This window comes from Oryza glaberrima, chromosome 10 (assembly GCF_000147395.1).
Source record: "Oryza glaberrima chromosome 10, OglaRS2, whole genome shotgun sequence".
Taxonomy (NCBI): domain Eukaryota; kingdom Viridiplantae; phylum Streptophyta; class Magnoliopsida; order Poales; family Poaceae; genus Oryza; species Oryza glaberrima.
In genome coordinates this window covers 7228827-7373005 of record NC_068335.1, presented here as the reverse complement: position 1 = coordinate 7373005, position 144179 = coordinate 7228827, and the positions used below count along the sequence as shown (strand labels likewise).

The window sequence follows — 144179 nt, the reverse complement described above, 5'->3', positions numbered from 1 at the left end:
GCGGCTTGGCTTCGTGTCACGACCGGAAATAGCCCAACGGGCGTTCCTTACGTGCGTGTATTATTCCTTGTCCCAGGAGGCAAGGTACACCAGAAGTTGATACAATTCAGAGTTTAATAAGCGGAAGCGTAAATAGTTAATTATTACATGGGCAGCGACGGCCCAACACACTCAGAGACAACGAAAAACAGCGGAAGACTAAGGCGACGACCACGGGCGCTTGACGGCAGGCACGAGCTAGACACCAAAGCCTTCATCATCCAGGGGCTCCTCTTCTGGGTTTGGGAAAAATTGAGCAAGACTGAGTACAACCACCGTACTCAACAAGACACACCCACAAGTGCAGCATAAATGCAAAGGAGTACAATGGAGTTATAGTATAAGGGTTAGGTTTTGTAATAAACAGCATTTAAAAGACCCTTAGTTGCTCAAAGCTAAATTTAAAACACGATCCTAGAACTATTTAATATTATTAAACAAGGCCGTGAACCCACACGAACCTGCCTTAACCCAAGGCCTACAATGATTCAGACCGAACTGGCAACCCGACCCTGGGTCCCAGCTCGTCCCAAGCCAACCCAGGCGAACCATTCCACATTTTAGTTATTAAGCCGGTTTTAAGAATTAAAAACACTAACTTGGGTACATTGCTAGGCTTGCCCATAACCGAGGGCGCGGCTATTCGAATAGGTTTTACTCTGATCAGAGGTGTACATCTTTACCCACAAGACACATCTTCCTCACGTGCAACCACGTGCCACATACCACCACGGCATATGGACGGAAGACATGACATAGTTTCCAACCCATCCTAGCCATAGACAAGAGTACCGACCCAACCCACCTACGGCCGGAACCCCCGGGACAGGTAGGCAGGACTGAGCCCCTAGCAGCAGGACACCGGCCCTGTGCCATGACATCTCGACTACCGGGCCGCAGCTCGTGTAGCCTTCATTTGCCCTAGAGATGTCCATCGACCCCTGACTTCGTCCATCTCCATCCGTGTACTCTTGTTTATAACCAGACTGAGCCACAAACTAAGCCTTACCCATTAGACATGTGGAAGTACGGTAGTGCTTTGCAACAGAGGCCCGAAGACCGGTCCTTATATGGCCGAGGTGCTACCATCAAAACCATGCACCCCGAGCCCAGCCTAAAACCATTTTGAGGGTTTTGAATAGAGGGAGAGGTGTGAATCCAATTCCACAATAATCCAACCATTCCATGGTGTCCAAGTGATATGAATATTCCCAAAGTCTAGAGTTATAAAACCACCCTATGTTGTCCTATTAAACAGCGAAGCATCTACCTAAATCCATACTGGTGGAACCATGAATAAAATGTCCACTAGTTGGGGTTTGTTTATCCTAGGGTGAACAAGGTAATAATAACAATAACAATAATAAGTTCGTAACAAAGGTAAATAGGCATGGCTAAATAAAATAGTGATAACGCGGGAATTTTAAATAAAGCGGTTATGCAATAATTTAAATCAAAATAACTTTATAAACTGGGATTCAATATGTTCAAGGATGATGTGACTTGCCTTGCTCGCTTTCCCAAACGTCGGCTTCAACCTCCACGAAGAGCGGATCTTCCGAAGCTGCAGCGTCTACACGACCAACGGAAAATAAAAGGGCTTTTACTCTAATAAACTCCATATAACAAGCAGGAACAAAGCACAAAAATGGGTTATTGACTTCTTAAGGAAAAATTAGAGACTTGAACGGTCCAATTCCGAGTTCAAATGGCCAAGTTATGGCCATTTGAAGTTTATATGCTCTTTAAATGAATATTTACGAATTTCTTCATTTAAATTTTTAATTTAAAAATATATTTATTGCGTCAGCCGGGAGAGAGGGCGCGCGGACCGGGTCCACGGGAGTGGGACCCACGCGGCAGTCTCACGGTCCACGGTGGACCGGGTGCACCCGGCTCACACCGGCCGACACCGTGGGCCCCACGCGTCAGCCGCACCCGAGGGCGCGGGCGGCTGACGGCCAGGCCCCACGCGGCAGCCGCTAGGCGCGCTCGGAGGCAGCCACGTCGGCACGGCCGGCGGGAGGCGGCGCGCCTGCGCCCCTATGGTCGCCGGCGGCGGCCATAGGCATGGCGGAGCGGCGGCCGAGAGAGGGGAGAGAAAGGGGGAAACGAAGCGGCGGTCCATGGCTCACCCCGGGTCGACGGCGACGACGGAAACGGCAACCGGAGCGGAGGAAGGCGGCGGCGCGGCTCGGGTGGACGGGGTCGACGGAGCTCCGGCGGTCAGCGAGCGAAACGGAGGGGTGGACGAGGTCGGCGAGGATGCGGCGAGGCCGAAGGAGGCGGCGCCGAGGTGGGAGGTGGTCCGGGGCGACGACGGCGGCGGACCGGAGCTCGGCGGCGATGGCGGAGAGAGAGAGCGACGGCGCGAGCTCGATTCCGGCGAGGAGAGAGGCCGGTGAGTGGCGGAAACGGTGGTGGGGAGCTCGGGGAGGGTTTATATAGGGTTGGGAGTGAGAGAGGGCGGCCGGAGGAGGGGGAAACGGGCGCGGGAGACCCGGCCGCCATTAATGGCGCCGGCGAGGTTAGGGGAGAGGTTTCCAAACAAATCCGAGGGAGAGAGGGAGGGAAAAATGGGGGGAAAGGGGGAGGGGATCCCGGGGAATAATTCCCCCCACTTTATTGCGCGCGGGGACGGCGGGAGGCGGCGGGATTCGCGGCGGGGGCGGCGCTAGGCGCGGGCGAGGTGGCGGGGGCGGCGGGAGGAAGGGGATGACGGGTGGGCCCCACCCGTCAGCGAGGGTGGCGGGCGGGCCCGCCCGTCAGCGGCGCGCACGCGGGGAGGGCCGAGTGGGCCGCGGGGGAGAGGAGAGAGGGGGAGGGAGATGGGCCGAATTCGGCCCATTAGAGGGGAGAGGGTGATTTTTAGGGTTTTCTTTTTATAAAACCTTTTTAACTTTGTTTATTTCTTAATAATTATTATTTGTGCTCTGAAAATTCCACTAAAATTTATTGACACATTTTAGGCTTTTAGGAAATATACAAAAATCCTCCAAGCCCTATTTGACTTTTAACTTTGCACATTTTAATTTTTGAAGGCTTTCACAAGCATTTTAATTATTCTAGGCATAATTTAGAGGATGTATTTTAGGGTCAATTTGGGACGCGACACTTCAGCCATGACGCTGGCAATTTTCGCACTTCTTGATTTGCTCAACGCAGACTTTCAACACAGTGGGCCAATAAACTCCTTGTATAAATACTTTGGAAGCCACTGTTCTTGCAGCCTGGTGCGCGCCACATAGCCCCTGGTGTATCTCCTTTGCCATTTGTTCGCCTTCGGCAAAAGAGATGCAAGGAAGTAAGGGTTGAAGTACCCCAGAGCGGTAAAGCTGACCCAAGACCATCTTATACTTCGTGGCTCTGAGTTGCAAACGCTTCGCTTCTGCTTCGTCTACCGGAAGTCAGCCAGTTTCAAGGTGTTTCACAAATGGGGTTCGCCAGTCATATGGCTCTTCGCCCAGTTTCTCTTGGTCGATTGCCATGACTTCCGGGATGTCTACGGGCACACTTGGAGCATGTAGGACTTCGAAAAAGATGCCAGGCGAATGCGGGCCACCACAAGCAGCGGACTTCGCCAAGGCGTCTGCTTCCTCGTTCTGGTCTCTAGGCAAGTGTTCGACTATTATGCCGGTGAAGCATTTTTCCATGGACCGAACGGCCTCCAGATACCTCTTCATTCCTTCTTCTTTTGCCTCGAAGGATTTGTCAACATGGCCTGCTACCAACTTGGAGTCAGTTCGAATTAGCAGGCGCCGGACTCCCAGTGCTTTCGCCTTTCTTAGGCCCAGGAGAACGGCTTCGTATTCTGCTGCATTGTTGGTTGTGTCGAACTGCAATCTCGCTGCGTACCGAATCGGCACACCATTCGGCGAAAAGAGGACTGCTGCAACGCCTGCCCCCTTGTGTGACCACGAACCGTCAGAGCACATCACCCAGAACTGGTCTTCGGGCTCGGGGTCGGGGGCAAGTACCGGTGTCCATTCAGCTACAAAGTCAGCTAGCACTTGAGACTTGATAGCAGAGCGTGCAACAAAATGCAAGTCGAATGGGGATAGCTCTGCCGCCCACTTGCTAAGCCGGCCAGTGACTTCCTTGCCTCGGAGTATTTCGCCCAAGGGGTACTGCGATGGGACTATGACTTTGTGGGCCTGAAAGTAGTGCTTGAGCTTGCGCGAAGCCATTACTAGAGCGTAAGCAAGTTTTTCCATTTCAATGTACCTTGTCTTCGCTCCTTGCAGTGCTTCGGAGACGAAGTAGACCGGTTTCTGTCCGGACTCTGTTTCTTGGACGAGTGCAGCACTGGCTGCCACTGGCGAAGCTGCCAAGTATAATAGCAGTTCGCTTCTTGGGGGTGGGCTTATCAGAGCTAGTGGGCTTTGCAAGTATTGCTTTAGCTCGTCGAATGCTGCTTGGCACTCTGGTGTCCAATTAAACTTTCCCGCGCCCCGGAGGGTCTTGAAGAAGGGCAAACCTCTTTCGGCCGCCTTTGAGAGGAATTGACTGAGTGCCGCAATTCGGCATGCAAGCTTTTGTACTTCATGTACGCTTGACGGAGGCTTCATTTGTTGGATGGCATCGATTTTCTCGGGATTCGTCTCGATGCCTCTTTCGGAAACAAGGAATCCCAACAACTTGCCTGCGCGGACGCCGAAAACACACTTCTCCGGATTCAGCTTTATGCCTGCCGCGCGCAAGCTGTTGAACGTCTCCTGCAGGTCGATCGCATGGTCGAAAGCCTTGCGGCTTTTTACGACGATGTCATCGACGTAAGCTTCCACATTCCACCCCAACTGCTTGCCAAGGACCTTGTACACCAGCCTGGCGAAAATTGCTCCTGCATTCCTTAAGCCGAAAGGCATCCTGAGGTGACAAAATGTGCCGAATGGAGTGATGAAGGACGTTTTGGGGATGTCGAGCGGGTTCATGTGGATCTGGTGGTAACCGGAATATGCATCCAGTAAACTCATGAGCTCACATCCAGCTGTTGAATCCACGAGCTAGTCGATTCGCGACAAGGGGAAATCGTCTTTCGGACACGCCTTGTTCAGATATGTGAAATCGACACACATGCGCCATTTGTCGTTTGACTTTCGCACCAGCACTGGATTCGCCAACCACTCCGGATGGTCAATCTCTTGGATAACCCCCGCCAGGAGTAATTTTTGTACTTCGGCCTTCGCCGCTTCTTGGCGATCGGCAGACATCTTGCGCAACTTTTGTTTTCTTGGCTTAATATCTGGCTTGACTGCTAGGTGATGCATGATGAGATCCGCCGGGACGCCCCCCACCTCGTTAGGGCTCCAGGCGAAGATATCGATGTTCTTTTTGAGCACCTCTAGTATGCTCTCAACTTCTTCGCCCATGTCGCCCCCCAGTGATACGAGCTTTGTGGGGTCGGCATCATCAATCTGCACTTTCGTTACCTTACCGTGAGGGGTGGGCTTCGGCGTGTGCTTTGGCCGCTCATGCGGTTCGGTCTCAACATTGTGCACTGCTCTGTTGATTACGGCCAGATCGCGTTTTGAAGCGGACGAAGGCTGAAGCCCCTTGACTACTATCACCCCTGTTGGGCCAGGCATCTTGAGCTTGAGATAATTGTGGTGGGAAATGGCTTCGAACTTGTTCAGGGTTGCACGGCCGAAGATGGCGTTGTAGTTGTATGGGATGTTGACGACGTCGAACAGTATTTGCTCTTCGCGCCTGTTTTCTCCCAAGCCGAAAGCTATCAGCAAAAGTGTTTGGCCAAGAACTTGCACTGCCTCTCCGCCAAACCCCCGGAGCGACGTTGGTGCCGGTGTAAGAGCTTGGGTTGGCAAGCCCATCTTAGCATATGCTTCGGCGAAGATCACGTCGGCTGAACTCCCTCCATCGACCAGGATTCGTCGGTCTTCAAAACCGACTATCTCAGCTGAGATTACCAGTGGATCTTGATGCGGGAACAGGACTCCTTCGGCGTCTTCTGGCCCGAAAGAGATCAGCTGGTTCACGTACTGTGGCGCCCCTCACCCGCCGAAGTGATGCTGTGGACCGCTCGGATCTGCATCTTTTTCTGCCTTTTAGATAATTGGCCTGGCGGGTCGGCCCTTGTAATCACTTGGATTACCCTTCGTTGGACGTCTTGACGTTGTTTGACCAGGGGTGTTTGTTCTTGAACTGCTTCACGGGGTGCTTCGCAGTTGTCCCCTGCTGCGGCCTTGGGTCTTGCACGTTGCCACGTTGCCTAATGTTTCGGCATTGCTCCGTGGTGTGCGAAGAGCGTCCGTGAAAGGCGCAGTAGAGGTCTTTTCGGACCTTCTTGTGGGCTGGCTGCTGATGGTTGCTTGCTTGCTGGGCGTCGAACTCCTTGCGGAGGGCTTGCACTACTTCGATAGCCATCACAGCCTTGCCCGCCCGATCTGTTCTGAACTTTCTCCAAATCATGGGGACTTGGCCTTGCCTTGGCGGCTGTCCCTGGATCGCCGGCTGAGACTAGCGAACAGAGAGGGGAGGTGGTTCAGCAATTTGAACTTGCGCTTGAGCTTGGGCAGCGGCGACGGAGGCTTTATCGTACTTAGCTTGTATAGCTTGTCGTCGCTTAGAATCCTCCTCACCCCTTGCGAAACCGTCAATGATGCGAAGTAGGTGCTCGAGCGTCTGCGGCTCCTTGTTGGCGATTTTTCTTGTTAGTTCGCCCTCAAGCAGACCAGCCGATGCGGCGTTTATGACCGACGCCTTGGTTATGTCTTGAACTTGGCACCGGGCTTGCGAGAAGCGACGCATGTACTCCCTTATCGACTCCCCCGGCCTTTGGAGAATGCCGAGTAGGTGTTGTTGCGTCTTCGGCTCCTCGTAGGTGCCTCGAAAGTTAAGGACAAAAACATCGCGCAATTGTTCCCATGAGTAAATGCTATTGGCTGGTAAATTGAAATACCAAGAACGGGCGATGCCGTCTAGAGCGAGATGTATTACCTTCGCCTTGGTATTTTCGTCACCATGAGCCGCTTCGATCGCTGACTCGTAGATGGAGAGGAACTCCTTCGGGTCAGTTTCGCCTGAATAGCGTGGGACGGGTGGGAACTTGAACTGGAGTGGGATTGGACGAGTCTTGATTCCCCCACTCAGCGGTAGCCCCTTTTCACCTCCCGCCCTGTTTACCGCACCTTGCTGTGGGTACGGTGTGGCGAAGGGCGAAATCGCAGTTTATACGTGAAGTTGGGCTGCCCGGCTCCAACTGGAGGCACTTGCTGAGCCACCATGGATGGGTCAAAAATTGGCTGTGACCACATCATGGCAGCCTGGATTGGTGCTTGGTTTGTTTCGAAGCCTGGGGTTGGAACTTGCTGCCGAACGGTTGGCACCTGAGCAGTGTTGCCGAAGTCGAACTGCTGTCCTTGACTCCACGGTGAAGGTCCCGAGCCTGGCTGAATCGGTGGCAACCAATTAGGTGCACCTTGACTTGTATTCCCCACCGGGTGAGCCGATGGGGTTGTACTTGAAATGTAGGGGGGTTGGTTGAGTTGCTGAAGGAAAGCTTGGAGTTGCGCTTGTAGAGCCGAAGCCCCTTCCGCCACTGTTTGTGTCGCTTGGCCAGGTGGTTGATGCTGCCCGGCGAAGTACACCGGCGGCTGTGCGGCTAGTGGCGGAGAGGGTTGGGTCACCACTTGCGGCCGAACTTGAGGTGGGGCATAGCCTGCCGAATACTGAAGGATTGGAGCCGACGTGGCCTTGGTCCGCCTTGTCGCCTCGTATGCTTGTTGTTGTTCTTGCATTTGGCGAAGCATGTCTTGGAGCTGTGTCATGTTCTGCCGCATGGCTTCCATGTCGGCTTCGGCTTGCGCTTCGGGGTCCAGGCCGATTTGGGCCTGTACAACGGCGAGCGCAGTTGGCGCCGCCGGCTGCGATGGGGCGGCTTAAGGCACCACCCGTTGGTTTGTCGAAAGGATCTCCGCGCTGGTCTGGAGTGCCCTTGCCACCGCAGCCGCCTTCGCCACGTCTACCGTGTTCGGCACTTGCACTGAGGTTGCTGGGGCCGAAGACGGTTGTGATGGCGCGGGGGCCGAAGGCGGCTGTGAGGGCGCTTGTGCTTCTCCATCTTCGGCCACAGACGCCGAAGGCTCTGCTCCTTTCTCGGCGGCCATGTCCGGTCCGGCGTCGCTCTCCTTCCGCCTGACAACCTTCTCCTTCACGACCCTCTTCGGTGGCATTCGCTCTCAGTGGTTTCGCTCGGAGTCCCCACGGTCGGCGCCAGCTGTTGTCGAAACGACAACTGCATACGTCGAAGGACGTGGTTACTCAACAGTGGTTAGGAAAATGAAGTGTACTAAATTTTGAATTTTTCCTCCGATCCCCCCATCACATGGCCCTAGGGGGCTATTTATAGCCCCATTACAGGTCCTTACTACCAGGGTTTAGGTTGTACAGGAGAATTTACATGATTACCCTTACAAAAGGGGCATTTACAGGGGTATATAATGTTATAGGGGCTCATGGGCCCCTGATGGGCCGTCTGGCGATCGCCGGCCTGATGGGCCGGAAAGGCTTCCACGGCCCTCGCGGGGGCGAACTTGTCAAGGCGAAGTCATCCTCCTTCGGCAGACAGTCTTCGCCTTGCACCCTTCGCCTGAGACGCCTCTGGCCTGGCGCTACTCTTCGCCTTGCGCCGCTCTTGCTCCATAGCCTTCGCCATGGGTTTTGGCAGGTTTGGTCGAAGGGCCTCATGCCATCCGCCAACACCGTGCATCACCAGCAAGGAAGAGATCAGATCGGCAACAGCAGGGAAATTAACAGAAACAACAGTAGCTCACCAACGACCGGCTGTGGACGACGACGGCTGTGGCGACCGGCGACGGCTGCACCAGCGGTGGCGCCGGCGAAGACAGGAACAGCAGCGGCGGTGGCAGAGCGCAGGAGGTGCGGCGGCTAGGGCTATAGGGGCGTTTCTCCTGTTTCTCTTTTTTTTCGTTTGTTTTTTTGGCTGGTTATATAAAGAGACTAGACAAGATCTAACGGCCCACATCTATTCAATCCTCGGGACTTCGTTCGAACTCCAATTACTATAAATTTATAGTCTATTTTGCACTACTCGGCGAGCTCTACGCATCCACGGTTCCCGATCGCCTGTACGAACAATGGTTTAAAAGTTGAACTTTTGCGTGTTTGCTCTAATATTCCCCGAAATATATTAATTCAAAACTCGGGGCATTACATGCCCTTCGGTAGAATAGTTCATTATTGATAAAAGTATGTATATCTTCGACATGTTCTCAGAGAAGTGTGGTAATTGTGCTACTATGTATTTGGCCTTTCAGTCTAGTATTTCCTTCATATAAAATCTAGAATATTTTTACCTTTTTATATTGACATATAATTATATCATTTAGCCATCATAATTATCAATGTATATCTCATACCACGATACATCAGAAGTAAAATGAGTAGGTTACCAACATCAATATGTAATCTTTACATTAATACTCCTACCACCTAAAATATAGGTTGTTACATTCAAATTGTATTTAATCACTAAACTTAAAAATACATTAAGTAACTATTATAATTACATTAGTACAATAGAATATAAACATATTAGGAGTAACAATTATAATATAAGAACTGTAGTATCATACAAAATTATATCCCAATAATATCCTTGAAAGAAAAAATAAATGCTAACAAAGGAAATCATTTTTAAACTAAAGACTCTCATTATGTTTAGACACATTTTTATGGTAGCTTTACTCCAAAAAAAAATACATGGCCATTGTTTCAGATATCATAATGATTACATATGCTGACCATGTTTAAATTTTGAAAGCAAAGAAAGAATCACATAAATAAAATTTGGTGAAAGATTTATATTTTCTCCACAATTCAATATCAAGTGTTCTTACATTTTTATATTGTCATCACGTAATTATAATTTATTTGATATGATCATATAGTCATTTTTTCTACCATAGTTACAAATGATTCTTTGTGGTTGGCCCATAACATGTTATGCATCAAGAAAAATAAAGGTTTCTCATAAAAAAATATTATCTTAAATATGGGTTGTGAATCTAGTTACTAAAATTTGAACATTGAGGAACAATACTATAGTAGATAAAAATCCATAATTGTAACAACATTAATACAACAGAATATAAACGCATCATGAGTAACAATAATAGCATAACAATGTAAAATTATATAAAACTTACATATCAATAACGTTTTACTATTAAAAAATGTTAAGAAAGAAGGTCTTTCAACCAAAGTCCACACATTGTTTCTAGTTACTAGAATTTGAACATTGAGGAACAATACTATAGTAGATAAAAAAAACAAAATTGTAACAACATTAATACAACAGAATATAGCATAACAATGTAAAATTATATAAAACTTACATATCAATAACGTTTTACTATAAAAAAATGTAAAGAAATAAGGTCTTTCAACCAAAGTCCACACATTGTTTCTTGCAAAGTTGTTGAGCTTCATCTACTTGTTTTGGCTCAAGACAAGAAACAAACGAGTAATGTTCACAAATCGAAGCGACACGAGATCGAGTTTGGATACCCTTGCTAATGTCACCCAAAACTTGGTCAAATGGGTGATTCTTGGAAAGAGCGGTGTGTATCCTTGGTGGCATAGGTGGATCTTGTGTCTTGTCCTCCTCCCAAAACCGGGAGACGTTGGCCCAACAGGGAGAAAGCCTTGCTATACCCCAAAAGCTAGCTCAAGAGGTGAGGGGCTCCCTCCACTTTTAAGTTGGTTCAACTCCCCCTAGATTAGCAATGTGGGACTATTCCCAACAATCTCCCCCGTCACACATTGGCGCCCCTTAGTCCTGACCGGCCCCACACACGGGCACATACGGGATTCACACCCGCGGTCCACTAGGCTTTGGGCTTACACCACCCTGAGTGTGCACAAGCACTAGAGATAGTGGGTTTGGCTCTGATAACACTTGTTGGCCCAAAACCGGGAGACGTTGGCCCAACCGGGAGAAAGCCTTTCTACACCCCAAAAGCTAGCTCAAGAGGTGAGGGGCTCCCTCCACTTTTAAGTTGGTTCAACTCCCACTAGATTAGCGATGTGGGACTATTCCCAACATCCTCCACTTCAACTTGAGCTTGACTTGGCGTAGCAGAAGTTGATGGCTCATCTTGAGTGGAGGTGGATGGCTTGTCTTCAACTTCAATAGTCTTGATGTCTCCAATAGACATATTCTTCATAGCTCTCATCAAGCCCTCATCACCTACATCATCCAAATTCTCGTGCCCCTCTTGGGAGCCATTAGTTTCATCAATTTGAACATCGGCGATTTCTTCCATAATACCTTTGCTTTTGTTGTAGACCCGGTATGCCTTGCTATTTGAGGTATAACCTAGAAGAAACCCTTCATCACACTGACTTACAAATTTGGTTAGTTTAACACCCTTTCGGTAAATATAACACTTGCAACCAGAAACCCGAAAATAGGCAACATTTGGCTTCCTCCCAACAATTAGCTCATAGGAAGTCTTTTTCAAGAAACAATGCAAATAAAGCCTATTGGTTGCATGGCAAGCGGTGTTTATGGCTTCCGCCCAAAAGGAATCGGAAACACCATATTCATCAAGCGTAGTCCATGCCATCTCAACCAATGTACGATTTTTCCTCTCCACTACACCGTTTTGTTGAGGTGAGTAGGTAGCGGAAAGCTCGTGTTTAATACCAAGATCATCACAATAGTCCTCAATATTGGTATTTTTAACCTCGGAACCATTGTCACTTTTAATTTTCATAAGAGTGCAACTAAATTCATTTTGTGCCCTTTTTGCAAACTTTTTGAAAAATTCGGCAACAATATACTTATCATGCAAAAAGAACACCCAATAATAGTGAGAATAATCATCAACAATCACAAGACAATGACTAGCATGCAACTTGCTTGCTGTCTTGACAAGCACTACAAAGTTTATCCTTCTCAAACTTCACATCTTTTAAGCCCACAACTAGATCACGTTTTGAAAGTTTGCTCAATTGATTCATGCCAACATGGGCTAGCCTCCTATGCCAAAGCCAACCCAATGAAGTTTTTGCAACTAAACAAGTTTTCAAATTTGCTTCACTAGAGTTGAAATCAACCAAATAAAGATTTCCATATCTAAAACCTTTGAAAACACAAGACTTGTCATGAAGACTAGAAACAATAACCTCTTGCGGGAAGAAGGCACATAACAAGCCAATATCACAAATCTGTGCAACCGAAAGCAAATTGAAATTTAGAGATTCAACAAGAGATACATTTTCAATTGACAAATCATTGGAGATAGCAATTTTACCTAACCCAATTACCTTTCCTTTGCTATTGTCTCCAAATGTCACATTCTCTTGTTCTTTCCCTCCTACTTCAAATGTGGTGAACATAGCCCTATCACCGGTCATGTGTTGAGTGCATCCTCTATCAAGCACCCAATGGTTCTCACCGATACGGTAGTTCACCTACAAAAGAAGATCAAGCTCATTTAGGTACCCAAACTTGTTTGGGTCCTTGGAGGTTAGAAACCAAAGCTTTGGGCACCAAAATGGCATTCTTTTTACCACCAAGTATACGGGAACCCATATATCTAGCAACAATACTACCATCATGAGCTTTCCTAAGCATATAATGAGAATCAAACATGCATGTCTTAGAAGGCTTACCACCGGGGCAATCATTCACCAAATGACTAACCTCACAACACTTGGAGCAATACTTACCATTGCTCTTGACAAAACGAATGGCACGGTGAGAAGGTTTCTTACCCTTCTTTGGAATGAATCCAAATCCCTCCTTGTTGAGGATGCACCGTTGCTCACTCAAAATCTTGTCAAGAGTGTTCTTACCCTTGAAGCACCTCTCCAAACTCTTGTTGAGCTTGGTCACTTGCTCCTTAAGCTCATTGTTCTCAACAACAAGTGAGGCATCACAAATAGAAACACAAGAGCTAGAGCTAGATCTAGGCATATCCATAAGATCATCACAAGAGGTAGAGATGCTAGATGATGTAACATGAGTAATATGGCAAGTAGCACTATCATCAAGCAAGTCAAAAGATATGCCAACATCAATGTGAGCTCCATATTGGGTAGTAGAAAGGAGGGTGTCATGAGTTTCCTTAAGCTTCTCATAAGAAATGGTGAGTCTCTCATGTGAAGTCTTTAGCTCCTGATACAAGACCTCCAAAAAAGCATGATCCTTCTTTAGAACCTTAAACTTGACAATCTCCTTTTCACTATATGCATGGAGCTCATCAAACATACTCACGAACTCATCATAGGAAACATCATCACAGTCATCATCACTTTCACTATCACTAAGAGATGTAACCTTGGAAGAGCCCTTTGCCATGAGATAAAGTGGAGCGAAGAGTGATGGAGCCTCCTTGATGGCAACAACGGCCATCTTCTTCTTCTTGGAGCTTGTATCATCATCACCTTCTTCTTCGGACCCGGATGAGGCGGAGCTCTCCTCATTTGAGTCTCACTGCCCGATGAAGGCCTCAATCTTCTTCCCTTTCTTCTTGAGCTTCTTCATGAGCTTGTAGCCTCCACTCTACTTCTTGGATGACTTGTCTCCATCATCATCCTTGGAAGGGCACTTGGAAGAAAAATGTCCCTTCTCACCACACTCAAAGCACCTCAAGTTGGAAAGAGTCTTGTTGGGTCTTCTATTTCTTCTTCTATTTGAGTTGGATCCCCTTCCTCTCTGCTTTCTTCTTCCCAAGAGATCATTGAACCTTCTAGCTAGAAGGGCAGTATGTTCCTGTAAGTCATCATTGGCTTGATTCACCTTGCTCTTGCTCTTGTCTTCCACTTCGGCTTGGAGAGCAATGCACTTCTTGGATGGTGAGGCTTCCTCCATCTCCTTCTTCAACTTGTACATGTCATTGGTGTTGATCTTCCCCAAGAGGTTTGCAGGTGTCATCCTTGACATGTCGGAGTTGATGAGCATAGTGACTAGGGTCTCATACTTCTCCGGTAGAGTCCTAAGCATCTTTTGGGCAACCTCAAGATCGGTGTAGCCCCTTGAGATCATTCACAATTACATTGAGCCTCCCATACATGTCATTCACAATCTCATGAGGCAACATGGAGAATGTCTCATATGGGATCTTGAGGAAATGAAGCTTGGCATCCTTGTACTTACTTGTGCCCTCATGGATCTCCGCCAACTTGTTCCAAATCTCATATGCGGTTTCAAGGTTGCTCACTCTATCGAACTCCTCTTGGCTCAAAGAGTTGAACAAAGCATCCATGGCTTGAGCATTGAGTTTTAGGTTGCGGTGGTCAATCTCTGCCAAGGGTGTGCCGGTGATAGCAAAGCCTACATCCACAATACTCCAAATATGGAAGCTCACAGCTTTGAGGTGAGTAGGCATTTTAATTTTCTAAGTGGAGTAGTTTGTGCCATTGAACATGAGAAACTTCCATACATGGTTCACCTCGTTTGACATCTTCTCTCTAGGCGGTGAAGCCCAATCAATAGATACCAAACTCTGATACCGCTTGTAGGATTGAGATGTCGACTAGAGGGAGGGTGAATAGGCGATTTAAAAACTAAATGACACCTAATCAAAACTAACCTAAGTTGCTAGGCTCGGTGAGGATCAAGTCTAACAAAGCAACTAAGTTATGTTTTGCAAACCTAGGGTGACAGTGGCTCAATTATATCTCTAGGAAAGTAAATCACACTCCTAACTCAATGTTTAGCAATCCTAGGGTGATATGATCTCAAGTATGTCTCTAGGAATGTAAATTGCACAAATGTAAATGCGACAAATAAATGAGACAATGAGACAATAGATTTTCACCGAGGTTCGAAAACTTGCCGGTTTCCCACTCCCCGTTGAGGCGAGGCCAACTCCACCGCTCAACCACGAAGCCACCACACGCCCCCTTCATCAAGGGGTAGGCAAGGCGGGAGCCGGCCCACGGAGAGGACTACCCAAGCCTCGATCACTCGGGGTAGTTCTTCCTTCACTCCGAAGGTGGTGAACTCCAAACCACTCACAACCGGCACCGGGCCTCCTCCACAATCTTCTCGGAGAGGTCACCGGGCAACTCCTCCACAAGTCGTCTAGGAGGCGGCAACCTCCAAGAGTAACAAGCGATGACCCGGCTCGGAGATGATCAAGTGCCACACTAGCTCAACAATGAAGCAATGCACTTGATTGTTGGCTAAATCAACCCTCAACCACTACAATGGATGAACACTAAGCTCAAATGAGTGTGAGAGGGGTACAAGGGATGTATGAAATTGAAGTGGGTGCCAAGAGAGAGTCCCCTTGCTGCTGGTGGGAGAGTATTTATACTCCCACCAACCAAAACTAGCCGTTGGGGACGAGATCCCCTAACTTTGTGCACTGCCGGTCTGACCATGCTACTCTACAACGGCTAGTTTTCTAGCCATCGTAGCCCTGTCAGAGGGCCCCATCGGCCTAGCCAGTCAGACCGCAGTTGGGTGGCCGGTCCGACCGGCCTCGGCTCGGTCAGACCGCCCTCAGCTCGGTCTGACCGAATACGGCTCCAGCGGCTCTGTATTGGCCATCCCAGAGCACACCATCCCGGCTACCAGGGGGCCGGTCAGACTGCCCATATGCCACCGGTCAGACGGGCCGTGTACGCCAGTCAGACCGCCCGTTTGGGGCTAGTCTGACCGCCCCTGGTCAGCAGCACAGCAACACTTTGCTAGGACAAAGATATGAAATTTGAGTCTAAATGCAAATGACCTAATGTGGCAATTTAAATCATCTCTTTGCTAGGTCATTACCCCTCTTAGTAGTGCGGCGAAGCTAAAATCAAACTAGCAAATTTGATCGCCCTACACCTCAATCAATTTAAAACTAAAGCACTAGTTTTACCGTCTTCTTTTCTTCGCTTCGCGCCATCAAATTTTAATCCATCGATAATCATCCATGCGCACACATGATGTGAACCTAATTTAAAATAAATATCTCAAAGACAACGGTTAGTCCACAATTAGTGCTTGTCATTAATTACCAAAATTAACAATAGGGGCCTAGATGCTTCACTTATCAAATTTCGCTGTTAAAAGCATCTAACCTCTGCCATCCACCATCCCGATGCTGCGCCGCACGCCTGACCTGAGCCACGCTGCTGCGCCGCCCCCCTCACCTCACCTGTGCCGCCCTCCCCACGCCGCCATCTCCACGCTGCTGTTTCCGCCCGCTCCACCCAACCCTCCCCGTGCTCGCCGCTTCAGCGTTGTGCCGCCCTCCCCACGTCGCGCCGTCGATCTCGGGTGACGTCGTGCCCCAAGCCAAGATCATCCAGCGATTGATTAATTAAGTTTGATGGTTGCGATTTACAGTTTGGTTTTTCTATTATCTTATCTGTGCTGTCAAATAAGTTTCATTGATGCTTAACAAATACCTCTGAACCAAAGAGTAGCTCACCTAGAGATGGTCATTTGTTTTTTAGGTATCAATAGAGATGTCAAATATCTCCTGGGTTGTAACTATCTATTGCTCTCTATGGAAAACATATATTATTCAGAATTTTTTTTTGATTGGTTCATCTTGTTTGCCATCATATTCATTTGAGGTTTATCTATGCTTTAACGATGGCCAAGGAGGAGTAGTTGCATTTCAGCCAAGTGATTATAGTTTTTCTCCGGTGCTTCAAACCAAATCATATGGGCTGCCGATGCAATAATGCAACTGTTTCCGAGTGAGAGCATGCATATATTTGATACTCTTTGTCTTGGTTGAAGATTGACAGGTAATTCAGTTATGTACATAAATATTTGATGATTCTGAACAAAATTTGCTCAAAAGTTGCCACAAATGGTCTGAGATAATAATGAAATAAGAAGAAAATAATTGACCGAAAGAAAGTTTTTCATTCAATGTACACCTCAAAATAATTTAAGTTTCTGTCGTTCGATATGAATTCGTTGTTACCTGAAGTTTCTATACTGGATGTACAATTCTTCCATGTATGCGGAGTGCACTAAATTTCCCCTGAACTCCCCTGATTCACAAGCATTTTTAATAGATAAATACCAGCATTTTTATGCATGTGCTGCTTCCTTCGGTGTTATGTATATATTCAACTTAAAATATTTGCTTCTACACAATATAGTTGACCTTTTATTGGTTCATGTAAAATTGAATTGTTCTGTTTGTTTCTTTACAGGGAAGCTATGAAATTATGAGTAGTAGCATGCCTAAGTTGACTCTCTTCTGCTTGATATGATGTCCTAAACATGCAACTGTTTAGGTGAGCATAATTATCTATATTGAGATCCCTTCCGCATCGTGATCGCGTCCGGCCCACACCCCAGTCATGGTCATTCTATCCCCGACCATCGCGCCAGCAACGACTCCACGCATTCTCGGCATCCACATCAGCCTACTCGACCACCACACGAGGTATGTCCTCCACCTCCTATTCCTTTTCTGTTATTGATGGCCATACTGTGAAGATGCTCCTGCTGGATTAAGTTCAGGAAAGGGAGCTCTTGCTTGTGCAGAACCATAATGAATTTGGAAGAGGCAATGGTTTTGGGTCTTCAGTAATCTCAATTTCAATTATTTTTAAAGTTTAGCAGGGCATGACCAGAAAAATGGTTTTCTGAATGTTCTTGCAAGAACCTGCAACATTCTCTTTTGTTCTTTAGATTTTTCATCTATCTTTTGTGTTCTTCAAACGTAATTCCCTGTCGGAACAAGATTTGGCGTTCATATGTTTGTACACATATAACATATCTCAAAATTATCGACCTGAATGTTCTGGTTTGCCACATGCATACCACTGTACTATTGACTATTTATGAATTATCTGGATTTTGCATTTTAATTATGTATGCTGATGGTTCCCTTTGCTCAATCTCAATTCCAAGAGTCACATGCTAAGTTCCTATTGAATTAAAAATGTAAGTCTCTATATCTTCTCTGGTAGGCCATCAGATATTTTAACACAACAAAGATGATTTACAATGATATGAACCAAATATTAGTTCGAGTATACATACATACATCTAAAGTTATAGAGGTTGAAACTTGTGGTGCATTGCTTCTGAACCTAGGGTTGCAAACTTTGTCAACATGCTTCTGAATTTGAAGCAATCACGGCTCCTAGATTGTTTCAGAAATTAATTTGGTAAATTCAGAAGCTTAATGGCTCAATAAATTCTGTTGCTATATGTGCATCTGCAGCTTCTTATTGTATACATCAGATTTTTAACTCTTATCTTGCTGGATTACGTGAATATGCATAACAGTGGCTAAATTTGAGGTTTTTTAGTCAACATTTGAGGATGTGTTTCCGTCTGAGGCCCTTCAGCAGGTGCTCATTTCATACATAATTTCATGGAATATATATCCTGAAACATGTCTGCTTCATGGAAATCTAAAAATCTACGTAGCTTCAGATTGCATAGCTGAATATCTTCATATCTTCATGATGTACAGAAAAGAGCTATTTCTTTTATATATTTCACAAGGTTGCATAGCTGAAAATTTGCAGCCCGAACATTTCTTCTTCAAATAGCATCCCATAATTAAATGTTAAACTGCCTCTTGCTGACTTATGTATTTTCCGAGTTCGCATGGTGAACAATCACATCTTAATTATTTGTACTTGCCTGTTTTGTCAATTGACATTCAAGCAACCAACAAGCACCTGAAGCTATCCTGTGGTCTATCAATACCGATATTCTTTTTATTTGTTTGGATCCTTAGAAAGATAATGCGCCTACCACAATGTATTCTTGAATTTGTGTAGACATTGGGAACTTAAATATAGCTACATACTTAGCATGTATACTTAAAATCAACAACATTGTCTGTTAGTCCATAAATAAATATATCTATCTGGATTGGATGTAGCCAATCTGTGCATGTACTAAATTTAAAACAGCAACTAATAATAATGATTTTCGAGTGTCCATGACATTGAAAATGCCATTGAAGAGGCAAATGAACACACAAAATATTGGGCAGATAAAAAGGGATTTGCAACACCAATTGGCAATCCTAATGCTTAACACGACTTTTGTCACAATCTACACAACAAAAACTTTAACTCTTGCCTATATGGTTATATGTCTATATGTCGATGTGCATTGCACGTGCACACTCACCAGTTAGCACTAAAATGAGAGGCCTCTTGATTTAGATTTTGCCCAATCAAAAATATATAATTATGATGACCTCAAACTCTCAAACACAATTTTCTTACTGAGACTTTATTGAACGCAGCGTGCTTATATTCAACAAACGGTAAGAGCAATTGTCATCGGCATCCTGCTCAATGCCTATGACATTAATCCCATATCTACAGAAAAATTGGCAACATTATCTGATTCTTGCTAACTTCCCAGACATTTAAACCATTTTAGCCTAAGCCAACATAATGCTGGTTTACATCGATTTATCTCTGAAATCATACTTCAAGAAACATACTAAACACAAGTAATTGTGATTATTGATAATCTTTGCCATCGCCGGACCACTGCAAGTACAAAATCAAGTGCACTTACCAAGAAGCATAGTTAAGAGTATAACTTATTGGTTCTCTGATGAAAAACTGTAGCTATTTTCCAGCTGCTTAATCTACCCTACCCTACTACAATTCACCAACACCATATACTCATTCATCATTTATCATTGGACAAATATAATGGACCGTATTATTTGCATCAGATTGAACGAAGGATATTGCTTCCACCTCCCCGTGCAGCACGTTTCCCCAACCCACGCGATTTTCTCCGCCTTCCTCGCCTCCTTCCCACAACCGCTCCCACTCGTATCGGCTCCTCTCGCTCCTCTCCACACTCCCAGTTATGGCACCGAGTTTTTCTTCTCCTTCCTCGTTGTCTCCTTCCACCGCTCCTGTACCGCCTCCCTCAACTGCGCAGCATCGAAGCCACGCCTGGGTGCCTGCCGCCGCATCGGCGCCAGCCCCGGGGAGCAAGCTGCTCCACCCAGCCGCTCCAATCTTCGTCGACGCTGCTGGTACTCCCTCACCGCCGCCACATCAGAACCGCGGGGTGAGTTTCCCCCTCGCCCATCCCCATCCGATCCTTTTGCTTCCTCCCGATCGATTCCCTACGGGGTGCATCCAATCTGTGTGGATCTGGTACCACGCGTGCTCGATTTGCAATTCTGGGTGTAGACTTGATTTTGGGGTAAGTACTTTGGTTTGGGGGCTGGTCAAAAGGGACGACCAGAGGATCTACGACACCTCTGCGAAGTGCAAACCATTCGCTGGCCCATGCCACCAAAGGCAAGGAAACCGTCAGCAAGGTAACTAGGCAAAGTACTTGCATATCGTTATACTAGTAATTTGCCCGTGCTAACACTACAGTGCATTAGATTTGTCTGATGATGAATTATGGGTTATTTGTCCAATTATATGATGCTTATAGGTACTCGTGGCCGCATATGGATAGGTCGGCATTGCACCCCCTCCACAGGGCACACCAAATCAGCCGTGCTGCCCCTGCCTGCCCGCGGCCATTTCGCCGGCACGTACATCTGTGTGGGAGGTGGCCAAGCAAATGCAGTGGCAATGGGAATCATGTGTGGCGTTCACTAGGGAGCGGAGGCAGAAACGCAGATGTCGTGGCTGTGGCGGCGGCGCTGGCGGCGCAGATTGAGCAGATTGGTGGGCGTAGGGAGGCAGAGCAGTTGGCGGTGTTCTTCCATTTTTCACAGATCGGGGGCGGAGCGGTGGAGGGAGAGCCGGCGATTGGGAGCACTAGAGGCGGCGACAGGAGAGGGTGTGGAGCGGTTGTGGGAAGGAGGCGGCGAGGAAGGCGGAAAAATCACGTGGCATATGGGAGGGAAGCAATTTGAGGAAGGCGGAGAAACGCGTGGGTGGGGCTGTGGGGGCGATCTGCGTGGGGACGCCCAAGCAATCTCGGTCATTCCATCGAATGCCGATAATACCGTCCGTTAGATTTGTTCAATGACAAAAGTCATCCAACTTATCGCATCCTAACGACTCAGGCGCGCCTAGGGGTAGACAGGAAGCTCGTGGCTCGTTAGCTCGGTCGGCTTGTGACAAGCTCGGCTCGGCTCGGCTCGTTTGATTTTCCTAACAAGTCGAGCTGGCATTTCAGCTTGTTAGAGATAACAAGCCAGGCACACCCGAGGCGCACGCAGGGTCACGCGGTGGGAGATCGATCGCGCACCGGGTCATCGCTGGTTTCCTTCCACGTACCGCAACTCATCTCCCTCCTTTTGCACGCGCACTTTTTTTAAAGTGCTAAATGATGCATTTTTTAAAAAAGTTTCTATACAAAAGTTGTTTAAAAAAATCATATTGATCTATTTTTTTTAAAAAAATCAGCTAATACTTAATTAATCACGCGTTAACGGACCTTCCATTTTCGGTGCGCACTGTTGCGGTCACCGGCAAGCTCGCCTCCGCATCTGGATCTCTCCCTGCGCCGCCACCTCCGCCGACTGCTCCCTGCGCCGCCGCACCTCATCCACACCTCTCTCCCCCACGCCCTAATTCCCTTTCCTCTCGCACGCCGCGCCGATCCTCCGCACCGGTGACCACGCCTCCGCCTCTGGAATGCTCCCTGCGCCGCCGCCTCCGCCGACCGCTCCCTGCGCCACCGCACCTCACCCACACCTCTCTCCCCCACGCCCTAATCCCCTTTCCTCTCGCATGCCGCGCCGATCTCCGCCGCCAGAGCATCGTCGACCCGCGCAACCAACATCCACGGCGGCAGTCCACGATCCACGAGGCGTCTAGCTTCTGATCCTCTCGTCTCCGTGGTCTCCACGGAGGTCCCTGTGTGCGCCAGATCGCACATCACCGCCTGAGCCCATTCCCCTCTCATGTGCTTGCAGTGAAGGTAAGACCTGTTTCTCCTCTTTTCATCGTTTCTGTATAAGCAAGTGATTTTCATAAAATCACACCAACGACAAATTATCGCATTTGCCTCAGGAATATGTGAATTGTCTCTTTTGCATTTGAGACAGCTGATTATTTTTCCAATTCCTGAAACTATTGAATTGTGGTCTACAGAGTGCTGACTCATTCAGAATGAAGGGAAAATCGTCTAGAATGCTGGAACAAAAGTAGCCAAGTCACTGATTACCGGTGTCTCTGATTTAATCTTTATAACATCATGAAATTTTAATAGCAGGAATCTTATATATGAAGCGATCCTTAAAAGTTAAGTCCTATTTAGAGATGAGATTTTAGGGGGTTTCAGTGAAGTGACTTGTAGTTCTCAGTGTTTGGGAAATCATTGGATGGTCGGTGAAGTCATGCTCATGATGACATAGAGCTCAGCTGCTAATTTTGGTAAAATAAACTGCATGGTGTTGATATCTTTGAAGTTCAGGCTAATAAATTTCATGATGATATGCTCCACTTAAAAACAGTTTAATTTGGACTGGAAAATTATGACATGACTACAATTTCTCCTATTACTTTTACTAGGCTGAATATGTACGATGGAATTGCTTAGCAGTTTGTGGTATTTAACCTGAAATTGGTGCCTGGAATGATCACAGTTTGAGAAACTGGTCGAACCATGACGGGCGAGCATGAGGGAGAGCGCTTCCGCCCATCCACCTCCACCGCGGCGGGCGTCCACTCCGGCATCTGTCGGCCACCATCCAAACCCCAGGTCGGCTCTTGGCGCGACATCGTTGTTGGCGTTGGGACCCAGGGGGCAGTGGGCGAGAAGGAACGGGAAGCGGCATGGATTGAGGTGAGAAGAAGGAAGGGTTCGCATTCAAGAGGGGCTCATCTGTCTCGGCTTGGGGCACCAGAAGGCTCACTGAATGGGTCAAATCCGTTGCTTTCGCTGCTGGTACACGGGCCATCTCGCTAACTCTTGTGCTGAGAAGGGTGAGCGTGGTGAGAGGGAGGAAGGCAAGGTGCGGGGCGCATCGAAAGAGAGCGTTCAGGGGAGAGCGCAGGTGGAGGGCAGGCGTCCGCCGGCGCGCCGACAAGAACCCCGCCGGGCGGTGCCTCAGGCTCGGCGGCAGGAGGAAACCTCGACAGCTGAACCCGGCGCGTCTCGTCGTCCCAAATCCGACCAGGCTTCAGCGAGCGTCAAGGAGATGGCTGGCTTTCAGATCTGCACAGCCAGGCCCCATGAGTACATGGAGGAGTTCCGGACGGGCAAGCCGGAGCTGCGTCCGGCGATCGGGCGCTGCGTTCTGTCTTGGACGGCGGGCATGGAGGGCAACGAAGCTTGGCTCAACCAACACACTCTCATGGCGTCCGTTCTAAAGACAAGGCCATCGGTCTCGTCGGGGGAGCTGCTTGTGGCCATCGTGCAGCAGGCCGGCGTCCGGGAGGAGAACCTGCGCGTCGACGTGACTCACACGGAAGACTTCCTCCTCTCCTTCCGCACGCTGCGCGACCGGAACTCTGTGTTCCGTCGCTCTCATGAGATCTACGTGCAAGAAGTTCCTGTCTCCTTCAAAATGTGGAGTAGGCGGAGCTGGGCCGACAGCTCCGATCTCAAGTTCTTCACCAAGATTTTGCTTGATGGGCTACCGGCTCACCTGTGGGAAAGGGAGACGGTGCACAACAGGGGGAGTTGGTGGAGATTATCCCGTCTGCAGATGCTAGATGTCTGGGTCTTTTCGCTTGGTTCAAGAACCCGAACAAGCTTCCGTAGTTGCTTCAGGTCAAAGTGCCAGAGAAGACTGGGGCAGGAGGTTCTTGGAGGGAAGGTTCTTCAAGCACAGCTCCTCGCGCTCCTCGGGCACGGCCAACGCTTCTCTATGACGTTATCCTTCACGTCGAAGAGGTCATCGATCCCACTCCCTTGCACGCTCCGGCTACGAACGGTGGGCGGGTCGCTATGACGGCGCCGGTCCTTGGCTGTCCGACCAGGGCGGCAGCTTCCGCTTTGGGGGGGCGACCGGTTCGGCGGGTGGTCTTGATCGTCAGGCGCTCGACCTGCTGCCGCCCGCCGTGCAGCAACCAGTCCGCTTGCTCGTCCGCGAGGGGACGGTGGAGGCTGCGAACTCGGCAGCTGTGCAGCTCCATCATCTGGCTCCTGAGGCCCGCGGAACCTCGCTCGAGCAGCCGGTTGCACCTGACCCTTTGGAGGCAGAGGTTTGCTCCTATGGGGGCAAGGGTTCGATGTTGGCGCTGAGCCCGGTGACACAGGCGGTGACTGGATCGGCGGAGCCAGGCCGGATGGTGGCAGGGGCGATGATGGCGGCGGGGACCGAGGGCATGGCTCCACGTCCGAATGTCTGGTTTTCCCCTCAGCAAAGCCAGGGCTCACCGGCGCTTGTGGACGCATCCACGCCGGTGTTCCAAGATGTTCCACTGCCGCTGGAGAACCTGGAGCGTTCTCCGGGTTCGACAGTCCTTCCCTCGCCGCGGATCTTCTGCTCTATCAGTCCTTTGCGGCTGTCTGAAGAGGAGCAGGTAGGCGGGCTCATGGCTCAAGCCATGCTGCCGCCACCGGCACACGTCTCCGTCCTCGCCTCGCCGGGCACGATGGATTCACTTCTGGTTTCACCGACGTTGCAGGGCGCTGCGGACGCGGTCCGTGGGTGCGCGTTTCGAGGCTCTAGGCACGACCCGAGCCCTGCGTCGGCGCCAAGCCACGTCAGCTCTGTCCAGACTCTACCCCCGCTGGCCAGACACCTTAGCTTTGAAGATATGGGTGGAGATCCGCCATTAATGGCGAGAGCTGCTGTCCTGGAAGAGATTTTCGAAGCGCTGTCCCCCGGTGGGAACCCGGTCGGGGCTCGCCTGCCCTCTCCACCTGCGGACGGCAGTCCCATGCTGGTCCTTCTGCGGCTGATGGGCCGCCCTCGTCTGCTGATAGGCTGTCTCCACCTGGGTCGCCTGTAAGGTCGGCTCCGCTAGTTGGGCCGGCCTTGGGGGTGGCCCATTTCGACCGGGTCTATGTGCGCCACAAGGAGTCCGTTCCCGCTCCTCAAGTGGTTGAGCTGGCTCCCAGCCCACGGCCTGCTCGACGAAGCCCTTTAGGAGCGGTGATCCTGGGCCAGGCCTCCCCACTTCGGCCCGTGATGAGCCAGAGCCAGGCTTCTCGGGTACCAGACGGCTCAGCAGTCGACGCGTTCATCGTCACCATCTCAACCCCACCTCCATGCTCCCTCCTTGGCGCCCCACCCGCCTCAGTCCCGGTCACAAGAAGTCGTCGCCGCGTCGAACTTCCCCGCGATTTCACGCCGTGGAGAAGCCCCCGGCTGGCGCTACAAGGGGATGGTGCTCGTCGTCACACCATCTCCAAGGCGATCATGAAGAAATTGGGGATCATTGAGGAAGAAGATGAGGCCACTCCGGAGACGGCGGAGCAGTACATGCGCCTCTTCGACAATCCCCTGCCGCCGCATCACGTCGAGGCGATGGCGGAACTGCTCCAGCTGGACCTTGCTAAGCCGGTGGATCCCCTGCTGGCAGAACCGACGACGACACTGGGTCGCTTCTCCTGCTTGATGTCCTCGGCAGTGTGAAACGGAGGTGCTCGAAGGGTGTTTGTTGTAATGTCTGTGTCTCAGTTCAGTGTTCTAGTTTGGAATGTGAGGGGGCTTAATAACGCTGCTAAGCGTGCCCTCGTGCAAGAGTCTGTTGTTTCCTCTAATGCCTCTGTAGTTTGCTTTCAAGAGTCTAAATTAGAAGTGGTGAACGCTGTGCTTATCTTTGAGCTCTGTGGTCCGGGTTTCAATTGTTTCGAAGTGCTGCCTGCTGAACAAACAAGGGGAGGAGTGATCATTGCTTGGAAAGGCGACTTGCTTCAGGGAACACTGGTCCATACCGGCCGTTGGTCTTTGACTGTTAATTTGAGTTGGGGTGACAGATCCTGGTCTCTTTCCTCAGTGTATGGGCCGCAAGCCGACGACGAGAAGCTCTTATTCCTTGACGAGATGTCGGCAATCAGGGATCTCTGTTTGGTGGAATGGATAATTACTGGGGATTTCAACCTCATCACTGCGGCCGCGGACAAGAATAACTTGAGAATCAACTGTCGCCTCATGAATGCCTTTCGCAGCAAGGTAAATGAGTTGGAATTGAAGGAAGTGTATCTGTTCGGGAGGCGGTATACCTGGAGCAGCGAGCAGGCGGTTCCCACTTTGGTGAAGCTGGATCGGTTGTTCGCTTCGACCCAGTGGGAGGACATGTTTCTGGAAGCGCATCTCCAAGCCTTAAGTTCTTCAGGGTCGGACCACTGCCCGCTGCTCCTTACTTGCGGCGACAGGGTGCCAAGACAAAGGAGATTCAGGTTCGAGTCCTACTAGACCAGACTCGAGGGTTTTGAGGAAGTGGTGAAGGAGACTTGGCAGGTCAGTGTCGACAGTTCCGACCCTTTCTGTGCCCTTTATGTGAAGATGGCGAGGCTCAGCAAATCTTTATCTAAGTGAGGTCAAAGGCGCATCAGTTCCTTCAGACTGCAGTTGCAGATCGCGAACGAACTCATCCTTCGGTTTGATGTGGCACAAGAGTCCCGTCTTCTGTCTGATTTGGAAAGACGCCTGAGGGCTGCCTTGAAAGATAGATGCCTGGCTCTTGCATCTCTTGAGAGGATTCGCATCCGTCAACGGGCACGGGTCAGAAACTTGCGAGAGGGAGACGCGAACACAGCTTATTTTTTTTATGAAGATGAAGGCTAGACAGGAAATTGTGGATTCTCCGCCTGGAACACGATGGCTTAATTGCCTCTTCCCAAGAAGACATGTTACTCATGGCCAAGACTTACTTTGACATGGTGATGTGTTCTGTCACCAGCTCGAGCAACTCCATCCGCTTCCAAGACATCCACATGCCCCGGCTGAACTTGGCTGATTTGGATGCTGCTTTCAATGAGGAAGAAGTTTGGGAAGCCATCAAGATCATGCCAAATGAGAAATCACCCGGGCCAGATGGGTTCACGGGCTTGTTCTATCAGAAATGTTGGGAGATCATCAAGTAGGATGTGATGGCAGCGTTGCACAAATTCTGCTCCGGGAATAATCAGAACTTGGAGCTGCTTAACACGGCAATCATTACTCTTTTGCCGAAGAAGGAGGCCTCATCTCTCTTGAACGATTACAGGCCCATTAGCCTCATTCATAGCTTTGCCAAGCTAGCAGCTAAGGTGATGGCTTTAAGACTCACTCCAAGGATGGCGGACTTGGTTGCTTGCACACAGTCGGCTTTCATCAGAGGTCGCTCCATTCATGAGAATTTTATCTTTGTGAAGGGTCTCACTAAGCTCTTCCACTGCCGAAAGAAGGCCATGATCCTTCTAAAGCTAGATATCTTGAAAGCCTTCGACTCGGTTTCTTGGCCCTTCCTGCTAGACTTGTTACAGTTCAGGGGTTTCGGTCCCAATTGGAGAAGGTGGGTGACAGCGTTGTGCTTGACTGCTGAAACAAGAATTGATATCAACGGGGTGTTGAGCGATGCCTTCAAACCTAGGAGAGGGTTGCGGTAGGGAGATCCCCTATCGCCCCTTCTCTTCGTTTTGGTTATGGATACTCTCCATTGCATGATCATGAAGGCGTCATCCGTAGGTCTTTTGGATAGGATCAATCCTACTTCTGCTGCGCCCAATGTGTCCTTTTACGCCGACGATGCAGTTATCTTCTTCAAGCCAGTGCATCGCGAAGCGGCAACCATTAAAGCAGTCTTGAATCCGTTCAAGGATGCCACCGGTCTTCTCTCTAACTTTGCTAAAAGCGCTATTACTCCTATTTGCTGCACAGAAGAACAGAGGTTGCTGGTGCAGGAAGTGTTGGGTTGCAGAATGGAGGATCTTCCGATCACCTACCTAGGGCTGCCTCTTTCTATATGGAAGCCAACCAAGGCTGAGTTGCAACCCATTATGGATCGAATGGCTAAGAAGGTGGCGGGCTGGAAACCAAAGTTACTGTCTCCGGATGGGCGGTTGTGCCTGATCAAGTCAGTCCTCATGGCGATTCCTGTTCATCTCCTCTCAGTGGTTCAGCTCCCACGATGGGCCATCAAAGACATTGAACGTTGCTGTAGGGGGTTCTTGTGGAAGGGACAGGAAGAGATAAGTGGTGGTCATTGCTTGGTCGCTTGGCGGGAGATATGCATGCCAATCGGCAACGGGGGATTGGGGATCAAGGATATCGACCGTTTTGGGAAAGCCTTGCGGCTCAAATGGGAATTCAAACGTCAAGAACAAAGAGACAGACCATGGACAATGGCAAATTGGGAATCAGAGAAAGATGTTGGAGATCTTTTCAACTCCCTGGCAATTCATATACTTGGGAATGGCAGCCACACTGACTTTTGGAGGGGAAATTGGTTACCTCGAGGGGGAAGCATCGCAAACAATTGCCCCACACTCTTCAGCTTTGTCGGCAGAACTAAGCTCATGGTTGCCCAAGGTTTGATCTCGCACAGATGGGTCAGAGACCTTCAGGGTTCTCTTTCCAGCAGAGCTCTAGCTGAATACCTTTCTCTTTGGGATGAACTTCAATCGGTGGCTGTCCAGGAGGGTGTGAGAGATTCAGTGGTTTGGAGGTTTGCTGCTAATGGAGTTTTCTCTTTGTCCTCAGCCTATGATCTCTTCTTTCTTACCTCAACTAAGTGCCCTTTTGGGGAAGCAATTTGGAAGACCAAAGCACCGACGAGAGTCAGATTTTTTCTTTGGTGGCAGCAAAGGGCAGATGTCTGACTGCGGATAATTTGAGCAAAAGGGGGTGGCCGCATAATCCTGACTGTCTTCTTTGCTTGTCGGCACCTAAAAATTGCAAACACCCTTTCACCAGCTGCACCTACACCAACAGGGTTTGGTCACTTTTGAGAACTTGGCTGGGTTTTGGCTTTGATCTGCCTGGCCGAAGTGGAGAAGAACTGGCGGTTTGGTGGCAGCGTGCGCGCAGCTGTTGTCGGCCCAGCTACAGAGATGCTTTTGACTCCTTCTTCATGTTGGTTTGCTGGCGGATTTGGAAAGAACGGAATGCTTGAGTCTTCGATCAAAAGGAGAAAACTGTGGGGTCGCTCGTTGCAGACATTAAAGAAGATGTGATGGTCTGGAGAGCTGCCGGTATTTTTCAGTTTAGTGAGGAGTAGACCTTTGAGTTGCTGCTTCTGTAAATAGTTTTCCCCTTTTCTTTTTCTCATTTTGTTTCAAGGCTTTTGCCTTGACTCAACAATTTAATGTCAGGATACATGTATTTTACTCCCAATCTTAATGAAATTTGGTCGGCATTCTTTCGCCGACCCCGCAAAAAAAAGAACGATCACAGTTTTTTAACCTGAATCAATTCCAATACTCGGATTTCAGATCATTGCTCAATTTCAGATCATTTGTCAAGGTTGAAATTGTTGCAGGATCAAGTGAAGCCTCGACACGACGTACCCTCGTCTCATTCCTCAGTTTACAGAGTCCATTCCAAGAAGGTATAATATACGTCCTGCGAACTAATGAATGTCTTTGGTTTTTTAAGAAAAATGAGTTTGCAGTGTATCAATGACCCTATATACCTGCTTGTTGGAGTACAATAGTACATACATATGTGATTAGTGCCGTGCATCTGTGATCAGATCCCTTGGTTTACATCCATTATGTTCTTTACAATGGTCGTTTATGCAGGGGGCTTTCATCTGTTAGTAACCCAAGAAAATTGCATGATTTCAGGCCCAATAAAATATACTCCTTCTGTTTCAAAATGTTTGACACCGTTGACTTTTTAAGTACGTATTTGACCATTCGTCTTATTCAAAAAATTTAAGTAATTATTTATTCTTTTCATATCATTTGATTTATTGTTAAATATACTTTCATGTACACATATAGTTTTACATATTTCACAAATTTTTTTAATAAGACGAATGGTTAAACATGTGCTAAAAAGTCAACAGTGTCAAACATTTTGAAACGGAGGGAGTACTTTACAATGGTCAATTAATTGCATGATTTCAGACTCACTAAAATTGAAATGTGGTCAATTAATTGCATGATTTCAGACCCAATAAAATTGAAATTAAACTATGCATTTTATATTATGAAAATATTATTGAAATGAGCACACTGTACAGCTTATCACATTTATACCTGTGGTAAAAGGTAATTGGGATTCGTAGAAATAAATAATGGTGATGAAATAAGCAATTTGGTATATTATTGGGTTGATCAGTAGCATCATGAATTGAATCAGAAATATGCATTGCTCAATTATATGATCTATCTGATATTTCTAACATTTTTCTTTTTAACGGAATCGAATAATTAACTACAGTCAACGAATCAAGTTTTTATGTGCATATACACCATATAATCATTCATCATTTATCATTGGACAAATCTAATGGACCGTATTATCTGCATCAGATCAAAGGAAGGATATTGCTTCCACCTCCCCGTGCAGCGCGTTTCCCCAACCCACGCGATTTTCTCCGATTTCCTCACCTCCTTCCCACAACCGCTCCCACTTGCATCAGCTCCTCTGCGCACTCCCAATTACGACGCTGAGTTTTTCTTCTCCCTCCTCGCCGTCTCCTTCCGCCGCTCCTGTCCTGCCTCCCTCAACAGCCGCCGCATCAGAGCCACACCTAGGTGCCCGCCGCGGCATCAGCGCCAGGCTTGGGCAGCAAGCTGCTCCACCCTGCCGCTCCAATCTTCATCGACGCCGCCGGTACTCCCTCCACCGCCGCCGCATCGGAATTGCAGGGTGAGTTTCCCCCTCGCCCATCCCTATCCGATCCTTTTGCTTCCTCCCGATCGATTCCCTATGGGGTGCATCCAATCTGTGTGGATCTGGTACCGCGCGTGCTCGATTTGCGATTGTGGGTGTAGACTTGATTTTGGGTAAGTACTTCGGTTTGGGGGCTGGGCGAAAGGGACGATGAGAGGATCTACGACACCTCTGCGAAGTGCGAACCTGTCGCTGGCGCATGCCACCAAAGGCAAGGAAACCGTCAGCAAGGTAACTAGGCGAAGTACTTGCATATCGATATACTAGTAATTTGCCCGTGCTAACGCTACGACCCATTACATTTGTCCAATGATGAATGATGAATGAGTATATGGTGTTGGTGAAATTGTAGGGTAGATTAAAAAAAACCACCGTTTCAAATGTCCAGTCTGAGAGGCTCCGTTGAAAAATGGAATTAGAACTAATGGATGTTATTTCCGATTTCCACCAAGCTGTTTGGGTATGGTGGGGATGGAATGTGCAATCCAGGTGGATTGAGTGATAGGCGAAATTACTAATTATGTATCCTGACCCCTCCTCATTAGTTTGCCCTCTCCGCCTCCACCGTTGATCCCCATTCATCCCGCGAGAGAGCAGGGTTGCCGTCGATCGTCCTGCTGCTTCCGCCGCGTCCATTACGCGCATCCTCTTTCCCATCTCTCTCTACCCACGCACTTTTTATCGAATTCGTGTTAACCCTAGCTTCTGTTCTAGAAATTTGCCTTAACCATCATACTAATAACAGTTTGTTTGTTCCCAAAAAGTTTGGGGTTTCAACTGAACCCCCATGTCCCATGTTAGATCCGCCACTGGTAGGCAGCCAATTTGTGATTTGTGAATGACTGGATGTGAATAAGTATAGTTGTTGTTATCTTAGGATTGGTATTAATTACAAAGGGAGTTATAAATACTTTCATGGCTAAGAGCAAGCTTATAGCAAGGTAGTACCATTGTAATATTCTATTTATATGTATGATTTTCTGTACATTCTAAACTTGCTTGTTAAATTAGTTGTTATTGAATTTTATAAGATATTTGCTATATTTGTATCATCTTTTTAACTAATTTGTAGTTGTATATGGAATTTGTGGTGTTCAAAAATTATAGTATGTAATGTACTACTTACTAAAATTTTTGAACACCGCAAATTCCATATACAACTACAAATTAGTTAAAAAGATGATACAAATATAGCAAATATCCTAAAAAATTAGTATGTAATGTGAACTTCCGAAATAGGATTATGCCACTGCGAGGGATCGATGAACCGCACCCTGGGAATTGACCTACCGACTTGGCGGGTGTTGGCTCCACCGCCACCTATTGACTCCCCCACGGTGGCCTTGTCATGGGCGACGAGGCCACGCAGGTCAGCGCCTCACGCGCGGTACGGTCCATGCTCTGTGCTTCACCGGGATCGTGGCAGCCCATCATTTGTCTGGCCGTGGCGCGCTCATCTCCAATCCCGTCCACCCCCTCCGCCTCCTCGTGGTATGCTTCCGTCCCCTCACCTCGTCACCTTGTCCGACGTATCTTGGGCTCCCCTATTCTCTGTAGGAATAAGTCTTGGCTAGTTGGTCTTGGTCTTGTGGTGCTTTTTCTTACTTTTTAGCTTTCTAGGACAACATCTCTACTTTCAGTTTGGATGCTCTAGGACAGCTAGGACAGCAGTTTGTTGGTTGAGATGCTCTAGGACAGTTTGTTGGGATGCTCTAGGACAACACCCTCTTGCACTAGCATGGCTGCTACAAGCAGCTATAAATATGTATCCAATCCTCTTTGGGAGGATATGGCTTTGTGTTTTGTGAATGAAGAAAACCAGAAAATTGCCCCATCTCGAGTGCCATCCTCTTCTCAATGAGAGTATCCATTGAAATTGTAACATCTGGTATCAGAGCCACACTTTCCTGTAGGCTAAACATCTCTTGTTCCATCCCTTCCCAAGCTCGGTTGAGCTCTCAGCCAGCAGCAGCAGCACCAGCTGCTCCTCCTTCCCCTTTTCCTTACCCCTCTCCACAGAGCAGCCCCCCGAAGGCGCGCCATGTCCGACGTTCGGTCTCGGCGTTCGGTCGCCTCGAGCACTCAGCGTCAGCAGGATGCCGAGCTCGTCGCAGCAGAAGAGCGCAGGCGAGCAACGGCTCAGACCGCTGCAGCAGCAGCGAGGGCGGCCAGACTGGCGGCAGCGGAGTTGGCAGCAGCCAGGACGGAGGCGGAGGCGGCGGAAGATGCGGCACGTGCGGCGGAGGTAGAGATTGAGACCTTGCGCAGCAGCATCAACGGCTCCATCACCGGCGACATCACCGCCGACAATGAGCTTGAGGAACTGGCAAGAGGAAGGGCACGGGAGCGAGCAGAGCGGTGGGCAGCAGCCCACCTCCACGGCGGCGGCGGCAGCCCAAGGGACCGCGCGCCCGCCGACGGGAACCCAGATGGGCGCGGGCGTGCCGGCGGCAGCCCGGAGCCCGCGCGCGGCCCATGCTGGCAGCGTGGCTCTCCCTCCCCTGACCGACACCATGGCCACCACGGCGTCCAGACGGTGGTCAGGGACTTTGGTCCCGGCGGTGGGTGGCCTACCCTCACCAAAACTAGCTACATCGAGTTGGCCGCGGTGATGAGGGTGAGGCTCCAGGTGCGGCACATGTGGGAGGCAGTCCGGTATGGCGACATCGACTACGGCGACGATCAGCGGGCACTGGATGCCCTCATCGCTGCAGTCCCGCCCGAGATGCAGTTCTCGCTTTCCCAAAAGCGGACTGCCAAGGAGGCCTGGGACGCCATCGCTGCGGCACGCATCGGTAGCGACCGCGCCCGCAAGTCCACACCGCAGGCACTTTGCAACGAGTGGGAGAACCTGGCCTTCAAGCCAGGTGAGGATGTTGATGACTTTGCCCTCCGTCTCAACACTCTCTTGCAGAAAATGGTGCAGTACGGCGACGACACCTACGACATGGAGAGAGCTGTCGAGAAGCTCTTTCGTTGCATCCCAGAGAAGTACAGGCAGATCGCTCGCTCGATTGAGTCTCTGCTGGACCTCTCCACGATGTCGATCGAGGAGGCGTTAGGTCGCCTTAAGGTCGTCGATGGTGATGAGCCATAGCCTCTCTCGGGGCCTATCACCATTGGCGGGAAGCTCCATCTCACTCGGGAGCAGTAGGAGGCCTCTCAGGGTGACGGGAGGAAGGGGGAGTCATCTTCCCCGACAGGCGGCCGTAAGTCGTGCAAGGCGCGGGGAGGTGTCCAGCTACGATGGGCACGAAGACGTGCGAAGGGTGGCGCCCGCAGAGGCGCCAGGGTGGCGCCACCGGCAACCACAAGCCGGCACGAGACGACGCCTGCCGCAACTTTGGCAAGCTTGGCCATTGGGCCAAAGACTGTTGACAGCCACGACGCGGCCAGGCCCACGTCGCACGGGTGGAGGAGGAAGAGCCGGCCCTGCTCCTGGCTCACGCAAGCATCGAGCTACCTCCAGCGGCACCAGCCGCAGCGGCTTTCCTCCACCTTGATGAGCCGAAGGTACTCGTCTCCCTCTGCATCGGCTCCAGCAACGACAAGGCTAATGGGTGGTACCTCGACACCGGCGCCACCCATCACATGACCGGCCGATGGGAGTTCTTCACCGAGATTGACTCCAGCGTCCGAGGCTCCATTAAGTTTGGGGACGCCTCCGGCGTGGAGATCAAGGACGTTGGCTCTGTCACCTTCACCGCCAAGTCCGGTGAGCACAGGCTGCTCACCGGAGTCTACTACATCCCCGCGTTGAGGAACTCTATCATCAGCGTGGGACAGCTGGATGAGAACGGCTCACGCATGTTGGTCGAGATCGCCGTCGTCGCCTTCTTGCCAAGGTAATCAGAGGCACTAATCGACTCTACATCCTCAGCGCGCAAGTCGCATAACCAGTTTGCCTCGCCGCTCGTCGGGACGACGAGGCGTGGCAGTGGCACGAGTGCTTCGGGCACCTCCACTTCGAGGTCCTGAAGCGGCACAGTGCCAAGGAGATGGTGCGAGGCATGCCATGCCTTGACCACGTGGAGCAGCTCTACGACGTCTGCGTGGTAACGAAGCAGAGGCCGCTCCCCTTTCCCAAGCAGACGAGCTTCTGAGCCAAGGAGCGGCTCGAGCTCATGCACGGGGACTTGTGTGGCCCAGTGACACCGGCCACACCAGGAGGACGATGTTACTTCCTGCTGCTCGTCGACGACTTCTCCCGCTACATGTGGGTGATGGTCCTCGGCAGCAAGGGAGAGGCTGCGGACGCCATTAGGTGCGCGCAGGCTGCTGCAGAGGCGGAATGCGGCCGCAAGCTGCGTGTGCTGCACACCGACAATGGCGGCGAATTCACAGCGGCTGAATTCGCGTCGTACTGCGCTGATGAGGGCATTCGGCACCACTACACCGCCCCGTATAGCCCGCAGCAGAACGGCGTCGTCGAGCGGCGCAACCAGACGGTTGTGGGGATGGCTCGGGCTCTCCTCAAGTAGAGGGGGATGCCGGCCATCTTCTGGGGGGATGCGGTGGTGACGGCCGTCTACATCCTCAATCGCTCGCCTACCAAGGCCCTCGATGGCAGGACACCGTACGAGGCTTGGCATGGGCGCAAGTCGGCGGTCTCCCACCTGCGGGTCTTCAGCTGCCTCGCATTCGCCAAGGAGCTTGGCCACATCGGCAAGCTCGACGACAGGAGCACCCCAGGCTACACGGAGAGCTCGAAGGCCTACCGCATCCTCGACCCGGAGACACAACGTGTGCACACAGCGCGCGACGTAGTGTTCGACGAAGGGCGAGGATGGGTATGGGACAAGGCGGTGGACGCTGGTTCGACTCCGACGTACGACGACTTCACCGTTGAGTACGTCCACTTCGAGGGAGCTGGGGGAGTAGGCAGTTCTACCTCACCAAGCGTGTCTACCCCAGTCCCCGAGCCTCCACCGACTCCGACACCAACACACCCTCGGGCCACGACTTCGACTACAACGAGCTCTTCGCCGACACCACCCCAGCCGGTGACCCCACATGCTCCAGCACCAACAGCCACCCCTCCGGGCACGTCTATTGCGACGCCAGCTCGTGTTGAGCATAGCCCAGTGGAGTTCGCTACTCCACTCTCCCACGACGAGGAGCGCATCGATGCGTACCACAACGGCGAGCAGCTACGGTACCGTACGATGGAGGATCTTCTCGGCGACCAGCCGATGCCGGGACTGGTGCCTCGCGACCTAGAGGCGCAGTTGCACCTTGCGTGCTATGACGGTGAGCATCGGTCTTTCATAGAGGCCAAGAAACACGCGGCATGGCGTGCCGCGATGTAGTCGGAGATGGACGCGGTTCAGGAGAACCACACCTGGGAGCTTGCTGACCTCCCTCGTGGTCACCGCGCGATCACCCTTTAGTGGGTGTTCAAGCTGAAGAAGGATGAAGCCGGAGCCATCATCAAGCACAAGGCTCGCTTGGTGGCACGTTGTTTCGTGCAGCAGGAGGGGATCGACTACGACGATGCCTTCGCTCCCGTGGCACGAATGGAGTCCGTGCGACTCCTTGCGCTGGCTGCTCAGGAAGGCTGGGGCGTCTATCAGATGGACGTCAAGTCGGCGTTTCTGAACGGCGACTTGAAGGAGGAGGTCTACGTGCACCAGCCATCGGGATTTGTGATCCCCGGCAAGGAGGGCAAGGTGCTACGCCTGCACAAGGCCCTCTACGGCTTGCGGCAGGCACCGAGGGCGTGGAATGACAAGTTGGATTCCACGCTCAAGGGGATGGGCTTCGAGCAAAGCCCGCACAAGGCGGCCATCTACCGGCGGGGCAATGGAGGAAATGCCTTGCTGGTGGGTGTCTACGTCGACGACCTGGTGATCACCAGCACCAAGGATGCGGAGGTCGCGACGTTCAAGGAGGAGATGAAGGCCACCTTCCAGATGAGTGATCTGGGGCCTCTCTCCTTCTACCTGGGGATCGAGGTGCACCAGGACGAATCCGGGATCACGCTTCGATAGACCGCCCATGCCAAGCGCGTCGTTGAGCTGGCTGGGCTCACCGATTGCAACCCAGCTCTCTCTCCGATGGAGGAGAGACTGAAGCTGAGCCGCCATAGCACGACGGAGGAAGTGGATGCTACACAGTACCGGCGTCAGGGTGGATAGCAAGTCCGCTCTGGCCCTGGCAAAGAACCCCGTTTTTCACGAACGGAGCAAGCACATCCGGGTGAGGTACCACTTCATCCGAAGCTACTTGGAGGAAGGGAGCATCAAAGCGAGCTACATCAACACCAAGGACCAGCTTGCGGATTTGCTCACCAAGCCCCTTGGGAGGATCAAGTTCGTTGAGCTTTGCTCCCGGATCGGGATGGCTCAACTTTCCCACAAAATGGCGCACAAGACTTAGGGGGAGAGTGTAGGAATAAGTCTTGGCTGGTTGGTCTTGGTCTTGTGGTGCTTTTTCTTGCTTTTTAGCTTTCTAGGACAGCATATCTACTTTCAGTTTGGATGCTCTAAGACAGCTAGGACAGCAGTTTGTTGAGATGCTCTAGGACAGTTTGTTGGGATGCTCTAGGACAGCACCCTCTTGCCCTAGCATGGCTGCTACAAGTAGCTATAAATATGTATCCAATTCTCTTTGGGAGGATATGGCTTTGTGTTTTATGAATGAAGAAAATCAGAAAATTGCCCCATCTCAAGTGCCATCCTCTTCTCAATGAAAGTAACCATTGAAATTCTAACATCCTCTCACGTCTTCTAATTCGAAGTAAGACTTTTTCTAGGTCTTCGAAGCGCCTCTTGTCATCGCAGTGTTCAGTTTGCTCCGGCGAAATCCCAAGCACTGCTCGGTATGGCGTGCGCTTGTGACCTGTTCGGTCAATTGCTTCTTCTGATTTCTACGCCAATGTTATGTTCAATGATAGGATAATTGGGTTCCATAATTTCAGTTTCTTAAGGCAGCTGCGCGCGGATTGCTTGGCCTCCCCATTGGTTAGTTCTCTCTCTTCTGTGTTTTAACATTCATATTAGCTTCTAGTTTCGTGAGAATAACTTAGCTTCGTTACTACAACCAAAATGGCTGGACACAGGATATATTGTTCAGTACTCACGGCCTTAGTTCATTCTTGTGACACAATAATAGTTGAACTATTGAATTATTTAGGACCTGCTTACCTTTTTTTTTTATTATTGTACACAATGTTTTCTGATAGGTGGTGCGTTCCTAAATGCATTTGGAGCAATTGTTCTTGGTGCACCCATTGGAATCAAGTGAGTGTAGATCAACAAGGACGTCAATTGTTGTTGTTAACCTTTATGTCAATGCTAAATAGATGTCTAGTACTGTCATATAGACTGCTTCCTATATTTTTTTTTATCTGATTTTATCAGAATGCACCGGGATATTTCTTTCATGGGATAATACATATCAATGGTCCTTTCACGGGGTTGCATATCTGTAGGTACTGGGCAGCAACAACTTATTGGTCACTTCTCATGTCCTTGTTCACAGTAAGTGTCATTTCCCCTGATTTACTTATGTGTCACTGCAAGTTAGATTCAGCTAGATTTTCACCACTCCAAAAGGTGGCATTCCTGGAAATGCTGTATCACTGGCAGGTGGTACTAAATGTGAGTGCCATCTGGACTGCCATTTTTGGAGCAGCAAGTATGTAAAAATATCACATCTGAGATTAACAATATTGGCAACCGGACAACTGTTACTTTTTTCTCTCTTGTGCCAGTACTGTGCCTTTATATTTATATAATTGTTACATATCAAGTCATATGAAGCTAAATCCATGATTTTGCAGATTGTTCCTGCAGCATGCGTATTTGGAGCATCCAAAGTGAATTGGCAGGCTGTGCTCTCTCATTCCATGTACATAGCTTATTGTTAAATGAAAATAGAATGCTAGGGGTTCATTTAATGAATATCTTCCTTCTAAATGTACTGTCCAGCAACTACTTGACATTGTGGTTTGGTTTGTGCTTCTGCATCAGTTATTGCGGATCAACTGATGCAGTGGACTACATGATACCTGCACCTGCTCATGGAGCTGTAATAGGAGCATGGCTTGGTGCTTGGCCTATGCCTCTCGACTGGGAAAGACCTTTGCAGGTAAAAATACCACTGTGAATCTTAACTGTCTGCTGTCATCTGCCTAGGCTTGGGAAGTCAGAATTATAAATGGAAATGTTCATGCATGTTCACTAGCCGCTATAAGTACATAACTGCTTAAGCAGTACCTCATTAACTAATTTAGTTGGGTTAACATAGATTATAGTAGTTTGTTTGATGTTCTAAAGTTATATCGGTCATTTAAAAGAACTACTCCATATTATCACCTCCTTTATCTGAATTAATTTCACATTACTCGTCGGCATCTATTTAAGTGATTTTTGAATGTTTATGCATGCTGTATCTGAAAATTTCCTGCATGTTCACTACCTAAGGTTCCAGCTTAAACAGCATTAGCATGAACTAACTTTTTGGAGCTGACATGAATTTCTGTAGCTTGCCTTATATTCTGCACTTCTGTTTTCTGTTGCTTTTGGGACTACTCATTATTATCTTCTCTTTTATCTGAAATAGTCTTGCATTTCTCGTCGTGCATCTTGCTTTCAGTGGATTATGTAGTGCACAAGGCTGATAATTCCCTTTCTGAGCCTTACACATTGCTTCTATCGTCGCCTGCACCTCCATTTTGCCACTTGCTAATGCTCTGTCATGATTTTTCGTAGGAATGGCCAATCTCTGTTACTTATGGCTCAGTCGCTGGGCATTTGATTGGAATGGCAATATCACTAGCCCTAATAGTTGCTCATAAGAGAAGAGGTCGTGCCAAAGCTGACTAGCTAGCCTATGGATGTCAAGTGCCCTTGCTTTTTTCTGGTCATTAGTGATTTTTCCCGATAGTGTACAAGTATTCTTTTCTTTTTTTCTGGTCATTAGTGATTTTTCCCGATAGTGTACAAGTATTCTTTTTCGGGGACCAGATAGCTTTCATATTGAATATAACCAGTGATGCTTTACAATAGGATGGGTCTCCTATGCACCTACCACCCATCTGGGCCTAGTGAGATTTTGCCTGGGAATCTGCCTTTAGGCTGCATTGTGTATTGAGAGGGTGTACATAGTGAGATTTTGCCTGGGAATCTGCCTTTAGGCTGCATTGTGTATTGAGAGGGTGTACACTAGCTTAGGATAAGGAGGGCAGAGGTGCATACATGCAGCGCCCTTCATGAGCCATCCGATTGGTGACACTGTTTTGCAATTTAGAAAAATAAAAAAGATATTCGCAGAAAATCATGGAGGAAAAAATGTATATTTGTTAAAAAATTGTCCAATTCACGGAGTGAACACATTTTATATAAGAAAATTATTGCGTATTGCACAGATGTAATTTGACCAATAATGTCGCGTTTTCTTGGAACCTTACCCCGCTATGGGCATCACAATAACACAACGCAACACTCGCTCGAGTATCTTGTATACTGTACAGTAGGACAGTACTATGAGTTTGCGAGAGGAAATGGTCAGTTTATGTTCTTCTGACGCATTATCTTCAGGACGAATCAATCAGCACTTAATTAGCTCATGCCTCCATTTGCTCCAGATATACACAGAACAACAAAATAAGGCGTTGAATAAATCTGGGTTTGATTTGTAGTCATCAAGGAGACAAGTTTTGAGAGGAAGACACCTTATAAATGCTATTACTTGCTACATATATACTGTCTCAACACACGCAACCCGTGTCTGAAAAGCTACAGGGACAAATCACCAAATGTACCAACAACCTACGGTTGTTGGCAAGACAAACATCAGAGTGTGCACCAAAGCAGAACGTATTAACAGCTTCCACACTTGATGTGGTCAAAATCAAGGAGCAGATTTTGAATTGTGATGGCTACCTAATACAGTTACAGCTTCAAAGACACGTAGTGCAAAAAATATTGCTGCAGTATGATTAGCTGCAGTTGTGGCAAAATACATATTCAAAATGTTAATATTTTTTTTCTCATTTCACATTGTATGATTTCTTTGGTCTGCTGTCATATTCAGAAACTCCGTTTTCTCCCCTAGAGAGTTCCATCTGTCCATCTCCATGTACCTTCCATGCAAATCTGTCATACATTTGTTGCAGTCTTCTAAGACAAGAAGAGAGACATGTTAAGTACCTGAAAATGACTGCTTGCTCGCAAAAGTGAACAGTTGCTTTAAGCACCAGCGTATTTCAAGGTAAAGATTAAGCAAACCATCACAATAAGGGCCACTATTACCTATATGTCTCTGTATGTCAGTTTACAGTACAGTATGCCTTCCGGTACCCAAAAAATAAATCAAGAACAAGGATATAGTATTGCCGAAAAGGAAAAACTTGAGAAGAGTAATAACTAACAATTACCTGAATGAATAGAGACAGACGAACAATTCAGTATAGAGTATCAGCGATAAAACAAGGTATACCTTCCACATGTTGCATGTACACCCTCATTCAACAACTATATCTTATTGAGCAGTTATGGAAGTTAATTTGTTTATGTAAGTATTACAAAACAAGTACACCAAAAGCTGGGTAGATTTGTTTTGTTTATTTATGGTCTTCAACAACCATTTTTTTGTACTCTCAGCATACACCAAACTTTAAATTAGAAAGATATGGAGAATACAAACATCAGATTTTTCTAAGATACAACTACTCCTTTGGACTACATAGCTATAAGGAGGGTGCCACCAACCAATAACTTCTCTTTGGACAGGTCCTAAGTTATGATTCCACGTACACATCCTGATGATTTGAACCTTGAACTAAAATGGAAGACAGTCTGTTCTATAGAATCTGAATGATCTATTTGCGATGAAACTTAGCATAACTGAATCCTATATCTGAATTTCAGCATAACTGTTTACTCACAAAATGAATTTTGTACAGAAAAAGATCATATTCAGAACAGCATATCCAGAACACCTTTTCTTAGTGAATGCAAGAACCCTAGGTCAAATCAGTGCCCCTACTATCAAACAACGAATATCTCTATAATCTGTTCTGCAATTGATGATCGTAAGTGTTCATTTTCTCACATTAAAAGTTTGGAAAGGTAGATCTAAAGACATCCTATATCAGTCAACGTTATTGGCCTCTGCTCCAAATCAAGTTAGAATTTGCATACCTTCTTAGGACATTATAGCAGAACTTTTTTCTAGAACTTTTTTCAGAATAGGAATACAGTGGGGCATGCACGTAGTATGCATAGTTCGAGTATATGAAAAAAAAAATTGTTGACATCTTGGGATAGCGTTGTAAGAGCAAGTTTAATAGCAACCAACTACTTAGCTCCAAAAATTAATTTGAACTAGTATATCCATACTATATCCATAAAGTAGTTACATATTAAATATATATACTACACTATTAATAATCGTCCATTCTCTCATGTATACATTGCATCCTGTAACTCGTCCTGCGGCTGGCCTACTTTCCTTCTCTCCTCTCCTCTCTCTCTCCACTTAAGCATAAAATTGATATAACATTTTAGAGCTCGCTTGTAACACTTATTATACTCACTATAAAATTTAGCACTTTCTACAAATCATGCAGGTTTGATCATGTGCAGATATTGATATAGAAAAAGTGCAACATGATGACCCCGTTGCTACCATATCCCTCAACAAACTTTAACAACCGGTTAAACAAATGCAATTCTCTCTCTCTCTCCCTCCCCCTCTCTCTCTCTCCCATTCTCTCTGACCTATACCAATCCCTTGCAAATGAAGTCAAAAGGCTATGCTACCTTTCTCCCAGCTGAACTACCATGATAGCAAAACATTCCCCCAATGTCCAAAATACCCCTCCTCTATTGTGTCTGGCATCCTCTCAATATAATTACATATTGACAGTCTAACTCTATGAATTAGCGAAATCTAGTACATAATTGATTATTTTTTATGATAGCACCTATAAGTTGCAGGCATACCATAATTGGTCTCGCCTGCAAAGATCGCTCCTCTAATTGACAGTTCAAACACCGCATGGACCTCTTACCTGGACTGCATGTGAAAATAAAGGCATGTTTGCGATAATCTACCAACTGGCCTACCTCCACCTTAAAAAATCTACCTACCCACTAGTTCTTATCCACTCCTCTCCACCTCCACACCTCCCTCATTTTCTCTCCTTATCCTCTCCTCTCCTCGATCTCCTTCATCTCGTGAGCGACGGCGGGCGGGAGCGGCGGTGTTAGGCTCGGGAGTGGCCGGGCGCGTGCGATGACGGCGGTGACAACGGCAACAACGATGGAGGGCAGCGACGGTGGCATGCGCGTGACGACAATGAGGGCGGCGGATCCGGCAGAGCCACCCTCGAGATGGGCAGATCCGCCGCCCTCGAGAGCGACAGCGGGCGGTGATAGAGAGGGCGAGCGGCAGATCCGACGGTGCCACCCTCAGGAGCGAACTCCATTGAGAACCACGATGACGATGACGGTGGTGGTGACGGCCACGACAATGGCTGTGGTGGCAACCGGCAACGGGCTAGGGTTTCATAGTTTTTGGGATTTTAATTTTCTTTCTTTCTTTCATCGAAATTATTTTTGTTTGTGGTTGGAAAAGGTGGTTGTGCTGGCCGCATGCAAAAATTGTGATTTCGTAGACACCTGGGTGCAAGCGGACCACCCACCCGCATGCAAATCGATTTTGGCCACATGGAAAAATTGAATATGTAGTAGTGAAATGTTTTAGAATTAGATGCATAGTTTGAAAACATAGTATTCTTTCATAAAAATTCTTTATGCAATGGAACTTAATTAATTGGGTGGTGAATGACTCCATTTTATTGTTTTTGGGAGAAGCACTAATAACAGAATAGCTTACACTTCATCGACACATGCCGCAAATTAGTAAATCTATGTAGAAGAATACAGGGCGTATCATATTTTTCAAAAGTCTTTAGGATGAAACCTCCTGATTCCTCATACAATATATTCTTAATATATATGGAACCAACATGTTAAGAAAGCTCTTTTGAAGAATGAATTTATCAGTTTAACTGTTATTTTTTTAGGTAATGGGATAGCCGGCCTCTCCTTCCTGAGACGGATGTACACAGCCATCCATTTAACTCTTATACACAAAATATATGAATAATTTGAGTAATTTTGTGGGCCAAAATATATAGAGTTTGATTTTTTTTTCATAATATAATACCTTATACAATTTTCTATGGGTGGAGTAGAATATTTGGTTCTAAATTATGTATCTCTCAATATCAATATGTAAATATTAACAGCTAGATATTACCAGATACTAGCACAAATATATTAGAGGTATGATACATCTTATATCTATGGAAAAAATATATTTAATGTTAAATGTGTTATTTCATTCTCATTGAGAAAAACGTGAAGGGCTTGTGACTTCCTTGGTTTTGCGGAAACAAGAAAACGGGGATTTTGTTTCCACCTACATTCTGGCTGACCCTTGGGTGAGTCACAATAGATGTGTATTCAGCATTGTGAGCTCACATGAAGTATACGTCCATCCAAAAAATATAGATATTTGTAGCATTCTAGCAAATAAACTAGTGCGAGACATCCTTGCAATACCATGTTCCCTTCCACCTATGCTGCGCCCAACGCTAACATATTACCTCGTACTATACCTAAAAGCATGCGCAATTTATCCGCTGTCATGGGCAAAACTGTCATTCCACCTGAGCCTGTCTGTTAAACCTTCCACATCTCCTCCCTCCAATTAAGCAACCTCGGCTCACATTCACCACCAGCAGCATCCAAGAAACAGAGAAGAACAGAAGAGAGCAGAACAGAGCAAAGGGAATGGAATGGATCATTAAGAGAGAGATGATGATGAGTGAGCAGTGAGCAGCTGCCGACGGAAAGAAGCCATCATTAGGCACCAAATGCAGCATGCACATGCTTAGCAGCATCAGCTGCTGCCGGCCAGGGGAGACAAGAAAACAGAGGAGAAGAAGAAGAAGAAGAGGAAAGCCATCGTCATCATCGTGTCGTGATTAGAATCCGGCCATGTCGGCAGCAGAAGCAGCCGTGTGGAGGGGCCATGGCAGCAGCAACATCACGCGGCAAATCCTCAAGTGCACGAGGTGGCAGCTGGAGGAGACCACGGACTTCATCACATGCCCCTACCACTACTACTGCGACAGCGCCTACCCCGGCGACTACTCCCCCGCCGTCGGCGCGCTCGTCGCCGCCTTCGCCGCGTACTGCCTCGTTTCCGCCGCCGCATTCGCCGTACTGGACATCGGCAGGGCCGGCGGCGGCGGCGGGAGGAATAGGCGGAAGTACATGGTGCCGTCGGGCCCATTCTTGCTGCCGGTGGTGCTCCTGGCGCTCGCCAAGGGGCAGCGGATCAACGCCGTGTTCCCGCTCGCGCAGCTCGGCCCGGCATTGCTGCTGACGCTGCAGGCGTCGGCGCTGGCGTTCCGGAACGAGGCCGACGGCGACCTCCGGTACGCGGTGCTGGAGGCGTCCACCGTGTCCGGGATCCTTCACGCCAGCCTCTACCTCGACGCCGTCGTTCTGCCGTACTACACCGGCACCGACGCGCTCCGGTGGTCGCGGTTCTCCGGCGAGTGCGCCACATGCCTCTGCCGGATGGACCCGCTCGTCGTCGGCGGCCGGACGGTGCTCTACCGGGGCCTGTCCAAGACGGCTCTCGCCATCATCTTCGCGCTCTGCTCCCGGATGGTGTGCCGGATCTACGGCGAGGAGCGGGTCAGCGCGTGGACGCGGTCGGCGCTGGAGGCCGCGAGCTGGGTGTTCGTCGCCGGCGACGCCGTGTACCTCGCCGGGTGGGCGTTCGCGGAGGGCGCCGCGGCGAGCGTCGCGGCGTACGCTCTCGTGGCCGGCCTGGTGTTCCTGTGCATTTTTGGTAAGGTGTACAAGTTCTTGGCTTGGATGGAGACGAGGCAGGTGCAGTGGAAACCAAGCGTCAGTTGCCACAGTAATGTGGTTTGATCATTAATTTCTTTTCTTTTTTCGTTTTTTGGATCGAGTTGTTTCTTTCTTTGATCACAGGAAATTGTAAAGCATAAATGCATAATAACCCATTAATTCAGGTTTTGTGTGTATAACAAGGAAAAGAGATTTAACACTGCATATATGCTGTGGAGATTTGCATTTCTAACGTATTCCGCAAAACTCTGGAGATTTTTTATGACTGTCTATATAAGCTACGGAGCATGTTATTATGTGCGTAAATTAGTGTATATTCAATTGAAAAAACTCCTGAGATGTACGTTAGCAATTTTTCAATTTGCCACTTGGATAGCAATCCTTTATCTTAGTAAAGGGGAACCTAGAACTAAAGCTCTGTACTAGGTTAGAATTTGGTATACTACTTTACTCTGCTTTAAGCTTTCCTTTAGAAAAAAGAATCACATATATATTGCCACGTCAATACTAATTTCCTGAGGTTATGGTGTCAGCATTTGGCAGATGAGATTGGGACAAATTAACGATAACACTCTTGGTAGTTTTCACGTGAAGCAATTGTCCAACCGATGGCTGCTTCCCTAAGCTAAAAACTCAGCAGCAAATTAATCCCTTTCGGCTTTTGACTTGTGCTTTCTTGTGTCCTGCTTTCCTACTCTCCCTGAACCTTTCCAAAGAATGGTATATTATATATATAAGTTGGAAAATTGATGACCCAAAAAAAGTAGGCCAAACTAAGTTTTCATGAAAATTTCCTGTTTTGAAATTATGTAAAAGACATTACATATATGTCTTATTTATAATGAGGACATTCGAAAAAGCTACGGTACCTACCTTCAGAACCCTTCCTCCTGTACTTTTCGTTGAAATGAATCTTCTTGGATTGTTCTCTTGCCAGTTCTACAAAATATACTTTCGCTCCATCCATTAGCCTTTTGAACCTTGTGCCACCGACTTTTAAATGGAACAGTTATTGCTCTCACGCATTATACTCCACTTATTTAGAGTTCACATATGCATGAAATGATTGAAATAAACCAAGCCAATCCCATCAGTCTTTTGATCTAACAAATCAAGAGCACCCTGATTAGTTACATGATGGGGATTAATCAAGGCGCTTAGTCGTCGTACATATGTCAGCCGATTCTTTCGTCAGTTGGAAGCAATAACTAAAGCCTAAGTTTGTAGGGCTCTGTTAACTGTTCGTGGTTGGTGCTTAATTGCTTTTCAAGTCTAAACTAAGGCCTTATTCTATTCAGTTTATTCAGTGGATTATTTACACGCTTCAAAAAATATATTTTCTAAAATAAATAAATTCTACTAGTATATTACTTAAACTACATGTTTAAATATATTTATTATTTTATAAAATATTTATTTATTTCTATAATTAAGTTCATAATATGTGATAAATAATAGGCCCTTATTCTAAATGACCGAAACTTTGTCCGGGGGCAGGACAGAATGCGTCGGCCGGGTTGTTGGTTGAGCCCACAGCGGTACTGAGCTGTGTGGTAGGCAGTGAAACAGTGCCAAAGTACAGGTACCATGTGGAGCAGTTTTTTTCACGGATGTATGAAGCATTAAATATAGATAAAAAGAAAAGCTAATTGCACAGTTATGAGGAAAATCGCGCGATGAATCTTAAGCCTAATTAGTCCGTGATTAGCCATAAGTGCTACAGTAACCCACATGTGCTAATGACGGCTTAATTAGTCTCAAAAGATTCGTCTCGCGGTTTTCAGGTGAGTTCTGAAATTAGTTTTTTTATTCGTGTCCGAAAACCCCTTCCGATATCTGTTCAAATGTTCGATGTGACATCTAAAAATTTTCTTTTCCCCAACTAAACACACCCTTAAGTTTCTGTACTTGAAATGCCAGCAGCAAGCAGAGTCTACACGCAGCTCTCAGCACTCACCAGATGAGTCTAGTACATGTTGCAACGTTTGGGGACCTTAATGGTGAGTGTGAGTGGTGACCACCCAATATCTCTGTCCTGATTGGAGCACAAAATTTTCGTACTAATCAATATGCAGTTTTGTCAAGACTAATGTAATTATGTAAAAAAAAAAGAGTATCATTCTCTTCTCTGGGACATATATGTTGAAAGTAACGTAGAGGCTAGAGGTAATTGTTTGTTTTACTACCAACATTAATAAGAAAGGACAGTTGTGTTCTTCTCCTATTTCTACTTGTTGTGATTTTACACTTCTTTTTTACGGTTTGTGTGTTTTACCTTTGCTGTTTTAACCCAAATATTCGTTTGCCCCTAGTTTGGATGTCTATTCATGGGCTTTGGGCTTAGAAAAAATGGAATGACCAAATGTTAAGAGACACTACTTATTTAACCAACCGTCTGTTAGAAAATATCTACAAAAATCGCTATTTTTTCATCCGGGTGGTGCACTCTGACGCGGAAATTGAATTGTCACGTGTGGGTGCTTAAGTCATACTCATGCAAAAATAAAAAACCGAAAAAAATCCAAAAAATCAAAATTCGAAACCCTAGCTAGGTCCCATCTGCCGACAACGCAATCCCACTTCGTGTTTCCTCCTCTATATGTCTTTTTGACCCAATGTTGAAACCTTCGGTTTTAATACCACTTGTAATAAAAGTTAGTCGATATAGCGGAATGATAACTAACCTTCCTTATTGTTTTAGTTATTGATTACACAAGACATGCCAGATGATGAGAAAGGAACACACGATATTGGTTAACGAGGTTCAGCTAAAGCATAATGCCCGAGGCTCTTATTATGGGCAGTCCTCCCCAACCAACATAGTACCTAGCCACTACGAGCCCATGGCCTCGCCGCCACCATCTCCGTGCGCGTCTACGCTGCACTGTAGTTATTATTGTTACATTATGGTGTCCCCCGTCTCTATTTAAAGGATTGTCGGATTACATAGTCTGACTCTAATTCCACACCCACCACCTATTATAACTCCAAGTCCAACTCCAAATACATTCAATACCTATTGTAACAATTATAAATTTTATGTTTCGTTTTTATCGAGAAAATAATTAACACATAAACTTAAGTTTGAGCTGTAATTAGGCTGTACTTGGTGAACTAGAAATTAAACTAAGATGGCATTTCTTCCCATTTCACATACTCCCTTAGTTTCAAATTACTTTATCATTTTAGTATTATTCTAAGGTAAATATGATGACCTTTGACCACTCTTTTTTAAAAATCCATATAGTCTAACAACACATGAAAGTATTTCTCATGGTGAATTTAAAAAATATAAATCTTTTAATTTATTAAATTATATGAGTTTATAAAAATTAATAGTTAAACATTAATTTTTTTGCTTAGGATAAATCTAAATTTGAAACAGATGGATCATATTGTTTTTACTACGAGTTTGCTACAGAGATCACACTCCCGTCTATACACGGACGAGGCTCCTCTGACGTGGAGAAAATTTTGTCAAAGGGACATACGATGTGGCGGAGCCGCTTATTTTGCATCCAACGGCAGATCATTTCCATCCGTCTCTTTCAGCCCAAAACCGTAAGTCCCAAACACGCAGTTGCTCGGTTTGGCCCATTTGCAAAGGAAGCGGAGGGGAAAATAAAGCTGCGACTTTGCAAGAAGGAACAAGGGAGCAACCGCTCCAGAAACCCCAACGCCACCGCCTCTAGCGCCGACCGCCGCTCGTTGCCTTCACCGGCTCCGACGTTGCCCAAACATGCTGCTCCACGCGGAAGCTCTGCTGCCCTGGCATAGAGGTCAAGGGTTGCGTCGAGGACATCAGCTTCCACGTCTCTTGATTCGATGTCACCATCACCGACCACACCGCCACAGGAGGGGGAGCGACCGCTGCGGCAAAGTCCACACCACCGCAGGATGAAGGTGCATACACCACCACCTCCGCCCGACAACAGCAGGTTGAGAAGCCAAGATTTTTAATTGATGTGAATTGAGATTGTAACTCAATACTGAATTTGATGATTATATGTCTTTGTCATTTTACATTACTGTGTCAATTTGAGAATGTGAAGATTCTAATTGTATCAATTCAGTATGGCAAAAGGGATTTCACAGAACTTAGTGATGTCAATTTGCTGCACTGTCAATTTTCAGAGAGCATGTGATAGCTGAACATTTATATAGATTTTGTCCTAGGATATTTGTTTACAAAATGGCAAAAGAAAGCTAAACATATATTCTACTGAGTGCTGTCGATTTTAGAGAAGAAACCAACTACTATCGATTTGAGAGAAAAAGAAAGCTAAACATATATATGTATACTGCTTGCAAAATTGCAAAAACTCACTACTGAAAAACGATTTTCTAGACAATACCTCCTTTAGGCTTCAGACGGACCATAACTGGTCGTGTCTACAAAAATTGACCTGCATTTTCTCATACGTCTCCTTAAAGGCCCGCATGCAAAAAATCGATTTTTGCATGCAGAACTCTCAACATACCCGCACACAAAAATAAGTCTATTTTAAGGGGCCGCATGCAAAACAATATTTTCACAGGCGGGCGTCTTAAGGATCCACCTAGAAGTCTAACTTACCTGCTTTTTTCTCTCTCAACACTTCAAAATATTTCATCCTTATCCTTTGTCCATCTCTATCTCACCTCCTCTCCTCCTCTTACCATAGCTAAGCCAAAACGCCTTCTTAGCATAGCTAAGCCACAGCCCTCTTACTCATCCCTTGCCCCCAACATCCTCCTCCATGTCGAAGCTCTGCTGTCCTGGCATAGAGGTCAAGGGCTGTGTCGACAACATTGGCTTCTAGGTCTCCCGATTCGAGGTAACCATCACCAACCACACCGCCACAGGAGGGGGAGCGACCGCCAGGCCCGTCCTGTCAATTTAGTGGCTCGGAGCGAAGCTAGAAAGATGGGCCCTTTAATACAACTTCAATAATATAATGATGTTTCTAACAAATGTAATGCATAAAAAAACATTCTTACCAAACAAATTGTATATCTTCCTCTCCCGGGCTTCCTAAATCTAAGTTCCTATGGCCTATGGGCTCCTATATCCATAGCATACATATATGGGGTTGGGCCCTCGAAGTTCGAGGGCCCATTGCGGTGGCACAGCTTGACCCCCCTTAGGGCTCGGCTTGGCGACCGCTGCTGCAAAGTCCACACCACCACAAGATGAAGATGAATACACCACCACCTCCGCACAACACACTGGTGGAGAAACCATCTTTCATCGGTCGGCCGAATTCCACAATAGTCCCGGATGCAATAAAAACCGGGGCTAAAGATGATCTTTAGTCCCGGTTAAAAAGGGTAACGGGCATATTTGATCTTTAGTCCCGGTTGGTAACACCAACCGGGACTAAAGATCATCTTTAGTCTCGGTTCAAATGCTGTCAGGGCCTGTCAGGCTCCCCCGGGATCTTTAGTCCCGGTTAGTAACACCAACCGGGACTAAAGATCGTAACTTTAGTCCCGGTTGGTAATACCAACCGGGACTATAGATCTCGGGGATCTTTAGCCCCGGTTGGTAACACCAACCGGGACTAAAGTCCCACCCCTATATATATGTCTTCATCCTCCTCCAGCTGCCCGAGCAAGCTTCAAAATTTCTTCAAAAAAGAGGGGAGGTCATGCCAAAATTTCTAGTGAATTTATTTTGGTGATTACATACAAATCGGAGGTGCCTAAAAGGTTTGCAACTTCATCCTCCAATATTTTTTTTGTTATATTACATTTGCAGCTATGTTTTGCACACTTTTTTGTCTCCAAAATTTAGTTGTAAGTTGATGAGGAAGAAAATTTGTGTGGGGAAGAAAGAATATATAGAAATTTAGTTGATTTGCTAAAGAAGGTTTTATAAAATAGTTGAGAAGGAAAACTATAGTGAAAGTTAATCTTGAATACTAGAAAACAAACTAAAATGAAAATTAAAAGAAGTAAAACACATTAAAATTAGTTTAAAACTTTAGAAATAGTAAATAAGAATTATTTGGTGTAATATTTTATGATTTTTGTATGAATAAAGATATGTCATTATTGTATGACTGTTGAAACAGTTTGTAATTATCTTATAATTATTGTATGACTGTCATTATTGTAAGAATAATTATTTTTGTACGATTTTTTTTCGACTCATGTAGATGGATCGGCAATGGATGTACGCTGACCGGCGGTCCAAAGAGTTTATTGACGGCGTGCACTATTTTTTGAGAGTGGCCGAAGCTAACAGGCAAAGGGGTTTTATTTGTTGTCCATGCAATAAGTGTAAGAATCAGAAGGAGTATTCTGCATCCAGGACTATTCATTTCCACTTGTTTGAGTCGGGGTTCATGCCAAGCTATAATTGTTGGACATCCCACGGAGAGCAAGGTGTTGAAATGAAGGAAGATGAAGTGGAAGACGACAATATTGCGGACTTTGCTCAGTACGTTGGATTTGAAGGAAATCAAACGGGCGAGGAGGAAAGGGATGCTGATGGTAACGACGTTGCGGATGATCTTGGTCAGATGTTGCAGGACGCCAAGGAGGACTGCGAAAGTGAAAAGGGAGTCCATAAATTGGACAAGATGTTAGAGGACCACAGAACTTCGTTGTACCCAGGTTGCGAGCAGGGGCACAAAAAGTTGGGTACCACTCTGGAGTTCTTGCAATGGAAGGCAAAAAATGGGGTTAGTGACAAGGCATTTGGCGATTTATTGAAACTCGTCAAGAACATTCTTCCGGAGGGAAACAAATTGCCCGAGACAACGTACGAGGCTAAGAAGATAGTCTGCCCGCTAGGACTGGAAGTTCAGAAGATTCACGCATGTCCGAATGATTGTATCCTATATCGTGGTGAGGAGTATGAGAACCTAGAAGCATGCCCTGTTTGCGAAGCACTATGATACAAGATTAGACGAGACGATCCAGGAGAAGTTGACGGGCAGCTAACAAAGAAGAGAATTCCTGCTAAGATGATGTGGTATTTCCCTATAATACGACGGATAAGGCGTTTGTTCAGGAACAAGGGGAATGCTAGAATGATGCGATGGCACGTAAAATGAAGAGCGTCAACAGGACAGGATGCTGAGACACCCCGCCGATGGTTCGTAGTGGCGAAACATAGACAGAAAATTTAAAGAATTTGGAAAGGATGCACGAAACATACGGTTTGGTTTGAGTACGGATGGCATGAATCCTTTTGGAGAGATGAGCAGCGGCCATAGCACTTGGCCCGTTACGATGTGTATCTACAACCTCCCCCCTGGCTATACATGAAGAGGAAGTACATAATGATGCCGATTATTATTCAAGGCCCCAAGCAACCTGGTAACGACATCGATGTGTACCTAAGACCACTGGTCGAAGATCTTAAGCTGTTGTGGAAGAAGGAATGTGTCCCCGTGTGGGACGAGGACAAACAGGAGGAGTTTAACATACGAGCGCTGCTGTTCGTAACCATCAATGATTGGCCTACACTTAGCAACCTATCCGGACAGTCCAACAAGGGGTACAAGGCTTGCACTCACTGTATGGATGAAATAGAAAGTACATATCTTAAGCACTGTAGGAAGGTTGTATACATGGGTCATCGTCGATTCCTTGCAGCAAACCACCCGGTACGGAAGAAAGGCAAGCACTTCGAACATATGGCTGACCACCGTACGAAGCCTAAACATCGCAACGGGAAAACAGTGTTTGCTATGGTTAAAGATCTTAAAGTAGTGTTCGGAAAGGGGCTTGGAAGTCAGCCTATAGAGAGCGAAGATGGTCACGCGGCGATGTAGAAAAAGAACTCTATATTTTGGGAGTTACCCTATTGGGAATTCTTGGACGTACGCCACGCAATCGACGTGATGCACCTCACTAAGAACCTTTGCGTAAACCTTTTTGGCTTCCTAGGTGTATACGGAAAGTCGAAAGATACACTGGAAGCACGTAATAATCTGAAGCATATGGAACAACGCGGCGACCTTCACTCGGAACCAAAGGAGAAAGGAAGCCATTACTTGAATCCAGCCAGCTACACTCTTAGCAAGGCAGAGAAGGAAAGTATGTTTGAATGCTTGGAGAGCATAAAGGTACCGTCTGGATGCTCCACGAATATCAAGCGAATAATAAGCACGAAGGAGAAGAAGTTCACAAACCTAAAGTCTCATGACTGTCACGTGTTGATGGCACAACTGCTACCAGTTGTAATAAGGGGTATCCTTCCAGACAATGTCCGTTCAACAATAACAAAGCTATGTGCATTCATGAACGCAATTTCGCAGAAGGTCATTGATCCGGATAGATTAGAAGCCCTTCAGAATGATGTGGTGCAATGTCTCGTCAGTTTTGAGTTGATATTTCCTCCTTCATTTTTCAATATAATGACGCATCTGCTTTGTCACCTTGTGAAAGAGATTAGTATTCTCGGGCCTGTGTACCTACACAACATGTTTCCTTTCGAGAGGTACATGGGCGTTCTGAAGAAGTATGTTCGTAACCGTGCTCGTCCAGAGGCAAGCATCGCCAAGAGTTATGGAACAGAGGAGGTCATCGAATTTTGCGTAGAATTTATCGAAGATCTTCACCCAATCGGGGTACCTGAATCACGCCATGAAGGGAGATTACGGGGAAAGGGAACTCTCGGAAGGAAAGCAATAATGACGGTAGACAACAATTTATTCCGTAAGGCCCATTTCACGGTTCTGCAACACTCTTCATTGGTAGCTCCTTACATCGAGGAGCACTTGGCTCTAGTTCGCGCCACGAACATCGGTAAGTCCGATGCATGGATTACACGGCATCACATTGATACTTTCCCCGTGTGGCTACGACAACATCTCATGGGTAACGAGTCGATCAACCAACAACTTGCCTTCCTGGCGAGGGGACCGTCTGGGTTGATCGCGACATTCCAGGGATATGAGATCAATGGGTACACATTCTACATGAGAGCCCAAGACATGATGAGCATGAACCAAAATAGCGTTGTTCGTGTCGATGCCATGAGACACGATGGAACAACTAGCACGTATTACGGTGCCATCGAGGACATATGGGAACTTGATTATGGTCCTCTCAAGGTCTCTCTGTTCCGGTGCCAATGGGTTAGGTTGACTGGTGGAGGCGTAATAATTGATGACAGTGGGATGACAACGGTTGACCTTAACAAGGTTGGATACTCGGACAAACCTTTTATCCTTGCCAATGGTATAACGCAAGTCTTTTTCGTGAAGGACATGTCTAGTAAAGGAAAGAAGGGCAGAGGGCCTTACGAGCCTAAGCGTCACGTGGTTCTCCTAGGCAAAAGAAAAATCGTCGGAGTTGAGGACAAGACTGACGAGGATTACGATCAGTTGGATGGGCAACCCCCTTTCACGGTGACGATTGACCCTAGCATCCTCCTATCAAATGAAGACACCCCTTACTCACGTAGCAATCACAAGGAGGGAACAATAGTGAGGAGAAAGTATGTGCGGTCAACCGTCACCTCCGATGTATTGCCGTAATTATTGTGTACACGATGTAAACTATTTTGGATGTATTGATTATCCATATAAATCAATTGATGTATGGCATATGTTAATTACGCACTATTATTAGAGGTTTTAACAAGTTTAAATCATGTATATGCTAGTTATATGCGATACTTACAATTTTTAAAAGTTTTAAATCACGCAGGTGGCAATTTCATATGTTAATTAGAGTTTTTAACATTTAATTTACTATCATTAATATGCTAATTATAATTGACTAGAGAATTTTTAAAAGTTTCAAATCATGCATGTGGCATTTACATATGTTAATTAGAGTTTTTCACAATTTAATTTACTATCATTCATATGCTAATTATATATGACTATTCGAATTTTTAAAATTTTTAAATCATGCATGTGGCATTTACATATGTTAATTAGAGTTTTTAACAATTAATTTAATATAATTCCTATGCTAAGTATATATGATGATTACAATTTTTATTAATTTTAAATCATGCCGTATGTATATACATATGTTAATTAGAGTTTTTACCAATTTAATAATATCATTCATATGCTAAGTATATATGATTATTAGAACTTTTATTAATTTTAAATCATATATTTTCTTATTACGTTTTATCCACTTAATTTATTACAAACAACAATAATTTTTCGAAGTAATTGTCATTAATCTTTGTACTTTAAATAATTGTAATGCATTATCTTCTATTTTAGAAACACATATGTAATGGAAAATAATATTCAGTGTGCTTATCAGTAGTCCCGGTTCTTAACCCTAACCGGGTTTAAAAAGAATTTGGAAATAGCGGGAAAAGATCTAGGGCTATATATATTCCCGATGCGCGCCCTCGTCTTCTCCACCAGCACTTAGAAGTTTTTGCCCGATCGATCTCTCTCGACTTCTCCTTCGCCGCCACTGCCTAGGGCATCCCCACACCGACGCCGCCGCCGTATCTCGCCGTCGTCTCGCACTCGTCGTCGTCGCCGCCTCCTCCGCCGCCGCTGCATCTCTGGGGTGAGAGCCGCCGCGCGCCGCCTCCCTCTCAATCCCTCTCTCCGATCTCGACCTCTCTCTCTCCCTCTCGGTTACCGCCGGCCGCCGAGTTTCATACGCCGACGCCGACCTCGTCACGACACGACGCCGCGCCACGATGACGCCGCGCCACGAGACGCCACGACGCCGCACGCCGCCGCCGCGCCACGCGCCGGCCCGATGCCGCGCGCGGCGCCACGCCGCCGCCGCGCCGCCCCGCCGCCGCTCCGCTGCCGCCACACCATGGTCGGAACGAGCAAACGAACATGAACGAGAACAAAATGCATGAACGTGAACGAGAACGAGCCAACAAACGTGAATGAGAACGAGCGAACGAATGTGAACGAGAACAAGGTGAATAAATGTGAACGAGAACGAGTGAACGAATGTGAACGAGCCAACGAACGTGAATGAGAACTAGCGAACGAACATGAACGAGAACAAGGTGAATGAACGTGAACGAGAACGTTGTCGGACGAACGTGAAGGAGCCAACGAACGTGAACGTGAAATGCAATTATAGGCAAGTTAATGAACGTGAACGAACAAACGTAGGTGAATGAAACGTGACCTTAACGAGAACGCGAACGTGAACGATATCGTGAACGAAACGTGAACGTCAAATGCAATATATGTTACTTCGTGTTTATCCTAATACATCTTTTTGTATCTTGCAGAAAAGACGTTGTCGGAGTTGTCCCTCAAGCCGGAGTGGTAGAGCTAGCCCTCGAAGGAATTCGCCCAGGCAAGTGACATAATTATATATATATGATTGTTATATTTGTAATGCAATTAAGATTATTAGATTTGTAATTAGACTTAATTAGCATATAAGATTGCGTAGTGTTCTAATATACGACAGTTACACTTAGAATACATGACTATTTGAGTTTTAGTATAAGATTATTTGAGTTTTAATATAAGATTATTATATTTATAATTAGACTTAGTATATAATTATTGACTAGCTAGGGTCCTATAATATACGTCACCTAGTCTTAGCATATATCTTCACTATTTGAGTTTTAGTATAAGATTATTAGATTTGTAATTAGACTTAGCATGTAAGATTGTGTAGGGTTCTAATATACGACAGTTACACTTAGCATACATGTCTATTTTTGTCTTAGCATATAAGATTATTTGAGTTTTAATACAAGATTATTATATTTGTAATTAGACTTAGTATATAATTATTGACTAGCTAGGGTCCTATAATATACGCCACCTAGTCTTAGCATATATCATCACTATTTGAGTTTTAGTATAAGATTATTAGATTTTAATTAGACTTAGCATGTAAGATTGTGTAGGATTCTAATATACGATAGTTACACTTAGCATACATGTCTATTTTTGTTTTAGCATATAAGATTATTTGAGTTTTAATATAAGATTATTATATTTGTAATTAGACTTAGTATATAATTATTGACTAGCTAGGGTCCTATAATATACGTCACCTAGACTTAGCATATATCATTATTTGAGTTTTAGTATAAGATTATTAGATTTGTAATTAGACTTAGCTTCTAAGATTGTGTAGGGTTCTAATATACGACAGTTACACTTAGCATACATGACTATTCGTTTAGTCTTAGCATATAAGATTATTTGAGTTTTAATATAAGATTGTTAAAACATAAATGTCTCATGACTTAGCAGATGTTTCCTGTATGAACAGATAGCTGATCGCGATGAGTAACAGATATTGTACGATACAATCGCGGAGGGAAGCAGCCAGTACTGGAACGAAGAAGAGGGGAACGAGGATCCAAACCAGTATTTGAACGAGGAAGGGAACGTGGGAGGGATGCGGAGGGGAACCAGGAGGAGGAGGCTAGTGGAAGTCAACCCTCCGTTGGACAGAAGAGGGCACGCGGGCAACAAGGTGCCGCGAAGAAGCTTGAGGGTCGGCACATCATAACGGAAGTGGAAGAAGATGGACGACCTAGTGCCCCGGCAGAAGCCGCCAAGAACTATGTACGTCACAGCGGTTGGGTTGTTGCGGGATAACGTGCCTGTCAGTACGGTGTACTGGCGAAGAACAAGGGCACGCGGAGATCATGAGAGCTTTGTCCTAGATTCGGAGAAAGAGATGCTGTGGACCACAATGCTCGAGACATTCACCCTTCCCGCGGGTACAGAGGACAAAGTGAAAAGGTGGACTCTGAAGAAAATGGTAGAACAATTTCAGAGCTTCAAGGGAGAGCTGTACAAGAAATATATCCTGAAAGGGCAGACACCGAACTTCAACACATTCCCAAAGCTAAGGGATCACTGGGACAAGTTCGTTGCATATAAGACAGGTGAACAAGGGCAGGCGATGATGGAAAGAAACAAAGAAAATGCCGCCAAGAAGAAGTACCATCACCACTTGGGGTCAGGCGGCTATAGCGTCGCGATGCCGAAGTGGGAGGAGATGGAGGCTAGCTTGCTTGAGAGGGGTATCGAACCGGCCACCGCTAATTGGCCGGAACGATCGAAGTTCTGGTACTATGCTCACGGTGGAACGCTCAACCCAGCTGATGGCTCACAGGTCTTTGGCGATCAGATACGAGAGGCTGCGCGTCAACTAACAGACACAGTGGAAGCCTATTCTCAGGGCACGTTCCGACCGGACAGAGAGAGGGACGAGCTGTCACTCGCCCTGCAGACTCTAGAGCATCCAGGACGAACACAAGGGAAAGGGGTAATTCCTTGGAAGATTGGGTTCAAGGAGGACATCCACACGTACAGGAGTCGGATGAGGAGCAAGAGAGATACCGAGGCGAAGATTGCAGATCTTGAGTTCAGGGTATCGAGCTACGAGCTCAGCATGCAAGAGGAGGTGGCAAGGAAGGTTGATGAACGCATGGCCGCACATCGGTCCAATGATCCCCAGCCGACCATTCCTCCTGCAATGGTGAGCCCGTCAGGAAACCGTAGCAGCTGTGCCTCAACGGGGCAGGTAGGATCATAGAGCATGGACGCCATGCAAACCCAGGACGAATCCACCTGCCCCGTTGATGACATCACTCAGCGGACACCATGTGAGCTGCATATTCCTTTCAAGAACTTATCAATAAAGGTAAGCTCGTAATTTATATATTTTAGATTTGCCCATTCTGCTAGTTGCTGCTTATATATGTTGATTACTAATAAATAACCTCTCACCACATGAAGGTGGCGTCGGGCATGGCCATCCCAACGGACCCTTCAGGTACTTACCACTGCAGGCCGATTCCAGCAGGATACTCCAAGGTCGAAGTTGAGTTGGTCGAAGGCGCGTACGAGGACCTCGAGCTGGATTACCCTGGAGGAGACGGTGAGACGCATCTATGAGACACAAGCCATGCCATTATTCTATGGCGCAGGCGGTACATCATCCTCCCTCGGCGACAAGCGGCGTCTCGTGCACCATCTCCTCCGGCTCCGCCATCTCTTCCTCAGGATCCTGCACCGTCTCCTCCTCAGGATCCTGCACCATCTCCTCCTCATGCTCCAGCACCGTCTCCACCTCAGGCTCCTGCACCGACTCCTCCTCAGGCTCCTGCACCGACTCCTCCTCGGTCTCCTACACCGACTCCTCCGCAAGCTCCTCTTCCGGCACCTTCAAAGTCAAGGGCCCCCCAAGCTCCACCGCCTGCCCACAGAAGGGCAACGAAGAAGGCGAAAATTGACGCCGCCAAGAACAAGGACCCGGGGTACGATTGCACGCAAGAGAAGCTTGACGCTTACGTGGCATCAGAAGTCAAGAGACAATTCAAGCCTCGAAGTCCAGAAAAGAAGATTCCTGTAGACCCGAGTGTCATGAACTTCTTCAGGGGTATGTCTGCACCTGCCAAGGAGGCCATTAAGCTATCGGACTATGAGCGAACGCTGAAGAAAGCATCTTCTGGAAAGTCCAAACCAATCCCTCAGCTTGGAGAGCAACCAAACCAGGAGATCGAGCCGTTGGTGACCGGTAAAGAAATGACGATTGTCACGCCCGGAATTTCTATCCAAAATTCCAAACGCTTACATGTGTGTGAACCCTCGTCCAGGAATCAGCCGAGGCACACAATAACAAATTGATAATAGAGTACAATTATTACTCTAATTAATAAGCGAATAAAATGTCATTACAGAGGTAGATAGTTCCTCTCAATCAATAAAGATCTAAGCAGCGGAAAAAAAAAGATAAACGGCGCAGACGACTCCACTCCACAGGCAGCTTGACTAGGGCTACACCTAATCCTCCACACCATCAGCATCACTGTAGAACTCCTCCTCTGATGAATGATTGCAAGGTGAGTATATGACATACTCAGCAAGCCACGCAGCAAATATGCAAGTGCACAGGATAACAAAGGATGGCATAATACGGTTTCATTTGCATAAACAGCATTTGATAAACATTTCAGAATTTAATAAAACAGTTAAGTAATAATTAAACGATATTAATCCAACACTATACAACATACCCTGTTGCATAGGCCCAACCATTCTGAACAACCAATCCCGGCTGCACAGTTCTATCTCCAAACCAGGAATATACCATTCCAAACCAGGAGCTAATCAAATTATTACCAGTTATAGCATCTTTCATTATGATGAGAGGTGTGAAACTAATCACAAAAGACATTGTTAGACCCGCCCATAACCGCGGGCACGGCTATTCAAATAGTTTTACTCTGACCAGAGGTGTACCACTGTACCCACAAGACACAGCCCCACGACATGTCACCATGCACCTTGATACCACCACGGTACCTCAGAAAGGAGCTGTGACAGTACCCCTTGCACAACACAATCCACCACAGCGCACCGTTCCTGGATCATAATCACCCCCTTATAAACAAGGCATGGACTCCCCAACGACCCCCGTGGGCTTATCTCCGCCACTTCTCAGTCTGGTGCCCCGCAATGAACCATGCTATACAAAAGGTAAAGCCGTTGCCCACGCTGGCTTGTGGTTGGCACGGTTAATGTTTCACAACCGAAACTCGTGAACCGGTCCTTAATTGTCATGAGCACGACCATCAAAACCATGTGCTCACAACCCACCATTATCAGGTTTTAGTTGGCAAATTAATTAATTAACCAATCATGATTAACCATCATGAGTTATCATTAAGCCATCATTAAATAATAGTGAGTCATAAGTTATCCTAAAAGTGTGCTAATGTTTCTAAGCATGGCTAAGCAATCGCATCTAATATCTAGCTGATCCAATATATAAAGCTCAACTAGTCAATTTATAATAACCCAAGGTATCAAGGAATAAAGTAATCAAGAACAAAAGGGCTATAACAAACATAGGTTAATTCCACCCAATGACATTCGAAAATAAATGCAATAATTGAATAGAAATAATAGCTTTAAACGGGATCAACATGCTCAAAGGGTTGTTTGGGATCTGTGTGACTTGCCTTGCTGGCCTCGGAACTCCTCAAATTCTTCTCCTGCGAAAACGGACTCTCCGGAAACGTCGGAATCTAAACAGAAAAGAGCAAAAACACCAAAACAGCACATAAACAAGCATGAACAGTACATGTGGATATTTTTAACATGTAGATCTCAATTTTAGAAAAATTTAGAGACTTGAACCAACTAAATCCGAGCTAAGATGAATTAGTTATGAATTTTTAATGATTAAATCGGATTAAAACACTTATATGGATTTTAATTGAATTATGACGCAATAATGAATTATTTTTGAAAAGAAAAAGGGGATTATTGCGTCAGCGACTAGGGTTTGCGGTGGACCGGGTGCACGACAGCGGTTCACGAGATTGGACGGCCGAGATCGACCGGTCCACGGCCGGACCACGGCGGACGGCATCGATGACGTCGGCGATGACGTCACCACCGGCGGCGACCGAACCGCGCGAGCTCGCCGGCGAACCACGGCACGACAGCGCGAACAGAAAGCCTCTACGGGTTGCGGGCGGCATGGTGAACTCACCGGCGACCAAAGCGACGGCGGACGATGACCGGACGACGTCGGCGACGAGGAAGAAGCGGCGGCAACCTTCGGCTTGACGACGGCGACGGAGTTCCGGCGGTCGACAGTGACGGCGGAGGGGCGGACGAGGACGGCGACGCGATGGCGACCACGACGGCGGCCTTCCCGAGCGACGGCGACGACCGGAGCGACGGCGGCGCACGGCTGGAGCGACAGCGGCGACGGCGACGCTAGACTTCACGGGGCTAGGGCTCTACCGGCGACGAGGGACGAAGGCGAGGGTGGCGGCGGGTAGCGGAGACACCGGGGATCCTTTTATAGGGGCAAGGACACGGCGGCGAAGGCCCACGGCGACCGGCGACGAGAAGGAAAGTCTAGGGTTCGGAGGAGAGAGATGAATCCGATTCGAGATCGAATCCACGAATTTCCAAAGCGATTTAGATGAAGATTCCAAAAGGGAAAAGGTAGAGGAGGTCCCGAAGATCATTTGCCCTCTATTGATTTCACCAGAGAAGGAAAGACGCGGCCGAATTTGGAAGGAGACGGCGGCGGCGCGACGCTAGGGTTCGGGCGGCGGCGGCGGCGCGAGGAAGACGAAGACCTGACAGGTGGGCCCCACCTGTCAGTGGGCGGACGCGCGCGCGAGCGGCGGCTGCGGCTGCGGACTGGGCCGACTTGGGCCGAGGAGGAGAGAGAGAGGGTTTTGGGCCGACTTTCGGCCCAAAGCCAAAAGAGACTTTTTAAAACCTTTTCCAATTTAAATTATTCATGAAATGCAATTCCATTTATTAAAAATACTTCCTTAGCTCAAATAAATCCCAGAAAAATCTAGGAATTATAGAATCAAACAAAGTATTTAATGAAATTTTATCTGGCCCCATTTTATATTGGAATTTATTATTTAAATTTAATCTTCTCTTCAAGGCTTTTAAAAACAATTCTAATAATTCCAATTTAGACAACAATTTATATATTTGGGATTTTTAGGGTGTGACAACGATAGAAGAATTTATTACTGACACCAGTCTAACTACGGATCAATTGCTAGGAGTCGCACCAATCGAAAAGGCGGAAGTGAAATACATGTACGAACTCGGTAAACCGCTTGTCAAGCCTGAGCTGCTGCAGTCCCTACCCACACAAATGTACAAGTTCCATCAGCTGTACATGGAGATGAGCGCCACCGGTAGAGAGATGATCGGAGCGAGGATCAGGGACACGGACTTCTTGCAAGGAAATGACATTCTCTGGATCAATTTCAAGGGAATCTACGAACTATACCAGCTGGACGCCCTCGACGTCTCTATTATGAGTTGCTGGATTTTGTAAGTATATCGTTCAGTTAGATTTCGTACTACGTCTCCTTTTATTAATTAGGTCCTTGTATATAAGTAGACTATAGAAAATAATATACTCCCTTTTATCGTTGTAGAATGGAGATTCAAAGGGCCCGACGGCGGGGGGTTTTCGATACTGGATTCATCGACCCTCGGAAAGTAAACGTCGCAATGCTCGACCAATATCCGCAAGCCACAGAGGACAATCTCGTCCATCTCCTGAAGGCGCAGCATTACAAGACGTTCATACTGTTGCCGTACAACACAGAGTTAGTTTAATTTTACTGTCTTCCTATACCAAATTTCATTCCCGTACAAACTTGCTAAGTGTTTCATATGTAATGCATCCCACGCACATTGCAGATTCCACTGGGTGCTTTTACTCTTCGACCTGTCGGCCTGCACCGTCAACGTATATGACTCAATGGATAAAAAAGTCTATGTTTGACGAGGTTTTCGAACTTATAGACAGATACCATCATAAGTTCCTCTGTTAATTAAGAAAATCTTGTTATGTTAATTGCTACTACGAATCATAGCTTTAAACTCCATGTAAGGCTTGGTATTGGTTCCGTCATTTGGTCCGCGGCAAATGGAGAGAAAGACTTAGGCGGAAGTTCAAATTTCCTGTGAGTACACATGCTCTACATTTATATTTCTCCGATTCAAATACATACAAGTGTATATTAATTAGATCTCTCGTTGTTTGTCATTTATTTGTAGTGCGCAAAGCAAAAGAAGGGAACTAACTTGTGCGGCTATTACGTGTGCGAGTATTGCCACTGCCTTGCAGACCAAATCATCACCACAAGAGAGCTCGATGTACGTACAAATAAATTCAAAATTTCATTATGTATCGATTTCTTGTTTAATTACTAATCAATTTCATACATTCATATAGTTTATTCGCATGAGGGATAACCTGACCACACATAAGGAATTTATCGCGGCGGTTCAAGAACAACTCATGGGATTCATCAACGAACAAATCCTTGATCCCAAGGGTGAATTCTACTATGACGGAAACACAATTCATAGGTCCTCAGCTTTTGAGCTAGCGACTTCTACTACATCGAAATCGTAGCTAGCTAGGACATATAATGAATTGTAATTAATATATGACTACGTATGTTTCTATATGCATGTGTACACATTTTCTATATGTAAATATATTTTGGTCATATATATATATACATATGCATTTGCATAACATATATATGTATAAATACATATATATTATGCATGTACATATATATTGAAACATATATAAATATAATATAATATATATATGCATATATGTACTGAAACATATATATGCATGGTTTATATATATATAAACCATGCAGCAACAGGGCCATGCAAAAAAAAAGTCAGCTCGGATTAGCCATCTTTAGTCCCGGTTGGTGTTACCAACCGAGACTAAAGATCGATCTTTAGTCCCGGTTATTTCACCCGGGACTAAAGATAGCGATCTTTAGTCCCGGATTGGTAGTCCCGGTTTGAAAACCGGGACTAAAGGGGATTACGAACCGGGACTACAAAGGTTTTCTCCACCAGTGACAGAAGCAGATTGAGAAGCCAAAATTAAGACTGAGAATGGATATGAATTGTGATTTTTAATTGATGTGAATTGAGATTGTAACTCAATAGTAAATTTGATGATTGTATGTCTTTGCCAATTTACATTATTGTGTTAATTTGAGAATGCGAAGATTGTAATTGTGTCAATTCAGTATGGCGAAAGGGATTTCATAGAACTGAGTGCTGCAATTTGCTGCACTGTCAATTTTCAGTGAACATGTGATGGCTGAACCTTTATATAGATTTTGTCCTAGGATGTTTGCATACAAAATGGCAAAAGAAAGCTAAACATATATTCCACTGAGTGTTGTCAATTTTAGAGAAGAAACCGACTACTGTCAATTTGAGAGCAAAAGAAAACTAAAGATACGTATACTGCTTGCTTCAGTTGCTTGGAAAATGGCAAAAGCTCACTATAAAAAATAATTTTTCTGGACAAAACCCTCTTTATGTTGCACACATATATCGTATCTGCAGCTCCTTAAGTATGTAAAAATCGATTTTCGCATGTGGAGCTCTCAACATACCTGCATGCAAAAATAAGTCTATTTTCATAGGTGGACATTTTAAGGGGCCGCACGTGAAAAATATATTTTGTAGACAGGCCTCTTAGGGATCCACCTAGAAGTCTGACTTACATCCTTTTTTCCCTCTCAACACTTCAAAATATCTCTCCTTATCCTTTGTCCATCTCTCTCTCACCTCCTCTCCCCCTCGTAATAACACCATACATGTTTATAGTGGCGTATGTGGAATTTTAGAATTATATCCATTTTATATTATAAGATGCTTTAAATTTTCTCTAACTAAACTTATTTAATTTTGACTAAATTTATAAAAAGAACATAACAACATTTGTAACACAAAATAAACATGCTACACCAAAATATATTCAATGTTAGATTTAATGAAAGTAATTTGGTATCTTAGATGGTTCTAATTTTTCTATAAACTAGGTTAAAAAGGAGTTTGATTAGGAAGAAAATTAAAGCCTCTTGTAATATAAAACAAAGTGAATATATATGTAAAAAATCACTATACTATAACATAGTGATCATGAACAAAGCCCGGGCAGTCACCCACTCATGCCCGGAGGTAAATCTGCCATTCTGCTGGCCTGTTAAACATAGGAAGATCTAGCACTAAAAATTAATCCATTGTATAGAGTATACCTATGGCGTGACAAAATATGGAGATAATTGCTGCTAGTGGGTTGCAACTATTCATTCACAAAACGTTCATTGATCAGCTGGGACCAGTCCTGATCTGTGATCTCTCCTAATTCTTAGCTCGGATTTTCTTAATGGAGAATGTCAACCGTTCGAACTGTATGGTCTGTCAGTCTGCCTTGATATATAATTCTATTTGGAAGAACAAATATAATTTTGTGGGGATAAGATAACATATCACGTGAAAACTGGACAAGTGCTGGGAACATGGAAATTTCAGTCTCAGCCGCTATATACAATACACTAGAGAGGCACGAGTCACACTTCTATGTGATGGGCCGAACAATAGCAATGATTATCACTATATTATTGACCACGAGGAATGTGAAAAATACCCAGAATATAACAAATTAATGATCAGTTAGTTGGCTCGAATTGAGTATAATGATAATACTCTGATCAGTGATCACCTAGTAGCTGGTAGCTTCCAAGACATACCCTACTATCATTTGCGATTTGGTAGCAGCATCTCCTACTCTCATTTGGGATTCAGGAGCAGCATTTGTGCATCAGGCAAGTGACAAGTTGTTCATATTTTTCGATTCTCTCCACTCCCGTGTTCACCATCGTCCTTATTTTTGTTTTCTCAATTCGCGAATTTAATGCTTTTGTGTATGTTTTGTAATAAGCCCATTAGTCTAATGAAGTAATTTGGTAATTTTTGGTTCCAAAATTAAAAACAATTCTAAAATACTACGACCTCGTACTCCCTCCGTTTCGTAATGTACGGATGAAACGAGGAACGCAGGGTTTACGATTCCGACAGACCCTTTTGTTTCGGGCACCGATGGAATTCGGAATTTCGCAAAATCCGGTGGAAAACCGGTAAATTACGAACAAATTTCATAAACCAAAATTTGAATACAAATCCCTGAGTTTACCAACAAGTTCTCGAAAACCGGTTGGTTTTGGCGAAATTCCGATCAAAATCATCAAAATTTTGATCGGTAATTTGTCTCTTTTTTTAATTCTTTATTCTTTTCTTTCTTGATGTAAGTTTTTTAAATACAAATAATAGTAAGTTCTATAAATATCATAGTATTTATAAGATTTTTTTTGTTTTTTTATTTTTTTATCAATTCAAATTTGAATTTGGATAAAGCTTCTCGAAATCTCAGACGGTTTCTACTTTCGAGCCTCGTCGAAACGTCGAAATTTCGCGAAATCCGACCGGATTTCATCGGAATCGTAAACCCTGCGAGGAAGTAATATAAAGAGAACTTACGCATGTCACTAGAGGGGAAATCCCTTAACGGTTAGTAAGAATTGGATTATCTATCGTATTAGTCGCATTGATCTCAACTAGCTCGCCGGCGTCCCTTCGTCCTCGCCGCCGGCGTCGAGATTCCTTCGCACCTCTCTTGCCGCCGACGAAATGGGGCCTCGATCTCTCTCCCTTGCCATCGGCGAGCTCTGGCCCTGATCCCCTCATCGTCGCCGGAGAGTTGCCCGGCTGCCGGAGTTGCTGATACCATTGTTAGCTTGTACCTGATTCCCTACTCCCTAGCAACTTGGTGCCATACGCGGCTATGCCGGTGAATCGTGCTCCTCCTTCCTCTCTCTCCTATCTCACCTCTAGATCGACGTCCACTGCAGCCTAACACGGCATAAGCCCGCCGCCAACACCGCGTCCATGGGGGCACGGGTAGATGAGGCCATGGGGTTGTCGGGGGTATGTGGCCGCACTCGCCGAAAGCCAGTTAACATCCCTGATCATTGTTTGGTGAGATTAGGAATTCGTTTGTTTGTGCTCACCAATTGTTTGGGGAAATGCTTGGGGAAATTTATCAACTGTTTGATTGTTTGATCATCCATTAGCCTTCTCCAGATGTCAAATTAAGTAGTTGAGTTCATTGTTATAGACATACATACCAATCTGCCAAAAGCTACAAGATTTCTGTCTGTACCAGTTTTGGCCAGACTTCATCATTGTAGCTTCTCTCCTTCATCAGATGACTTGATGAAAATTGGGCATAAGAATGAACAGGATTGATTGCACTACTATCGACAAATCTCCACTGCACGCCATGTCTGCATCGGGAATGTGATTGTGCTAGTGCTCTTGGCAGAACATTAATTTTGGAATGAGATTTTCTATGTTGTAGTTGTCCTTTGCAGCTGGTCCGCTTAATAAATAGTGATTTGTGCTATGGTATACATCCAACACCTATTATAATTGGAAAATGCTTTTTTTTGTTAATTAGAAATCTAGGAACAGGAAAAGTTCTAACTTAAAGATGCTTTGACAGCTGAGCGTACAACACAAAAGAACAATAAAAAGGGGGAAACTGTTTGCAAGTTGAAAAGGTATTTTCAGAGATCCTAAAATTTCATCCAAATCAATTTGTTTTGAATAGAATATAGAATTATAAATGTCATACTGATTGCTTAGCATAGTTACTGTTGTGAATCCTCAGCACATGCTTTGTAAACGAATTCCATATGAACATAGCAGATCTAGTTATTGTGCATTTTCTTTTGACGCAAGAAGGTAGAGCATGCCCTACCTTATAGTCATTTCATTGATAGAAATGAAGTTTACATTGATTAGTTTACAAGAATAGAAGTTATAAGGAGACATAAGGAAGAGAGAAGTAAGACAGAGATAGAGGGGAGGGGCAGGGGGGTGGGATGGATTTACAGAGGTATATACATGAGCTGTTCCCTAGGAAAGCCCTGAACACCAAGATCTAATATTTTACCTGGTTCTCTCATTGGCTCTATTATTGTGCATTTTTATACTCAATTTCTTCTATGCACCATCTTCTCTGATTACCTATGTTTACAGTTCCTTCCCGTTTTCTAAACAACCTTTTTACTTTTATATTTACATCAAGTCATCAATTCATTCATAGGGTAAAGATAATTGTTTACCTGTTGTATGGAAAAATGGCCTGGCGGATGAAACTACAACACCTCAAATACATCACAGACCAGTTCTCTCCAGGGCGGGAACTTGGTAAAGGTGGGTTTGGAGTGGTCTACAAGGTATGGTCTAGCACTTTTCCTTTTGAGAGAGTAACCTAACTATTTGAAGCCAATACTTAACTATTAGATGAAAGAAAGCGCTAAAGTTCTGTTTGATTATTTTCGAAAGTGTCAGATAACCATTGCGACTGTCGAACTCCAATCTATATGTTGCTGTAGTTGAATTGGAATATAGATGTTTATCTACAAAACTTATGGTAAAAATATATACTTCAAACCTATATATGAATACCACCACATTCTGTATGAACTGATGGCACACGTGAAAGGTCAATGTCAGATCTTTCTTATTTGGATATTTGAAAAATCCAAATCTACATTGAGAAAAGAAGTTTAACAGGGAATTCTTGCAAATGGGAAACCCATAGCCGTCAAGAGGCTTCAGGTCATGCCAGGAATACAGGATAGACAATTTAATAATGAGGTTCATCATCTCATGGGACTTAAGCACCAGAACATAGTACAATTAATTGGCTACTGTGATGAAAGACAAGAGAAAGTGATATATGATGAGTACCAGAAAAAAAATATTTGTGCTGAAGTGCAAGAAAGGTTGCTATGATACGAGTATATGGCAAATGGAAGCCTTGACAAGTTAGTTTATGGTACACCTTCTCTATTCACCCCTTCTTTTCTTGTATTGCTAATGCCACATTGTTTGGCCTTTGTTTCTGTTAACCACTCTGTTCCTAAAATATTGGAGCTCTCACTCTTTCTTCCCTTTCCTCTGCAGATCAATCTCATGTGCTTGAATGGCATGACCGTTATGCAATTATAAAAGGAATATGCCAGGGTTTATGTTACTTACATTAGGAATTGGAAAATAAGCCTATTATTCATTTGGATCTGAAGCCAAGCAATATACTACTGGATGATAACTTGCTGCCAAAAATTGCTGATTTTGGTCTCTCAAGGCTTTTTGGTGAAGAACAAACACGAACATGCACTACAATGGTTACAGGATCAATGTAAGCTATTGAATATCCTTTTCGGTGTTTAGATGCTTATTGCTTTTTCTTTCCTTTTTATAATTTAAGTAGAACTTGCTCTTTTCTTGGAATGCTTAAAAGTGAACTATTCTTATTGTCATGCAGAGGGTATATGGCACCAGAGTATTGTCATAAAGGAGAAATCTCAACTAAGTCAGACATATATAGTCTGGGTATTCTAATCCTAGAAATTGTGACATGAGAAAAAAACCACCAAAGCAGTGTCGATCTTTCTGGTCAGCGGTTTATTCATAGCGTATGTGTTTTTTCCTTAACGATTTTGACACAGTTTTAGGTTGTTTAGACTTTAGACAATTATGTGCTGTATGATTATTTTGACACATAATAATTGTGCACAATTGTGATCACATATAGGTACGTAACAAATGGTCAAGGATGTCAAAAATAACATCAAGGTATCCATTGCTGGATACACATAGCCTCCAACAAGTTCATTCATGTTTTAAAATTGGGCTGAATTGTGTGGAGATAGATCCTAAAAGACGACCTCCTGCAAGAAAAATTGTCAATATGCTTCCATGGGAATGTAAGAAGGCTGAAGCAATGGCATCCATGCTTCTTCTGAATGTTTCTAATGGTCGCTTTACCAGTTCAGTGGTTGATAAAGAAAGCAATGTGACAGGATTACCAGCGCACCAGTACAGTTGTGCAAACAACAGGGTACTCACTTCTTTTATTTTTAGATTCTTTTGTTAGGTTGCATTTACTGATTCTTTGATCAACCATGCAAGCCTAAGTAATAGTTGTATTTATTCTTTTTCTTAACGATTTTCTTGCATGACATGAAATCTTTTGAATCAAATCCTCAAATTAGCACTGCTTTGTAGGTACAACAAAATTTCCTCTTTCTAGTTGTAATAACTAATTTTTACTACCTGCATCCACAGATTGTGGATGGTGGTAGTAAATGTTTCGTAATTAATGTTATATGCTATACTCTTTGTAGTAATTCTGTATGTGCACACATATCTCCTACTATCCTGCTTTCGACTAAAATCCAGAATCCTAATCTGCTCACAGGTTGACTCCAACATGAAGGAGATACTGAGTGTCAACCCCCTTGAGCTTTGGTTCCCCATGAAGGCACAAGAGGAGTTTTCATGCTTAATGCTGCTAAAAAACAAGACACACCACTACGTTGCTTATAAGATCAACGCACAAAAATTGAATATATACCGCATTGAGCCATGCAGTGGTCTTATATCTCCACAGTTCACGTGCAATATTAGTGTAAGAATGCAAGCACAACAAGGGGTATCACCAAACATGCAGTTGATGGACAGGATACTTGTTCAAAGTGTGGTAGTGAGCGATGATCTGATTGATATTGCTAAAGACTTGTCCTGCAAACAAAAGGGGAAGCTAGTCTTGAAAGGGCCTGATAAGATTATGTCAAAGGTAAGTATTCTCTGTAAGCAATGATAGTTTTCTTCCTATTTCAAATATCCTGTATTTTAGAGCTGCAACAATATTGGGAGCTCGATTATTGTCCAGAATTCTTCTGTGTTTCGATGGCCAATACTCCTTTAGTCAGAATTGGTGGGCATACCCATATTGATTGACACAAAATATACGCAAATCAAATGGAATAGTGAACTATCATCGCAAGTAAGGAGTTAATTCCTATACTACTAGCATGATGCCTGTGGTGTGCCATTCTATGCTTGCGCTTCTCCAAAGCCATTGCTTAGCCAGTCAAGGATTCAGTTTGGTACCAATATAGGATCGTCTTTAAAAAGAACACTATACATGACTTTGCCAACCTGAAGTTTAAAATGGTCCGTCATGATTCAACAGAGTCCCGAGACATATATATGAGGAATGACAGAATAAGACCTCATGTTGATGCCATGTAATAGAGTAAATTGCACTGTAGGAGGCCAAACTTGTCTACATATTAGATGTGTTAAATAGGTTACCGTTTGGCCAAAATGTACATAACTTAAGTGGGTCGCTGTGGAATTTTTCTGTGCCACATCACATGAGGCCAGTGACTTGAAAAATTAGTATGCTATGTGTGGCTTGTGAGCTGCGTGTGCTTTTACCAGTCGGCATTCGAAGTAGGTGTTAGATCCCATGGTGTAATGAAATCTATTTTTGGGATGGCCCAGAGAGTGTGCAAGAGAGCATCAGCTACTAGAGCTATTTTGATGTGAGGGACCAACGCACCCACTGCCTTCAGAAATGCCGTTTGATGTGGGTGATGAGGGGCACGGAATGGAGGAGAGATCAACAGACAACTTATTTTTTCTTCTCAAAAACGCAGGAGGACTGCGCGTAATTTCGTTAAGAAGAAAGAAAGACCAAAGACAATAAGGAGGGATCAAAACTGATCCACCCCTAAGAACACATCCACATATTTATCACCTGAAGGTGATACACGGCAACAAACATAAAAAAAAAGGGAAGGACTAGCCGTCCTGGGTAAGCGACCTACTATGAAGCTGGGCACGAGCTCTGTTTAGCACCATAAACTTCTCACTTTGCATTGTCTTTGAAACCACTGAAACACTTGGAGTGGCACCATTGAAAACATAATCATTGTGGTGCTTCCAAATCTTCCAAGCTGCTAGGATAATCAAAGAGTTCACTCCTTTGGAATTCCCTTGATAACTGTGCACTGCCATCCTGAAAATCGAGCTGCCGAAAGTCAAGGTACAGCACCAGCCAACCCCAACTTCGAGAGGAGTATAATCCAAACTTGGCAAAACAAAACACAAGATGCGTTTGATCCAATTTCAACCAAACTTCCAATTTTGGCGTGAACTAAACACACCCATACAAGGATATCCTGAATAGTTTTGCCACTTTGGTCACATAGCCGGCCATTTTGATCCCTGGCCGTCAGCAGCAGTTGCGGCAGCGTGTGGACTGGCAAGCTGGGTTGAGTAGTGTGGCAGGGTGAAAAGGGCCAGCTGGGTGGGCTGATGAGGTATTAAGGGGAATACATGCAAAGAAGTTGAAATAGAACCTGAAAAATCAAAACAAACATGAAAAACAATCCATAAAAAATGTACAAGTTCTTGGAAATCCAGACTAAGTTTTTCAATTAGCCAATTTAACCAACACTAGAAATTGGGATGTTAGGTAAGCTCAAGAGATGGTCTGACTGGGCTAGAATTCTTTTTTAGATAATGGAAGCTTTATTTAGGCTCAGTTAATTACATCAAGATGATACAATCAAACTGAGTCACCCCCAGTCTCTGCATAAAATACACACAGCCAAAAAAGAAGAAAGAAACAACTAGAACATCTCCCAAGCACAAAAGTTTGACATAAACATATATCTTAGTGGCTATCAATTCGTAGACTAGACCGCTACCCATGCTCCTGGGTAAAAACCTCCTGCGCCACCTGGTCCAACTGTCGTGATACCACCGTAATAGTATCCCGCAGTCCCGGTTGGTGGACGATAGCCCAGGTACGTAGCCACCGAGTAACTAAGGTGATAACCTGCAAAGGAGAATGCACTATCTTGTTATCAAAAATTACTCCATTCCTGCTTAGCCAAATGGACCAACACAGAGCTGTTGCACCCATCAAAAGTAGATTCCTCAGTCTTTGGGGACACATGATAGCCAACTCCTAAACATATGACCAACATTGCGAGGAGGTTTTAAATTAGAAGCCAAATGAATTACAGATCACACCAAGTGAGATAAGCGGCACTGAAAGAATAAATGTTGGATAGTTTCATCCTTGTGACAGAAACAACATGTCTTGCTACCTTTCCAATTTCTCTTAGCAAGGTTGTCCTTAGTGAGAATTATGCCCCGACGTAAATACCAAAGGAAGACTGGGCTAGAATTCTATTAGATTGCTGAACCGAGCATACATTTCTGCTCCTTTACATTAGTATAATAAGCTAAGTCAAACAACAGTTCCAGTAAGGAGATATGGCTCATAGGAAATAGTACATAAACAATAAGTTAACTCTGCGCCAGTCTTATGTGGTGTACATAGTAATATGTTGGTACACCCATGGTGGTGCTAGGAGCTAGGGTTCATAGGGATAACACCACCAGGAAACATAGCCGGGCGGCGATGGCTGCTAAGGATGAGAGAGAAACTTAGGTTGAGAGACTAACCAACCGAGCTACCGTAAGACTATAAGATGAGGGTACTGTTCCCTAGCTAGGGCTTCGACCTCTTGGCCTTCTTGGGCCAATGGCCATGACAGGCCCTCTTGGTCCAGTGCTCATGACAGGTGGCCTCAGTTATCCTTGCATGATGCTGATAGTGGGCCACTCCCACATGGAAAATCTATTTTCTGACATGAAGTTGATACTTACTTTTCTTGTGTATGGACATGATTTCAATTTTCCCATTAGCTTACTCCCACACCTGCTGTGATCAGTTTATAATCCATTTATTTATTAGGATACACATCAAACAAACCGTTGATCACATGTCCGAATCACCAATGATGATAAGGGAAGTTCAAATGTTTAAATAATATCTCATGAAGTGTTTTAACTGAAGTTTGCATGTGATGCTTATCATATCGCTCTTGTCTATACACAACTTTGGATGTTTTCTTGATGCTTTTAGTTGCAAACTGTATGTATTTCTAACAAGAGAACATATAGTAAGCTTGTGTACATAAGATACGTTCCCATATTTCTAACAGCTTGTGAATACTTCCTATTTCTGCTTATGTCCAGATTTATGTGAACATCCGGAAAACAGAAGCCCTTGATGAGAACAAGCCTATATGTGGTACCACAGAGGGGATTGGCAATAGCCATCATGACAATAAGCTTTCTGGTTTAAGTATCATGAAAAACTCTTCCTGTGATGACTACGCAATTAATGGGATGCGTATATATGTCAAGATCCCATCGATTGCAAAGACCATTAAACTCATTGTGAAGAACTCCAACTCTGTTGCTGATGTCAAGGTGGAGATTGAACGGAAGGAAGGGATTCTTCTGGATAACCAAATGCTGATGTACGCAGGTCGACAGCTTGATGATCGCCAGATTTTAAGTCATTTTGGTCTATCAGATGATCAGATACTTCATGTTTTGATCTGCCTGTTTGAGAAGCTCCGTATCTTTGTCAACATTAGCAACAGAAGAACTGTTAGGCTTGATGTCGAGAGCTGGTATACTGTCGCCGATGTCAAGTTGATGATTGAAGCATTGTTGGGTTTTCCTGCATGTACACAACTACTTATGTGGACCAATCCTAGTGTCGATATTGAGCTTATGGACACAGAAACACTCAAAGATCAGAATGTAAAGAATAATACCGTTCTGTTGTTGCATCCAAATGTCCAGATCTTCATAAAATCATGGGAAGGGAGGACATTGACCACGTTGGTTAGCATGTTTGATACTGCAGAAGAAATCTGGAAGAAAATTAAAAACAGGTCGCAGATTAAAGCTGAGAAATACTATCTCTGTTACAGAGGTCATGTTCTACCTCCTGGGGTTTCTCCTGACATGTATAAAATCGAGAGCAATTCCACTATCAGTATCCGCCTGCGGAATTCTTATCGAAAAGAGGAACCAGGAAGAATTACTCTGAGGAACCAGTTCATTTAATTACATTGCAAAGTAGTCTCATGGAATGGTATCAGGAGAGAAAATATGCCAGACAAGCTGAAGCCACTGCTGAAGATACCATTCTCCACGCATAGTGGTTTTGATGACCATGAAAAAGTTTACCCAGGTAGTGACTCCGTATGCTGGCGCCGTGTGCTAGGTTTTCAAGTCGAGGTTCCCGTGTCTTTACGAGGGTATGCTCTCAATTGAGGTGGCGTCTCGGCCCCTATGTGGTGGCACACGAGGGCACTCGTCATTCTGCATTGTATATGCCTTTCGGAAGCAGCTTGTTGCTACTCTGTTTACAGATGACAGGGCAAGTTTATGTTGATTCTTCTCTGGTAGTGGGCTTGAGGGTTGAGTTTCATCACGTAATTATTCGTACTGTCTATTTGGTAGTATCTTTTTAGTAAAGAGCCACATTAAGTATTACTACTGCCTATCACACACTTTTTAATATGCAACGCCGTTGATTTTTAGACATATTTAATCAATCGTATTATTTAAAAATTTTGCGCAAACATATAAAAGTATAAGTCATTCTTATAAAAGTTTTAACAATAAATAATAATTACATAAATTTTTTTAAGATGAATGATCGCATCTTAAAAAATAAACGTCATATATTAAAAATCTTAAAAGAAGCGGGAGTAAAACTTTTGACTCTCTTCTTTGAGTGAAGTCCATTTTGCAGCAGGAAATTTCAATTTGTAGATTTTGCAAAAGTTTTTGCTTTCGAACTAGGGCTAGTAATATATGATTACACCACCATACTAACATATTTGACTGCGTTTAGTGTTATCTCAGCTGTGTCGATGGCTCCTTTGCCACCTGGGCCAACTATGTGGCATTTGAATCCAAGGTGTGGAGCAGATCAGTTTCACCTGATTTATATCAAATATTAGAGAAAGCTCAAAATTTTATCGTTTCCTTTTGATACCATTTGAATTATTTCCAGACATGTTGTCAGCAAATTATTTCCTCAGTTTGAGGATGTTTGGTTTTATGATTGCGCAACTGAAGTTTGAGGATGTATTCTCAACTGAAGTTGGCTGGCACATAACCTTTTTTATGCAATCATAAAACCAAACATCCTCAAACTGAGGAAATAATTTGCTGATAACATGTCTGGAAATAATTCAAATGGTATCAAAAGATAGGTTTCACAAGCGTATCTCATGTTTACAGTTTTCCTTGTTGACATATTTACGTATAGGTGTGAAGCTCAGCTCATACCTGAGAAATTTAGACGACTCAGTGCTTAGGTGGGTATGATTGGCCAAAACGATCGGAAACGGTCGGAATCAGTAATATCTCTTCGGAAACGATGCTCGATCGGCCGGTAATTGACCATATTTATCATTTAAACTACTCAATATCGACGTTAATATGATGCAGAAAGAAATTAGAAAAAGCAAAATTTAAAAATAGCCAAAAACGGTACGGTCGGAAATGGTACCCCTTAAATGGAAACGACGTCTGGTCCATCGGGAATTTCCGTGACCGTTTTCACCCCTTTGGGAGTAAGTACGATGTACGTGTGCCCGACTTGTGCTTGACAAAAAGCACCATACCTGAGATATTGTACTTTAATGTGAAATTCCACATAGCTAAAGGTAAAGGTAACGACAACAATAAAAACGACGACTTTTGTGAGGTCTATTTAGTTGTTTCTTTTCTTTTTCTGTATAGGTTTTTGCCGGTATTCCGTTTAATTAACCGTGCTTGTTTGGTTTTCGGGCCCGGTTTCCCTTATTAACTAGGCCAATTCTCTTTCTCTATAAATTCCGGCAGGAGAAACTCCTGTCGTTGGTTCCTCAAAAAAGAATATTGCAAACTTGACAGTCTTTGGAGACGTCATCATGGGGAAATCACCAATCTTGTATTGGTGTAGAGCATTCTCAACAATTGATACCATAGTCTTTTACGACAACAATATTCCGAATCAGCCATACCATTTCAAACTAGGATCAGTGCTGACATATATTGTAACACCTGGAAATTTCGAATTTAAAGTCTGGAAACTAAGATTTGGAGCCAACAAAAACTTTTCAAAAATTGCATCATGCTGAGTCTTCATGGATTTTATTGCAATTTTTGCCAGTGCCAATATTTAATTATCTCAAACTATAACACCATAAATTCAAAAAAAATTTAGCCTTAGTCCCTACTTTTTCTCCAAGTAATTTGATCAAAATATTTAATTTCCACCCATTTTAAACAGAAGAATCATCTAAATATTTTTTTATCCATGAAAAGATTTTGAATCAACTATATTTACGGGTTGTTACACGTGTTGTCTGCGTGACACCGTGTTATCGTCAATGTAAGACAGGTCCATGACGAACTTGTTGACCGTGATGGATTGTCCTTTTATTTATTTTTCATTATATTATTATTCATGTGACTCCGTATATCATGATTCTATTTTCGTACTGGTATTTTTTTGGCATCCATGTTTGAAGTTAATTCTCGAGATGATGATGTTCTTCCATGTTCAATTATTCTTGATTTTAGTTTTGGTTAGATAATTCAAGTTCATTGCTAGTTATGTTCCTTGCGAGTCAGGAATGTGCAATTTAGATTTTTATTCATATTCCTGTGAGTAAGGTCTGGCCTTGTTAACCTTGCTTTGCTGGCAAAATGCTAAACATGTATTCACTACAACGAAAACCATCTTTTGTGGCGGCCATTTTGGGTTTTCGCTGGCGGTAATCGCAGCCGCCACAAAGCAAAGGCCAGTGAAAATGTAGATCTTCGCTTTGGTTAGATAATTCATTTTCGCTGGCGGTAGTCTTAAGTCAGCCGCCAGCAAAAATCCATTTTCGCTGGCGGTTGCCTTAAGATGGCCGCCAGCGAAAATGAATTATCGCTGGCGGGTTACAGGGACCAGCCGCCAGTGTTAATGTTGGCCATGTTTAAAAGAAAACAACGGACGGAGCAATACCGCTCCGTCCGCTTCCGTCAACGCTCCACCATTCAAAAATTTCATAGAAATTTACCCAAGCATTCAAAATTCCACAAAAATTTACATTAAATAATTTTCATTCACCCAAGCATTCAAGCATCACAAAAATCAACACAATAACAAAAAATTTGAAGTCCCCTCGCCACAGCCGCTGCATCTCCTCCTCGGCTACATCGGTGAGCGGGTCGCCTCGCCGGAGCTGGTCGTGCTGCTGCCTGGGCTTGCACCGCTGCATCTTCTCGTTCTTCCTCGCCCACAGCACCTTCGTCACCTCTGCGCATCCACCACCACCACCACACACGGATTTCAGATTGCCGCGACAACAAAAATATGGCGAATTGAAGCGCAAGAACGGATGGGTGCTGACCTTGGGAGGTGATGAGGCGGTAGACGTAGATGAGGAGTAGCTCCACCAGCGTTGGGCTTGTCCCCCGCGCTGGCGGCAGCCTTGTCCCCGCGGCGGATCCGGCCTCCCAGCGGCATGGCGGCGGCGGATCCGGCCTTCCCGCCCACGCCCAAGCGCCGCCAGCCGCCGCCACCCTCCCTATTGCCCTCGCCTGAGTTCGCCGCCGCCCGCGCCAGCCCTCTCCTTCGCCCTCCCTTTCGCCCGCGCCCGAGCTCCGCCGCCGCCCTCCCTGTTGCCCGTGACCGAGCTCTACCTCCGCCGTCCTTGTTGCCTGCGACCGAGCTCGCCGCCGCCTGCGCTAGCCCTCTCTTCCGCCCTCCCTTTCACCCGCGCCCAAGCACGCCGCCGCCCGCGCCCGAGCTCGCCGTTCACGCCTATCATGTGGATGGAGGGAGAGATGGTTGGAGGGAGAGAGGGAGTGGAAGGAGGAGATAAGGTAGGTGGAGTAAACAGAGGAGGAGATAAGGATGGGTAGGTGGAGCGATTTTTAATGCCGCGATATTTTCAAGTGCTAGAGCGGCACGGTCCCCGCCAACGAAAATCTTTTACAAGCGGATAAGAGGTCCGTCAACAAAAATAAAGATATTTTTACAAGCGGACTTCTTAACCTACCGCCGTTTTCGCTGGTGGTTCTAAACTCACCGCCAGCGAAAATAGATTTGTACTAGCGGTCCTAAACCCACTATCCCTCATTAGAATTTTGCAAGCGGATTTCTTATATAACCAACAGTGAACAAAATAGGGCAACGCCATGAAAAATAGTTTTTCTAGTAGTGATTCCCGATTATGTAGGATGGAAACTATTATTTTAATTCACGTCGGGATAGAAACTACTATTCAATTGATGAACTCTTGCAATTTTTTTCAATGGACAGCTGTATTTTACTCATAGAATAAAGAGTTTTATGTCATATGTATTTGGCACAATTGCTCATTTTGACCCTATTTTAAAGTTTAACTACCAATTTGACTTTACTTTTTTTTTTTTTTTTGCTCATTTCATCCTGCTTTTCGAAAATCAAGTTCAAAGTTGACCTATTGCATGAAAACCAAATAACAGTGTTAACTAAGGGGTGAATTGTCCTTTTTGCCCTTACTCATTTAATCATGTTATATTTGGAACTTTTTAAAATATTTGTAATGAATTTGGCATAGTTTTTTATATCTAAGATTTGCCTTCAATTTGAAAATTTTGATTGAATTTAACAGATTTTTTTACAAAATTTTGACAACATATTATCCAACAGGAAATTCATATGCAAATCCAACAACAAATTTACATCAACAGCATGCCGCAACACCAATAAATCCAAGCTCGGCCCAACTGGCAACAGCAGCTCAGGAGCACGCGAAGCTGCAGCGCCGCCGCTTCCTCTTTCCGCACGCCAGCTCTGCCCCTCGCTCCTCACTTCGCATGTCGGTGCCACCACTCCTTTGCGTGCTGCAGCCGTCGCCGTCCCTCCCATCGCGCTGAAGCTGCCGCTGACCCCTCTGAGCGCCACCGCTCCGCCGTGCGCTGGCTAGCCACGCCGCCGCTTCTCCTTCTTCCGCGCAGCGCAGCCGCCACCGTTCCTACCAAGCGTCGCCGCTCCTCCGTGCGCCGGCCAGCCACGCCGCCGCTTCTCCTTCCTCCACGCGGTGCAGCTGCTGTCGTTCCTTCCAAGCGCCGCAGTTCCTCCGGGGCGCAGCCATCACCGCCGTGCAAGCGCCGTTACTGCTGAATTTTCAATAGAACAATTACTCCTTCCGTTCCATATTATATGATGTTGTGGGTTTGTCATATATAAGTCAAATTTATTCAAGTTTAATAAGGTTTTTCTTTAAAAAAATATAGCAATATTTTCAATGAAAAACAAATATATTATAAAATATATTGAATGACGGATTTCATTAAATTAATTTGGTATTCTAGATGTTGCTACGATTTTTCTCTAAACTCAGTGAAACTTAGAGAAAACTAACCTAAGACGAATCTAAAACATCTTATAATATTATAAAAGGAAGTTTTTTTTAGAAAGTAGATCACCATGACCCGGTTTTTATACAACTCCACTTGGCAGCATAGGGTTTCCAGCAAACATCATAACACAGGTTCAAATGGAAAATACGAAATTGATCACAGCCACTTAGCCACAGACTTCCAGTCCTAAGAGCATCTCCATCAGTCTCCCCATCCCACTATCCAAGTCAAATTTCAGCCATTCTAGCCAAAAACGTGCTCTAGCAGCCTCTCCAACCGGATGGTTAAGCCATCCGGCTGGCCAAAACCCCCCCCCCCCTCACTAGCCAAATTTGGCTAGCCACAAATTACTAGCCAATCATGGGCCCCACACAGATTCCCCATGGCCCTTCCCCTCATCTCCTTCGTCTCTCCAGCCACGACCTCGACGCCGCCACTGATGCTGCCGCCGTGCACAGCCACGACCTCAACGCCACTGCCGATGCAGCCACGACCTCCTCGATGCGGCTCAGAAGGGCAGGCCGGTGGCGGAGAGAACGATGGCGCGTGTCACGGCGAGCGTCTTGAACCCACGCCGGAGTGCCACCATCGTCGTCGAGGTCGCCAGCGCTGTCGCCGTCGTCTGCACCGTCGCCAGTCATTGCCATCCACTGCCACGTCCCCAAGGTTGCCGTTGCTGTCGTCTGGATCCGGCTCTGCCCGACCTTCGTTGCCTCTGGTGCGGCGTGGGTTCGGGGCGGTGCGGTGTGGATTCCGGAGGAGGGGGCAACCTCCGTCGCGCGGCCTCCGCTGCCTCCGCCTACGCCTCCCCGGCGCTGCGGGTGTGGCTAGGAAGGGTGGCGAGGAGGCGAGCTTGGCCTTGCACGCCATCGCCGTCGTGGAAGCTGGAGGTGGTGGCGGCGTCTCGGCTTCGTCGTGGTGGCGGCGGCGGGGGGTCCCGGAGGCGCAGGAGCGGGATGGCCCTCGCCTTCGGCGGCGGCAGCGGTGGTAGGCTGGATGGCGCCGCCGGCATCTCGCATCGTCGTGGTGGCAGCGGCAGCGCCCCTCAGCCTGTGTCTGCCCTGTCGAGAAGGGGAAAGAAGGAGAGAGGGACTGACCGTGGGTCCTATGGCTAGAATGGAGAGGATAAATGGAGAAACTATTGGAGTGAAAGGCAAATTTGACTCTCTAATTTTTTAGATGGCTGGCCAAATGAGGATTTGGAGAGCTCAAAATAGTCAATCTGTTGGAGATGCTCTAAGGATAGCAAAATACAGACATAGCTCCTCCAGGTTTTGGTCTAGTGGGCTCCAAACACAGATCCCTGGCGACACAAGTAAAGCTAGACCCACTCTCTCACACACACAAAAACAAAGCCAGCAACAGGCAAGCAAGAAGATAATATGCCCACCTGTGCCCTAGGTGGTCTCAGACTTGCCACAACACTACTCATTTTTGTTAACAGTGTGCCTTCATCTCTTCTTCTTTCACGGTGAAGAGGCTTCCATTGCAAATGACAAAAGATAATTAGGAAAGGGATTGTCAGTGGTGAGTACACCAATTTGTTCCAAAAGATCATGTTATTTCTAGTTAACCATAGGTTCCAGCATATTGCAGCCAACAAGACAAATTTAACTCTATTACGTTTAAAGCCAACTCTAATTGTAATAAGAAGAAAAAAAGATCCTCAAAGCCATTAGGAATGGAATCCTAGTTCATAGTATCTCAACAAACACATCAAACAAACTTAGCGATGGGGCAACTAAACAAAATATGGCTATTTGATTCAATTGCACCATCAAGTTGATGTCAGAACTAGGATTCGGCAATACTAAAATGGGTAGCGAACAAGCAGGAAAGTGGATGGGTTATGAGACAAAGGATTTATGCAGGTTCAGACCATCTCAATGAGAAGTAATAGCCTACTCAAGTGTGGTTGGGGATTTGATCCGCCGATTTCTATATTAATCTAATGATCTCAAGTGTGGTTATGCCCCTTAAGAGGCGTCCTGCTCTCCTTATATAGTCAGAAGATACATGTTTACAAGATAGAGACTTTATCCGTTACGGTTTAAATCTCTATAACCATTTTACAATCACAACCGATTAAGACTACGGGATAATTCCTTGATACACAAGTTAATACAATACCCTAGTCTTATCCTGTACATATTCTAGCCATATGGACTATCCCCTGTAATGATGTGACCATGGCTACCATTAGTACAACCATTGCTCACTCATGGATCAACAAGAAGTCATCAAGATCAAGTCCTCCAAGTGTTGGAATCCGATTCGGCCACCTGCTACATTGCTGACTTCAAACGGCCGCCAAGTATGCATACAAACTCCGTTTTTGGCCTGTGAGTACTTGATGGAAAGCTCTTGGAGTCATCTTTCCAATGGATCTAGCCTCATCGCTAAATTCCATCTCAGTCATTTGCAATTGAAGAACCAAGGTGTTGTGTCACCTATAGTGGGCCTATGTGCCTGTAATTTTGTTGTTTGGGACTCGGCCCAAGTGGGGCCCATGTGGGGTGCACCCCAACCAGGTGGAGCACGACCCTAGGGACCCCTTGGTCATCCACCCACCTCCTTAAATAGCAAGGTACCCCTTCAGGGTTTCTCAGGTTTTGTTTAGATTAATGTTTAGTTTCGTTACTTTGCCGTGTAATCCCGTGATCGATCAGATCACCGGTTTGCTCATTACTGAATCCCAACTTATCATTTGTATTCAATTCCTACTGCTTTTATCTTGTTCTTGCTTGTTTCTTCGATTTGCTTGCAGGAATAAGGTTGATCTGCATCGTTAAGATCAACAAACCACGAAGAAGTGTATCAATCGCTAAGACGCAACACAACAACATCTCATACGGTTGTAGTCGGGTCGTCAATATTTCTCCCAAATTGTAGTTATTTTCAACTCACGGAAAGATCGGGCCAATCATAGCCATGAGTGTCTCGAGTGGGACTCAGGGTTTATCAAGTGGTATTAGAGCTTTCGTTGCTCGGTGAGTTTTATCTACCTATAACCAGAAAATAGCTGTACAAAAAAAATTGCATCCTTTACCTAGCCATATTTGTGCCCCTGCATTGTTCCATGAAGTTTTTGCTATGTTGAGTTTTGCGTTACATCGTCGAGTTGTGTTGCTGGTCTTAGCGTTGCTTCCGTATAGAGTTTTGCGTTCTGGTCACGTCTAGTACCACCATTGTTGTCGCTGTCGCCGTGTCTTTGCTGTTGTCAGGACCTACGAAAACAGACTGATCTCACCGCCAGGGTTCGATTTTTGTAGTTTTCAGAAGTTTTGTTTGTCAGTTTTGGAGTTGCGTCTAAGTTTCTGTCATATGGTTGTATCATGTCCCGTGGTTGTATCCGTGATGGTGAGCTGTGTGTGAGTAGGATGGAAGGAGGAGAGTAGATTAGATTGGTTTGGTTTGTTTCGGAAAGAAATATTGGATTGGTAAAAAATTTGTTTCCCTTTATATCTCTTACACCAAATCCGGAGTAGTGGCCACCATACCACCTCCCCACCGATACTAAGACTAGATTAACTAAGATATAAGATAACAATGGTCATGATAAAAGGGCTAATACATCTAAAACGACATAATAGCACTGATAGCACAAGCCATCGAGACAAGTTACTTCTTGCCAAGAGATCACGGCTAATGCCCCGACTTGAAGCAAGAACTCGTCAAAAAGTAAAAGAAAAAGGTGTTAATGCACTGAAAGTTGTATTGATTGGATTCTCTCTCTTATTACAATGGTCTGGGGTTTATATTTATACCCCGAGTACAAAACTTGTCCATTATGGACATGGCTCAAGCTTTTCTTAAGAGAAAATACAAACAAGTTCATTCGGCATACTCTTACCATATCTCTAACTCAAACCGACATAAATATCCTAATTAATAGATACAATTGACTTAAATGAGCTATATCTTTAAACGTCATTGACGATTATCCTCGAGGCCTGATGAGGACATCCCAGCTGTGCACGCTAGCTCATGTCACAAAGATATAAATCAAGGTCCACTTATGCGAAGTCGTGCGAAGAAACTACAACAACAGGTGAACTCACCCCTTGTTACATTTGATGCATCTATAGATGAGAATGTTATACTACCTAAATGTTCTACTTTGGTTGTGCTTAGGAATATGCAACAAGAGCAAGCTGAATCGGATAGTGAAAAAGGACCAGCAAAAACGGACCAGTTCAGCTTCAAAACGGACCAATTCAAGAAATCATCATGACTTTTGATTCTCAAAAGCTATGAAGGTAAATGAGCACTTTATCAAAAAACTTATTGAGTCTAGTTTCACACCCAACAAACCGCTTGTCCATTGGATTTCCCACTCAAGAGTTATGGCTAGATTAGTGGATACTGCTCTGAAGGCCAACAGTTTGCCAAGACTTTCAACTTCTCATGCAAAACTGTATCAATCTACAATATTTTGTAGTGCATTAAGCACATGGTGTGAAAGCTTATTAAGTTATCTTTCCAAGGCAACTGACCGCATGTCATTTGGACTTCCCAATATGGAGTAATGACATTTTCACTGAAGGCTGCTCAGAAGCCAAATCGACGCGCGAGTATTCTCGGGAATTCGTTTGTTGAGACCTTTGGGCTAGCCTATATCCTTCAAACTTCCAAGACTTTTTATACTTATCTAGGAGGGTTGTTCCTAGTATAAATATCCCCTATGTTCTTCCAGAAAACAACTTTTGATGATTTGATAACCTGAATGGTTTTTGCAGCTGAGCTACTTGAGTGTCTTCTTGCAAGTTCTTCTTGGACTTGTGAGGAAGATCTCTCTAAGGTCCCCTAGTCTATCTTGCCAAATCTATCTTGCCAACTCCAAATCCGAGTCTATCTTGCCGAATTTCGCTGTTAATAGTAGTTTAGGTGTCTAAGTTTGTCCAATATAACGGTATAGTGCCTCGTGGGGAAACAGTTGTGTTTGCCGCCACGATGTTAGGTTTAAGGCATAGGCCCACCACCTAACGGTCACACTTTCCGTTATGGTGCAAGGCTAGGCATTTGCTAATATAAAGGCTACATGGTGACCTCTAAACCACATTCAACGTGTAGAGTGTGCTAGTACCGACAGGTACAGGATAAACTAGAGCGATTCATATTATGTTGGTAAAGCTGTACAAACTCTGTAAAGTTCTTAAAACTAGTCGACTAGAGGTCATGAACGACATAGTATATGATCTTGTTTTGCAGGTATTAGATTTGACTTACGTTGAGTGATTCGGGTTCCGACTTATTCTTCTAGGGCTCGATTCGTTAGGGGTATACAAGCTTTTGCAGATCATTATATACATGTTTGGTCGGTCAGCCTAGGTAATTACATCCGGTGGTAATTTGAGTTCTAATTTGTGTTTATGCCCTATATCTGCTTATCATTGCTTAGATGAAAATGTGAAACTAGTGCTTGTTCTAGGAACTAGTTACACATGAGTATGAGTTTAGAGCATTTGAGATGTTGTAGAGCTCCAGCAATTTGTCAAGTCTCCTGAGATGTGTAAAACATCTAGTCAACACCTTCATGTGGTTTGACAGGCATGTCTCAGGCTGACGTTAGCTAGAACATGGAGTCCCAGTAATATCTCTTATGCTCTCTACTCGATTCTTTGGGTTTCATAATATGTTTGCTATTTGACTTGATAGGGCAGCGATGAGGTTGGACGATTACTGTTTTATTTGAGTTTTATTGAGACCCCATCCAACTAAATATTTCGCGCTATCGCTTCAAATAGTTACATAATATTTAATCCGAGGTGTCCCACAAGCATGTTCACAAAAAATTTAGAATTCAAAAAGTTTTAAATTTTCCATACAAAATTTTCCTATGTGAATTTATGTTACGAAACATTATGAGTTTATAAAATTTGATCATCAAAGATAAAAATATTTGACCAAAGACAAATCCGTAACTTCCATTAACTTGAAATGGAGGGAGTGGAGTGGAGTTTTTCAGCACGTTGAAGAGAGCTACATATTTGTCCAAGGCCGATCAACATTAATTTATTAAGACCTTTCTTTCTCCTCAAGTTTATTTTATATTTTTCCTGGGCAGTTCTTCTGAAATAAGTAAACAACTATCAATAATGAGGTGTTTTACAATCTAAAGGTTAATTACTAGCTAAGTTTCCGACTCCCTTTGCTTTGTAACGGACCTTCAAATCGACTACGCAAAAATATATATACAGAGAAAATTTGATAGAACGTGCTTTGTTACGGACTCTCAAATTGACTATGAAAAAAAATATATAGAGAGAGACAATTTGATAGAACACAGCTGGTTCACAATTAAAGCTTTAAAGATAAGTTGACGATAACATAACAAGAGTATAAAACTGTAGAACTATACTGAGACAAAACCAATATGAATAATGAATTATCGCCTATTCTTATATCATCTTCCATATATTGGCAACATGCTTTCTGCTTTCTCCAAACTCATACATGCATCAAATATCTCTGTAGGAGTGATACGAGTGGGACTGATCAACGATATTTTGTTCTAATGGTATAATGAAAGGACTGATCAACAATATTTTCTTCTAATGGTGTATAATGTAATGCAGTAGCATTCTTCAACAACAAACAAACAAACAGTATAAGTAATTAAGCACTTGTCCTCCAGTATATTGTTTTTGCATTTAAATTACTGCTATATAAATATACATCTCATTGTCTACATATACAACTCCAGTGTATTCTGTACCTTCAAGAACTTTTGTGGAATCTACACTCTATGCTTACTGCCTCGATACTTCTCAAGCTTTGGCCCAGAGAAAAAGATAGAGCCCAACAATCACCATTGCTGTGCCTATGATACTGCACATTCAAAATAAGAAAGCAACTAAATCATATGTTATGGTCGAATATTAAAGTATTGCTCACAGCTTGGTCACTTGTTTCTTTTTGTTGTTCAGTACTACAGAAATGACCTTTGTAACAATCCCATCACGGCGTGTTCCTTTATATCTGGCCGTAATACTACTAGGGTCTTGTTATGAACTAGCACTAATATATCATCGCTAGTTCTGTTAATTAATAGGCCATACGGTCGTCCTGCCCAATGACTGAACCATCCTCTCCACTAAGTACAGAAGCGTCATAATGGATTTTCTTTTTAAAAATAGAGAAGTTGGATGAAGACAAGTTTTAGATAGAAATATTAGAATTTGTTGAGATATACTCCCTCCGTTTCAGGTTATAAAACGTTTTGACTTTGATCAAAGTCAAACTACTTTAAATTTGACTAATTTTCTAGAAAAAAAGTAATATTTTAACCCAAGACAAATATATTATAAAATTTTATTCAATTATAAATTTAATGAAACTATACTGGTATTGTAAATATTACTATTTTTTCTACAGAGTTAGTCAAACTTAGAGTTGTTTGACTTTGATCAAAATCAAAACATCTTATAACCTAAAACGGAGGGAGTATAACTTTGTAATTTATGATCTTTTCATTTTAGATCTTTTACATGCCAAGATAAATGTTAGAAGTGTTGAGATCTTCTATGAAAAAAACCATTTTTAAAATTTTATTTTCGGTTGGAGATAATTTTTATATCAAAACTGTAGAATTTCTTTACATCTACTATACATCTAATTAATTTTTTGTTTGAAACTATATAGAGGCTCAAATATAGGCATTTGAATTTTCGAACTATTAGAGTTAAAAGAAAACATGTGTTTCTGTAGTGTCACGCCCCGAACTAGTCCCGAGAGGAACTTGCCCGTGACGCTCCAAATTAACCTGTTAATCGATACCAGTCCCAGGAAACAGTGCTGGTATCACAGGAAGACAGAATATCACAGCAACATAGGTCTCTTTATTATTGAGTAGGAGTACAGTCATGTTGGGCTGCGGACAGATCCCGAGCTCACAACTGCATTACAAAAGGGAAAGCGGAAGCCAAGACTTGGACCAAACATCATAGGCGCGACTTGGGAACTAGGCCGAAACCCTAAAACTCGTCGTAGCCGGCTTGCTCCTGGAAGAACTCCTCGTCAGCGGGATCCACTTCATCTTCTTCAGCAACTCTGGGGGGAGATTATTTATATAGAGTAAGGGTGAGTACGGAAGTACTCAGCAAGCCATGGGAAATAAGTGTTTAATGCAGGCTTCAAGGAAAGGCTGTTGTTTTTGCAATTGATTTTATTTGAACTCTTTTCTGAAACAACTAAGTGAGTGCTTCTCAAACGACACGGATGAGACAGTGCGTCTCGTCCGGTCGGAGTATGTGCAATGTATCAGTCTTTTGAATTGATCAAGATTGGCACCCGGCCAACTGCTTTCAAACGGCCGCCCGGGCCTGGCTGATCCCATCAGCCGCAGATTTTCCAAACATCAATTCCAAACCACATCAGCAAAATTTCACAAGGCAGTAGTCAAACAAAACTACGATAGGAATCACCTCACATCCGCCCATGACCGTGGGCACGGCTGTTCGAACAGTTTAATAACCTCTGCAGAGGGGGTACACTTTACCCACACGACATTACTAACGCGGATCATCCAGCCCGTGCAGAACGGCCACGACTAGAGACCTTAAGGCTTTCATGACAAGGCATTTCGAAAGCCGACACAGGTTCACCATATGCCAACGAGAGGGGTCCCAGACCAACACCAGATTAGGTCCCAGACCATACTGTGCCAGGAAGCCCAGGGGTCCTCCCCGACACCACCCCGGCAAATCCACATGTCTCTTGGCATCAAGGCTCCCCCGATTAGCTAGTTACTCAGCCAGAGGTGTCCCATTCCACCCATGTGGTCGTACTTGTCTTATGTTCGGATGAAATTCCAAGGGAACGGTCCTTAAGTGCAAGAGCGGGAAACCGTACACCCGGTACGTTCCCCGGTCCGCGATTTTGGAAATTCATTTAGTTCGCAAGCACCGACCCAGGTGTCGGGTTTTCCAAGTCTTTTGTAAAACCCAAGTTTTACCCATCGTTGGATATTTTGAATTTGAGGGGAGGTGTTCCGATGCGCGTGCCTAAAAGCCCGCGCATCGAAGCACAACAGTCGACAAAGGCGGTTTAAGTGTTCAATAATTCAAGGAGGGTAATTGCAGCATTAGGATTGGGGGCCGGCAGGCTATCTCGCAAGCCGCGGCCGAATTACTCATGATAATCCTATTTATGCAATATTTGCGAAAACGGAATACTTAGATTTAAATTATAGGTGCAACATGGTCAAAGGTGACTTGCCTTGCTCGAGATCTTGACCTTGATCCTCGAAATCCTCGCACTGCGGGTCTTCGGGCTCCGAAACTACACGCGAAACGGGACAACTCAACAAACGGTGAAAATAAAGCCCTAACATTGATCTCTAAGCGTGCCATTAGATAGATCTCGAGATTTGAGGAATTTTGGAAGTTGACCGGAGTCAAACGGACTTACGGTTGGGAAGATATTGGATTTCTAAGATTATTGGATTTTTGGTCTAAAGGAAAAGGATTTATTTAAATCCTTTTTGAAAAAGAAAAGAAAAGAAAAGGAGGGAGGGAAATTAGACTTCCCTCAGGCGGCTAGGGCGCGGCCCGAGAGAAAGGGGCGGCTCGGCCGAGCTTAATGGGCCGGCCGGCCCAAGGAGGCGGCCCAAGGCGCGCGCGGGCGGGGAGGAGAGAGGGAGTGAGCCGGTGGGCCGGGTCCATCCAGCGTGGTCTCGGGTGGGACCCGCTTGCCAGTGACTCGGCTCACCGTGAGCGTGGTGCACGCTGGTCGTGCTAGGGTTTGGGGAGGGAGGCGCGGCGCATGCGTGCGGTTTGCGGGGGACGCGGTGCGGCGGGCCCACGCGCAGCCTCACGGCTCGCGGTGGACCGCGCACACGGGGAGGGAGAACGGAGGGCGACACTACCGCGACGAGGTGGGGCGCTGTGACGTGAGGCCGACGGCACTGGAGTGATCTCTCCGGACTCGGGCCGGGGAAGAGGAAGAAGACGAGCGTCCGGAGTCCCCTTCCGCGTCCTAGCGCGCACCGGCTCCTCCGGCACACGCGACAGCGGCGGTCGGTGAGAGAGACAGCAATGGCGCGGGCGAGAAACGGGGAAGATTGGGAGGGGAAAGGGGAAGGGAGGCGCTTGGGTTTATAGGGCGGTGATGTCGGTTTGGAAACCGACCTTGGGGCGGTCAAGGAGATGGGGCGGGTGGCGCGAGCGGTCAAGCAGCGCAGAGGTGGTGACGCCGGCGGTGGTTGGGGAAAGGGAAAAAGAAGGGGGGAAAAGGGGCTTGCCACCTTGCCATTTCGGGGAAAAGGAGGAGGGAGAGGGGGGGCGACGCGGCAGAGGGGGCGGAGGGCTCTGTCTCCGTCCCTTGGAGGCACGCGCAGGGAGTGGCGGGGCCGAGCCGATGACGACGGCGATGACGGCGGGGGCGGTTTGGAACGGAGCGGCGATACGGGCTGCAGGCGCGGGCAGGCGCGGCAGAGGCTGACGGCGGCGGCGACTAGGCGGTCGGCCACCACGGCGCGCGCGTGCGCGGGAAGCAACGGGCGGCGCGGCGATTTGGGCGGCGTCGGCGGCGGGAGGCGGCAGCGGGGGCGGGGGCGCTCGGCTCGGCGCGGCTCACGCGCACGCGTGCGCAGCGCACGGGCAGAGCGGGGGAGAGGGAGAGAGAGAGAGAGAGAGAGCCGGGGAGGGAGGGAGGGGGAGATGGGCCGAGAGGGATTCGGCCCATCGAACCCGAGGGAGGCAAAATAGACTTTTGCGGAGGGATTTGATTTGGGAGGGATTTGGATTCGGGATTAAACTTGACGATAAATCGGGGATTTGAGATCTGAGACGGCACGGACACTAGACAACAAGCAAAGAAACAGATTTCGCAATTAGGATTTTTAAGAGATAGTTTTCCCGTTAGGCGCCACGACGGAACGGGCGCTACATTTAGATGCCAAAAAAGCTAAGATGCTACGTAAGCCATGCGTGGATAGAGATATTCAGATTCAAATGCCTTACATATCAGATAAAACATCAAGAGTTCTAAACCCAATATATATCAGGTAAAATATATCATTTTTTGAGCCTTTTCTTTTGGCAATGATATTCCGTGAGTATCACTGCCGCTTGGTTAGTGCCTGGTCAATACCAAAGTTCACTGTTGCCCATTTGTGTAATGGTGGTTGTTCGCCGTAGATGATTATCCATTACTGTAAAAAATATGCATGCCAATTTGGAATGTGTTTTTAGGCTATGTAGAATTGGGTGTCATGTAAATTCGGCTAAGCAAGACCACAGATAATTGGTTGACATGCATTTTCTATTGGTAATGCTCAACATGCATCATAGATAGTACAAATGATTGCAACTGACCTTCCTACTGTCACATCATCCCCCATAAATACGGAGTCTAGCACAACAGTGAAGACCACTGATAGTGGGTTGAACATCGGGGGATAGGCTGGACCTCGCTTAGCCACTGCCCATGAATTAAGGCTATATTTACCAGCCGTTGCAAGTGCGCCCTACACCAAAGTGGTTTTGATGTCAATATCCGTAGAACAACTAGGCCTATTGCATTTCCTGAAAATTCATTATTCCTTCAAAATCATATTATAACTCTAGGCCTATTATTAATACTACAACTCAAGCTACACTGGACACCCCAAGAATAGGAAACAAAATATTCTCTGTAGAAATGATTTTATCTTAATTTTTCAGAAACGCTTTTCTCATTGTAGCTTCTAGTTAAGTTAATTTTAAGGACTAGGAAGGTTTGCAGACATACTGAGTACACAACGGTAACAAGGTTGAGATCCCATCCTAGCTTCCAAGCACTCTTATGTCTCCTTAATATGATTCCGACAAATGCTGCCTGAAATCCTCCAACCAAGCATGTTATCATGGAAGACCAATATTTGTATGGGTACACTTTCAGAACTTTTGACTGCAAATACAGTTACAACATGTAAATATCAGCATAAGATTATTCTGGTATGTATGTTTCTATTAAAAGGTATGTTTGTGATTAGAGCAATTTTATGATCCTTAAGGAGATACCATGAGGTACCAAAAATTTAATGTAAATTTGGTACCTCATAGTATTTAGGTACCAAGAGATACCAAATTTACAATATAAAAATGATAATTCATGGTTACTCCTCAAAGAGGGTAAAATTGCTCTTGTGCTTACCTGAACAAGGTACCAGCAAGCATAGGCAAAGCTGCTGGCAACCAATAAAATTGTCCCTCTTAGCTGATTGGTTGCAGTTTTTGTGGTGTGTTCATTTTGGTGCTGCAAGATGGAATTCCAGAGATGCAGTGACTTGCCTTTGTATAAGCTGACAACCATTGTGCCACCGACAGAGAGCAGAACACCCACTATCTTCAGTACCCCAACCATGCTTCCAATTTCGAATGTCTCTAGTCTGTCATATGTTGATACATATCCATATGATTCAATGAGGTCATATATTTGCAACGCAATTCGAGTTTACCTATAAATGGCTATCTTTTTTCATTCCATGAAATAAAAAAGTTGATACATATCCATATGTTTCAGTGAGATCATATATTTGCAACACAATTCGAGTTTACCCAAAAATGGCCATCTTTTTTCATTCCATTAAATAAAAAACGAAATTTGGAGGGAGAGACGTCCCTCCAAACATTTCTTAAGAGAAATTGTAAACATGTTGGAGATTGAACACGGAACCTCAGGATTAAAATAACACACTCCTTGTCACTGTACTATCAAGTGCATCACTTTCATTCCATGAAATAATTATGGCTAATTTTACCATTGTTGAGTACATACTGGTTGATAACTTGATATCATGTTTTCTATTGTAAAACTTAATATCTCAGCTCAAGTACTAGGTACCCTGTACCTAAGGTACCAAAACTTCTTTTAGTTTAAAATTTTGATAACTAAAGATACTTTCTCAAGTAATAAAATCTATCAACAATTATTGTTGGAACCTATTAGTACTGAAATACATTGTACATAACAAAGAAGGCGAATGGAACCTTTACACTAGAGCGGATACCATCATCTCAATCGGGCGGTAAGCCCCATCTCAATCGGGCATGGCGTCCGTCACAAGCTAGAAGTCACAGATGTGAAGAGTTATCTCAATCGGGCAAACAACCGTCACGGATGAATCTATCTCAATCGGGCCCTAATTAAAGCCCGTCACAGATAGCTTTGACCCATACGACCAGTCAAACTATAGCCCGTCACAGATGACCTATCTCAATCGGGCCACAACTACCACCCGTCACAGATGACCCTCATCTGTGACGGGCATTAACTATAGCCCGTCACAGATGACTCATCTCAATCAGGCCTAAGTTAATGCCCATCATAGATGAGTATAATCCAAAAAAAATAAATTTTATTTTTTGGCATGCCATGCCATGCCGTCCCGCCTCTCCCAGGCCAGTCTTTCAGTCTTTTTTGTCCTCACCCGGGAAGAACTTCCCGACCGGTCACTCATCCCAAAATTGCTCCAGGCCTCCCAAAATTGCTCCAGGCCTAGCACGTTTAACGTCAAAGTTCTTTGAAGATCGGCTTCTGGAAAAGTAGTTGTAACTTGTTGGTATAAGTATTCTATTAATCCTATTAAGCCCTAGGTGAGGATGTCACACCCCAACATCCCCCATTCATATACATTCATTCACATCCCCCATTGTATAACTCATCGAGATCTACAACTATTGTATCGGTCCTTTGTACAAATAAATTCATTTGAACAATTCAAATTTTGAAATTTCAAAATTTGACAATTTCGAACAAAATTTGGGGTTATAAAATAATTTCAAATGGAAAAGTCACCAAAACTAAAGTTGTAGAACTCATCGAGGTGCAAAATTTTTATTTTGGTCATTTCTCCATATGACTCTGTTTAAACAATTTGAAATTTGAAATTCAAAGTTTGAAAAATTCAAATAGAATTTTATATCAGTGAACGACTTCAATTGAAAAAGTCATCAACAACAAATTTGTATAACTCATCAAGATCTATAACTTTTATGTTGGTCATTTTTCTATATAACATTTTTTGAACCATTTGAATTTGAATTTGAAAATATGACAACTTCAAACAACATTTTCAAATACTAAATGATATCAACAAAAAAAAAGTCATCAACAACAAAGTTGAATAACTCATCAAGATCTAAAACTTTTATTTTGGTCATTTCTTCATACGATAAAGTGATAGTAACATTGTTCACAAAATTGACATATCTCTTATCTGGTTTATGAAAAAATTTGTGAATAATGTTACTAACATTTTGTTGGATGAAGAAATAACAAAAATAAAAGTTTTAGATCTTGATGAGTTATTCAACTTTGTTGTTGATGACTTTTTCAATTGAAATCATTTAGTATTTGAAAATTTTATTTGAAGTTGTCACATTTTCAAATTCAAATTCAAACGGTTCAAAAAATGTTATATAGAAAAATGACCAAAATAAAAGTTATAGATCTTGATGAGTTATACAACTTTGTTGTTGATGACTTTTTCAGTTGAAATCATTTACTACCCGTAAAATTATTTTGACTTAAAAATAAATTATTATACTGCACTTAATTATTTTGCTATAGTTTAACTTACAAATATAAACATTTCACATTAAAAATGGAAAAATACTCATTGGTGACGGGCTTTAGTTAATGACCGATAGAGATTAAGTCATCTCAATCGGGCATTAGTATATAGCCCGTCACTGATGAGTCATCTGTGACGGGCCTAGATGTTATCTCAAACGGGCCTCAAGTTGGTGTACGTCACGGATGATGGTCATCTGTTACGGGCCCCAACTTGAGACCTGTTTGAGATATGGAATGTTATCTCAATCGGGCCTAAAGTTGGTGCCCGTCACAGAAGATAGTCATTTGTGACGGGGCGTAACTTTAGGCCCGTTTGAGATATGGAATGTTATCTCAATCGGGCCTAAACTATGGCCCGTCATTGATAGGTGTCATCTGTGACGGGCTTAAGTTTTATACCCATCTAATATGTCTGTGCGACCATATCTTAATCGGGCACTTTTTGGCCCGATTGAGATGACTTACTTGTGATGGCCCGCTATTTCTATGCATATTAGAGGTCGTCACAGATAAAAGGATATGTACTAGTGTTACCTGAACATGAGTGAGAGAATGAAGGTGAACAGGGGAATGATGTTTATGAAGATGACGGCGTAGGATGCAGTGGTGTCCTTGAGCCCATAGAAGTAAAGGCTCATTGGAACTGCATACCTGTATAGTTTGATATGTGAGAAGAAAGATGAAAACCATGTCTCAGATAATTAATTAGAACTGGTCAGCAGTAAATTGATTATTGATCACGTACTGTCAAATTGGCTCTCCTATATATGTAAAAGTCTTTCACCAAATTGGCTTTGCCATGAGTAAAAAATTGTATCTTATTAGAGCGAAGATTCTTTGTCGCAGCGTCTCTGAACAGTGAACAAACAAATATATATTTTTTACATATGCTGACCTTTCACAACCATTTGTAGGATTATTATCCTCTATCCTCTAACTTCGCATGATGAAATCAGAGGTGTATTAGTACCATGACTTTGGAGTAGTGAACCAGCAAGACCGATGTACAAAATAAACGGTATAGCATGGTACAGTTCAGTTTCCCCCTCTACGCTGTTGCTACAGTGAATAAATACAAATCACTGTTTTCTTTTGTAGTGCCAGACAGCATCTCTGCCTTCAGCGCCTAAAGACAATGGATCCGGGTCCCAGATTATATCCCTATAGAATTAAGTTAATTACTTTTATATGGTAATCAACTGAACATATCACGAGTTCATAATTTCTGGTGAAGATCTCAACGAAGTTTGTGCAAAAGATATCTTCCAACAAAAAGCAAGGTTGGATCTAGTAGCTTCATTTTTGCCGCTGAAGCAATCCTCCTAACAAATTAAGTGCTTCTGTAAAATCTTAATTAAGTTGACTTATTATTCATACAGATACATACTACACAGAAACCTAAGTGAAGAGCTGTAAGTTTGAACATTTTAATTTTATTAAAAATGTGTATTTAGTTCTATGCTTTGCCAAACCTATTTTGAAAGAAATATCGGCGCATATATATATATATATAGAATCAAGAATATCTTCAACCTTCTTTGAATTAAAATGTATGCTTATCATTTTAAACAATTGTTCTGGAAGAATGTGATAAGATGTGCAAGAGGCCGAATGCGTACAGAGGGGATTGATGGAAACGGAGGGAAGTATCGTGTCCATCAAAGACTTTAGAAAGGACACAACTGAAATGAAACCAAGAGGTCACTGGCACTATATCGGAATTCCAAGCTCATCAAAGTCTCTCTTTTTCGTTTGGGCCGCAATGTGCTAAGTTTCTGTTATTTATCATGCAGTGCTTTTGTTCGTTTTCATGCATGCGAAATATTATAATATACTCATAACGAGAGGAGACATGCATACTACAAAATATTAAAATAAATGAAAAACAAATTATATATTAAACTATAATATAATTAAGAAAGAGAGAGATATAGACTGACAGCCTCTCGTTACGTATTCTTTTTGTATGTGCAAGCAAAGCGAAATACAAGTTGTACTACTAGCAAAACAATCGCTATCGTCACCCTCTGTCTCTAAGCCCCGACACACACCCCCGCCGTAGGCAAAACCCATCCTCGCCGGTGCTCGTAGCCGGCGAGCAACCCCAATCCTCCCGTATCTCAGCAAGCCCGTCCCTCCTTTTAGCCCTCCCTATGCTAGAAGCGTTTCCCCCAGAAATTTCCACTCCCCCCGTCACAAAATTTCAAATCCGCTCCTCTCAGATCCAAAAAGACGGCGAAATTTTCGGCTCAGATCTGGCTGTTCGCAAGTTTCGCTCTTCTTCCCTGCCACCAGCGCGCTCCCCGCAGCGCCAGGATGCCTCCCCCATCAAGTCGCTTTCAATTTCTTCAGATTTCCCTGCAAAAAATCTGGACGAGTCCTTTCAGATCTGTTCATCAATGGATCCCCCTCCTCTACGCCTTTACTCTGAAGTTGTTGCCGCGGATCCTCCCCCAACCATTACTCCAGCTGCAGCCCCTTCGTTGGTCGCAGCTCGAGGAGCAGTAAGTGCAAGGCTGACTTTTGCTGAGGTTGTTCCTTCCCAACGCCAAGATTGCCGTATCCTCAAGAGTGGACGGATCATCCAGCATCCGAAGCAACCCCCTGCTCCTGGTGCTGTGATTCCTGCAACCCCTGACCAGAGCTGGCAGATTGTGAGGAGTAAACGCTGGAAGGGTGCAAAGGTTCCGTCTTCAATTCAGGCCAACAACCAAGTTGCTCTGCAGAGGAAAGCTCGGTTCATTCAACGCATGGCTGGGAGATGCTACCGTTGTTTGCGCTCCAGTCATCAAGTCGCCACCTGCCGCGAGCCTTTGCATTGTTGGTTTTGCCTGGGTTTGGGTCACATAGCTTCAAGATGCCCTAAGCGGCGTGGTTATAAATCCGCGCTACCCCCGTTGCTCCCCACTCCTCCACAAGCACCAGCTGTTCCTGAGAAGAATCCTGTTGTCCCCCTCCCACAAACATCCTTTGATCAGTCCATGCGCTCAGCTGTTGCCTCTGCCGGGGGAGCAATGGACGGTTTAGCGTTCCGTCCTGACGCCGACTCTGTGGTGATCTCTACCACCGGCGAAGCTGAGCGCCTTCGCCATCGTTTTTCCACCTGCTCCGTTGTGGCCTGGTCTGTGGGTGAAAGGGGCCACAGTGTAGACCCAGCTACCTTTGCTGATGATGTTCGCATCGCCTTCAACATCCACCGCAGAGACATCCAAGTCACCATATTTCACCCTGAAGATTTCTTTGTCACCCTCTCTTCTCCGGCTCTCCGTGAAACCTTTCTCAGGCAGCAGAGGCTCGAGACGGCTTCTGGCCGTATCTATCAGTTCAGCCCCTGGACGGCTGAAAGGCATGGGCAGCACGTGAAGTTCCGTTATCGCGTTCGCCTGTGTTTGGAAGGGATCCCTATGCACGGGAGAACGGAGGAGATTGTGGGCAAGTTGATTGTCCGGCAGTGTTCTATTCACTTTGTGGAAGAATACTCGCGCCGATGCAACTACAATCGCACCTACGACCTATGGGTGTGGACTTCGGACCTGTCTTTCATCCACAAGGCTTCGTGGCTCACCCTAGCGGATCCTGATGAAGAAGGCCTTGCAACTGACATCCCTCTCCCTGATCTTCATCCCAACCGCAAACCTCCACCAACCGATGAGAAGCCGGGTTGGCTTTACTTTGTCATCATCCATGTTGACATTGTAAAAGACCTTCGCATTGGCCAGTCTATCACCGTCCCCTGGCGTTATGGAGTGCAAGACATCTTTGATCGTCCAAGCACGGCGGCTCTGGCTTGTCGTGCAGCACCTGAGCCTCTTCGTAACCCTGAAGATGATGATGATCAGGATCGCCATTCACGTGGTCGTCACCGTAGCCGTTCTCTGGTGGGCCGGTTCAAAGACTGTCTGTCCAGCCGCAGCAGAGAACCAGTCAGGCAAGACAGACAGCAGTTCAATCAAGATACTCGGGGTCATCAGCGTTCGCGTGAGCAGATTGTGCATCGCAGTCGCAGTCACCGCTCGCGTGAACCTGGCGAGGTGAGATCACCTTCTAAGTTCTCCTTTTCTCAAGCTCTTTCTTCTGCTGCTCAGTTCTGCGCCAGTCCTTGCAAATCTCTATTTTGTTCCAGGAGCAAAAGTCCCGACTCAGGAGCAATGTCTCAACATATTTGTCGCTCAGTTCAGCCTTTGCAGCCTGACCCGTTGGTTTCTTTGCAGGTCCAGAGTTTTGTCTTGGACTTGCTTGAGACGCACCTCGACCCAATGTTGCACGAAGTGAAGATGCACGAGTCGATGTACTCGCCGGACACTCTCAAGCCTCGGGCTGTCTCTCCGAAGTTTGTCCCGTCAGGGCAGCAGCAAGACGGGGGAGGAGCGACAGAGTTTCTAGCTTCTGTCACCACGCCTCTGCCCCAACCCTTGCTTGCAGCCCCGGTTCCTGCCCCGCGTCGTCCATGCAAGAACAAGGTGAATCTCCCTTCTGTTCAGCGGCATAGTGCTCCTCTGGCACGCAAACGCAACTTGGGCTCTCGGCTTGAAATTTTTGCCCAAGAAATTCTTTCAAAGCGTTTTGGTTTTCTTGGTAATAATGCTGCTTTTGATGCAAACGTCAAGAAACTTTACCTGCAGCACTTCAAGAAGCCGTTCTCCCCTGCATCTTTGAAGACTATTAGGACCCTCGTTGACAAGGGTGGCTGTAAGGCCATCAACTTGAAGTCTGGAAATAAGGCTTCAGCTGTGGTGGCTCCGGCCTGAGGTCGGCGACACCACCAGTCTCTCGGGCGCCTCTTCTGTGAACCATGCCTGCACAAGCCCAGCCGTCGGTTTCCAGCTGCTCCATCAATGTGATGTTGTCACTGCTACTGTCAAGTGTGTTTTGTTGTCTATGTATCCAGTTTAGGCAGCTCTATGTTTCTTCCTCTTGGAGAGGATGTGTTTCAGTATGCTGTAAAACTGTCCCTCCCTCCTGCTTAGTCTTTTTTAGTTGCCTACTAAGCTCTAAATGTCGCAACTAGATGTTAAACTCTTCAATTGGAATGTAAGAAGGCTTAACAGCCATGCTAAAAAAGATTGTGTCAGATCTCGTGTCTTTGAAGCTGGCTCGACAATTGTCTGTCTCCAAGAATCCAAGCTACAGTTTGTCGATTCTGCTGTCATCTCTCATGCAATTGGACCGAGATTTGCAAACAATTTTGCTTTCCTCCCTGCTGATGGCACTAGGGGGGAATAATCCCGGCCTGTGATGAAAATTTCTTCACTCTTTCAGATGTCCTCGTGGGTTCCTATTCTTTATCAGCCAAAATCACTATGCTTGCTGAAGGACTACAGTGGTCTATCACAGTGGTGTATGGACCTCAGCTCGAATATGAAAAAATCTCTTTCCTGAATGAAATCTCGTCGCTCAAGCCAGCAATGCTCTCAACCTGGTTTCTGGTAGACGACTTTAATCTTATCTACAAAGCCTCTGATAAAAACAATGACAGACTAAACAGAGGTCTTATGCAACGTTTCAAAGGGCTTCTTGACAGATTAGAGTTAAAAGAACTCCCTCTGCTCGAAAGATGTTTCACTTGGGCAAACACAGGACCAAATCCTACTCAAACAAAGATCGATTGTGCTTTCTGTACCACTGACTGGGACCTCCTGTTTTCCGCTGCAAGATTATTCCCACTTTCTTCTTCTAGCTCTGATCATGCCCCTTTGTTTCTACTGGCTGTGATCCACCGCAACGATCAGTTTCCTTCCGTTTTGAATCTTACTGGTTGGAAATACCGGGTTTCTCGAATGTGGTCAAATATTCTTGGGAAAGACATTTGCTTGCGTCAAACCCTCTCTATTTTGCGTCTGAAATTGTGCCGGCTGGCTAGGGATCTAAAAAGATGGAGCAAATCACAAGTGAGAGACATCAGACTTCAGTTTGCAATTGCAAATGAAGTGACTTTCCAACTAGAGGTGGCACAAGAATCAAGATTGCTTACAGATGAAGAGAGATCTCTTCTAGCTGAGTTGAAGGTTAAAAAGTTTTGGGCCTTGCCGTCCTAAATAAAATTCGTATCATACAAAGATCAAGATTATCCTGGTTAAAGGTGGGCGATGTAAAATCAAAATTTTTCCACCTCAAAGCAAACTATAGACGTCGGAAAAATTACATCCAATCTCTCACCACTCCTGATGGGATTGCCACTTCCAGTGCAGACAAACATGCAGAACTCCACCGTTTCTTCTCAGCCAGATTTGGTCTTAACCAGCCAAGAGATTTGGACCTCATTTCGGAAAATATCAACTTTCCTTCTTTCGATCTGTCTGAGCTAGAGGCAGATATATCAGAAGAAGAACTTAAGGCTACCATCAGCTCTTTGCCGCCTGAAAAAGCGCCGGGACCGGATGGTTTTACTGGTAGTTTTTTCAAGCTGGCATGGGATATAATAAAGGGAGATCTTCTAGCTGCAGTTGTTTGGTTCTGGAATTTAAACACTTCTAACTTTCAAGATTTGAATTCGGCGCTCATCACCCTTCTGCCTAAAAAAGGAGATGCATCTAGTGCTGACCATTATAGACCTATAAGTTTAATGCACAGTTTTGTAAAGATCATCACTAAAACTCTTGCAAACAGGCTAGCTCCCAGGCTGAATGAATTAGTCTCTCATAACCAAAGTGCTTTTGTGAGGAAAAGAGCCATTCATGACAACTTCCTGTTTGTTTAAAACTTGGTTAAATCTTTGCAGAGGCAAAAGAAGAAATGCCTCTTTGTTAAGGTCGACATCTCAAAAGCTTTCGACTCTGTTAGCTGGCCTTTTCTGTTGGAGGTACTACAGCGGTTGGGTTACGGAACAAAATGGTGCAACTGGGTTTCAAATTTGCTGGCCACCTCCTCATCTAAGATTCTTCTTAATGGATCACCGGGTGAAGAAATAAAGCACTTTAGGGGTTTGAGACAGGGGGACCCCCTCTCACTGCTCCTGTTTATTCTTGTCATGGAACCACTGCAAAGGTTGATTTGCAAAGTGGAAGATCTTTCCCTTCTTACACCAGTTTCAGGCAGGCTAAGCCGGTTTCGATGCTCTTTATATGCGGATGACGTTATTTTCGTCAAACCGACAAAACAGGATATCGACATGCTGTGCCAGATTCTTTTTTCTTTTGCAAGAGCTTCTGGCCAGCACACCAACATTGCAAAAACTGAAATTTTCCCAATTGCGTGTGATGGGGTGAATGTTCCAGATATAGCTCAAGATCTACCGGGGTCTATAAAATCTTTCCCTTGCTCCTATTTAGGTTTGCCGCTGCACACGCGCAAACTAAGGAAGGTGGATTTTATTCCTTTGATTGACAAAATTGGGGCTCGCTTGCCAGGATGGAAAGGAAAATTTTTCACTTCTGCTGGTCATGAAACTCTTGTAAAATCAGTGCTCACTGCCCTCCCCATTTACCATATGACAGGGATCCAAACTCCTAAATGGGTTATCAAGTGCATCGACCGTTTTCGCAGATCCTTCCTTTGGAAGGGGGAAGATCCTGACAAGGTGAATCCTGGTAGCAGCCTTGTTAACTGGTCCACGGTGTGCATGCCAAAAAAGATCGGAGGTCTCAGAATTTTAGACCTTAACAAATTCTCAAGAGCTATTTGGCTTCGCTGGCTTTGGTTCAGTTGGAAGGAGGAGAACAAACCTTGGGTGGGTTCTGATTTACCATGTGACCAAGTCGACAAAAGCCTGTTTCAAGCTGCTTCAGAGATTTTATTAGGAGATGGAAAAAAGGCTCAGTTTTGGGAGGACAACTGGCTCTCAAATCAGTGTCCAAGCCTGTTTCAAGCTGCTTCAGAGATTTTATTAGGAGATGGAAAAAAGGCTCAGTTTTGGGAGGACAACTGGCTCTCAAATCAGTGTCCAAAACATCTTGCCCCAAGACTTTTCAGCTTAGCAAAAAGAAAGAAGAATTCTGTGCAACATGAACTCGCTAACAACAACTGGATCTTTGGTTTTCTGCAAATCACTACAATTGAGGAGATTCATGATTTAATCTCATTAGGAGCTCTCATCCAGAATGTACAGCTCTCCCCAAGTCGCCCTGATGATATTCTTTGGAGATTCTCTTCTAATGGAGTTTACAGTTCTAAAAGCGCATACTTGTTGCAATTTCAAGGCACCTTCCCCACCACTGACTTCGAAAGAATCTGGTCAACTCCTACTGAACCGAAGCACCGTTTCTTTGGTTGGCTCGTTCTGCACCAAAAAAACTTTAACCGCGCAAAACCTCCTGCAGCGCCATTGGCTGTGCGATTGGATTTGCTCTCTCCGTAGGGAGGCTTTTGAAGACACCTCACATTTGTTCAAAGAATGTTCTTTGTCTTCTGAGGTGTGGAACAAAATCTACGCTTGGAAGGGATTAGGTCAAAACCACCTACCAAACAATTTGGATTTAAAAAATTGGTGGAGTGCTCTCTCAGCCATTCAACCGAAGCCCTTGCAACTAAAATTAAAGAATTTTAGGTTGTCTGATAACCTCCTGATGGAACATTTGGTTGGAACGGAATAGGCGTATCTTCCAAAAAAAATCCCACAACGGTTGATAGGGTGGCCACCCTAATTCTTCAAGACTTTGATCAAAGACTCTTGGCTTTCCAACCTCCTTGATACTCTTTTTGTTTTTTGTGTTTTTGTTGTTTTCTTGTCTATAAATAACTTTTATTTCGTCTAATATATTCCGGCAGTCCTTCTGCCGTCGTTCCCTAAAAAAAAACCTTCTTTAATGCTATAACAAACTCTGGTTTTGGTTTTAGTATGGAACAAGACAATTCCATAGTTTCACTTGGTATTTGGTTATAATCTTGATTTTTCAATTCAGCGGTTGATACAGTTACTTTGGTTTGTCGTACATATTTGGCCAATCAATTTATTTTTATCTAATAGCACGCGGGTGAGGAGAACACGCGGCAGCTCAACGATTGGCACGACCGGTGACAAGCATGGCTGCAAGGGGAGATCGAATCCTCTCTAGGGTAAGGATAGAGAGCAGAAGAGGGGAACGAGAGGAATGAAGAGGAGGAAAGAGAAACAGAGTTGAACTCTTCTAAATAAACTAATAATCTTTCTCTCTAGTGTTTTCTTTTCTTTTCAGCCAGTCCCAATTAAATCAATTACGGAATCAATGGTGACAGCTTTGAAAAATAACAGTCATCAATATTATAAATAATACTTTTAAACCTAACTACATGATCATGTAAACTTTTGTGACTGCATAATCCATCCAGTCACGGAACAACTAAATTTTGTGATGCTGTGACATACCTGTGGTGAGAGTTTTTTTCGTGACTGTTCAGCATGGCCATAACAAGAGGTGTGGGGCAGTCACCAAAATTCAGTCTAGTAGTGTAGTTTCCAAATTCTGAGTTCAAAAGTACCGATAGATATTTTTTTTGAGTGTTATTTTGGTATTTTTGAGGTATAGAATTTTGAGTATCAATAACATTTGAAATATTTATTTTGAAGGCAATACAATAATATATAGATTAGTCTTGAAAATATTTTAACAAAATCAAATATTTATTTATGGGTTAATTTGATTCATACCACTGCAAATATGACAAATAAAAAATATACCACTACTATTCACGTTATCTAATGGGTGCCACTGTAAAATTGGAGCCATGCCACTCCGTCACTATTTCCGTTCTCCCCATCCACTCTCCGTGACGACGTGAGGACACTTGGTGACGACGTCCGGACGTCATGGTCGTCGTCGACGACGGGCACGGCATCACCGGCAAGACCCCGACGAGCCGCTGCGCCACGAAGTCCTGGATCTGCGCCGGCGCCACGCTGGCTGCAACTCCGCACATACCGCATCAGGTCGGGGAACGGCGCCACGATGGAGGACGCCGACGCCGGGCCATGCTGCGGCGGACGGGGCACGGCGGGGAGCGGCGGCATGCGGAGGGAGGGAACGGTGGACGCCGCGCTTGGAGGGAAGGAGATGCGGCGGCAGCGCATGGAAGGGAGCGAGTTGCGGCCGACCGGGTGGAGGGATCTGCGGCGGCGCGTGGATGGGGAGAACGGCGTCCGCCACATGTGGAGGGAGGGAGATGAAGCAGCAGCGGGCAGAGGGGAGGCAGCGAACGGTGGCGGTACGTAGTTGTTGCGCTCCTCGTTTTCATCTTCTTCCTCCTCAGCTTCTTCCTTCCTCCCGGCATGGAGCTCACCACTGCGCTGCTCGGCGTGCGCTCCTGGACCCGAGCGCTCGCGCTGCAGAGGCTACAGCCAAGGACGACGATACTGCGATGATGACAAGCAGTGCACTGCTTCCGCATGTCGTGACTTTGTGATTTGATCCATGCATTTGAATGTTGCTGTTGCGTGTTGCTTTCGTTTGCAATTAGTCCACGATCTCCTGATAGAGAATTTCTATGTGCAAAACTGCAAACTACCGTGGCGTGCGGCGGCGGCCGTGAGTCCGCTCGCTCGATGCGGAGCTCGGCGATGAGGCATAGGTCGTGGTCGGCGAGCACGGCGGCGGCGGTGTCGGTGGCGTCAGGGTCAGCAGCGTCATCCGGGGCGGCGGAGGAGGAGGAGGAGGAGGGGGAGCGGAGGGGGAAGACGGAAAGATTGACGGGGAAGATGGAAAGAGTGACGGAGTGGCATCCACCAGATAATGTGAATAGTAGTAGCATATTTTTGATTTGCCATATTTGCAGTGGCATGGATCAAATTAACCCTTTATTTATTGTATACTACAATAGAAAATCCCAAACAAACTATGTTTCGAGAACCATGTCATTGTCCAAAATAATAGATATTATTGAACGGGGAGTATAGTTTCAGGGGTCTTTTAAAAGGACACACATAGTATAGGAAGCACTTATATTTATGTGATGTTTACCTCTAAAATCCCTAATAGTAGCCCTGGATTACGTACGTATATGCACGTATGCCTACAGCGTATATTGATAAATGCATGCATGAGTAATAAATCATGGGTATTTTTGTTAAACTCAGGCTGCTCGATCGTTCGTTGGTCATTGAGGTTCTCCAAAATACTAGTATATGATATAGTATATTTTGTTAAAACCTAGTACATGTTTATTCGGAGGATGTATAAATAATGGAAACTTGACAGTAATTTGAAGCTTCAGATTGAGAACATGCGTACCCGATAAAGGCATTGAAGAAGATCCATCCGAATGCGCACCAATCCATGTCCCTCCACTTCCCTCTACACAAAACAAAATTTAGCAAAAATAGAATCTACATTTTCATCACGGCACCTGTTTTTTACAGTGCATGCATATCCTACACACTGCTAATGATACTTGCTGGCGATACCCATGTTTATCCATCATTCGAGCCACAAGTTTATACATGGCGTTATCCATTGCATCCATTGGTTCACAATTTCAACTAGACTAGAAAAACGCTGGTTTTGTTGGCACAAAAACTAAAATACTTTCAATTTACGTTAAAAACTACTATGGCCATCTAAATGCCATAGATTAGCCCTAAATTAACCCCCCATCACTAGTTTAGTCCAATAATGTTCTTCTCATCTGCAAACTTTAAGGGCCTGCATGCGAATAAGAGTAGGAAACAAGAAACCTCTCAAAGATGAGGGCAAAGGGGAGGATGAAGACGGCGCCGAAGAGGCTGCGATACGCGAGCAGCGCGAAGATGAACATGCCGCCGCCGATGGACACCTTGGAAAGCATGATCATCCCCGTGATGAACAGCTGCACCAGCACCATCGACGCCGGCGCCTTCCATCCCGCTGCTGCTGCCTTAGTGCCCGCGCCGTCGATGTCCATCTGGTGCGCCCGCACGGCCAACTCGATCTGGCGTCGATGTAGGCTTAATACTTTATACTAGTTCGCTGGGTGCGCTTTAGTATGACCCACAATTTAAATAGCCGTGTTAGATGCATACTCCTAACAAACAACCGTGTGTACATGCATCATGCATGATGTGCGCATCAGACTGCTCGATTGACAGATCGATCAGATCAGTAGATGCATCTGTGCTTGGACTCCGTCGTCGACTCATGCATCTCGACGACAATTTATATAGGCACCCCTTACAATTTGTAATATCCGTGCTCACTTTTTTTTTTCACCATTAGATCACAATTGCATGTGTTTTGCCGTTTGTGGGCATTCAAAAATTCCTGGGACATAATCATTTATGCATCTATTGTTCCCTCCCCCGGTAAATAAAAGGAGAAGCCTATTTGACTTCCTCAACTACTATAATGATTGTCTACTACGAAAATCGGCTATACGGCACTTTACAACTTCTAAAACCGTTCAAATTGCTCTACTAGTTAAAAACCATAGTGGTTTTCGTCTATGAGGGCGCTGATCGACCTGGCACCCAATCAATGAAAATAATAAAATAAAAAATATAAGGCCCACATTGCCATTTACAATCTTCGTCTTCTTCTATTCTCACTCCTGACTCCACAACCACCTATCAGCCACGATCAACTTCTCTCTACACATGGAGACGCGGTGACTTCTCTTTAAGGAAGTTAGCGACGTGTTGCCACGGGTCTCCACTCCATGCACTATTAAAAAAAGATATTGGTGCCGGTTGGGAACTGGCCTTAGGTGTTGGATGATTCAACTGGCACCCAACAGGCGGCACGGATGACTTCATTCATTGGTGCTAATTAAAGAACCAATACCAATAATAATATATATATATAGCTGCCGGTTTTAGTCATGAACCGCACCTATACAGAAGAAGAAGGGCCAAAAAATAAAAGAAAAAGGCTCGGGGCTCGGCTTGGAATCAAGCCAAGCTTAGCAAAGCTTCTAATCAAAAATCAAACTCAAACTCAAAGGATGAACTCAAACATTCGCTGGATCTGGAGGTAGGAATGCAAGTGGGTAGTCCCGCTACCCGAATAAAAACCGCTTGCTAGTTCATTTCCTACATGGTAGTACAAAATATGGAAGAAAAATTAAACTATAACTGAGATAAGCGGGCTAAAAAAACCCGCTTTCCTGCCCCGCTTACATCGCTATCTGGAGGTTGGCAGTGATGAAGTCGACCGTGAAGGTGGAGTTGGCGTGGATGCCGCCGACCTTGGCGGTGGCGAGGACGATGTAGCACGGGAGCTCTGCGGGGAAGGACTCGACGTCGGACTGCTGGGAGAGGTCGAGCTCGGCGTGAGTGAGGATGACCACGTTGATGAAGCCGAGGGAGATGAGGTGGTGGAGGATGGAAGAGGCGGGAAGCACGCGACAGTGGAGTCGGCTTGGGGAGCCCGCCACCTTCCCTCCCGCTGGATCTAGCAGAGGAGAGGGCGCCCCGCCCCCGTCGCCTTCGGTTGGGGAGCCCGTCGTCGTGCTAACGTGCCGCCGTCACCAACGCCTGGATCCGGCCTGGATCTAACAGCAGCTGCTCTCGAGGGAGAGCCATGAGAGAGAGCCCGCCGCCGACGCTCGCGGGTGAGAAGGGCTGCTGCCGTCGGCCCTCGCGGGTGGGGGAGGAGAAAGGCAAAGAGAGAGAGGGAAGAGAGTTGCCAGAGAGAAAGAGGGGCTCGCGAGAGCGAGAGAGGTGGGCTCGCGCATGTCATGCTTATCCGCACGGGCGACGTCCTTGCGAGTGGATAAGGATGATGCAGTCGGCTCGGCTTGATTTGTACAGGTATCTGGTTTTTACAAAAAACTGGCACCTATAATAAATTAAAGGTGCTAGTTTTAGTTGATTTGGCACCTATAGTGCACTATCTATGTGCCTTTTTGTAGTAGTGATGGGAGAATTGGTTATTTCTCCCATAAGAGAGAGACCTCATCGTAGCAGGGAACACTACTATAAAATCGATTTCTCATGGTGTTTGGAAAATATTTTTCATGGCGGCCACGTGGAAAAACCGCCAGCGCAGAAAATCGTGGGGGTGGGGGGTCAACGGCCGCCAGCGGAAACACATCTTTGCTAGCGGTCTACTTAAGAAGGCCGTCAGCGAAGATAGGATATCTTCTCTGGCGGCTCTCTTAAGCTCACGCCAGTTAAGGTATTGTATCTTCGCTGGCGGTAAGGGGATGCAGCCTGCCAGCGAAGATGTAGGTCTCTTCGCTGGCGGGCCTCTTAACTTAACGCCAGCGGTGTGATGATGTAGACCGCCAGCGAAGATACCTGCATCTTCTCTGGCGGCGTCCTTAACCCGCCGCCATCTCAAATAATTTTCAATGGTGGTTCGAACGAACCGACATATGACGACCACCAGAGAAAATGCGCTGAACTATATGAACTAGCTACAGTAACCTCGAGCACCATTAGGAGCACGATTTTCTCTCTCTTAAGAACACATACATAGGGGGGAAGGTTTTGATCTCGAATCTTTTGAATGATTTATTGTACCAGAGGTTAGTTATACTTTGTCCTACTCTTTTTGTCAACTTTTATTTCATTTTTATTGGTTGTATGTTGAGATTTTTCATCGCAAAAAATACTTGACATGGAGGAAGAAAAACATTTTTTATTTGTTATTTGGAGCTCAAAATGGCAAACTTTGCAAGAAATATTGTGCATGATCGATGTTCCATATATATATCTAGTTTTCGATAGGTTTATTTTTAGCAGATTTATATAATAGTTAACTGCAAAAGAATGAGCTAGCTAGGAAGAGAAGAAGAGAAAGAAGGGTAGTTTTGTAATTCGTCCGAGGGATAGATGTATGTTTTATATATGCAGATTTTTGGCTAGCTTTAATTATCTTGTTCAAAATATTTGAACTAACTAAAGTTGTATTATTTTTTCCGCAATTAATTAATTAATGCATAGATGGCGGACAGGGCATGGATGAATAAAGAGAGATATCGTGCGTCATACATTGAAGGAGTCAACATATTCATGAAAGCAGCTAAGAAGAATGCTGCATCTAAGAAGACCAAAGATATTAGATGTCCATGCGTGCACTGCAAAAATCAGAAAAGTTGGAACAATCCATCTGTAATCGAGCAACACTTGGTGACGCATGGATTTGTTGAGGGATACTCAAACTGGTCACATCATGGAGAGATCCCAGGCAAGCAAGTTCCGAACCAGGCTACAGTATGCGACGAAGTGTTGAGCTGGGACGAGGATGTCATTGTAGTAGCTGAAGAAGAGAAAGAAGAAGTGCATGAAGTAGAACCCGTTGATGATAATGATGTTGTTGGTGGCAATGGTTAGCACAGTACAGTTGATGATGCCGATGATGGTAATGTCAGCGTAGATGATGGTACTTTTGCAGATTTGGAAGAGATGTTGCGTCATGCTGAACCTGAGATTGTTGCTGGGTCCGCTTGTGGGTTAGAGAACTTTGATGCATTGAAAAAGGCAGCGAATGATCTTTTGTACGATGAGGCAAAGGGCTGTGAGAAGGATTTCACATTGTTGCGGACGGTGCTTGTGCTTATGAGATTGAAGGCCAGAAATGGTTGGTCCGATAGTAGTTTTAACGACTTGTTGGTTATGTTGAAGAAACTTTTTCCGCAACCCAACTCCCTGCCAACAAGCACCTATGAAGCGAAGAAGCTTATATGCCCTTTGTCACTGGGTGTGCGAAAGATACACGCATGTGTTAACCACTGTATCCTATTCCGTAAAGAGTACGAGGATTTGGACAGATGTGCAACATGCAAGAGTAGTCGATACAAAACAAGCCGTAGCCAGTCCGAGGGTCTGGATGTTGCCCTTGACGATGTAGAAGTGTCCGATCCATGCAAATGCAGTAACAAAAAGAAGATTCCCTAGCTTGTCATGTGGTACCTTTCGGTGAAAGATCGTTGGAAGCGTTTGTTCTCAAACCCGAGGGATGCCGAATTGATGCGCTGGCATCATGAAAAACGAAAAAAGGATGGGATGATTCGACATCCTGTAGATGCAAGACAGTGGAAGGAATTTGACAGAAAGTATCATAAGTTTGCAGAGGACCCAAGAAACGTAAGGTTTGCATTGAGCACCGATGGAATGAATCCATTCGGTGACTTGAGCAGCTCACACAGCACGTGGCCAGTACTCCTAACCATGTACAACCTCCCAACGTGCCTGTGTCAGAAAAGGAAGTATATCTTGTTGACCATCCTTGTACAGGGACCATGACAACCTGGCAATGACATGGATGTGTTTCTGGAACCTTTGTTGGAGGATATGCGTGATTTGTGGGAACACGGGATCCGAGTTTGGGACGAATTCCTGCGGGAGTACTTCACGCTACATGCAATTATCTTTGTCACCGTCAACGACTTGCCCGCACTGTTTTTCCTATTGGGACAGATCAAGGGAAAGACGGGTTGCGTTATTTGTGTGGATGGTATCGTGTACAGATATCTTAAGGGATCGAAGAAGCTAGTGTACATGTGGCACCGGCGTTTCTTAAGAAAGAATCACTCGTACCGCTCCCAAGCAGAATATTTTGACGATACTGTTGAGAAAGGTGTAGCACCAGAACCATGGAAGGGTGATAAAGTGTTCAGAATGACCAAAAACCTGAAGGTTGTTTTTGGGAAGGTAAAAAAGAAGGAAACAAATAAGCGGAAGAGAAATGATGCCGAAGTGCCAGCAAGCCCTAGCGTGCCATTCAAGAAGCACTCCATTTTCTTTAAGTACCTTCCGTACTGAAAAGATTTAGACGTACGCCATTCTATCGATGTCATGCCCCTAGAGAAAAATGTCTTCGATAGCACCATTGGGACTATACTGGACATACCAACTAAGACCAAGGATGGGCTGAAATCCCGTAAGGACCTCGTGGATATGCAAATAAGGAAAGAGCTTCATCCTGTGGATGAAGGTAATAATGGAAAAGTGTACCTACCGCCTGCTTGCTACACCTTGACAAGAGCCGAGAAAATGGCATTGTGCAATTCCCTACATGGGGTGAGAGTGCCGACATTCGAATAGCGTGGGCTTCACTGCTTGGGAGCAAAACCACGGCGACAAAGAAGCTAAGGTGGAGAGGTGGAACCTGTGGAGAAGTTGGTGGCAGTAGCGTATCCCGTGCCTCCCTGCTTGCAATGTTGGTGACCATTCCATCCTCTACGCTGGCACCCTCTAGATATGTCCTCCACGTAGTTTCCGGTGAGACTGTAGCTTCCCGTGAGTGCATATGAGAGCCGGTTAGGAGTAACGTCGCTGACACATCGACTGGCACTCTCTAAGGTCTGACGACACGGTAGTGCACGATGACATGAAACTTGATGAGATGAGTCGGGATGTGGTGCTCGATCTTGAGCTCACTTTCCATTGAGCTTTTAGTGGAGGAGGCAGAAGGGGAGCTCCAAATTGATAAAGTGGCAGTGGTGACAATGGAGCCTGACGAGGTGGTGGTTGTTGAAAATATAAGCACATCTAGAATTAATTTAATTTATAAATAAATAACAACATTGAACACATATACTAGCATAATCGGATCATATATACAATCTACACATGTAAACTGGACAATAAAACATGAACAGATCGAATATGCGAAACACGATGAATGCGTACCAAGCGTTCTGGACGTTCGGCTGCACAGCAGGAAGAACTCGCGGTACCGAACGTTGATGATGACGCGCAGCACCCAAGCGAAGAGGAAGACGAGCCGTTGTGGACGAACAACAAGCAGTCTCACAAAGTGTTGCCCAAAAACCTTAATGTCGCTTTCTCCCAGCACAGGACGTTGAAGGCGAAGGTTCCGAAGACCAGCTCTCTCAAGCGCCGGTGCACGCGGAGAGCGGGTTAGAATAAACTACGAGAGACAGCGCATTGCAGAGGAGGAGGTTAATTGATTCCGCGTGGATTGCAAGGAGGCGAGGGCTCGTTTATATAGAGATATCAGGATGCGTGATCAGGATGCATGCACGATATCTACACCGCGTAACCGAAGCAGATAAATCGCATGTAACTTACCCGGACTACATGCTACTCAACGCACCGGATAATTCGGGGTGTTTCCGAAACCAAAACCGAATTTTGCAGCAAAACAAAAATGTCAAAGGAAACATCTGTGCAAGGATGAGAAACGAATTTTGGCAGGAACCATTCACGCGAATGTCGTGTACGCGCGCCGCCTAGCCAGGCCAGGCGAGATGAGCGCGTGTATTTCTCTTGTTCTCTCCACCACACATGCATCAAGTGGCTAGGAGAGTACCGTCCCTTATAAGGAGGTTTCTCTCTCCTACAATAGGCAAGGTGGAACTAAACATCATATGCATGTCATCACATGAGGTGAGCTTTTGTGATTTTTACAAAAGAAAAAATTAATTAAGAGTAAATTTCACAAAACCCAAGGTTTTAAGGCACCCGTAATGCAAAACCCCATGCATTAAGATTTTTTTCAAATAACCCTAGGTTTTGGGCAAAAATATTTCAGGAAACCCCATGTTTAAGCTTACATCATTGTTTTTGACTAATATACGTATGCATAATAATTGTAAAAAATAATATGAGATATTCCGAATATACGTGTTGGACTTATTTTACCGAGCATTGGTAGTATGGCTGTGTATAAGTAACTGGTTAATGTATCATTATTAAGGGGTTGTGTTGCGATTTTTAAATGGTATTATTACAAGAGTGAGGAAGAAGATAAAGTACACAAGAGGTATATGTATTTTGAGTTACTAATGTGAACACATATACTAAATATATCATATATAATAGTGAAATTATGAGTATTTGATGTAAACATATGGTTTCTTGAAAAAATGTTGCACCAAAATCTTGTGTTTCTCGAAAAAAAATCATAATACCTAAGGTTTTATGTTGTAGGTGTCTCAAAACCTAGGGTTTTGTGAAGTTTACTCAAAAATAAATCTTCAAATGGGATAAGGCTCATTCATTAATTTCAACAGTGGCAATCTCGGTCGCCAGCTGTCAGCAGATTAGAGAATAAAGAGGGAGGAGAAATAGGAAGTTGAAGATGAGGTGTTGAGGTGGTCAAGGAGCTCGTCGATGTCGAGCTCCAGCTTGGAGAGTGAACTCACCCGATCGACACCTTGAATAGCGGGATTGTATCCATGATGAAAAGCTGCACCAGCACCATAGACACCAGCGCCTTCCATCCCACTGCCGTGTTAAAACTTATCCAAGAAAGGGATAAAAATTAGTTTCCAAAAAATAAGTATATAAAATTATGTCATATGTTTTTAGGAAAACAATCTTTCAAACGGAACTACATGCTAATAACTATATTGTAATTACATCGTAAATTCTATGTAACTTGGCTAGCAATCGTTACACTGGCCAAGGTCACCTGTGACGGGCCCAAACCCTCACCTTTGACGGCTTTGGGCTCGGTCAGTGATCAGTGGTCACTGGTGAGTCCAGTCACCTTTGACGGGTGGCCGGCTGTCAGTGGTGACATCCACCTCTGACGGGCAAGTTAATAGAAGGCCGTCAGAGGTGTTGGTCTCAGCTAGCCTAGGGCCAGTTAGGACCCGTCACAGGTGTCTCATCTCTGACGGGCCCCTAAATAAAGGCCCGTCAGAGGTGATGATCTCCGGTATATAGTATCCGTCACAGTGGGTCACCTGTGACGATTCGAAGTTTGTGAGTCCGTCATAGGTAAGGTTACCTGTGACGGGTTTTTCTTCCGAACCGTCACTGATGAGTTTATTCCAGAAAAAAAATAAATGCTAAATATTGGCTAGCCTCAGGAATTGCTAGCCTTGCCCTCTGAAAAACAGAATCATCACAGGTGCCAGTCACCCCCCCCCCCCATATCACATATTCCCCCACTGCCCAACATCACAGATGCATCACATATCACAGATTCATCACAAAGCAGCAATTTACAACATCACATATGCAGCAATTTAATTTATTATAGCACACAATTCATACCCCATGAAACAATTCATACCCCATGAAAGTCCTGAAATGATTACCAAAATTTCTTCTATCCTGTTCGTTGTGAACCTCCATGACCTGTCAATAAGAAAAAAAAAGGATAAAACAAATGAATAGTACTACATAAAAATTGTCATAAAATTTGATCAAATTTTATGACAATTTAGTAAACTACCATAAATATTGCACATATCAAAGTAAATTACATTGCACTCCATAAAAACATATTTTTTTACATCACAAGAAATTATAAAAACATCTTTTTTACATCACAATAAATTATCTAGCCAAGTTCATAAGTCTATTTGATGTGAAAACGTCCTTTTTTGTTCATTATTTCTGCAAGAATGAAGGCACACACTTCGCCTCTGATAGCGGGGGGATTGATGGGTGAGATCTTGAAGCCAACTCTACCTTTCTGTTTAATAAATAAGAGGTTAGCACATTTTGAATAGCAATGTTGGTATTGAAATGAGCTTATTCGCCATTAACAACAACCTCAGGGTCGAAATCTTTCACCTCTCTTAGAAGTGTTGACATGTTGTGGCACACGTGGAAACCACATTGGTCTCTGATCTGTTGTGCGCATGCGAACTTGGTGTCATGATAATGTTCATCCTTGCTCTCCTTGTGCCCACCACCCTTTTCCACATATGGGCCCCAAGCCATATTTAAGGCCTCGGTGATTTCAGTGAAATCATAATCTTTCGACTTATTGGAGTTAAGGTAGGTAACCCTACTCCACTTAGGTACGATGACTAGGAGAATCTCGCCTGTGCAGTGGTTATGTAGCGTTAGTACTAAGAACCTTAACTTCAAAAACAATATACACGAAGGGTATTGTCCTCTTACTCTTGGTTGAGTGTGCACATGATGTACTCCTTGTCTTGATGGGCCCATAAACACCCGTTGACATAGTCAACCACCTCAGTGAAGCTCTGTCGTAAATTAACCTCGTTCACCATGGATGGATCAAGGAACCCAACCTGATTACCAAGGCAATGACTCTCTCGATCTAACACAACCTTAAAACATTTATGTATTATAACTAATTTAATTAGGATATATAGTCCAATCATATCACAAGTATAGAAGGTCTGCACTTACAAGGACTAGCATTTTAGAAGTCCAGTGTCCAACTTCCGGATCCTGAAAAGGTCGAAGAGGTCATCAAAGCCTACAGTAATATAGGTAGGTAACGATAGGAACGGCTGGTGGTCGTGATGTCCAACTATGGATGACTCCCTCATTTTCCGCTTGGCATTGCTTAACTCCATGTATTGCTTATGTAGCTCTCGGCAAGCAATACCCATCATGGCTAACACATTGTCCTCCACCAATGGCATGCCTAGCTCAAATTGGGCCGGCGCCCACACGACCTTCCCCGCTTTGCTCACCGGCATCGACGTCGCAGCCTTGCCCCTTTTTGGCTCCGGCGCCAACTCCCCGACCTTCCCCTTGCCGCGTTCACGCTTCTGGGCCTTGACAAGTGGTGAGGAGCTATCGGCCTTTCTTGTGGTCTTTATTGGAGTCAAGCTTTGAGCTATATCTGCCAAGTCCATATTAGCTCCATCAGGAGAATGAGGTACTGACATTGCCGGTCCACGGGGAGCCTCAATTGATAGCTTAGACTTGGGAGGTGTAAGCTCCATCTGTCGACTTCGACGAGCAGTCACCTTCACAACTATGTCTTCTTTGGGCCATTGTATGAACGTCTTGCGCGCATCGCCCAAAGTCATGATTTCATCATTGGGGAGCACGGGCAGCGGATAGCCTGACCAGGTGTCCTTTACTGTATCGAGGGACACCTTGGCATACCCAGCTAGCAGGTCTGCGCCGTGGACCTTGTTTGTAACCGAGGGTTTGAAAGCCATGCCCTCAGCGACTTCGGGAGCAAAAGTTGGGTGGACCCTCGCCAGTAGGACACACTGTGCTACGCCCTGCATATGTGAAAGTTCGAATTTAATATTGGAACATGTATAGGTTTTTTATTAGATATGGATCGGATAACATCAATTACCTCTATATGGTCCATTGCAGCTAGTGGTGCGACCGGGAGACCAGGGGCCGGCACCTCTATGGATGCACAACTACTCCTATGCTGTGACGGACTCGTGTCGTGTTGTGCACGAGGAGTTGGATGCACAGCAGGTGTTGTGGCTCGGGGTATATTCATGTCGGCGAGGACCTTGTTAACCCTTTCTTCCACCCTAGCGTTCATGCTAGCTTCTAGTTCTTGAATGACCTCCACCTTAAGTTCAGCCTTCAAACGGGCGTCCCTCTCTTCCTTGGAGACTTTCTGTTTCCTGTATTGGGAGCTATACTGCGGGAGTCCCTGCTTCCAGGGCACATCGCTACCAATTCCCCGAGTCCAGCCAGGATGTTCTTTGGTTCCGAGCGCCTTTGTGAGGATGTCATCTTCGCGCCTCTTCGGCGCGGACTCAACCTCGCTTTGTGAAGCTTGTTCAGCAACCAAGCCCAACTAGAAAAAAAAAGAGTCGTTTATACAAAATTCTACTTTATACAAACAGAAATTAGTTAGTTAAGTAGTGAACTCACCAGTTCCTGATAGACGACGGCATCACTTTTATTCTCAAATGTGACAGAGCCGTCCGGGTTGACCTTACCCCTTGCCCGCATCCAGTTGCAAGCTCTTTGTTCAGGGATGTCTGAAAACGAGGCAGGGACATTCGCTGCTGCAGCGGCTGCATCTTCTTGGGCCCCATATTGCCTCCTTGCCGATGTACCCTGCAGTGTCCAGCCGATGCGGGTGCTCATTCCGCTGTTGCAGTAGGCAATGTGCCTCGCTTGATTCCCTAAACTCTTGGGTGTTCTTGAGAGAGCAGAATTCCTCCCACACCGCTTCGGTTATTTGAGGGTATTCATCGAATGATGTATGATTGCTGGGCGGGTTGACAAACTCGGTGAAGAGCTTCGACTTCATCTCTTCCAAGCTTTGCCCATCTTATGGAATGCCTTCCGTTTGAGCCTATCCTTTGCTTCAGCCGGAAATGTGAACCATTTCTCCATTGCCGTCCAAGCTCGCTCTTTCTCGGCTTCTGTGACCTTGCCGATATCTTTATGGAGGATCCCGAAATTCTCACGTGCCGCCAGCCTGTAGCAGTTAGACCATCTTCCAATGATAGTCCTCGGCGCCGTGGGCCTACCACTAGCGTCAACCTCTCTTATAACATGCACTGTGGTCGGCCATATATTTTGTAACCAGGGGTTTCTACTCGACCTACATCGACGTATGTTGTTCCTGGGGCGATTCTGCAGCACAAACAGAAGGCAACATATGCTAAGGGGTGCTAGCTAAAATTTATGTGGTCATGTGGTGAAAATTTATCCTATAAATTACCATGAATTTCGAGTTGTTCGACCGCCGTTGTCGAGGGATAACCGGCGGCAACTGTCTCCGTGGCTGGGTTCGCTTCTTCATGTATCCTTGCAGGTGTTGGGGAGGGCGGGTTTGCGCCGGGCGTTGTCATGGTCTAATATTCCCGAAAAAGCTTATAAATTGCCTACCATTATACTAATTAGCATTAGATCCATGTAATACGGGGTATACTCTGAAAGATATGGCCTCAGTTTTGCTCAGCAATTATGCATCAATAACCATCATTTGCATGAAGGGAAAAAAAGAGGAAATGAGCTACTAGGATGGAAAAGCAACCCAAAGTAAAGCGTAAAAAAGAACCAAGTGTAGATAGTCTCCTCTTATCAATACAGAAAAAAGAACAAGTGTAGATAGTCTCCTCTTATCAATCCATAAAATAGAACAAGTGTAGTTCATCTGTTCTTATCCATAAAGAAAAGAGCAAGTGCAGAAAATTTGTTCTTATGCATAAAAAAGGAACAAGTGTAGATAATCTGTTCTTATCCTGCACTGAATAAGTGTAGAGGTATATGACCACAGAATCAATCATGCAAAATTAAAAAACACCAGCAGCAAGGGTACAGATAGAATGTTATTGACATAAAACAGTAGCAGCAGGGGTATATATGCCACAGGGGCAGCAACAGCAGGGGGAAATTCACATAAACAGCAACAGCAGGGGGAAATTCACATAGACAGCAAGGGTATATAAATTAACAAGTGTAGATAATCTGTTCTTATCCATAAAGAAAAGAACAAATATACATAGAATGTTATTGAGCAATTCATCCTTGGCCATTTAACAAGAAGTACAGGGGGCAGCAGCAGCAGTGGTATATAAATCATGTACATAAACAATTGTAGATAAAAAAATGAACAAGTAGGCACAATAAGAGCAGTAGCAGGGCCATATAACAGCAGTAGCAAGGCCACATAAAACATCACTGGCCAAAATTAATCTATACTAGTGCAGCAAAAATTCAAAATCATGCTACATTCAGCCAATGCAGCAAAATTAATCCTAAAATCATCTAATACAAAAAGACTAATATCTCTAAAACTGAATATACTTCATCCACAAACAGTGCAAATTCATCACCTCATATATTTCACATCTCAAATATGCATATATTTCATCAATAATGCAATTCATCCATTCAATTCAAGCAAGTCATCCATCCAAACTGCAATTCATCCATTCATCATCTCATCAGGAGGAGGGGGCCGTCGTACCTGGTCGGCGGTCGAGGAGAAGAGGTCCGGGAGGCGGCGTCTTGGAGGCCAGCATCGGGGAGGTCGGGGAGGCGGTGGTCGGCGGTGCAGTTGCTGGCGTCGTGGATCCCGGCGTCGTCTTGGGAGGTCGGGGATGCGGCGAGGACGACGGCCTTGATGGTCGGTAGTTCTAGCCAGCGTCGGGAAGGCCGGGGTCGAGGTCGGCGGAGAGGGCGAGCGGCGTACACACGAGGGCGTAGAGGGCGGCGGATATGGCGGCGGCGAGGGCGGCAGTGGAGAGGTCGAGGCGGCGGTGGAGAGGGCGGCGGAGAGGGCAGAGATGGCGGCGGAGAGGGCGGCGGAGATGGCGGCGGAGAGGGCGGCGGAGAGGTCGAGGCGGTGACGGTGGAGATGGCAGCGGAGAGGACGGCGGTGGAGAGATCGAGGCGGCGATGGAGAGGGCGGAGATGGCGGCAGAGAGGGCGGCGGAGATGGCGGCGGAGAGGGCCGCGGAGAGGTCGAGGTGGCAACGGTGGAGATGGCGGCGGAGAGGATGGCGGCGGTCGAGAGAGTGAGTGAGAGTGGGTGCCGGATCTGGATCGATCTAGAAGAGGTCCAACCCTAGGTCAACCCTAGTCAAACTCACCTGTGACGGGCGCCAACGATGGGGCCATCACAGGTGATGTCATCTGTGATGGGCGCCAATTGTGGAGCCGTCATAGGTGGCGGGCCCAACAGTCTGGGCCGTCACAGGTGTGGTCACCTGTGACGGCCCCGCAGTAAGAGCCCGTCACAGGTGAGTTTGCCTACATCAATTTAATTTTATTTTATTTCATTTAGTTCTTTTATTTTCCTTAACATATTTCCACATACACTACATATTTTGTTATACTCAATTATTTTATTTCACTAACAGTAGTAATTGCACTTCATTATTTTACTAACTAATTTATTTTAGTTCCAATGGTTATACTTGCTTAATTATTTTATTTCACTTCTAGTGGGTGCTTTACTTAATTATTTTATTTGACTATTTCATAAGCAATATACTATTGATCATTGCGAACATATTAGAGTCATACAGATAACAGACATGTAGACATAAACTACGTACATAAATTACAAAAATAATCCTTCCTCATGGTCGACGCATGCATATTGAACGTCATCTTCTTTTTCCTTCTCTTCTAGAGGTATTTCTGGACCTATGCCATGGACGTGCTGGTTGTAATCATCCTCGTCTGCAATATTGTCCAATCTAACAATTCTCCTTTTCCCTTCACGAACAACATGTAGTTTCTTGTTACACGGGTTAACTATGTAGAACACTTGAACAACTTGTTTGGCAAGAACGAACGGTTCATCCTTGTACGCGTTGTTAGCCAAGTTGACTGTGGTGAAACCTTCATTGTCAACTTTTACATTGCGAAGATCGACCCATCAACAACGAAACAACGGGACTTTGAACTTCAAGTAATCTAGCTCCAATATTTGCTCAACTCTACCATAGTATTGATCACACCGACCACCGTCACTAGCAGCCTCGATGCGTAACCCACAGTTCTGCATTGTGCATTTGCTGTCTTGCTTTACCGTGTGAAAGGTGTATCCATTTATGTCATATCCTTGCCAGGTGGTGGCACTCCATTCAGGACCCTGTGACAACCACTGAAGTGTTTCACTAGACAAGTTCTGCAACCTGGCAATTTGGTTCTTCAGCCACTCGTTGAAAGAAGACATGTGCTTATTTCTTACCCAACTCTCTGATCGGCCTGGGTTCTCCTGTCGGAGAACTGCAAGGTGTTCGTCAACATACGGCACCACCTTAGTCATATGCTGCAGTACCGTTAAATGGGCTTTATCATACACCTTCCGATCCAACCTAACAATCTTTCTTCCAACAGTACCAACACCATCAAGCCTCCCTTCGTGGTGAGATCGTGGTAATCCAATTGAAGATGTTTCTGACATGTAGTCCACACAAAAATCGATGACCTTTTTGGTGGTGTAACTCTCGATGATACTCCCCTCAGGGTGTGAACGGTTCCGTACATAACCCTTAAGGATCCTCAGGTACCTTTCACAAGGATACATCTGCGTCATGAATACTGGACCACAGCACTTTGTTTGCCTCACAAGGTGCACGGGAATATGTTCCATTATGTCAAAGAAAGTTAGAGGAAAGTACATCTCAAAATGATATAGGGTTCTTACAAGTTCTGCCTGTAGTTCATCTAGTCCCTCAGGATCAATGATCTTCTGGCCGATTGCACGGAAGAAGGAACACAACCGTTGGATCGTGTGTCGCAACTTAGGAGGCAAAATATTCCTTATTGCAATGGGCAACAGCTGTGTGATAAGAACGTGGCAATCATGCGACTTCATTCCTACCAGCTTAAGATCTTGCAGTGAAACGAGCCTACTGATTCTTGATGAGTAACCAGATGGAACCTTTATACCACTCAAACATGTTAGCAAATCAATCTTCTCTTCTTTCGAGAGAGTGTAGCAGGCTGGAGGAAGGTAAACCCTGCCGGATTCCGTGGTAATGGGATGTAGTTCCGAGCGAACACCAATTTCTTCCAGATCTCGTCGGGCGTTGAGACCATCCTTTGTAGTACTTGGGTTAAGCAGTAATCCCATTAGACTCTCACATACATTCTTCTCGACATGCATCAAATCTATGTAGTGGCGAACTTCAAGATCCTTCCAGTATGGTTGTCTCCAAAATATTGACTTCTTTTTCCACATGCTCCTCTCTTTTGTCTTTTGTTTTTTCACATCCTCCTCTGTTTTGTCCTTCGACATGCTCTTCTCTTTTGTCTTTCCAACTTTCCCCTTTTTTCCAAACCCATTGGTTATTCCCATCACTAAGTTGTGCACCTCTGTCCCTATTAGCTCTGCCGGGGGTCCGGTTGTATCTTTGTGTCCATTGAAATTCTTTCTCATATTCCTATACGGGTGATACCTTGGGAGAAATTCTTGTGTGAATGCTTCAACCATTTGCTTCTTGTTTCCTCCATACACTCCAAACACGCCCATGTCCCTTTCACAGTTTGGCCAGAAAGGTTGCTAAGGGCCGGATAATCGTTGATGGTACAAAACAGCATCGCATGGAGGTTGAAATAGTCTTGTGCATATGCGTCCCATGTTCGTGTGCCCTCATTCCATAGCCTTTTGAAGTCATCGATTATCGGTTCAAGGAATACATCGATATCATTGCCAGGTTGTCTAGGTCCTTGAATGAGCATGGCAAGCATAATATACTTTCTTTTGAAGCACAACCAGGGAGGAAGGTTATAGTTAACAAGTACAACTGGCCATGTACTGTGACGACTGCTCAAATCACCAAATGGATTAATGCCGTCCGTACACATTGCGAAACACATGTTTCTTGGGTCCTTTTAGAATTCCTGGTAAATCCTATCGATTGTCCTCCACTGTACTGAATTTGCTGGGTGCCTCAGCATACTATCGACTTTCCGTTCTTCGGCATGCCAGCGCACTAGCTTAGCTTGTTCCTTATTCGCAAACATTCTCTTCATGCACTCCACAATTGGGAGATACCACACCACCTTTGCGGGGCCTCCCCTCTTTGACTTACTTCCTTCACCTTCACTCTTTGCTCGTTTGTATCTTGATGCCCCACAGACAGGGCAGACATCCAAGTCAGCGTATTCCTTGTAATACAAAATGCAGTCGTTCGGACATGCATGAATTCTTCTGACCTCCAGGCCCAATGGACATAATACTTGCTTCGCTTCATATGTCGTCTACGGTAAATTGTTCCCCTCTGGCAACAGGTCCTTTAACAGCTCAAGAAGTTCTGTAAAACTTTTGTCCGACCAGCCATTACTAGCCTTAAGCTTCTTGAGTTCCAACACGCATGACAACTTGCTGTGCTTTGACTTTCATCCATCATACAAGGGCATCTGACAATCTTCCACCAACTTACTAAACTTCTCAAAATCTCTGTCGTTGTCCTCTGCGTCTTCAATGTCATGCAACATTGTAGATAGACATTGAGTGTCCAAATATATGGCCTCTCCACCTAATGGAGAAGGTACGAACATGCCTTCTTGAGCTGCGGTGGTGTTCTCTACATCCTGATCCAACACTTCTTCAGCTGCGACATCAGGTGCCTCTTGCTCTGCATGCTTGGTCCAGCAGGTATATTTCTTCATGAATCCATTCCTTATCAAATGAGAATGCACTTCATCGCTATCAAGGATCATCTGTTCATTCTTACAGTCCCTACATGGACACAACATTGCGTGCTCATCCTACTTTTTCTGTCATTATCCGCAAATGTGACAAATTCAGTGACCCCCTCTCTATACTCGGTAGACGAACGATGAACATAGTACATCCATCAACGATCCATCTGAAATCAACAACATACGAAGAAAAATATATGATGATCGATATATTTAGAATGAATGGAGAATAATGTGTTTTTTATCTTGAATTTTAGCAAAAATTCACCCCCCTTGCCCTCCCAACCAATTTGTGAATAGTAAAATGGTCGGGATGGAAAGCAGCTGGCGGTTTAGGGGGTATTTATAGACCCAACACACCTCAAACGGGTTAGATAAAAAAAGCCCGTCAAAGGTATTGGTCATACTTTTGACAGGCTTCAATTGAGTTGCCCTTCACTGGTATCCCCTCACCTGTGACGGGCCGAAAAAGAAAGCCGTCACAGGTGATGGCCCATCACCTGTTACAGTTTATAATACCTCGGCCCGTCACAGGTGAGGGGATACCAGTGACGGGTTGGAAGCAAAACTCGTCACTGACTCACCTGTCCCTTTTCCGTTTCCTTTCAGCCCGTCACAGGTGAGGGGATACCTGTGACGGGCCGCGGCGGCATGCCTCACCGATGATGGCATCCCGTATGACCCGTCAAAGGTGATGGTCACTAGTGACCAAATCGTTTGCCCGTCACAGGTATCCCGCTAGAGGTGTGAGGATCTAGCGTAGTGAATTAAGGCTAAGTTGCTGGAGGTTCTATCCTCAAATCATACTCTTATCGAATATTTGCTGAAATTTTTCCACGGCCTGCCGCCATGAATCTCAGAGTAGATCTAGCAGTCGAAAAATTAAAAGTTTTTCTCTAGCAAATCTGTTGCAAGAAATTAATCTAGCAAAACCACGAATCTTGGAGCAGATCTAGCGGTCCAAAAATTGGAAGTTTTTCTCCAAGAAATCTGTCGCAAGAAATATAGCAAAACCAAAAACGTTTCCCATTTTGAAGAGAGGTATAATGAGTTAAATGGCCATATAAGCACTAGCGTGGGAACGGTCATTGCCTCGCTGCAATGATCTTACTTTTACGGTAGGTAGCGATCGGTTTTTTTTTTCGGTGACCTCCGTGCACGAACGATCGAGGTCAGATGAAAATATCTCTATTTAATTAAGCATCTTAATACATATAGTATAAATCTAAACATTTAGAGTACAAAAAGCTAAAGCTAATCAGTTGTACATGACAAATTTTTTTTATTTCCGAATCCGAGAAAAAACTTGAATTTGTTTCAGGAAAGTCCGAATTCGTTTCTGTAAAGATTACAATGGATTCCGATTTCCGACATATAGTAGCCTTGTGAATTCATTTCCTTTTCCAAGAAATGAATTCTGAGTCTGTTTCCATTTTCGAAAATTTCTGAAAAAATTCCGACTAACACTTCCTGTTTCTGAAAACACGTCCGGAAGCAGGAAACTTTTCGAACTGATTTCATCCCTACTTACCGGTAGACATTGCCACCAGTGTGTGGAGAAATGGAAGGGCCCATGCGATCCATTAGCAGTACATGCCGTTAACAGATAATTCCCTAGTCGATGCCCACGTTCTTATTTGCCCTAACATGTCCCTTTGATCTGACGATGTCATGAGAAACAAAAATCTTAATTTGATCTGATGTTTAACGGTTTGGCAGTTGATCTGCTCCATGATGAGTCATTCTTGCCCCTTATTTGAATGGCTACTTGACGAATCATCGTCCGACGTCGTTGATGAATTCACTTTTGCCGCACCACAAATTGTGCATAGCCATTCGCACTCTGTCAATGGCCTAAACACATGGTGGGTCTGTCACTGAAGATGAAGTAGTTGATCACAACAAAGAAGCACGGCATTTTTCAGAAAAAAGAAAATCAACTCGTACCTTTATGAGTAAGCAACAACAACAAAAAGGCTAAAGTTCATAACAAATGGGTAATGGATACCCTGATTAGTGCTTGCAAGGTCATCTGAGAGAATTTTATATAGCTAGCTAGCTAGCTAGCCATGGTATATCTATTGTGCATGATCAATTTTTAAAAACTAGCTAGTTGCTACTACTAACAAAAGTTACATGTAGAACAGCTGCTGCGGGATAAGCATAGAAGGAATGTCTATTGTCATAATTTGATCTCTTTTCTTCTAATATGCTCTTCAACTGTAAATTAGCCTCTCTTTTATCTAACTCAAGCCTCTTTTTATCTAGTTGGTAAGACTGTTGGCAGCTCTCATCTTTCTTCTCTTTCTCTGCATTAGTTTCCTTTTTTCTCACCCACAAATGGTGTAAGCCTCTGTGCATGCATCACTTCCACCACACCTCAACTACCATTTCGCCTTCTTTTATGGGCAAATAGCTAATACAGTTTATGAAGTTTCGCTTCGGGCTCAGTTTAGTCCTTGAGATTTCAAATTGTCTAAATAAGTCCCCCAAGTTAATCATTTGTGTTAATATAGTCCTTGGACCCACAAAAAGTGCCATGTGAGCATGGCAGGTCATCCTTGCATGTAGTGGTATGAATGAAATGTCTATTCTACCCTTATAAACTATATAGAAAAGAAAGAAAAGAAGAAGATAAATGATTCACACATGTATGATCGTTTTAGAATTGTCACTTACGATTACTACAGCCAAGCATTGATCATGTAAATTCCTTTGTCGGCCACCCATCCGCAACAATGCTGGGCCTGGGATAGCCTGTTATTTTATTTTGTTTGTCTTTTCTTTCTTTTCCATATGTTATATAAAGGTAGAATGGTCATTTCATTTCATTCATACCGCTGCACATGATGATGACTCGGCATGCTCACGCGGCATTTTTTGTGGGTCCAAGGACTATATTAACCCAAATAATTAATTTGGAGGACTTGTTTGGACGATTTGAAACATCGAGGACTAACCTGAGCCCGAAGCGAAACTTCAGGGACCGTATTGGCTCTTCACCCTTCTCTTATCTATGGGTCTCTTAATTTTCCTCTTCGGTCTGCATAGGTTCATTTTTTCTGCCATCATAGCTGGTAGTATCATCATTTGTGGGTATGGCTAGCTTTATCTAGACCTTCTGTGCTTGCTTTTGGCACAAGATTTATGGGATGATAATTGCTTCATCTTATCATGCCACTTCGCTTATGACTCCAAGAGAGAGGGTCCAACATTCTATGAAAAGAAAGGGCTTTTTTTTCTAAGAGCAAGTACAATAGTAGGCTATAAGCCAGCTATAAACACATTTCGAGGAGATAAAAGAGGAGAGAGAAGGACAGTGGGCTACAGATTTGTAGCCAGTTGCAGCACAGACTCCAAGGTATATGTGTGTAGGACAGATAGGACCATATATTAATTATGTAGTATATATTGATAGGTAACTATTGTATGAATTGGCTGTTAAGTTGACTATAGATGATTTAGAGCCCGTAGTTGGCTATACTATTAAACTTGCTCTAAGGCCTTCGATAAACCAATTGCTTGAGCAATCTGCACAAGTTAGATAAACGTAGTTATCCAAATATCATGCTAGTGGCCTTAGATAAAGCAATTGCCTGAGCAATCTGCACAAGTTAGATAAACATAGTTATCCAAATATCATGCTAGTATCAACCTAATATATTACCTTGTGCTATATAGAAACCGCGCATTGCCTTCTACCCTCAATCTGACATACACATCTACAAAACTTGTTGAGGAAATTGCATATTGAACTCATTTTGAAAGCTAACTACCAATTTAGCCCTATTTTTTCAGATTTACATTGACCCTCTAATTCAAAAACGGTCATGAGCTCACCTTGTTCTACGAAGCCAACCTCACGGTGTTAACTCACGGTCAAAATGACATTTTTGTCCCTGTTTATTTGACCCTACTCTCTAATAGGTTTTAGATTTTGTGATAAATTTGACTTATATTTGATATTGTGGGCCCCCTGCACGGTTTTGTACACTGGAAACCCCATGTGTGTACAATATTATTCCCTAGATCAGTAGATGATACACACATGGTAAGTTGTAGATCACAAAGCTGACATCGTTACACAGGTTTTTCATTACATTAATAATACAAGGGTTTCCTGAGTGGGACCCAAATAGACCAAGCATGGTTATTGTCGATGTTTGAGATCGCAACTACCGTATTTTGGATAGTATGGGGATCGTTGGTACTCAGGTATATGCGACATTGAAGTAAAAGAGATGGAGACAATAATTTTTATACAGGTTCGGGCCCCTTATCTGACAGGTAATAGCCCTACTCCTGTTGGCCAAAGCCGCTGTTGCTTTTATTCATCTTAATCACACAAGTACAATTTGGGATAACCCATCTAGTTGTCGTCGACTTGGCGGCATGGATAACCAACATGTAGTCGACGACTAGGTAGTTTTCCTCCTCGAATCCACACTCGGCGAGACCAGAGATAGCACTAGATCCCTCTTGTTGGCCTCCGCAGACAACATATTGGGTTTGTCTAGGCTTATCTCTAATGTCGATATCCGGCGGCGTGTGTTAGCTTGTGTATTGTGTGTCTATATGTTATTGTTGTTGTTGTCCCCTCTCCCCCTAGGGTGTCTTGTATTTATAACCATAGATGTCCCCTTGTCCAAGTATAATTATGGAGACCAATATGGATACAATTCGGGTAGTCCTTGTCGTTTCCATATAGAACTCTATTCGTCCTTCCTTATTCGGAACTCCTTCTATATATGAGGTATGATTCCGTATAATACTTAGTACCTGGTGGGCCCTGCCGAGCTTAGTCAACTGCTATTAGGTATGTGGAATCCATAACCATGACAGCAGCCCCCGACTTCAATGCAAATGAACAAGATCATGTTCTCGACCAAAGACCTTTGAAAAACTGTTGTCGTGCTCACTTGACCATTCTTGGTGAGATCAGAGATAGCGCTAGATTCCCCATATCGGCCACCGCAGACACTATATTGGGTTTGTCTAGGTTAATCTCCGATGTCGACCGATAAGGTACGGAGCATGCGACTAACTCTCCCGTCTTGCCGTAATCGAGAATTTGGATTGAAGTCAAGAAATTCCATCTCGGTGGGTACACCATCGCTTCATTCCATGTTCCTTATCGAGAGGGTGTAGAGTCTGCGATAGAGCCTTCAACCTAAATGAACTCATGTTGTCATCCGCGACTTCTCTTGTCAACATTTGTCGTACTCACTTAGTCGATCCCGATGTAAGACCGTAGAGACATGGAGTCCTCGACAGCGTTGAATGGAACTTTCCTGAAATCAATACTCTGGACAAAATATTAAATAGAAATAGCCCCCGTGCGAATGCTCAAAGGGTAACATGTTATAATATGTATGGAAAAATTGAAAATGAATTGAATTTGCGTGTGACAATAAAAGAGTACGCTCGCTAGAATTGCCCTCAGCAAATGGAGTTTGGTACTCTTCCTAGCCCCCAGCTGTTTTTATGGAAAAGCCATTTTCCACAAAGGTAGCTTAAATCTTATAGCAAACCATGCTAAAGCTAACAAATCCTAGCCCACAGCCATGAAGTTAGGAAAACCAATTCCCGATTGTATGGCTTAGTTAATATGCGTCCATTGAGCACTCTTACATGACCAGATCTGACATGGTCGTCTAGCTCTCAGCATCTAACAAATCCTTATCCGCTCTTGGTGTCCCTTGCTGAAATTCCCTTAGGTCAGAGGCTTTGTCTGATTAGCATAAAGGGACGATAGGACCGACTTCAAGACGAAAGCGATATAAGAAAAAGCAATCAATGGATAAATTGCACATATAAAAACTTACAGAAGTTTGTCATACATAAGGTGATGAGACGACCACCACACTGGGTGAAGACCAGGTATGTAGTTGTACTCAACAAATCGCAGAAATAGTGGGGGCATCGCTACACCGTTGGTCGAAGGCCAGTTGTAGTCATAACTCGACCACTCGAAATTGAGGTACAAGGACGGCTACGCTGCTGGTCGAGTACCAGTCGTAGTCGTAACTCGACTATTGGATGTCATAGTACGAGGACCGCTACGCCGGTGGTCGAGGACCAGTCATAGTCATACCTCGACCATTGGAAGTCGTGGTACGAGGACCGCTGCGCCACTGGTTGAGGATCATTCATAGTCGTACCTCGACCATTGGAAATCGTGGTACGAGGACCGCTACGCTGCTGGTCGAGGACCAGTCGTAGTCATACCTCGCCCTTTGCAAGTCGTGGTACGAGGACCGCTATGCTGCTGGTCGAGGACCAGTCGTAGTCATACCTCGACCACCTGAAGTGAATCCAGAGTAATAGATGGACGGCGTCCTCGCAACTTGCGAGAACCGCCTCCTGACGAAGACGATGAGGAATTATTGTAGTCGGAGGTTCGGCTCTTGGACCTACAATACCAAATGTCCAAAGGAATAGATAAGGTAGTGGAAGCGAAGCAGTGACGGTTCATCTTATTCCACAGGCAGTGACTGGTGAACCTAGGTCCCTACTCCACCATCTTCAACACCTCTTTATCATCATTTAATTAAGCAAGGGTGAGTACTAACCGTACTCAGCAAGCCACTAATACAGAATGCATTTAGTGCACATAGGGGTTCAAGGATGGCTTGGTTCAATTGCATAAAGCTAGAGTTCGCAATTCTTTTCGTAAAACTATGACTTGGTAGATTTAACTGAAAACAACGTTAAGTTGTTGTTGTCCTTTATCAACAAGGGTTCATCCACCTTCCCCAAGCTTCGCTTCGTCTGGTTTACCCTCACATTAGTTTCATACCATCTTCACCATTCCGACCTTCCCGCACATCGGGCAAGGTCACACTTCAAAACCCTATTCTAAGTAAGAGTAGTACAAGTCCCGGCGCTTAATTAACCGCGAGCAAGACTATTCAAATAGATTGATTTACTCACGCTGCAATGGATGTACGCTTTTATTCCCGCACTCTGTGACCCACCCAACACATTAGATTTGTCACAGCTCGGTTTTTCGGTCACCCTCACTTGGCAGCACCCGCTCCAAGGATTATGGATACCCATTGCACCCCGGCACACCAACCCTACCCCGAGACAGTAGTGAGGGGAGTCCTGGAGCTCTCGAGATACTAGGGGCCGGGGGTCATACAAATATATAATATGATACTTAGGTGCATTTTAGGTTTTTGCCGCGGCGTTCAAGCAATCGATCCAGTCGATCCATCACATCTTCTGTCACAATGGTCACAACTGCATTGCATAACTACAATGACTGGGGTGCCACCCCACTTGGGTTTCTTAGTCCGCTGGGTCTATACCCATACAAGAAGTGCGGTCATACTAGGTTCGTTTCGTGCATATAGCTTCTTGACTCAGTCCTTAAATGGCCAGGGTTGGCGGCTTGTGTCACATCCTGATTTTCGTTTTAGGATTTATAAATTATTTAATAAATTATATTTAGAATTTATATTAAATGTTCATTAATTTACAAGTGAAGTTAGATGTGGGAAATAAAATTTCCTAAATATAAAGCATGGCTGGATTTAATTTTTATTAAATTCTCCATGGTTAATTATACTCTCTGGAATTTTCTCGGATTTTTCAGAGCTCAATTCCTAATTTTAATCATACAAAGAACATTTCAGTAATTACCCACATATTAAATTAATCATTAAAAGGTCTGATTATAACCTTGTTAAGTACTTTGAGTGTCCAAGTATTTTCAGGATTTTTCTTGAAATTATTTGAGCATTGGAAGTATTTTTAACAATTCAAAGGTCATTTTAGTGATTAATTTAATTGGAAAAGTAATTAAAATCCTTTCATTAGCTTTCGGCTTAATCTGGCCCACCTCTCTCTCCCTTAGCCCGATCCAGCGCCTCCCCTCTTCTCTGCGCAAGTCTGTTTGATCTCCCTCTCTCTCAGCCGGCCGGCTGCCAAGCCCGAGCCGCCGCCACTCTCCGCCAAATCCGCCTCAATCGGTCGCCCTCGAGTCCGATTGCTTGAGGGGAAATCATCTCCTCCTTATCCTCTTCCTTTCCCCTAAGGTTTCGGAGATCAATTTTGCTCGGATAAACCAAATCGAATTCGTTTTGAGTTTATCTCTCCAAACTAACCCTAGTTTTCCTGGCTTGATTTCTCGCGGTTGGAGTCCGATCTCTTCAATCAAAGCCTATAAATAGCATCCCCTTGGCGTCCTCTTTCGTTTTCCCCAACTCCCGTGTTCCCTTGTCGCTCGTAGCGACGCCGCCGTGTCGTCTTATTAGCCGCCGCCGCCGCCGGCCGTCGTGCAGCCGCGTCACGCCGCCGCCAGCGCCGTCGCCGACGCCTCTTTTTGCCGCCGTTGGGTGCGCACGGAGGAGGAGCATCCCGTCCGCCCCTTCGCAGCCGCCGAAGACCACCGGAGCGTCGCCGTCGGGGACCCGAGTCGAGCCGCCGTTGAACCTCGCCGCCGGCCGTTGTTCGTCGTCGTCCGTCGTTGTTCTTTGCACCATTGAGTTCGCGTCGTCGTCCTCTACGCGTAGGTGTCCTCGGATAGCCCAACCGAGCCCTCTTTTGCCGGTGGTCGTGTCAACCGTGCCATGGCCGGCGATGATGACGTCAGCGATGACGTCATAAATCCCTTTTTCTAGGTTTTCTTTATTGGATGAAAATCGATTAAACTTCGGAACTTCATAACTAAATCGTCGTAACTCGGATTCGAGTGGTTCAAGTTGCTAAATTTTTCTAAAATCAAGATCTACATGTTAAAAATATCAACATGTACTGTTTATGCTTGTTTTTGTACGGTTTATTTGGTTTTTATTAGTCTTTTTCTTCGTTTTGCGTGTTAGCTTGTCGTTTCCGTCGTTGCGAAGGTTCGTGAGTGCGTCGGAAGTGTTCAAGAAGATTGATTGAAGACCGATTATTGCAAGGCAAGTCACACAGATCCTAAACACAATCCTTTGAGCATGTTGATCCTATATTTAAATTCTCTATTTATTTGAACTGTGCATTTATTTTCGAATGTCACCGGGTGGTGTGAACCTATTCCTTTGTTATGGCCAATTTGCATTGAATGCCCTATTCCTTGATACCTTGGGTAATAAATTGATTAGCTTGAACTTTATGTATTGTTTTGGTTCAGCTAAATGTTATATATATAATTGCTTAGCCATGCTTAGAAACATTAGCTCATTAATGGGATGAATCATACTATATTATTAATTATGGTTATATTTAATGGTAGCTCACGATGGTTAATCGTGTTATGTTAATTAATTGATAATTAAAACTGGATTAAGGTGGGTTGTGAGCACATGGTTTTGAAGGTCGTGCTCATGGCAATTAAGGACCGGTTCGCGAGCTACTGTTGTGAGACATTAACCGTGCCAACCACAAGCCAGCGTGGGCAACGGCTTTACCTTTTGTATAGCATGATTCATTACAAAGTGCCAGACTGAGAGCGGCGAGAAGTCCGTGGGGGTCGCTGGGGAGTCCATGCCTCTGGTTTTTGAGGGGGTGATTATGATCCAGGAATGGTGCACTGTGGTGAGTTGTGTTGTGCAAAGGGTATTGGCACGATTTCCCCCTTTGCAGTGCCGTGGTGGTACTTCGGGGCATGGCAACATGTGTGGAATCGTGTCTTGTGGGTACAGTGGTACATCTCTGGCCAGAGTAAAACTATTCGAATAGCCGTGCCCGCGGTTATGGGCGAGTTGAGCAATGTTTTTCGTGATTAGTCCCACACTACTCATTAATGATAATAATGTGATAATAAATTTGACTCCTGGTTTGGAATGGTAAATTCCTGGTTTGGAGGTTTGATCTGTACGACCGGGGTTGGTTGTTCAGGTTTGGTTGGGCCTGAGCAGCATGGGTGTGCTGTTCAGTGTTGATTAAAATTTCTGATTAATTACTCTACTGTTTCACTACTCTTAAATCTTTGCTAAATGCTGCTTTCGCAAATGAGACTATATTATGCCATCCTTTGGTATCCTTGTGCACTTGCATATTTGCTGTGTGGCTTGTTGAGTATGTCATATGCTCATTCTTGCAATAATCAATCAACCTCAGTTGAAGAAAAAGGATCCAGAAGGAGAAGACGGTTGGCTTATACCCCAGTTGAGCTGCCTGTGGGAGTGGAGCTGAAGCCATCGCTAGACCGTTATTCCGCTGTTGTTTTCTTTTCTTTTGTAAGTATGTAACGATATTATTATGATGGATTTGTATATTGAATTGTCAGTTTGTGTACCTCGGTTGATTCCTGAACGAGGGTTTTATGCACAAATAAGTTCGGAAATTACTAGTGAATTTCTGGGCGTGACAGCTTGCCATTTTGTGGAGCCACCCATATTCTATTTGTGCCACCCCAGTCGAAAATATTTAGTCATCATTTAGTTTTTAGTTTTCGCAAAAGGTTCTTAGTTATGGGTGGCGCTCATGTCTCCACCCGTCTTCCGACAATCACTCCCACCGAGTGATCGCCACAACCACATCCATAATATAAGCATGGAGTGTATATTCGTCTATACAAGCAATACTAAGCAGTATCAATAATTGGTCATGCATAAATAATAGACTCAGGCAGCAAGAATATAGATAACAATTTTAAGGATGGCTCACAAACAAGTTTAGGTACTCACATGCACAAGGAGGGGAGCGTAGTGGCTTGCCTTGATCCTTTTTTTAACGGCTCCTCGTCGACTGTTGTGGCTTTGTCTTCGCAAACGTAACCTGTTCAACAAACGTTGAGTTAACGATCAGCCTTTCTAATCTAACGTAAAAGGGAAAATCCTAATAAATGGATAAAAATGCAAACCCGGTGCCATTGGGTAGGTCTTAATTTTAGAAGAATTTTGGTGGAAGTTTACATTACTACTACCTACGTACAATTTGTTGTAATCAAATGAAGAAAAAATCCTTATATATTTGGACATGTTCCACTCAACTTATATGTAACCCAATTCTCAGCTGAATCAGGGTTCTCAGGAGATTACTAAATTATTTATTCATCTTGCCTGCAAACCCTGATTGTGATTATATATTTACACCTGCACAAATGCCAATAATGTTTGCTAGACGAACATTTGGTAAATAGGAATTGCTGGAAAGCTTGGTATGCCATTTTATTATTTTATTACTGCTCTACTTTTTGCTTTTGGAATATCTTATTCCTGCATTATGTTTCCTGTCATATTTTGCTCAGTTTTGGACTTTGTCTATTTCCAATCATCAAGTATGTGATTTCAGATTACCATCGTTGAACTGCAAGCGATAGTGGCTTCATGCATGGCCCTCTAACCACAATACTAGTACTGGCCCTAATAGAAATATATTATGTTCCCATGTTTCTCATTCTAAAATTAGCTATATGAATAATGTGGAAGAGAAGATTATCGTACATGATTGCTTTCTTTGTATCTGATCTAATTAAAAAAAGAGAGAGGAAAAGGTCAAACCTCTAAACTAAATTCAGTGAGTTCATTTATTTCTATCATCACTACTGACATTCCTTCCTTAACTCTTTCTATGTTTGTAAGCATTCACAATTTCTTGGGTTTCAGTATTCTCCCACATCTATAACTGAATTTTTTTTTTAGGAACAGGAACGTTCAACACATCCTGCAATTGGTTTATCTGTGTAATGTTCTTTTTTGTATTTATTTAATTTCCCTTATCAGTTCCACAAGAAAAATTACCAATATGTGGTGAAGTTATTAGCTTCAAATGCAGTCATTCTGCAATTGCAAGGATCAGGGCAACAGAGTACATTAACTGATTTCCCTGTTTTGTTTTCATGATACCAATGCATACTACTTAAAGGTAATGCCAAGTGTTCTAGTAATCCCACAGCAACAGAGTTACACCAGTGAGAAGGAGGAGTCGAAGAAGACACAGTACAAACCTAGGTTCTCCAGTTGCTGCATGTGGAGTAGAGGTGGACCGCCGCAACTTTGGTTTCGTTATCTTATCTATATCTTTTGGTAATTGTATTTGTAAAAGACCATGTTTGGTCCATTTGGGTCCCATTCAGGTAACCCTTATATGTATTTTAAGACATTTATGACAATGGAGGCAATGTGATATACAACTATGTCATGGGTATACCATTGATGATCTAGGGAATGGTATTGGTATTGTAAACACATGGGGTTTCTAGTTTCCAAAACTGGGGGCCACATTTAGGCTTGTTATTTTACTTTCATTATTTTAAACTTAATGTACCATTTGCCCCTGCTTTAATCATATGTTCGGCAGGCCTAGAATTGGTACAATTGGTGAGGTTAAGATGGAAAAATAAAAGCAAAAATTATTCATGAAATGGAAGAACTTGCTAGCAATATTATTCCCCCATCTGAGCGGGCGAGCAAGTGACATGCATGTGGGGTGTTGCCTCAGTGATGGGTTCTCCCTAGCATTAGCTACCCTCGACGATGAGCCGATGACGAAGCAGCCGCCAGATCTGGGGAGGACAAGGGATAGCCATGTGATAGGCTCAAGAATAGGCGTTGACGGAGAGATCGATGTACTGCATTGTCAGCATTGAGCAACTGTATGACTATTGACAGTCGTTATTGACCCATTTCAACCGTCAATATATCCAAAATAAAGGAGAACAAGCTATGCTTGCATGCATATTTTGTTAAAGAATAATCTATCTCCACATGTACTTGGAATTTTATTTGTTTGCAGAGAACTTTACATAATTGCAGGAGAATTGGTGAGAATTAACGGAACCATCAATCGAAATCCGTCGAGAGATAGACTTATGGGTGGATGGGCTTATAAATCTAGTCAAATAGCATCAAATGCACCCAACCACCACATCACTGGACAAAGGAGTCATTAGGAGACGCACCTGCCAAATTATGGGCCGTTTGGGCCAGTCTATGGTTCGGCCGAACCCTGGGTTCAGCTGAACCCCCAGCTCCACCGTTGATGGCCTCCTTCCACGTCGACGTCCAGGATTGCTACCCAATGATGGTTGTGTGGTATTTCGGATAATGCCAACCGCCACAATCGTCATTGGCAGCTTATGTAAGGACTACACCTCACTCCACTCCATCACACACTCAAGAAGAAGATCAAGAAGCTCTCTCAAGTTTAGTTTTTTGTTCTAGTGCTAGTGGAGTAGGAATAGAGTAGATCTCTTAGTCCTCGAGTCTTCAGAAGATTTTGGGTATGGCTCTAGTAGCTCTTCCTTCTTTTGTAAGACTTACAGTATTAATGAAATATTCTTCTTTATATAGCTTCGGTCTTCTACTTAATTCATATTATTTGGGTACCAACTTTAGTTCGTACTTGTCTCGATATAATTGTGTAACTACCTTACCAGATATATGCTTTGGTGTGGGTTTAATGTTCATTTCTATGATTGCTCTATGTCTACTGTAGCGATGTGGAGTAGTATTTAGTAATGTGAACATGGTGCTTAGATTATTAGGTACCATTAATTGGGGTTATATACTGCGGGTCAGTTGAGGTGGGCCGCTGATGGTGACAGCTCAGTACGGATATTCCTCCACGTTCATATATAATACTAAGACACTTTACTGGTATGGGTACTGCTTTGTATTCATTACCAGTCAGATGCCCATGACATGTTATCCTAAAGAAGTCGCCAACCAGGGGTGGTCTCTCGAAACACCAGGAGGGTATAGCTAGGGGGTATTGGTTGCATGATTGTATACTAGCAAGTGCAAAATATATTAAATATATTAACTATATACAAGAAGTATATGAATGATTCTTTTCTTATTCTTTCTCCACTTAGCCTAGATTATATTTTAGTGAAGAGTACCTTGGTTCTTTCTTCTGTGTGTCAACCTTATCCTACCCTTGAATTGATTAACCCCTGCATAGACATTGGTGTATATAGGCAATATATAAATTATTACCATAGTATTATCTTATAATATCTACCTTTGGAATTAAATAAATATGATACTTGAATTACTTCCAGGTGAAATGCTACAATGGTATATCCGTGCGCTTGCGGATCATATCTGTAACCATAAATATATCGAGAATATTTGGGCATCATTGCAGAGAATTATATTTCTAGTAATGTCACTAAGAAATACCAACAACGACGATGCGTCTACAATGAGCACTAGTGAAGCCCATATCATCAACAACGCATGTGTGGAGCCAAGAGCCAACATTGTTAAATTCTATGGAAATGTTGTTGTATTTGTCAAATCTTCATAAAAATATGTCAATATTCAGGTTATATTTGAATTATGTTAAAAACATGAGCAAAATTTATGTCATAATTCAAAATTGGGGAAAACAATATTGGTACAAAAGTAGGGGCAAAATTGCAATAAGATACAAGGGTACATATGTCTTTTTACAATTGACAAACTAACAAATTAGGGGCAACCCATAACTTCAATCAAAAAAGTGAGGACAGAATCAAAACGAAACAGAGGTAAAATCATAATTTCAACCCAAAGTAAGGGTAAGAACATAATTGCTCCTATTTGAGATGTGCATTATTGGTATCTACGACCTACTTGTTGCATGATCCTGCTTTGATATTGATTCCTATTGTTTAGATCTATATAATGGCCTTACTTAGTCATGCCTAGAAACTATGCTATTATTTCTGGACTGAGTGGAACCTTTGTCTTTTTAGCATAAACAGAGAGCTTTATTAGTTATCAAAATAGGGATTACATTCCTGATTCAATAAGTCCAAGATACACGCAAGTGCACACAATCTCTACTTTGCACTTGACCTTGAACTCATGCCCAGTTTGAGCAAGAGTATGAGCTACCCTATTCGCTTCTTTGTTTATCTTACACTTGCATCAACTTTTTTGCTTCCGCGATCATTACTCCATCTGAGCTTCCTTTGTTACTGCTTGAGTGACATATAAATTATACGTCTCCAAGATTATAGGCATGGGAATCCATTCTGTCTTCACCCAAAGTCCTTCTAAGCAAGCTAGTGCTTCGGTAGTTCAACCTGAGCAGTTGAGCCACACAGGTGCAGATTTTTTGCAAAGGAAAAATGATGAAAACCTTTTCTAGACTTGAGCGATAAGCGATGTGCATATGATGATAGTTATGTGCCTATAGGGAAAGTATTCATTTGAGACTATTAATAACCCAACTAATATAAACAAGACAACCACACATATGCTTAATACCGGGATGGTGTTAGCTTATTAATCGTGTTTTGCAATTCATGAGTTCCAGAGGGACCATATAGGACGAAGGAAATAGAAGAAAATTCATGCCCACCAACATGTTCTTTTAGGTGCGTTAAGAAAGTACTCCCTCGGTCCCAAAATATAGCTATTTCTAGCACAGTGTTTTGTCCCAAAATAAAGCTATTTCTTCATCTACCTCCTCCTCTCAACCAATCACAACCATTCTTCTTCACCTACTTTCTCTTTTCAACCAATCACACACTTTCTCCAATCATTCTCACCTACTTTCTTAATACCCGTGCCAACCTTAAAAATGACTTCATTTTGAGACGGTGGAAGTAGTAATGAGAGGACATAGGACTTTCCACCAATCAGGGACGTTCCTGAGGGTGGGAGATGGGGCAGCAGACTAGGGCACAATGTACTTGGAGGCCCCAATCAATACATGTACCCCTGTACACCTTATACCTTATATAACTGATATATACATGCTAGTCAATTGTTTCATTTATTTCAATCGTTGCTTATATCCTAACAAGTTACAAGTTACACATATTATATTAACTACTCTATTTATGACGGATCTATTTTAAATTTCATCATATGGAAATCGTTGTCCGTGCATTTTTCAAATTTATTCCTATTAGTTTGATTTATTCCAAGGTATTTCTTATACGCAATATCCATTCAATTGAAAATAACAAACAGCATTATATTCATGGACCAATATTTTGTTTTAGTGGTGCAATGAAATATTGTAGTATTGTTGAGCAAAATATTAATAAACAAACAGTGTAAGTGCATGCTCTCCTCCTCGAGTATATTGTTTCACATTTAATTATTGAATTACATACATTTCACTGTCTGCATATACAACTCTATTCTATAGCTTCGAGAACCTTTGTAGAATCTACATGTTTACATCCCTGGACCTTCTCATGCTTTCACTGAGAGAAAAAGGTAGAGCCCAACAATCACCATTGCCGTGCCTATGAGACTGCACATTCAAAACAAGAGAACAATTCAAACAATTGTTGACTAAAATTTAAACTGTAAGGCAAATGCACTTCATAACGATTCAAGGATCACAAAGTACAGTAGTAAATTTCACAAATGCACATGCCATATGGTTTAAGTTAGAGGAAACCATTGGTATTTTATCACTTGGAACTTAACCATAACAATATGGTATAACATTTTCATAAAACGCTATCAACAAATTTAGCCATCCTTATGCGCAGTGTCCATATGAATATTAAGCTATTGTTACGTCAGAGCACCCTGCCTGGAATGTCCACGTCCAATTGTAGATCAACTCCTGGAGTAAGCCTCAATTTGTATTGTTGACGGCAGTACCTATTTGGGTTCTAGTTGTTGTGGTGTTTTGTCCTTTACCGTGCTTATTTAAGTTGCTATGAAAATTGGAACATATAATTGATACGGTTTGTTTTACATATCATATTACAATTAGATACAATATCCTATCCGACGTTGTCTCTTGCAATTATTTGATAGTTTTAGACCATAACAATATTCGCAGTTGCAAACACAAAGTATAAGAAAAATAATTTATCAAACACCAAAATATCCTAAAGTTGTTGCAGCAAACGTGATTATCGTAATCCACTTCAATGCCAAGCGGAGTCTAATAATGTATAGCTTGATTGTTGTAGGATCCTGACTTTGTAAAACTTTAGTACTCCCTCTGTCCTAGAATATAGAGAGTTTTAGAGTTGGACACGGTTATTAAGAAAGTAGGTAGAATTAAATAGGGAGGGGTTGTTATTGGTTGAGAAGTGGAGGTAGGTGGAAAAAGTGAATGGTGGACGGTTATGATTGGTTGGGAAGGGAATGTTGGTGGAGAAGTTGTTATATTTTGGGATAAATCGTAAGTGCTAAAAGTTATTATATTTTGGGACAGAGGGAGTACCATAATTATTGTGCTTTTATGCCAAGTGCTAAAACTCTTGTGGTTCTCTGTAACCTATTTCTGATATTTATTCTATCGAGATCTGCTTCAGTCTAGCAAAAAGTACCTCGAGGTAACGGTACCTTACAGTACCAAATCGTTTATTATCATTAGATCTAACTGCGCAGGATGGGCATTTTAAAATCAACGACTGGAAATAATTTGGTACCGTGAGGTACGGATACTTCGAGGTACTTTTGGTTGAACCAGAGCAAATCTCTTATTCTATGTCATCCATGTTGTACTTTTATCTTTTGTGATAAAAAAAGAACAAGCTCATGTTGACATATCACATTACCAACTTATTCAGTTCCTCCTTTTGTTGTTGTTCATTGATGATTATGCACAATAATAATAGACAATTTACAAAGTGTGCTTCTTTTTTTTTTTGCTGTGCAAAAAATGAGTGTCAATTAGTTTTTGGCATAGGGAAGCATTTGGCACATGAACTGGCATAATCCATTTTGATTGGTAACACTGAACGTGCATCATAGACACCAAAGAAGGCTACTGACCTTCCTACTGTAAGATCATCGCCCATAAGGATAGAGTCAAAAACAACAGTGAAGATGACTGATAGTGGGTTAAACATTGGAGGATATGCTGGGCCTCGCTTAGCCACTGCCCATGAATTTAGGCTATATTTTCCAGCTGTTGCAAGTGCCCCCTGCACCAAAATAGTTTCATGTCAATTTCATCACAGCAGTTAATTAGGTTCATTACACTTCCTGAAAATTCGTCATCATTGCTCTAAAATCATCTTATAAATCCTGGATTGTTGAGTAATACAATTCAAGCTTCAGTGGACCATCGTGAAAACACAGAACAGAATGTTTTTTACAAACATATTTCTGAATATAAGCTTCAGTGGATACTACGAAATATAGGAACAATAATTTTGTAGAAACATAATTCTTTGTGTAGCTTTCTGTTAAGTTAATTTCAATGCTTAAGAAAGTTCGAAGGCATACCGAGTACACTACAGTAACAAGGTTGAGATCCCATCCTAGCTTCCAAGCATTCTTGTCTCTCCTTAATATGATTCCAACAAATGCTGTCTGAAATCCTCCGACCAAGCATGTCACCATGGAAGACCAATATTTATACGGGTACACTTTGAGAACCTTTGACTGCCACAACAGTTATAAGATGACATGGTCTAGATAAAGTTAATATACTCTGATTTTTTAGACAAATGAAGCTTTATTGATCTCAAACAATTACAACAAGATGATCCACACAACCTATAATTATTAAAAAAGAAAAAGAATTTACTCTGATATGTATGTACTTGTTAGAAACAATGCTTATATATGATTACCTGAACAAGGTACCAGCAAGCAAAGGTGAGGCTGCTGCCTGCCAAGAAAATTGTCCCTCTTAGCTGATTGGTTGCAGACTTCGTTTGCTGTTCCTTTTGGTGCTGCAAGATGGAATTCCAGAGATGCAGTGACTTCCCCTTGTAAAGGCTGACAAGCATTGTGCCTCCAACAGAGACCAGAACACCCACTATCTTCAGCAGGCCAGCCTTGCTTCTTAATTTGAATGTCTCTAGTCTATCATGTTCATACATATCCATGTTTCGGTGAGATGGAACATAGTTGCAACACAATTTAAGTTTTACCTATATGGCCTTTTTTTTTTCTCATGCCATGGAATAATTATTGTTGGAACCCATAGTTATTGCCATGTATATATATTGTACACAACAAATATTGTGAATGGAACATTTACCTACACACGAGTGAAAGAACAAAGGTGAATAAGGGAATTATGTTTGTAAAGATGACGGAGTAGGATGGTGTGGTATCCTTGAGGCCATAGTAGTAGAGGCTCATTGGTACAGCATATCTGCATAATTTGGCATACAGTAAAGAAAACCTTAATGTAATATGCCTCGGATGATTAGTAATATTTGCTCATCAAGAAATTGATTACTAATTAGGTTTTCACCGAATTGATACTGCCATCAGCAAATTAATATCTTATTGGAGGCTAAGTTTCTTTATCACGGTAGCCATGAGCAAGGAAGTTGTATGATTGTATACATGCATCTTACCTTCAAACCAATATGCATCACTCACTATACATCTTATTATATGCAAAGGTTTGAGAAGGGCAAGAACTGTATGTGGTTTACATACAACTATACCAATTAGAGATGGAGGTTTACCCAATAGGTTGTTATGTCTGTCTTTAGGCTGATGTTCCAGTTAGTTCTCTTTTCTTTCATCAAATTGTGTTTTTAATTTGCAGTCATTTTACTACAAACTTTGTATTAATTGATTTATAACTTTTTTCAGCAAAGTTTGGAACTATTTTTTCATTATGCAAAAAAAAATACTAACTTACAGCTATATAGTAGTTGGACTTATCACGAGTTCATTGTTTCTGGTCAAGCATTTGACCGAACTTTGTGCAGCAGATCCTTCTAGCGTATAGTTCATGACTGACTTATCAGCCCATTTTTGTTGTTCAAGGACATATATAACTGGAGTTTGCCACTTTGCTCAACAGATCCTTTTAACAAATTAATTGCTTTAGTACATATATACATTAACTTAACTTGTTATGCTTTCTATTCTATGGCACTAAATTTATTCTAGTTCAACGATTTGCCATCAGCTGTCTCCCTCTACAATATACTACTAACTTTATCATTTTTTTCCTATAATATACCATTGAGATGGATACTTTTCAAAAAATACATAAAATGCCCTTCAAGTCATACTAGAGTTGGCAATTGATTGACCCACGAGATGTTTCAAAAAAAATATGAAAGTATTTTTTTTACATTGCATTCTTATAAAATATAGATGTTTGTTTGTATATTTCAAGGTTTTCTTTCATGGTTTTTTTTAAAAAA

General features: G+C 44.5%; 3 protein-coding genes and 2 pseudogenes across 7 annotated transcripts in view; 3 read left to right on the top strand and 2 right to left on the bottom strand.

Moving 5' to 3' along the window:
- Window positions 1–32022: 32022 nt before the first annotated feature.
- LOC127753314 (PIGF/3-ketodihydrosphingosine reductase fusion protein-like) lies at window positions 32023–39674 on the top strand (annotated as a pseudogene).
- Window positions 39675–44411: 4737 nt separating this feature from the next.
- On the top strand, window positions 44412–45866 carry LOC127786217 (uncharacterized). Its single transcript, XM_052313558.1, has one exon. It carries the CDS (start codon window positions 44690–44692, stop codon window positions 45638–45640), a length of 951 nt encoding a protein of 316 aa, XP_052169518.1. The 5' UTR covers window positions 44412–44689; the 3' UTR covers window positions 45641–45866.
- Window positions 45867–69044: 23178 nt separating this feature from the next.
- Window positions 69045–75797, top strand: LOC127753490 (uncharacterized; annotated as a pseudogene).
- Window positions 75798–87571: 11774 nt separating this feature from the next.
- Window positions 87572–107564, bottom strand: LOC127785683 (WAT1-related protein At5g64700-like). 5 transcript variants are annotated; one of them, XM_052313082.1, is made up of 8 exons: window positions 107180–107564; window positions 106737–106799; window positions 96133–96249; window positions 93175–93409; window positions 92770–92856; window positions 92355–92506; window positions 90256–90318; window positions 88858–89088 (listed from the first exon to the last, which is right to left on the bottom strand). In XM_052313082.1, the coding sequence occupies exons 1-8, from the start codon at window positions 107383–107385 to the stop codon at window positions 89013–89015; spliced, it is 999 nt and encodes a 332-aa protein (XP_052169042.1). In that variant the 5' UTR covers window positions 107386–107564; the 3' UTR covers window positions 88858–89012. The 5 variants fall into 5 exon arrangements, with proteins under 5 accessions (XP_052169043.1, XP_052169042.1, XP_052169040.1 ...); XM_052313080.1 differs by having other exon boundaries at window positions 92770–92928; window positions 107180–107461; XM_052313083.1 differs by lacking the exons at window positions 88858–89088; window positions 90256–90318 and adding an exon at window positions 87572–87867 and having other exon boundaries at window positions 92770–92928; window positions 107180–107455.
- Window positions 107565–140099: 32535 nt separating this feature from the next.
- Window positions 140100–144179, bottom strand: part of LOC127785685 (WAT1-related protein At5g64700-like) — an 8229-nt gene continuing 4149 nt past the window's right edge. Inside the window, exons 3-7 of the mRNA XM_052313085.1 lie at window positions 143048–143164; window positions 142635–142869; window positions 142285–142443; window positions 141829–141980; window positions 140100–140341 (exon numbers count right to left, since the gene is read on the bottom strand). Of these exons, the coding sequence (XP_052169045.1) occupies window positions 140281–140341; window positions 141829–141980; window positions 142285–142443; window positions 142635–142869; window positions 143048–143164 (724 nt within the window). The 3' untranslated portion in view covers window positions 140100–140280. The remainder of the gene's footprint in view (window positions 140342–141828; window positions 141981–142284; window positions 142444–142634; window positions 142870–143047; window positions 143165–144179) is intronic.

Bases quoted from the DNA above. Each gene is read 5' to 3' on its own strand.
- LOC127786217 (XM_052313558.1), top strand. From the start codon at position 44,690: ATGTCGGCAGCAGAAGCAGCCGTGTGGAGGGGCCATGGCAGCAGCAAC.
- LOC127785683 (XM_052313080.1), bottom strand. From the start codon at position 107,385: ATGGACATCGACGGCGCGGGCACTAAGGCAGCAGCAGCGGGATGGAAG. The intron at 96,250-106,736 runs GTACGCATGTTC...CAAACTATACAG, and splicing joins TTCTTCAATGCCTTTATCGG to GTATGCAGTTCCAATGAGCC. The intron at 92,507-92,769 runs GTATGTCTGCAA...ACTTTGGTGTAG, and splicing joins TTGTTACCGTTGTGTACTCA to GGCGCACTTGCAACGGCTGG.